Genomic DNA, 143,239 nt, shown 5'->3' with positions numbered 1-143,239 from the left:
TGCATGATAATGAAAGACTCTATAATATTTTATGCAGGGATGAACTTACCCTATATTATTGATTAGTTAAGTAGAATATTAATTTTTCGTAGAGTTTGCTACGTGTCAAGAAACTGCATGCTGATGAGAAATGATATATTTATCTTGCGTTTAAGTGACAGTAATAATTTGTTTTAATATAGACAATCAAACTGTAATAGGTTTTGTAATGGCATGACGTCATATATTATGTAATTATTTAATATATTAATATCAACGTTATCTTGTTTAAGTTTAATCTCTGTACATTCTAAGTTAATAACCAATGTTATTTGTTCGTATAGATTACTTTACTTCCGAATCTCGGGACGAGATTCTTTTGAGATGTGTATAGCTGTAACGCCCGTATTTAAAATACGTATTTTTCTATTTATTAATTAATTTAATTATTTATTTAAAATTGGTTGGATTGGATTTGGGATATGTGGGCCTGGTTTCTAGGCCCGAGTCTGTGCTGGGCTTGGGTTTTAGACCCAAGTATATAATCACATTGTTATAGAGAATAAGGTTTTTAGAGAATAAAAAAAATAATAAAAATGGAGGCAGAGCTTGAAGCTGGATTGCTAGAGCGTTGGAGCGCGACGATTCGGACGACGAGGGTTCCGTCGAGTTGAGTTTTAATACAGGTGAGTAGATTTTATCTTTCACTAACTACTAAAACTATGATTTTCGTCTGTTTAGAATTTACGGATTTACTGTCTAAAAAATATAAGTTTTGTTCATTCTTCCGGTTCATTCTATTCGATGCCAAAATATTCTGCCGGCTGTGAAAAACCAACTTACACTGATAAAAATGGAGGCGTCTACTAATTAATTTTAATTAATAATCCACATATAATCAACTGTTAGTGTGAGTATCGTTGTTTGGGTTATCGGTTTATTAGTTTTGGGTTGGACTGTGTTGAGTGGTTAGTCGATTGGAGGGGCAGTTGAAGTTTGAAGGGGCGGCAATGGAGGCGCGACTCCAAACCTCCTCCCCTGTAAAGATTTCAATACTGCGATACTGATGGTTTGGTTGTTAATTTGTAATTTTCGTTGTTTGAACTTTTTGTGGTGTGGGAAGGTTGTTGGGTTGATGTTTGGGTGATGTCGGGGTTGTTGATTGCTTTTAACTGCGTCAATGGAGGTGTTGTTGAAGTCACGTTCATCAATGGGCGACCGAAGAATGATTTTCATTTAAAACTTTGTTGTTGGTTAGTTGGTTTTGATTGTGTTTTTGAATGGAGTTTGGTTGTTGAGGTTTGAGTGCGTGAGGGCTGTCGAGTGGAGCTTGAAGCAAGCCATTAATGGAGGTCGAAATTTCTAGATCTAGTTTGGAGGGAGTATAGGAATTGAATGATTCGGGGTTTTTGGCTTTGTTAAAGTTGTAGGGGTTGTTATGGGGATCAAAATCGGTTGGTTGAAATGGGTGGGTGATTGGAATTGGTGGTGGCTGGTTTTGGTGGTGGCTGTTGGAGAAGATGACCGGCTAGGCTTGGGCCTAGGTCAGTTTCTCTTGGGTTTAGGTTTGTTAGTTGGGCCGAAATGTGTTAGTTGGGTTGGGCCAAAGTCCTATTATTTGGTCTTGGGCCTTAGTTGGTTTTTGGGCCCGATTTTAGTTTGTTTTGATTGGGCCGGTTTCAGTTCAATTTTCGGGCCGAACTCAGTTGTGTTTTGGGCCAGTTTAGTCTAAAGTTTTTTGGCCAGTTTCTAATATTGCTTGGGGCGAGTCCATAGGACTTAATAGAGATCAAAATGGGTCTTTCAACATTTAGACTTTCGGGTTCTAAGGTTTGGGCTTGGCCAGTTGGGTCCGAACCATTACCTTAGTCATGAGCCCATGAGCCATGCACATTGACCTTAGCCACGAACCATGGCTATGACCCTGAACCTGTGGAACATGGAAACGACAGTTTGACTTCGACCATGATGTGTTAACTTTGACAATGATGTGTTGATTTTGACTTTGACCTTTGACCGTTGACTGTGGAATGTTGATTTTTTTCCACTTTTTCACATATTTAAGAATATGGACAAAGATAGTAATAAAATATTGTCGAAAATTATATAACGTTATTTGTCATTATCTAATTAAGATTTAACGTGAGTAGTGTGTAAATCATATATATATTGGGCTTTGATTATGGACTGTGGACTGTTTAATTGTGTTACATTTTATGTTGTAAATTGTATGGACAAATCAAATGCTAAAATGCTGTGGAGGCTTGTATAAATTTGGTGGTCATTATCTAATTAATATTTGACGTTGATATTGTGACATTATATAATATGTTGGGATATATATATTAAATGCAATAGTTTTGGAAAAATAAATGTATAAACACTCTATTATTTTATATGTGAGATGCTACTATGAGATAGTATCGTATGTGTGGATATTTTCCCACGGGATTATGGCTTAGTGCAATAATATATGGCTTAGTGCAATGAAAGTGGTTATGAGATATAATTGAGATATTTCTAAATATTGTGGCTTAGTGCAATAATGTATTTGACATGCACGTGATATAGTGAAATGATTATGAGTCATAAATTAATGTATGACACCTGGATAAATTATATAACGAAAATCCTAGAACTTGACTACCACAACTCATGTGATTTGCCCTGTGTGGGCTTATGTGATATGATTGGCCCTTGTGTAGGGTGTATATATACGAGATGTTGATTGACCCATGTGTTGGGCAATCGTAGCCGAATAGTGGCTTGATTATTCCGTTAAGCAAAATAGAGCGAGCCGCGATATTTTATGCGAATAGTGGCGACTTACACATAATGGCTTCCGTGTGAGGGTTACGGTGTCGGCATCATTTCCGGTAGTTAGTTACATACGGAGTGGTTCATTATGTAAGGGGAGGCATGTGGATGTACATGTTCGGTGTTGGGAAGCGATTGTGGTAGCCAGGGAAACTAGGTAAGACATAGATACGACGTGAATTTTAGGGACACACAAAGAAAGCCTTAATTAATATAATTATGGTAATATGTTTGTAAATGATATATCTTTAGATAGATGATTGTATATGTTTGGCTGGTTAGTAGTTTAGTTAGAACCTAAGGCGCCTCGTGGAGGAACTAAATGCCTTTTTATTATGTGTATGGTATGTTGTATTAGTTGTTAGAAGTTAAGGCGCCTCAGTGGAGGAACTACCTGTCTTAATTATTGTACTTAAGGATGTTGTATTAGTCGTTGAAAGTTAAGGCGCATCGATGGAGGAACTACATGCCTTTTTATTATGCGTATGGTTTGTTGTGTGGTTAGTGGGAAGTTAAGGCGCCTCAGTGGAGGAACTACCTTCCTTACTTATTATAGTTAAGAATGTAAGTATTAGTTGTTGGAAGTTAAAAGCCTCGGTGGAGGAACTAACGCCATATGGATTGTGTATGTATATGTATAAATATATGTTGTATTTTAGAGCTACTCACACCGGCATTTTATAATGTCAACCCGATTTGCATGTTTGCTTATCGAAGGGTGTGTTCATTAAATGAACATAGTTGATAAGTCTTGACAGGTTTAGTGTTGAAGAAGATTGGTTGCTGCTTGTGATTTGCGTTAGCGTTGCATCTCAGGATATGTGTTGTTTTCCTTTGAGGTGATATATATTTTCAGTCTAGACAATGTTTTTTTTGTATTTTCATTTGTAAATTTTTATAATGAAGAGGACTCTTGTTTAAGTTAAAATTTTTATTGGTTTTTAATTATCCTCATATTTAAACTGTTTATGGGTTTTTGGAAGTGGAGAATGCGTCACACCTCGGAAATCGAAGTGTCGAGAACAAATAATGTTTTTCAGTGCGCCGAAATTGAGGTGTGATAATCGCTCTTTTACTCTTTTCCATTTGAATAGTGAAACCAAGGATCTTTGTGAAGACACCTTCATAGCGGGGTCCATCTTTTGGTACATCCCCTGCGAGTTACGTATAGGTGTACCAACAACCATCCTAAACACAAGACAAATTGAGAAAAAATAACAAATTTTGAGCAGGTACTTCGAGTTTGAAGGAAGTGGAGACAGAGAGAGGTGATAGTGAACATGGGTGTGTCGTGTTTCGAATTAGTTGTTTTTTAGTGGAGTTGTGGGCGCGCTGGACCAAAAACTAGTTTGGTCAAATAATGGGTCAAACGGTCACTCAAGGTCGGATAATATGTAACTATTTTAGGGAAATAGTCACAAATAGTTCTCCACACATATACACCTTCTTTAGAAAAAAAAATAATTTGTGACCGTTTCGAAAACGCACGTCACCAAAAACTTTTTAAAACATTCACAAAAACCCTTTTCTGCCATTTGTGACCGTTTCGAACAAAACAATCACAAATAATATTTTAAAACAGTCACAAAACCCCTTTTTCTACTAGTCTATTTAAAGTAGAAATTGACATTCAGGAGAAGTCATAAAAAATTTAAATATTTCTAATGGAATTATAGGAGCTGGCAAGTGAGTTATAGCTTTTAGGGTTTATTTACTCTTCAGGAAACCATCACACCATAGTCTTGGGAAATTGACTGGCCTAGCACAGTTTCTAGATATTTAGTTGAACGACTGTAGTTTATTTTTAAGTCAACAGATTGAGATATATTTACTATAGGAAAAAGAGTATACAAAATCATAGAGTGGATATCTTAGTAAACTATAACAAGTCCCGAGCACTAGCTTTTCCACTCAAAGATGAAGTATACCTGGTGCATTGTTAAAGCATTGTTTTAAGACTAGGTTCATTTGTATTAAATATAGAAATTTATCTGGTTCGATTCCATTATCTATTGGAAATTGTTTGAATTTACTGATGTTTGATTTTTATTTTCTTAGTGGTGTACCAATTATGACATTTGTTTCGTTGTGAAGTAATCCTTGTTGATTTTTTTTTGAAGTTTTGGAAGTTTGGATATTTTGGAACTGTAATAGTTACTAATACTTGTTTTATTTTTCTTTGTTGCAATGGGTCCTCGATCAAAGAATGTGAAGAATGTAGCGAAAACTACATTCAAGGGTGTAAAGAAGTTGTTTGGTGGCGGCGGTTCCTCTTTGGTTGTGGCGGCGCTGAACTGAAGAAGAAGAGATAGGGGTCAAAACAACGGCTTCAATTCGTAGAGGTGATAAAAAAGCAGATAATGATCCTACTAATGTAGGTGATGTAAAATGAGAGAAGAAGAGAAAAAAGAGTGCGGGCACCTCGGCCTCAATGCATAGAGGGAACCACAATGAGGTTGTTCCGAGTAATGTAGATACTGAGACTGAGAGTGATAGTGAAATTGAGAGTGAGGGTGATACTAATGTAGATAAAGATTTAGATGATGTTGATAAAGATTTAGATGTAAATGTAAATGTAGCAATGGATCGTGGGAAGAGTATAGTTGATGATGATGAGGATGACTCAGGTGAGGATGGAGATGATGGGGAAGAGTCTGGTGATGAAGATGATGACAATGATAAGGAGGATGATGATTTGGAAGAATTGATGGAAGTTGAAGCACCGGTCGAAGTCGAAGCAACTCCAGTGGTAGACTATGTGAGAAAATCCAAGAATGATTTGGAGTACACACGAGGTGTATATGGTGGTGGCCCTACTGAGTCAGAGCTTCTGTATGACTATTCGGTGCATGTGGCTCGTGATATTTGGGAAAATAAGGTATTATCATAGACTTAGTATCTTGATTTTCCTTTGTTTTTACAAAACCTTTTGCTTCTCCTCATTGAGTCTTTGTTGTTTCAGGCGGAGCGTGGAGTGTTGAAGTGTGTTCCGCATCTATCCAAGTTAAGCCAATGGAATCTCAAGAATGAGTTCAAAAGATCTCCCAGATTTGAAAATGAGCTTAAGAGGACTAGGTTTTATAATCTAGTATTTGGGTGCTACAAACATCAACATCCGGCGTTGGTCTCTGCATTTGTGGAGAGGTGGCATCCTGAGACCAACACCTTCCATATGCCATTTGGGGAGATGACTGTGACTTTGGATGATGTCTCCCAAATCCTAGGCATCGCAATTAGAGGCAGAGCAGTGAGAAGGAAACGGAGTTGAGCCGTGAACAATCGAAGAGTCTCCTACACCGTGCTCTAGGTGTCTCGCTGCATGTGATTAAAGTGGAGATGGACGTGAGCCGGTTCATTTCAAAGGTAAGGCTGGAATTCCTGCGGAGCCAGTTTGCTGGGAAGGTCCGCGATAAGGATAAAGATGGGAATGTAAAGGGGAAGGTACGGTGTCGACTTTGGTGGAGGTACAGTGGGCTGTAAGAGCTTATCTACTATTTTTCTTTGGATGTACCATCTTCACCGACAAGTCTGGGAGTGGAGTGCATGTTTATTATTTGAGGATGTTGTTGAAATTCAGTGAGATCGGCAAGTATGCGTGGGGTGCAGCAATTTTGGCATTTATGTATAGAAGACTTGGGACTGCCACGTGTGCGAAGGTGAAAGGTGTTTCGGGCTTCCTAACTCTTATATAGGTAAAACTTAAATATTTTGCAGATTCTTTTTAATGTTAATTATATTATTCTATTAGTATGTTAACTGTGTGTGTATATATCTAGGCGTGGATTTATGAGTACTTCCCGTTATTCAGGCCAATCCCAAACTTGGAGTATAAGTTGGCTGGGTCGAGTGTTCTTAGACACGCAGTTAGCGTTGTGCACTATGAGAACCCATGTCATGCATTGCAGTATTACTGAGCGATAATTGATGATATGACGGTGTTCAATGTAAGTATCAATGTAAGTATTTCAGTTTGTTTCAATTTTTTTTAGTAATTGATTATTTGAGTATGTGATTAATAACACATTTTATTTTGTTTAAGGTTGATTGGCGTCCATACGATAATGTCAAAGCTATACGCCCAGTCGATGATATTGCCTTTTTTGAGGGAGTGGTATGCTTTTTTGACATTGTGGAGATTTACTGCGTTGCAAAGGTTATGCGTCAGTTGGGTCATGTGCGATTTATACCTGCAGCTCCTCCAACACCAAATTACACGACCAGGACTGGGGACGGACGCAAGTATGAAGTGAAATTGACATTAACAACTGTTAGCATGGGCCTGTATATTGGGAGTCGTGGCAGAATCACGTGATCCAACCGAACAATCGAGGACCTATCATGTACTTATCCATGGGAGTGTCATTCAAACTATATGGAGTGGTATGTGAAGCATTCTCACATTCGATTGGTAAATTCCGAGTGGCTTCCTATCCATTTCTCCCTAGAGACACTTCCATCTTATGCACCGATTGTGAGTATTGTGATTTTCTAATTGTGTTTTGGTTACGGTCTTTTAAAACGGTAATTAATAATTGTTTTGCATTCTTATTTCAACAGAACAACATCATCGATGGAACAAGTCAATTGCTAGAGAGAGGTCTGCAATTGGGTGTGAATAATATTCCCGAAGAAGCAAGGTCCTCGTTCGAGGAGGCGTACAACTTGACTAGGTGCAAGTATAGTGGTGGGCGGTACAATTATCATAATTGTTTTTTGAGTGCGGCTTCCGATTTTGATGTAATTTATGTATTTTTGAATTTGATGTATTTTGAAGTGGAAATTGATGTATTCGATTTGAATTTGATGTGGAAATGAATTTGATGTGTTGGAATCCAATTTGATGGTTTGAAGTGGAATTTGATGTATTCGAATTGAATTTGATGTATATGGATTTGATGGTTTGAAGTGGAATTTGATGTTTTGAAATGAATCTGAAAGTGTATACGAATTTGATGTTTGGTATATGAATTTGATGTTTTGATAGTGGAATTTGTTTGTTTTTTGGATATGAAAGTTTTGTAAAAACAAAATAAAATTATAAATTTTTTTGTCCAAACGACCCAGCCATGTCATTCGGTATAAAGACCAAACAACCCTACCACATCATTTAGTATAAAGGCCAAACGACCCAGCCACATACCGTTTCATGAAAAAACAGAGAGCTCTGTCTCAAACGACCAGCTCAGACCCGGTTTAAAGGTCAAACGACCAGCCCACATCGTTTGGTTCAAAGGTAAAACGACTTGACCTTGTCATTTGGGGTAAAATCAAATAAAATAAAATTATACTTATTCCAAATTACATCAAAATATCATATTGACAACATTATTTTCAAATCACTCGATTTCCAAATCAAATCAAATAAAAGCCCTAACATTATTTCCAAATAAATAACATAAAAATAAAATAAAATTACACTTGTTTCAAATTACACCAAAATAACATGTCAAAATGAATTTACAAATTACATCAAAATATCATATCGACAACATACGAATAACTTAGTCGATAACATGTACTGTTGGGTCTTCAACGCGCTTGTCTTCCCATATTAGATTGGGAATATTCAATGCCATAAATTTCAATTGCCTTGCTGTGAATGCCAAGTTCCAACTTTCAGCAATATCATATCGAGCTCTAAGCCATTGGCACATTACTGGAGGAACCGGACAATCTTCAACAAGTTCAACATTGACAAAATGATTTCCACCAACATATGCGCTACCCAACACTTTTTTCAGTCTCTCAGGATTTGCTTGGGTTCTCAGCGACATGATAAGGAAGCACTAACGAGCTCCTAAATACAGGAGGTCAACATTAAATCTTAAAGCAAATAAGTATTTAGGAAAGGACATGCTCATCCACTTATTTAAGGGTGCGTAACCTTCGTCATGTAGGAATTCCTTCATCACATAAACAACCTCATTTTGAGTGTACAAAGTACAATAAAGGGGGAGGTTGTCGATAAGCTCTTGGTACAAGTCCTTTCTCATCTGTAGCCAATCTTTTTGACTTTTTCCTAATGTAATGCAGAAAGCTTTATAATCGCAGTTGTCATCGCCAACAGGGTCATCGTCTTTCCAAAGTCTAATCCATCTTTCATATTTCGTGGTATGGCTATTTTTGGAGAGGCTTTATTTCTTGGTGTGGTTGTTTTTGGTGTTTTTGGAAAATATTTTTTTCTTGGTGTGATTGTTTTTGGTGTTTTTGGAGAAACCTTATTTCTTGATGTGGTGTGGGTGTTTTGGGTTGGTATTTTTGGAGAAGGCTTCTTTCGTAGTGTGGTGTGGGTGTTTTGGGTGGGCGTAGTGTTTGGTTGTGACGAGATCCACTCCTCATGGCCACGTTGAGAATGTTCAAAATGAGATGGATCTCGCTTTGAAGAGTTCTCATCTCCAGTTGGAAGCTTTCTCCTGCAGCTACCTTTCGGCCGACCTTTGGTTTTTGCTTCTTCACGAGGCGGTACTAGCCATGTACTTTCTGGTACGGCAATCTCCATAAGCTTCCTAATCATAACCCTCTGCTCTTCTTCAGAAACCATTGTGAGCCTTTTCATAAACAAGTCGATCGAAGGTGTAACATCGGGACCAACACTCACTGACACATTGGGAGAAGCAGACAATGTTTTCCAAAAGGAGATAGCAGTCAAAGGGATGGACCGCTTCTTGCTTTTCAAACTCAATTAATTCATGAGCACATGAAAAGTCCATGGCTCGTGCATAAATAGCACCAACACCTGATCTCTCCATCTTTAACACGCTTTACGCGGGTATCTATTTCTTCAAATAGCAAGTCCAAACACTTGCGTGAGACAAGGCCTCTGAGTTAACGAAACAAAAGAATATGGTAGTGGTGCTGAGTTACAATCATACTCCTCTCGAAGGTAGTTCTAATCTCGGACATCTGGATCTCTAGAATCGGGTGGATTAAGCTAAACATACTCAAAAAATCACGACAGTTTGCATTTCCTAGTACACGCTTCACCTGAGCATGAGACCCTTCAACTCTATTGGTTGTTGTACTTCCAAAGTGAATATGTTGGTCAGTCCAACAACATACGAATCGATCCCTATGAGAAAACCAAGTCTCTTGCAAATAACTAACAAAATTGGAGTACTCAATCCTGTAATATTTTTCCAAAGCATCCCATCTATGCTGGAAAATAACTTTTGTCTTCGATTTGACTACAGTGTTCCATGAGAATTGGGCCTTCTCTACAAGTTCTGTAGTTGGAAAAATATCGTAACATTTTGAAGGGACGCACGTAGCAATATGCCATCTACATAGATGCTTGTGTGCGATAGGGAAAACTTTGTCAGCGGCACTCATCAGGGCCAAGTCCCTGTCAGACACGATCACGGATGGGCTTATGTCACCAAGCAAGCTACTAAACTGATGCAAGGCCCACTCATAGTCGACTGTTGTTTCAGACTGAAGCAGTACCTGACACACGGTGAAAGACTTCCACATTGAACTCACCCCAACAAAATGTATGAAAGGCCACCGATACCTGTTAGTTTTGTAGGTACCGTCTAACATGAAAACTGTTAGAAAAATCTGAGCCAACTTAACACCTTCTGGATGGGCCCATAACAACCCCGTTATCTCCTCGGTATTCTCATCCTCTCTCAACTCCTCAAAATAATGTTATTTTGCTAACAACTCACGCAATCTATGCAATTGTGTGAGACCGTTCATATCCAATTTCCTCACCTTCTGCCTTGCAGTGTAGACTTGGGATATACTAGATATGTTTTCATGATACCTATTCTTGATGGAATCCAAATTTTTTTTAGGCTTTATTCCACACTTACTCATCTCTGACAAGTACTCGAACTCTGGAATGGTCAGACGAGTAGCAAATGCATGTCTTTCAAGGGTCTTCACCAATACATGGTTGTGAATACCATTTCTAACTTCTATTTTCCAACTATCAACAATGCCGTGTTAGAAAACATCTTTTAACTTAAATGGACATCCCGATTTCTTGGTTCCCGACCTTCTTTTATTAGCCCTCCTTTCGCCTTTCTTCTTGTGTGACCGATACACACCCGAGCACTCGCAAGCCAAATTCAATCTTGCTACTCGGTTTCCCTTGGCACAGTACACTCTGACTTTTCAATGACCATAACAATATTAACTTGTTTTCCTCTAGCGGTTGTCGAACCGATTGTCTCGCTACGTGTATGAAATACCTAAACACATGAAAAACAACAACTATTATTAATACACTAATAAAATTACATTTAGAAAATTAAAAAAAAAATGAAATCAATTCCTACTCCATCATACTTCTTTTGTAATAAAAATTTCTATTGTATCACTTAAAATCAGTTGGCAATCCACGTCATTCGAGTTTGCAAAGGATAGGTTCTCGAATAGCGGCAAAGAATTCTACATATAGAATAAAACAAGAGTCTCAAACAATCTGCATTTAGGTAATGAGGGATTTCAAAGTCACAAAAAAAAATGAACTTCTCACTAAATTTAGTCCAAACGACCCAGTCATGTAGTTCCATAGAGGGTCCAAATGACCCAGCCATGTAATTCCATAATGTCCCCAAATGACCCAACCATGTAGTTACATAGTGTCCCCAAATGACCCAGCCATGTCGTTTGGGCTTGGGTTTTGCATTCATTCAAGTGTTTTGCATTCATTTATTCATTAAATCAATAAAGTGATTTGCATTCATTCTAATCAATACTCTCTTGTAGATTCAGTCATTCATTAATTCAATCAATCAAGTGTTTTGTATTCATTCTAATAAAGTGTTACCTCATTATTTAGGTTTGTTTGTCTTTGTCGTCGATGATTTCTCGGCATGTCATTTGCTCGACTAGTCACATCTTCTATTTCTTCAACTTCTTCACCTTTATTTTCAACATTTTGTGCCATTTCATCACTTTCAATATTTATTCTATTTTCTCTTTCTCTAATTTGTTGTTGCACCTCAAAGCATTATCTCAAATGCTTCTTCTTCATCTTCATGTTCCATTTAGGATTTTTATTGGGTATTCTATGTAGAGAAACTTGAGTATTCTATGTAAGAAGTAAGGATTTTGATGAAAAAAAGAGTAAGGAGGAGTAAATGAGAAACTTGAGTATTATATGTAGAGATATTTGAAATTTTGATATATTTCGAATAATTGAGTGAAATATGTTTGTAAACCCTAAACCCCAAACTAGTTTATTATTCACAATTGAAAAAAAAAATGAAAAAGAACAAGTTTAGATATAAAACAAATTATTATTTTAAATTTGGATAATTGAGTGAAATATGTTTGAAATTACATTTTTTTTATGTCGGTACGAAATTTGTAAACCCTGAACCCTAAACCCCAAACCCCCAAACTAGTTTTATGATTCACAATTTGAAAAAAATAAAAATAAAAAATAAGTTTATATATAAAACAAATTATTATTTTGAATAATTAAGTGAAATATGTTGGTACGAAATTTGTAAACCCCAAACCCCAAACCCAAACTAGTTTATGATTCACAATTTGAAAAATAAAATAAAAAATAACAAGTTTAGATATAAAACAATTTTTTATTTCGAATAATTAAGTGAAATATGTTGGTACGAAATTTGTAAACCCTGAACCCTGAACCCAAAACCTAAAACCCCAAACCCACCCAAACTAGTTTATGATTCACAATTTAAAAAATAAAATAAAAAATAACAAGTTCAGATATAAAGCAAATTATTATTTTGAATAATTAAGTGAAATATGTTGGTACGAAATTTGTAAACCCTGAACCCTGAACCCTGAACTCCAAACCCCAAACCCCAAACCCCAAATTAGTTTATGATTCACAATTGAAAAATAAAATAAAAAATAACAAGTTTAGATATAAAACAAATTATTATTTTAGATTTTGGCATGTTAGATTACATTATTTTAGATTTTGGCATGTTTGATTATATATTTTTACTTGGTTATATAGATACTATGTCATAACTGATAAAGAATGTAGAGTGCATGTAATTGTGTTGGTGTAACTAATTGTGTTGTTTCTAACCCAATTTTTTAAATCGGATTTCAATTTTTCTAATTCAATTGGGATGTGTTGATAAATTGATCATTACTAATTCAATTTTGCAGATAATAATTTAAATAAATTATTGTACAATTATGATCGATTAATGATTTGTATTATAAGAAAAATGTTCGATGTTTATGTATAAGAAAAGTGTAATTGGTGTTTATGTAATCAAATTTTATTGGTTAATCGGGCTAATCATTGGTTAATCAAGAATTTCCTTGGTTTAGAACTTCTCAATTATTTTAGTCCAAACGACTTCACCATATGCATATCGCCCCATAGAATCCCCAAACGACCCAGCCATACTGCTTGTATGTAATACCAAACGACATTGCCTAGCCGTTTAAATGCACACTCAAACGATGTGGTCAAGCCACTTGAGTGTACACTCAAACAATATAGTCAATATAGTTGTACCGTTTGAGTGTACACTCAAACGTCATGCTCAGACCGTTCCATAGAGATTCCAGAGAGCCAATTCTCAAACGACAGGCTCAGACCGAGTGTGCGTATACTCAAACGACATGGCGGTATCGTTTGAATGTACCTTAAACGACATGGCGGTACCATTTGAGTGTACACTCAAACGGCCCAAAGAGTTCGTTATGGTGAGACCGGTTGAATTGGTTGTTGGGCTCAAGCAGCCCGAAGGGTTCATTATGGTGGTTGAATTGGTTGTTGGGCCTGAACTTTGGTGGCAAACTTGTAATATGGTGTAATTTGTTTTTTTAAATTTTTTTGGGGCTGCCCCATCCAATTTGATGAGTGCTCGATTGAATCAACTGATTTTCTAAACACACCCCATTGTTTTTTGGCATTTGAGAAAATGGACGGAGAGGAAAGAAGAGAAGCAGCAATTGAGAAAACAGCTGCTGCTTTACAACCCGACTTTAAATCCCAAAGCATTACACAAACCCAGCTTGAAAAGTTGAAGGTATTAATCTACTTTAATTTAAGTTATCTACTTTTGATTGTTTATGGCCGTTTTTATTATTTATGTACAAGCCCAACAAGTTTAACGTTCGTATTGAAATATTCAATGATAGACAATGGAAATAGTTTACTGTGATGGTATATTTTTATTAGACTTGAAAAACAATTGCTTCAAGACAATGAAACTAGGTTGATATGGTTTTACATGTCTTTGTTTCTTATCCTATATATGTTCCACTGATAAGGGTCTAGTTTTATAAACCTTCCCTAACCACTGCAAGCACAACCACCAGCAAACAACACCACTGCCCCCTTTTATCGAGCTTTGATTAGTCTCACATGTACATGTCATGCTTTTCTAAGAGCTCAAACTTCTAGCTTCTGCCTTTGGGCTTTCTACTGCCCCTTCAAGCTTTGCATTTTGTGCTTCCTCAAGGACAATTTTGAAAGTCGAGACTCCCGTTGTTCTTCTATTTGTATAGCAAGCTATGGTTGGGATTTGGGAAGGAATAATAATTGATTTATAGGGATAATGAAGGATGTTTAACAACCATTTTCAATATTGAGAGCCTTTTTGTGGTGCTTTAAGAAGTTGACTGTGATGTGCTTATGTTCTTTATGATCACATAATTTCTGAGGAAGCATCGGGAGGATATGGGTTTGTATTTGGTTTTCTTAGTAGGTCTCTTTCCTTCTTCAGATTCAGATTAGTGTTGCTTTGCTTCAAACATCAAATGTTGAGAATATACTGGAGAGAGAAGTTTGCATTAAATGTAGTCACATTTCACGCAAAACTTTTAACATGAGATTCTCAATATTCAATATTCAGCTGTTGGTTTACTACGCAAGCTTTCTATCTTTGAACTCTGGCTCTGTTCTTCGTTCATATATAGAGATTCATGCCCTTTGACTTTGCAAATGATAGGAGCTGCACAAGAGACGGTTGCAGATTAAGGCAAAGTCAAAGATCCATAAGAACTCAAAAGGTTCTACAATGTGCTTTACTTTGCCAGCACTGTGGTTTACGGTTACTGGAATATATCTCATAAATTAATGGAAATATCTGCAGGGAATGCAAGCGGGGCTGCAAAGGGGCATAAAAAATATAATAGTGCCAACAAGAACAAAGATGAACATTTGAATGTTGAACTTGAAGATTCCACACCTTCCACCACAAGGGAAAATTCCATGGACATTTCCGTCCTGCAACAGGAAAGCTCTGCAGCATCGCTAGGAATGAAGAAGCGGAAGAAGTTGCATTGGGGGTATCATTTCTTTGCTTTCTCAAAGCCTCTATATAGAAAGAACATCCTAGGCATACATCCTAGTCATATTCTCAACTGTTTATGTTTGTTCATCCATCTTTTGTAATCCATTCAGAGCCATGTTTATGTTTGTTCATTCGCCATTGTAACGTGCATTGATAAAAATCAAGTTTTATTAGTTTTTTTAAAAACCATTAATGAACAATCTGTATTTTTTTTTATCTCTACATGACATGATTTTTCAAAAACTAATTAGTGGGTTTTGTTACTCTTAGTGAGAGGAATGTTCTCCCAAAATTTCATGGAAAACCGTCGAGTAGATTGAGAGAAAACTCAAATCAAAGTCTGTGATAAAAACTGTCTTTTTTGTGGTTTTTTCAGAACTTTGGCCTGTTTTTTGATCGATTTACAGATCTTATTAATGCTTAAATTTTGCATGTTATTAATCCATGTTGTGAGATCTTTGTAACAATATATAGTATGTTTCGTTTGGATCTATATTGAGATAGATACACGTCTCCAAACATGCCTACCTTGCTATAATTTACTGCATGTTTACTGAAGAAGATGACCGAGTTAGCTCACGCGTTGACTCTAACAGATCTGTTTCGAATCAGTTTGATAAGTTGAGTTGACTCAGTTCCTGGTTCCTGTTTCCTTTCTCATTTTCTGCACCTGGACCAACCCGGTCACTGAACCTGATTCGATCTGGTTAATCCCACATGTCTTTAGCTGTGGAGAAAGTCTCATATTCTCCAATCAGATCATCATGCATGCTGCTCAACATAATGTAGCACGCACGATGATCCGTTTTGGTCCATGCTTGATAAGTCTCAAGGTCACGACGATTTTGGGCTGTAGTCCCAATTTCAGGTTGGGCCATTGAAATGGGTAAGTGTTCCTGGAGTTCTTGTTCATGCAAGAGGTATTGAATTTTCCTATGCCATATATCATAGTTTTTCCCATCAAGTTTAGTTCCATGGTTAAGGTCTGCAACTACGGTCTTGGTGGCCATCACTACATTCAGATTGCGCAAGGATTGACATATGTCAGCAACTAAGTTTTCTGTATCCATGTTCTACATATTATATCAGTTCCTATGCCACTTATTGGAAGAACATCCTAGGCATATTCATCATAATGTGCATTTGTATATAAATTCATTGATGGCATGCTTGGTTTATACATATGCTAGACATACATGGAAATAAATCACACAGAAAAAGTTTATGCATCCATTTAAGTTGTTGATGGCTTCTTGTTTTCCAGCTGAAGAAGTTTATCATAATCTGCCTTCAAATGTGCTCCTTCGGACACTGGCCATAAACCCTAACATTTTTCTTCTCTTTTCTTGATTAGGCTCGACATGAAGGAAAGATGGGAAAGGAAATCAAACATGTAGGTTTGTACTATGTTACTGAATTGGGATATGCTCTTACGCCAATCATCGAGCTCAATGGATAAAACTGCTCAGCTTGGGTAAGCTTACAGATCACAAACTGGAGTTATACTTTATTGCTAAGCAATTGAACTTTTAGGCGTATACTATCTCTCTAAGAGAAAGGTGCTCCTCATATGCTCAAATGTTATTGCTGCAACACCAGCAATTACTTCGCATGAATGGAGTTCAACCTCCATCACCTCCTGAGTGCTGACTAATGTTTCCCCTTACATCGACTGAATAGAAGCTCGTTAACAGCTTATATGTGAATTTTTTCTGATGATTACAGCATAATGTGTCCTACTATATGTTCTTCCTCTGATAATTTTGGGATATCTAACCAAAGTTTTTTTTTTTTTTTTTTTTTTTTGCCCCATATGTTTTTACTAATTCACGCTTGGGATCTTTAATAAAGGATGTGAAGACGATCATTGTTACCACTACACCTAATAGATACATTTCAGTGATAAGTCTGGGAAAAAAAATAGAAAAGAATAAAACGAGTATGTTTTCAGAAGGAGAGGATTTGCTATTCAAAAAAGGCTAGCTGTGCAACTTGTAGCGCACTTGTCCCTTCCACTTTTGTATGGGTTTTTCCCGATAATCAATAAAATTTATTTATGGAAAAAAAATAGAAAATAAAAAAACTATCAGTAATTGGATGAACATGAAGAAAAGTTAACATGACATATGATCTGTCCTGAAACATGGAATAGTGTGAGACAATCTAGTACTGCTTATCCAATTTTAGTTCTTCATGAATATGTAGATATCATTCTTCATTTTCTTCCAACTTAAATGGTCCTAACCTGTGATTAAGTAGAATTTCAATCATGAACAAGAGTCATGAACCGCTATAGTGACACAAAGTGTCGAGGTAAAACTAACTTGGTCTTCCATAAGATGGGAAGGACGAGTAAAAGAAATCTTGTGTAGTTGGGATTTGTGAAAAGCATAGTCCCTAGAATTTAGTAAGAAAATTCCGATGAGTTTTCTTGAAACAACAACATAGGCCTTAAATCGATCATCTAAATCAAGAGATTTAGACTTTTTATTGGATTTGTATCGAAAAATTATTTGCTAAAATATAAAATAAAATTTGCACATACAGATTAAAGTTGGAAGTAATAAACAATTTTCCTTGATAAGCGCATCATTGTTGACGAGGTGACTAAAAAACAGATACAACCATTGTGAGGCGGAAGTTCTGGTTTTAGTACATTCCTGCATCCTACCAAGAAAATGTCCTACCATTTTTCATTCACCTCCTGCACTCCTGCATAGACGTATAATTACACCCCGTCTAAACCCCCATTCTGTTTTTTCCCGACACACTAACGTTGGTATTTCACTTAATACCCTAACTACCCTTACATAATATTCTTGTTTGAGCTACGCCACAAAAGTTGTTTTTAGGGGAAAAAAGAAAAGAAAAAGAAACCCAATTACACAACCTCATTGTCAGCTTCTTTATTGGAAGCTCTGAGTTCCCCTCATTCTTTGTCTCCATTGCGTCATCTTGGCATCGTTCTTTGTCAATTTGCTCCTTTCAAGGTATATTATTTGTTCTTTGAAAATCTTGTCAGATTTTTGCTTCTTTCAAGTTGGGGTATTTCATGTTTTAACATTTCAATTTTTTTAACCCTCTTTGTTGACCTCGTTACTAGATTTTTGTTGTTTCTGCAATATTTTATTCGTTATTTTATATTTTCGTATTGTTTTATTTGGAGAGAGGAGGAGAGAAAGGGGAGTGTGAAACAGAGTGGAGGTTGCTAGATTTATATAAAGTTGAGGAAGGCGGACTGGTCAAAAGACTATAACAGATCTCTGGAAGGGTAGTTAGGGTATTAAGTGAAATACCAATGTTGGTTGGTGTGATGGGAAAAAAAATAGAATGTGGGTTTATGTCTAAGGAATTATATAATAGGGGGTTTAGTCTAAACATGTATATAAATGTGGGGTTTAGTCTAATTACCCTTTTTCTTTTCTTATTTTCTTTTTATTTTATTTATATTAATTGTTAAAATAATAAAGTCATGAACACAGTTCCTTTATTCTGGGGCCTGATCTGTGGCTAAAACAAAAAATGTTTGTGGGCTGAAGAAGGTGGTTTGACAAGTATTTGGTCAGTGCTATGTCCAGAAAAGTTGATCACAACTTTGCAGGCACCCCTTTTTGCTTTATTTAGATCCACCAATATATTCCTTAGGTTTTGCAGAAGTTCCCTATAGGTCTAACCAATCTACTCCATAAGCCAACCTGATGGTGGAGTGACTGGACTCTAGAGTCTGTGAGGACACAATCCAAAACTATAGGTTCACCTTTTAGGCACTTGCCTTATCACATGCACCTTACTGTTGTAACTAGTAAACGTGAGTGCTTGCTGAAATTGATTTAGGGTACCTTAAATGGGCCAACAAGCAAGCACTCTAGATTCTAAGGTAGTAAATGTCGCACCTCGAACAAAAGTTTGATCCCCTCTACAGATGTGAATTTCCTAGTCAGATGCCCTTAGAGCACCATAAGTTTCAAGATATCCTTCTGATCAAGCCAAGAGTAAGAAATAAATGCATAAAAAAAGTAAACATATAAAGGAATAAGAATGAGTGTTTGGTGCAGTAGAACTGTAGAAGAGTGAATATTCCTCTGAAAATTGATAGTACTGACAATAGATTCTTTCATTATATTAGATATTGGATGGGCCTTGAGCTATCATATGAATGGAAACTTCTTATAATCTTTAAAACCAAAAGAAGGCGTGGAGGAATCTCTCAAAGAAATTGAAGTGTTTTGTGATTGTGAAGAGAGTTAGCAGCCTTTTCTTAATTAGCAGATGATTAAATAACATAAATCATTTGATAACTATGCAGTACATGTTAGAATATAATTTCCCCCCACTATTGATGAACTTTAGCAGATGTAGTAAGAGTTACATCTGCATCTCCGTATATTAGAATATTATGCCATTGCACAATTCTGTTACTAATAAAAATGTACTATCTATGCAACATAGTTGCTGTAGTTCTTGCCAAAAAAGCTCTGTTATTAATCAAAAGGAAACATGCGACTCTTTCCTTTTTCCATAAGAGAGTACATAATTTAGGTCTACATTCTGTATCCTTGCAACTAGTTAATACCCAATGTGCGCTGAAGATTAGTAACACTTTTAAATATCAAAAAGAATATTAGGAACACAATCTGTCAGCTATCTAAATTGGAATAATCTAAATAATTGTGTGGTCGATGTGTGGTTGTTTACGTGGATGCCAATGGAAAACATTCTTAATTGTTTCAGCTCAATGGTTTGGATTAAATTATTGATTCACAATAGAAATCTGAGATAACATTGTTTAAGTGATAGATTAAAATTATATTGCCCAAGTATATAGACAGCTGAGTTGTCAATTTTCTGGTTTAAGATTATATTTACTCGTGGCTTCGTATGTACATTTTTTTTTTTTTTATGTAATTGCGTGTTGTCTTCAAATGTGTGTAAGCAGCAGTAGGCAGTGTACTGGATTCTATACCTTCGGCTGTATAATCTCAAATCCATGAACCATCAATTTAGGCACTCCTAAGAATTCGTGGCACATATTCTGTCAGACACACGGAACCAAACATTTGGAAAGGATTTCTGGTTGGCATTGTCGATCAATAAGATTAACCTAATGCCCAAGTTATAGTCACGCCAGATTAGCTGACCAACTTGGCTGCCTTAATACCTGGGTAGATAATGTACCTAGACTCCTTCAGGGCATATGTAGTTTGCTACAGAAGAAAGGAAGTCGATTGTGTAAACTAATTGAAAGAATACCTTTTTATAAAATGCCTAATCATTTTGATATGTATAATATCATTGAAGACAACGACATAAAGAAAGAATACTAGTAGAGATTAGAGAATTAATCTTGACGTTTATGCAATATAATAGACATGCATTTGTGGATTTCTCACTAATTTAGTGGAGGAAGTGGACATTTCTAGGCCTATGACTATATTAGAGAAAAGAAGGTGGACATATATATATATTTAATGAAAATAGTAAGAAAACATGACTTTATAATCATCGTCATCTTTCCTCTTGTGATCTTGTCTGTAATTGACTCTTGACTCTTGTAATGGGGTGAGCAAGCTACACGATTAAATATGGATTTATGTTTTATGTTATTCCTAGAGACACCTATCTTCTATTTTGTTACAACGGATATTGTATAACGTCTTACATGAATTTTATAGTTTCCAATTGATCAACAACAAGAAAATCATCGGTTGCTCAACACTTGAGTGGTTGTATATATTTGACTCAGCTGCTCATTACTTACAAGTTAAAAATTCTTTTGGATAATAAATTGTCCATATGATATTTGTTCAACCTGGGGGTCTACCACTTTGCATTTTGCCTGTTGACCAACTACTGGGTAGGTCTGGTTCAAATCTGACGCAGTTCTTGCCTCGAAATGAATCTGACGCAGCTTCCTTGTAAGGGTTCACCCCCCTCTGGATGTAGTATTTTAATGAAATGCTGAACTTATCAAAAAAATAAAAATAAAAAACATTTTGCAGGGAGGGGAAATTGGTTTCCCACTTTCCCAGCCACCTTTGAAGCCAAATGCACGCAGAATCAAGTGCATACATAGTTTCACGATAAATTTTCTTTTTCATGGATGTACATGTGTAAATCAAACACATTGGGGGATAGTATGTATTGGGATGACAATTCGTCCATGATGGCGCCAATTGAATGAACAGCTAAAAGATGGGATGTGAGATGCTGAATCAGAAACACGTTATGATCCAACTCATTGATATCCTTTTGTGCCTGCCATCACATGATGTCTTTCATATGGGAGTCAAATACAGTTTTACAGTCTAAAGCAATCCATGCAGAAGATGGTGATGGATAACTACAATTACAAGCTGTATCGTTTTATCAATTTCATGGTGAACCACATCATTATATTATGGTCTTAATAGAGAAAAAGTATCTGATATTCATTCCCAAATGTGGCTAAACTTGAAAAATAAGTTAACATCTATTTTATTTTGTTGTATTTTTAGCTCACAAGAAGTTCAGGTTACACACCCGTCCATAGTCCAGACTCTAGAAGTCTAGAGGCACCACACTTTGACCCTTTGGGCTTGTGCCAGTATCTTGATCGGAAAGGTAGTGTGAGTTAACCAATGTGTTGACTGTTGACTGTCGACTGTCGACTGTTGAATAGAGCGGGTTCTCTATATATGCATCTCAATTTTGGAGCCAAGTACCTCTCATTGGACAGAACAACTTTGGAAGTATTGCATAATGAAACCTTCCTCTATTGCAGGAACAGGTCAACAGGACAGTGATATTCCCACAATGGACTGGATATGCCACCACGTGTACGTATTACCAACTTTGGTAGAAGAGTCTCAATGATTCTATTATGTTCCTACTTTATACTCCAAGAATATGTAATCCAGTTGAGCATTAGCAGTCATTGTCTGAAGTTTTACTTGGCATATATTTGGATAAGCAAGCTTGAAAAATCAGTGTGGGAGGAAATTGATCGAGTACTATATCAACACTACTAGTAAAAACTTAGTACTGGAAATAAACTGTCGAGTTAAGAGTGAGAGGGTAACAATTGACAAGTTAATTATGCATAGGAAAAAAAGGTTTTATCTGGTCAGATTGTCGTAGTAATCGTCTTTAACTATCGAGAAAAATTAAATTGCTGTTTATCCTAACAGATCATAGTAACCGCCGTCATCCTGTCTATGCATGGTAGTGCAATATCCCTTGTAGTCATGAATTTGATTGATTTTCCCTATGTAATTGACTAAAAACAAGTTAATTTTAAGCATTTCATCGGTACTGTGGAGTTAATCTGACTATAATAAGCAATTATTTAGCTTAGGTAGAGCAATCAAAATCAACTGCCCAAAAAATTGACAACAATCACCGTAAATCAAGGGTATTTTGGTCCAATAACCAAGAATGTCAATATCTATGTTGATGGTCCCTACGGGACACGGTTGTCTTAAGCCATTAGAGGCAGAACCTGTGACTGCATGGGGTGAGCACAAGCCAACTAACCCATGGCACGTCCATAAACACTTATCTCGTGTGCTTTATTAACCTCAAACCTACCATTATTGTCCTTTCCTTTTCTGTATTAATGCCTTGATTAAGTAGTCTTCATTTCATTTCCAAATTGCGAAAAGGTGAAAAAAAAAATATATATATATATATATATATATATATTGACGTTTTTGTCTTGAGAATGTAGAAAGCTAAACCCAGAGAAAAAAACACTCGTTCTTTTAAACTTTAAACTCGCCTTATGCAAACTAATTAGTAATTAAATCACAAACAAAGAAATAGTGATTTAAAATAAAACAATAAATTATGATTATTACTAGGAATGTACTATTTGTCCAGTTCTGAACTTGTGAGAATATAATGACGAAAGTACCCCTCATTAAACCCTCTCACGTGTGACTAATTAACTCGAGTCGAAGCAAATCACGTGAAATTGTGAAATCCACATCGAATCCACAGTGTTCTGACAAATCATGTCACATTATCCACGTGGCAGTAACTATAAAAGGCAAACCAAAACCAAGCCACTGTCTCTTATTATTTCCTCCTTATCATTTTCTAGATTTGGCAGTAAAACTCTCAAAACTCCATTTCGAAAATAAAAAAAAAAAAATCTCGAAATAAATCATTGCAAAATTCCAGAAAACTAGGGTTTGAAAATTAATGAAAAAATGGCGACACCATTAACTGGAATTGGAGGTGGTGGAGGTGTGGCAATAATGGGTGGACCAGTGAATAATAATCCAGTAGATCCTTCTTCATCGAGTGGGAAGAATAATAATAATAATAATAATTGTTGTTCGGCTTTGAAATCACCAATTTTGATATTTTTGTTTTTCCATAAAGCAATAAGAAGTGAACTTGATGGATTACATAGAGCTGCTATTACTTTTGCAACTGAACCCAATGCAAATATTCAACCTTTAGTTGAACGTTATCATTTTTTAAGAGGGATTTATAAGCATCATTGCAATGCTGAAGACGAGGTCAGTTTTCCCTTTTTTCTTTTATTTCAATGTTCAATATTATATTTGTTTTTTGTTAGCTAAAAATTATAATTTTGGATTGTGTTAATGTTGATGCCACACATGAGTTATACTTGATATTACGAAATGCACCATGTTGTCGTTCATTTCTCAGTTATTGTTGTAGCTTTGATATGATTGTTAAGTAATAGTTGATGATTGAGAAGTATGTATAAATTAGCTAGTTGGCCCAGTAGATTAGAACAGTGTTTTTAGACCTTTGGTTCATGAGCTTCATCATAGACCAGTTGCCATAGAATACAACAATCAGCTAGAAATGCAAAAAGGAGACCGCAGATGGTGATTACAGATAAACCTTACGCTACCTCTGTCACTGCGAGTTCTATGTGATCAATTCACCATCTCATTGTCTTTATTACAAAGCAGTGTTTCCATGTTCTTTGCCATAACATAGATGGATGGAAAGGTTATTTTAAAAGGAAAAACACCGGAACAAACACAAACTTAGAATCAGATGGACCCTGTTTTCTGCAAAGGAAGTTGAGACCTTTATTAATTTCAACCCCCGTGTTGCAAATACCTCCCTGCGTGTTCCTGACGTAAATTGTCAAGAATCTTTCATTATTTCAGAGAGCAATGAAGCTTTAGACCTAACTATCTTTTGCAAATATCTCCTTGCTATTGGTTCCCAATTTTTTTTTCCTACTATTAGAACCCATGCGAAGCCTACAAATCAGGCATGGGATGTGGATATCACCTTCACACCAACTGAAGCACAATAGTTGAAATATTACCACATAATATAAGGTTCCATCACTATCACGAACCTTTTCCACAAAATATTTTTAGGAAAAAATGGTGTGCAAACGTTGGATTTGATAAACTGGAGTCTGGGAAGTTGCTAGCTCCTTAAAATTGTTTAACATCACCATCTTGATTCTTGTGCACAGGTCTTTTTTGTGAATGAATCTTTGTACTATGGTTTTTAATCAAATTGCACAGAATGCATACATGTTAAGATTGTCCATTTGGTGTATCATTGTCCCCAAATGTTATATTCACATTTTTCTTTCTGGATAATACCTAGTTATAGATGTGTTTGATTGTTTGAAGATTTATCTAAATTTGTAGGATAAGAAGTTTAGTTTTTCAATGGGCCATAGTCTATAGTTATATAATTGGCAAAGAGGTTTGAAAAATATGGCTCTAGGTTAGAACCTGATTATGCTATAGGATACATACAAGACATCATCGTCTTTTGATCCAAAAATTGACTTCTTGTGTCCTACATTATGTAATGATCCGCTTAGCCACTAGAGACCTCCTATAGTTTGGGGTTTTATCCAGACAGGACTTCCCAAGAGGTCACAAATCCTGAAATTACTCCCACCTTAGCACGCTTAACTGTGGAGTTCTCACCAACTCCTCAACCAATTGTGCTTGAAAAGGCCTCAACCGTAGAATTTGGAGGAACATTACTTATAACCAAATCAGGATCTTTGGACAGCCCCCTAAGTGAAGTGGGATCACACCATGGCGCAACCATCACCCATCACCGGGCTAGGTGCTTTTCTATCATACCCCTCCTCAGGCCATGCATTGGGGTATCACACATTAGATTACCCATTGCCTGATGGTTAAGAGAATAGTTCATGCTATACCAACTTTTTTTTCCTGAAAATGGCTTCAGGGGCTAATTCGTTATTGAAAGAAGCTACACACAGTATATGCTTGTCTATGCCAATCTGGTTCCTAGTCCAACATTCTGGATTTGAATATGTATGTGCATGTCTTCCCTTTCCTGTGAACTTGCTAACACCTCTTTTTTCTGAACCGCAGGTTATATTTCCAGCCCTTGATATACGTGTCAAGAATGTAGCACGGACTTACTCACTCGAGCACCAAGGAGAAAGTACTCTTTTTGATCAGTTGTTTGAGCTGTTGAATTCTAATGTGCAGAATGATGAAATCTTCCGGAGAGAGTTAGCTTCTTGTACTGGAGCTCTTCATACATCAGTTAGCCAGCACATGTCCAAGGAGGAGGAACAGGTAAAAAAAGTAGTTCTAATCACGGAGTCTTTCCTAATAGTTTCCATTTCTTGAATACATTTTGTATACAGAAGCATTTTTGGTAGAGGATAAATATTATTTCACATATAGGGCTGCAGGTTTAAGCAGCAAGTATAACAATGACAAATCAGGGTATTGATGGATAGGGAATTTTAGCTTTTTGGGCCGGGGTTGGGTTAGGGGTCTCTTGGATATTTCTTTGCCTAGTTAGACTTTATCTTTTTTATTTTTTTGGATATGGACCTGCCTACATTACTTTGGTTATCTAGGCAGGGTATTGATGCAATAGAAAGAACGAAAGTATTAATAACCTCATTTATATTTTTTAAGAATGAAGGGAAAACCATAATCTATACAGATTAAACCTCCTTAATCCATGCAATTATATTAAGGGGGTTTTATGGTTAAATATAATGACTAATTAAGCATGATACTGAATCAGATCACCTCGCAACTTAAAAGCTTTTAGTTACTGAAAACTTTGTTTGTGCCGCAGAGGATGCTAAGTCACCAAGAATTTGAGCGTTTATTCTTTTATTTTGATGTTAAAATGTATATTTTGTAGACGTGCTTATACAGACCCATTATATCAAGTGAACAAACGTATACCTTAGATTTTGAACTTAATAAAATAACTTCACGGTGTTCCAGAATTGTTGCTATATGAGCAGTAACTACGGTCTCTAGTAAAAGACGTGTTATATATATATATTTTTAGAGAAATGAAGTTTTGTGAGAACTTGGATTATAAATATACGATCATGACACACACACACACACACACACACACACACACACAGCACGTGCACAAACAAACAAACAAACAAACAAACAAAAAAAAGAAAGAAAAAAGCTCATGATCGTATATTTATAAGTTTACAACCTCTGTTGCATGGGTACGCCCTAATTTCCTCTGTATCGCGTACCCGTGTCCTGCGGACACTGGTACAGACACCTGGACACAAGCAAAACAGACCCTAATTCTCAGATCTCGCCGTGTCCAAATCGTCGTACCCGTGTCCAAACCAGACACTCCGTCCCGTACGGGCCGTACCCATGCAACACAGTTTACAACCCAAGTTCTCACAAAACTTCATTTAGTATGAATTTTTTCTTGATTGTCTCATTGACCTCACTTATGTATATAAGAGGACACTAGGAATCACGGATACCGATACGCCACATGGATACGACACGAATACGCGGACACGGCATTTTTCAAAAATATAGGACACGGATACGTCATGGACACGTTTGAATAATATATATATATATATATATATATATATATATATATATATATATATATAAATATTATATAATTGAGTATTATTCAAATTAAAATGGCAATTCTACTTCATAAAATGACCAATTCAAACACGTTAAGCAGCAACTTACATGTATAACTTGGACTCACTTCATCTTTCTTCTCTTCTTAACTTGGATTTTATTTCACTTGTTTTTTTTTTGTTGAAGTTCCAAAAAAAATTCTTATGTGTGAGATTACTGTCCCCCGCGTGTCGGAAATAAAAAAATTAATTATAAAATTGGATACTCCAAATCGCGTATCCGACACGTATCAGACGCGTATCGGAGCGTATCCGTGTTGGACACGTATCAGACACGGATACCTCACCCTTAGGGATGTATCGGTGCTTCATAGAGAAGACATATGGACCAAATTGTTCATGTGGGTACTGGAATGAATGTCGTCATAAATTGGCAAGCTATTGCATAGCAAAGATTGTCTTGTGTTTATCTTTTATTTTATCTTCTTTGTGTATTGCAAATTGATTTACTATGTATGTTCTACATAACATTTAAATTCAAGCATACCAACATACCTCTGAATTTTTGCAGGTCTTTCCCTTACTTATCGAGAAATTCTCATTCGAAGAGCAGGCATCATTGGTCTGGCAGTTTGTCTGTAGCATTCCTGTAAATATGATGGCAGAGTTCCTACCATGGCTTTCTTCTTCCGTTTCACCCGATGAGCATCAAGATATGCTAAAATGCTTGTGTAGGATAGTCCCAGACGAGAAGCTTCTTCAACAGGTAAGGCTCGTATCATGGATGCCTTGTGCATATATGTTTGTATAAATACATTTGCTTCATCATAAGTTTATTTCGAATGAAGGTTATATTCACCTGGATGGAAGGCAAAAGCTCATCAGGTGCACATAGATCTGAAGATGGTTATCCATTTCGCTGCTGCAAGGATACTGGGTCTATTAATTCAGTGCAGCAAACTGAGAAGGGGCAGTGTGCATGTGAATCTCCGAAGATTGGAAAAAGGAAATATTGGGAATCAAATCCCGACATTACTGATTCTGAGTCACATCCAATAAATGAAATATTACACTGGCATAGTGCCATAAAGAGAGAGTTGAATGACATAGCCGACGAAGCCCGGAAAATTCAACTTTCGGGAGATTTCTCTGACATATCAGCCTTCAATGAGAGGCTGCAGTTTATTGCTGAGGTCTGCATCTTCCATAGGTATCCCCTCATTATTGATTTTTCCACAATTTGAATTCAAATGATATCATGCCATGTTCATGCATGTCTCAGCCTGAAATTTAGAGTTTCAGTGGGTAAGCTTTCATAGAAAAGTACAAGTGTTTGACCCTAGTTGGTTTCACAGTAACAAGAGAATCCCGAAATTTATTGCATAGTAGTATCTGACCGACTCTTGTTTAAAATGATAAAACAAGTGATGTTTTGTTCTGATGATCTACATTGTAAAACCTCTGGTCCTGTTTTAGACTATATAAAATGCTTTTGGAGAAACATTTTCTCTACTTCCAATGGACCTAAAATCAGGATATGAAAATTGTTTATTTTTTAAAAGGTTTACTGGTTTCTGCTTGCCTTGAATTTTCTTGTAAGTGGATAACACTGATAACATTATGACTCTCATTCTCATTCCTATAAACTCCTCACGGTTTATCTTTCTTTTGTTCTGTTTGATAATTCTATTTCTTTTATTGTTACTTTCATCTTCATGAAAGGAAAGAGCAATGACAATTTTTGCATGTTCAAGCCTAGGGTGTCTCCTTTGTATATTGGGAAGACATTGGCTTATGGCTTAATGAGATTGTATTGCTACCATTCGCAAACAAAGCTAAGTGGTTTGTGGAACATTTACCAAAAGCTATTATGTGGACATTAAGGAGGGAAAGAAACTTGAGGGTATTTGAGCAACAAGAAAGGGAGATTCACAAGATTGTGGAGGAGGTCGAGGAGACGCTTTGGCAAGCACTGTTTTAGCTGTAGGGGTGTCAAATTTGTAGATCTGATGTATAATTGGGATTCATGTATGCGTCAGTTTTTTTTTTTTTTGTATTGGAGGATCTATCGTTAAGGGCTTAATAGATACGGATGAATGAAATGTTCTGTTGCTACATTATTGGGTCTCTGTTTGCACTTATCTTTTCAAATGAGGAACTTTTGTCATTCTTACTGCAGTATTGCTGAAGACAAGGTTATTTTCCCTGCCGTAGATGTTGAGCTGTCCTTTGTGCAAGAGCATGCTGAGGAAGAAAGTCAATTTAACAACTTCAGGTGCTTGATAGAAAGCATTCAAAGTGCGGGAGCCAATTCTTCTTCTGCTGAATTTTATTCAAAACTATGCTCACAGGCTGATCTAATAATGGACACTATACAGAAGCACTTCCATGATGAGGAAGTTCAGGTAAGCTTCATATTTGGACAAGATCAATTATCTACAGTTTGTAAAAGAAGTGCAGTAAGTATCTTGCACTTTTTAGGTTCTTCCACTTGCACGGGATCATTTCAGTGCGCAAAAACAGCGAGAACTACTGTATCAGAGTTTATGTGTGATGCCTTTGAAATTGGTAGAGCGTGTCTTGCCGTGGCTGGTTGGATTGCTCAGTGAAGATGAAGCAAGGTCTTTTCTCCAGAATATGCATTTGGCAGGTTCTATATCTTCCCTGTATTTACCTTTTTTAAAAGGCTTGTTGCAGAATATGATTATCAATTATCCGTTTATACTGAATGTTACCGTACATAATGCAGCTCCAGCATCTGATACTGCACTGGTTACACTTTTCTCTGGTTGGGCATGCAAGGGTCGTTCCCAGGCGATGTGTCTGTCTTCAAGCACAATTGGTTGTTGTCCATTTAAAAAATTGCCCGAAATTGAGGAAGATTTTAGAAGGCCAATGTGTGCATGTGCCTCTCCATTATCTAGTATTGAAAATGGAGTAAGGCCAATCAAGCGAGGAAACTTCTCAGGATTATGTGAAAGGGATTGTGCTTGTGTTCCACATGAATCTCTCGATATGAAGAAGTCATCTTGTAGTAATCAGGGTTGTTGTGTCCCTGGGTTGGGAGTGAACGGCAGTAACCTTGGAATAAGTTCACTACCTGCAGTGAAGTCACTTCGTTCCTCTTTCAGCCCTTCTGCTCCTTCTCTTAATTCTAGTCTTTTTAACTGGGAAATAGAATCTGGCTCTTCTAACATTGGCAGTGTTCCACGTCCTATCGACAATATATTCAAATTTCACAAAGCCATCTGCAAGGACTTGGAGTACCTGGATGTAGAATCTGGAAAGCTTATTGGTTGTGATGAGACTTTCCTACGTCAGTTCAGTGGAAGATTCCGCTTGTTGTGGGGACTTTATAGAGCTCACAGCAATGCTGAGGATGAGATAGTTTTCCCAGCTTTAGAATCCAGAGAGTCTCTTCATAATGTAAGCCATTCTTATACTCTGGATCACAAGCAGGAGGAGAAATTATTTGAAGATATTTCATCTCTTCTTTCTGAGCTTTCCCAACTTCATGAACCATTAAGCAAGACCAAATTGTCTATAGAGTCGACTGGAAGTAAGTTTGATTCATCTACTGCTCATGGTAATGATTGTATACGTAAGTATAATGAACTTGCGACAAAGCTTCAAGGCATGTGCAAGTCTATCAGAGTCACTTTAGACCACCACGTTTTCAGAGAAGAGCTTGAGCTTTGGCCTTTGTTTGACAGACATTTTTCTGTGGAAGAGCAGGACAAAATTGTTGGTCGTATTATTGGGACTACAGGTGCAGAGGTTCTGCAGTCAATGTTACCATGGGTTACTTCTGCACTTACTCAGGAGGAGCAGAATAAAATGATGGACACTTGGAAGCAGGCAACCAAAAATACTATGTTCAGTGAGTGGCTCAACGAATGGTGGAAAGGATCTTCTGATTCATCTTCAGATATTGCAACATCAGACAGTTGTATATCTCAAGAAGGTTGGTTCAAAATTTTATAGCATTCTGCCAGTACATATTGCTGCCTTACTTTTTAAGTTGCGTATCTGCAAGACCTCAAAATATTATGAAGTAAATATTAGAAGTATCTAGTGGCATATTTCAATTCTTATGTAACGATTTAATCTATGATAGGATCTTGTTGTGAAGATTAGTATCCCTCTAGAATTCAGTGGACGGCGGGGTGCTAAGGGGCTTTTGTTTTATATCTTAATTCAATGTAATGCCTCAGATTTCTTATTTTCCCGTCTTTTCAGGCACCAGTATCCAAGAAAGCCTGGACCAAACTGATCAGATGTTCAAGCCCGGGTGGAAAGATATTTTCCGGATGAATCAAAATGAGCTCGAGTCAGAGATAAGAAAGGTCTCGCGGGATCCAACACTTGATCCCAGGAGGAAAGCGTATCTGATACAGAATCTCATGACGAGGTATCTCCTTTTTTATTTCTGCTGTGATTTCCATCTCTCAATTCCTACATGTTCTGATCAGTAGATTGGTTAATTATCTAGTCGCTGGATAGCTGCTCAGCAAAAGTTACCTGAAGCAAGAAGTGGAGAACCTTTAAGTGATGGAAATGTACCTGGATATTCTCCATCCTTCCGAGACGAGGAGAAGCAAGTCTTTGGTTGTGAGCACTACAAGCGGAACTGTAAACTCCTCGCCTCATGCTGTAACAAATTGTTCCCCTGCCGATTTTGCCATGATAAAGTCAGTGATCATGCAATGGATAGGTATGCTCATGAACTCATTATGGTTATTTTTAGGCTCAGCTTGTGCTTATATGTGAAATTCTGTTTATTTTTGTAGGAAAGCAACATCTGAAATGATGTGTATGCGCTGCTTGAAGATTCAGGCAGTGGGACCAGTTTGCACCACCCCTGCATGTGGTGGGCTTCAAATGGCAAACTACTATTGCAGCATATGCAAATTTTTTGATGATGAAAGGTATGGCACCTCTCATTGGGAAATTAATCTGGAAGGAGTATGTGCTAAGACCAGTTGTATAACCAAATTAAATATCTTTTAATGGACGTTCAATATTGAATTATGTACATCTCATGGAATAGGCCAATCGAAATCATCAAAATTTTGGAAGTGTCATCTTACCTCCATGACGACATCCGTCTTAAATTCACCTTCTCTCTTTCTTTCTTTTTTCCTTCCCGTCAGGAAATATGGAAACTATGACAGTCATTTCTATTAAAGTCAAAGTCCCTAGCCTCCATCACGTGACTATGACTTGTTTTTTCTGCTCCGAGTCATATTCACCTCTTTTGTAGGACTAGAGGCCCTTATTCTTGTGTTGGGTGCAGGGCCAAAAAATCCCAATATCGGGAAACATCGGTGATATAGATAGAATTTCAGGAACCTAGATCTGATAATTCTGATATACACCAAAAATTTCCTTCCTTCTCCTATTTTCTTTGACCAGCGATTTTGGCCGATACTTTATTTTTTCAATTTTAGTGGTCTGATAAATCAAACAATATGGATATCTTTGGCCTTGCAAAGTTTGCCTTGATAATTCTGATATTCCGGTTTGTCAGCAATGTATAGCGGAATATCTGAGCTGATATATTGGATGATATGAACGCCTATGCTTTCCTTTTTTCAGGACGGTCTACCACTGCCCATTTTGCAATTTATGTCGTGTTGGAAGGGGACTTGGTGTAGATTTCTTCCACTGCATGAAATGCAATTGTTGCCTGGGGATGAAGTTGGTGGATCACAAATGCCGAGAAAAGGGTTTAGAAACCAACTGTCCCATCTGCTGTGACGACTTATTCACATCAAGCGCAGCAGTCAGAGCTCTCCCTTGTGGCCATTTTATGCATTCGGCTTGTTTTCAGGTATGTAGCTGCTTGTGTTTGGTTATTTTAAATGTTGTTCTACTTCTTCTTTTAGTCCCTTTTACCATTGATGTATTTTATTTATTTATGTATAAGAAGAGGACGCCATGAAATTTTCTTTGACCTGAATGTCATTGTGCTTGTTTCCAAATTGTACAGGCATATACTTGCAGTCACTACACTTGTCCCATCTGCAGCAAATCTTTGGGAGATATGGCGGTAAGAGAATATTTCCAATTAGTGTACAATTCTTCACAGGGAAATACATATAGAACTTTGAATTTAATACATTGATATAAAGGCTTCACTTTGTTAATATATACAATACGGATCTTAGAAGTACATACTTATTTTAAGTTAAAGTAAGTACGTAAGTAAAACTTCACCTAGAAAATGAATTTATATATATAAAGATAAGACACAGTAGCCACTCATCAAATTGTTCCTGTTTAAATGGCTATAAAGTTTTATTGGGTTTCTGTTAATTAGCTATAAAGTTTTATTGGGTAGTGAGACCACCTACAGGGACAACCTAAGCTCTAAGAACACCCAGCACCAGCTATCTTTTTCTTTATTTGCTGGTATATCAACCGCAACCAAAGTAAAAAGAATGATTGCAGGGCAAATTATTTGGTCCTTTGAACATATGTTTATTTTCTTTTGGCACTCTGACCACGGGTGAATGAAAAAAAATGGTAAAAAATGCAGTCATAGTAGATGTATTTCTCATCTTATTTCTGAAATTGTATTATCATCCCAGGTCTACTTTGGTATGCTTGATGCTCTGCTGGCCACTGAAGAGCTCCCGGAGGAGTACAGGGATCGATGTCAGGTAAATTACCATTTCCTTTAGCTTGCCCCAAGTGCCAGTTCCTTCTTTTTTTCAATTATTTTTTTTGTAAGTGAGCTTAAAATGCTTTGTTAAATACTCCAGGATATTCTGTGCAATGACTGTGACAAAAAGGGAACGGCTCGCTTCCATTGGTTGTATCATAAATGTGGATCTTGTGGATCATACAACACTAGGGTGATTAGGAGCGATTTGGTAAACTCCAATTGTTTGACGTCAAACTAGCGAAGAGTTTTGGTCTTTTACAGTTTGTAACACGTTTTCTTGTATATATTCTGCCCATCACATGTTTTAGTTTGGGAGCGATATACAATACAAATTCATTTTTCTCTAGAATTCATTAGCGATACAGTTACTGGGTGTTACAGTGGATGTGACATTGTTAATGTGTCTTATCGGCGTTTGTGATATTTCACAATCAATATAAGCAAAAAGAAAGGAGCTTTAGGTTATAGAAGATATATTTTTTCTCCAAGTCCCGAAGTATCCATTATAACAGAAGCGCATTGCAGAAGTGCAGACTGCAGAATGCCATACATTTTAAATCCTCTTTTACCCTTTTTTGGGTGGATTACATATCTGTTTTGCTTATGCATATAGTACTAGTTAAAAGGAAACTACTTTGAGTGGACTGATCTTTGTGACTGCCAAGGGACCCAACCCCGACCACCACATTATACTCATAAGCAGCGTCTATTTCAAGATGTTTCCTGATGTATCAGCATGATATAGCAAGTGATGGATAAGGATTGGTGCTCGTCTCCCACCCCAAAGTGGTGCCTATAAAGCTGCAATCAGCTGTGTTGTTGTTAAACGCTATTCGATCATGACAGTTGCAGTAAGCAGTGGCTCTTGGCACTGCAAGCGGCCTGAGCCACTTTTGTCTATATCGTATTTGTGGAATCTGTAGAAACAGACTGATGTGTGAGTGGTAATCAGGCAACCAGAAGACGTGAGATTGCATGATGCGACCGCAGAACGTGGTACTGACCTCAAATTGCATCACAGTATGATTGTAATTCAGTTCATTCTGTTTTCCGTTAGAGATGAGTGTAAGCTTGCATTAACTTAAATAAATTGAAGAGTACAAGTATACAACAGTTATTGCCAACTTAACCGTGGTCAGACTAGTACACTGATGAAGTAGCTCCTTAAAAAGGATATCCTAAGAACTGCTAAAAGGTCTACTATATACACTCCCTTGTTCAACTTGTTTCATCGTGTGGAAAGACGTGCTTCAGCATGGTTCTTGCTTGTCAATGATGCACCGGCTGATGCTTCGATTGATCCTGTATCACTCTCAAACTGTACGTCTGTAACACGGTTACTATCAATTTTAGCAAGAACTCCAAGAAGTTAATAGCATACTAACCACCGTAAGTAACTATAGCCGAAAGGCCAGATGCATGCTCAAATAGTATTCATTTGTTTCGATTCCCAAACTTTGTAGTTAATGCTGGTCGGAATGGGATTTGTCGATTCTCTAGCACTGTTATCATTTTCCTAGGAACTTCATCAGAGAATGTCTTAAGAGTTGACGGACACCATTCAACAAGAGTTCCTTATATGAAATCACTTCAGGTGTCTATTCCTTAATGATCGGGCTGGTATGATTGTTGGACATGTGATGGCTCTTAAAATCATGATACTTTGATATATCTTCCGACTCTAATGCCTAAGCACATGAGCACATCTCCAGCCCACATATCCAACACAACAGATGTTACTTTATCTTGGTAATGCCTTGATGAATTGTAATGCCTAAAGCAAACTTGAATTGGGAGCCTTCCAGCATTTTTTTAGCTTCAACAAACTGTTCACTACTCCCAAATGATCTCCAAAATCAAAACCAGCTCTTAATAACTAAAAACCGTTACTTAAATTTTGGTGATGAGATCAGAAATCTACAATCGTAATTAGAGACACAAACATATCAAAGTGAGAAGGAAGTATTCTTAATAATAAAGTAAACTAATATAAATACTAGCCATTGAGCCGGCCTATGGCCGGGATTGTTGCATAGTATGCTTTAAAGGTTCGGCTTTACTTGTGTTTTGGGCTTATGGTTAGGCTTAGTAATTTAGATGTTTTTAGTTTTGGACTTTTGCTTTTGCTTATTTTCAGGTCCTTATGTTGTCGGGCGGGTTTGCTACACAGGTTATTTACCTAGACACAACTTCCATAAATTCTGTAGATGCTAAACAGCATAGATTCTGTAGCTCTCTAACCGAAGATTCTAACCAATGGTACGGAAAACATATCTCAGAACAGCCTGCATTAAAGATATGCTTGTGCCAGCAGCTTAAGTCATCTTGTTACTTTTTCACCACAGTTGTTGCAAGGCTCTAGTTTGAAATTTTGGTTTATCCTGAGCAACTGAAATTGATAGGTTTTGATGGAGACTTAAAGTTTACTCATATGATGTGCCATTGCTCTATATATATGTAGTTGATGTTTTTTCAGTTTTACACTGTTTATGGGCTATGCATAGTCTATTTGTTGAACGTGGCTACGATCGTGAGAGTTTGGTTTATTTTATTCTGTGTTGATAATGGTCACTAGTTTTTGAGTTTCATATGTCTGCACTTTGTACTAATATTCAGTTTGTGTTCATCAGGAAAAGTTGGAACGAAGGAGGCAGATGCCTTATCACATGCACATAAATCTTGAGCTTCTGGAAGCTGTCCATCTGATTTGTGCTATGCTCTTGGAAGTTCCTAACATGGCAGGAAACACTCTTGACGCTAAGCGGAAAATCATAAGCAAGACATTTCGTTGGCTGCTTGAGGTGAGCGAGAGACAGACATTTACAGCGCCCCCTGAAAATGTTCGTGACCACATTATGGCAGCCACTAGGGCCCTTAGCAAGGGAGATTTCCAGAAATCCTTCAATGTCATCAAGTCCCTTGATGTCTGGCGGCTTGTCAGGAACAGAGATGATGTTCTTGAGATGCTCAAGACTAAGATCAAGGAAGAAGCTTTGAGAACTTACCTTTCTACTTATTCTTCATGTTACAAATCATTGAGCTTGGACCAGCTCACCATCGTCTAGATCTTTCAAAAGCTAGGAAACTCAGTGATTTTAATCCCTTTACTAATACTCATGATTTGATACCAATTTGCCATCTTAATAATTAGAACATTATTTAGACTTCCAACACAGGCTGCAGCATTGGCGTGTCCAGGACAATCTTTTCAATCATATCTTAGTTCATGTGATCCATTTGCAATAGATGCACTTCCCCTCATTCATTTGAATACCTATCTCGCTGATACAGATAGAAATAATGGTCACAAATTAAGCTGGAAGAAGAGATACAATGTCATCTTGCAGCTCATAACATATTCCCCACAATTTTTCAATGATAGCCTTTTTCAACTCTAATGACACAATGTGTTTGCACATCCACAAAAAGCAATTTACCTAGCGGCAGCTAAAAGAATTTGGTAGAAAAAAGCAAAGCTACTTGAGGAAGACCTGATTGCTAAAGATTATGATCCATCTTTGGATTCATTGCCATAGCAGCTTATAAATTCATATTAAATTATGAAAAATAAGCTAGAGTTACATGTTTACACAAAAAGATGACTGACTGGCTTCATATATGTAGTCCAGGCAAAGGAGAGAACGGAAAGAGCAAAGATAATGTAAATCCCCTTATTCGTCTGTTTTAGCACCTCCTGCCTTGAGATGCAAGTGTTTGTCCCTCCTTTGGAAGTCTGTCAATCCCTTTCCACTGCCAGTGACACCAACCTTACCCTTTGGATCATCAGGAGACTTAAAGATGCTCTCACGCTTGCGCCCTGAGAAGAACCCAACCTACAAACACAAAAAAATAGAGTTCACACAAGTGTCCAACAAAAATAGTGGAATAGATCTTATAGCTATTATTTTATCATGCTTGTGTTCATTTTTCTTACATGGTTCATAGTAAAAGCTCACTTTCTTACAGGGGTTCAAACTAACCTTCTGCAGTAGTATATATATGGTAGCTCCAAAACATATTATTTCAAATTAAGCTTATAAAAAGCTGGTGTTTAGAATTGTTTTTTTTTTATAGTTTCTTCTTTTGTATCTTGATTGTTACAACTACTCTCTTGTACGCAAAATAAATCCATGACAAACAAAATTTCCAGATTCTAGAAAAACCTTCTTAATAGTCACTTATTTGAAGATGAAGCAACTCTCTTATTTCCATGCCACCACATATTCTGACACCACTATAAACCTACTGTTTGACGTCATAAGGCATAAAAGGGTCTGAAAACATGTCAATGAATATAATATTTTGCACCCAGATAACTAATCGATTAACCCAATCTCTAATGAACAGGGGAAAGCGAATTTGCATACCAGCTGGGATTAGGATGACCTGACCTGTTTTGAACCATAGGCCCGGCTGCGAATGTTGAGATTCGCCTAAGAAAGAGTATATTTATTTTGAGCATAAACTTTGATTGATGAGAGGCGAGCCCCCTCCTAATATTGGTTCATTAAGCTATAACCAACATAACCAACTATTTAGTAGGCTTAGTAGCATTTCTCAAAAGAATTAAACAGTTGATGATACCAAATTTGAAATGGAGAGTATCTATAACTATGTATTTTTTTTTACAAATGTAGGATCTTCAGAAACTTACATTGAGTATTTGATTGCTTTAACAGCATCTTCAGCAGGGAGGAAGTCATTGACTGCAACTTCTTTGTTCTCATTCTTCTTATCTTTGTTAAAGCAATGAGTTAAGGAAATAAATACTTTACTGCAATATATATTAGCTGCGTGAAATCAACTTACGGGACTGATACCTCAGAGTTAAGAGTTACGAAATTCCCTTAATTTGAACAACCAAGAGAACTGTAAAGAAATAAAAGAATGAAAGTGGATACAGTCCTCAATGAAGTGACGGATCTCGGCAAGGCAATGAGGAGCAAGCTCCTTGATATCCTGATAATGACGAAACTCAGGGAAATAACAACGGTCTAGTATTTAATTTCATACTGCGTCAAACTGCTGTATCAGTAAAAATAACGTTTTCCAGATGGTCTTCCCAGCTGCTTTGATTAATTTCACTTTCCTGGGATACTTCCAGCTAAGGGATAAAGAAGAAACTTTGTTAAGAAGACCAAACTAAACAACCATTCTCAGGTATAAAATGGTTTTAAATGCAAAATATAGAACTGTATTCAGAAAAACACCTCAATAGCCCAAACTTTTTTAATGGTCAGTCATAACTATCTCTGGTTCTTCTAATGGCCTTCTTGTGCGAAAGAGCCTTCTTGCTTTGCAGCCTCTTTTGCTCACCAATTGCAGCCCTGCAGTAGCGGGAAGAGAGCCAACAGTAAGTACTTAAGAGATTCCTTTCTTGATTAATACTTAACAGTAGGCACACCAATTTCTGCTTTTATTCTACGATAGTAGAAAGGTTCCACTGATGTAAATACAATATGAAAGCCAAAAGCCAAAAACATACAAAAGTATGATTCTTACATTTTAGCTATTTTTTTCTTCTGCTCTTCTGAAGGTGGTGGCAGAACATAAGAAGCAGCTTGGTTTTACCGTTTTGAGATTTTAACTGGAAGTCCTCTCAGTTTTTTTTCTCTCAGTACACATGATATATTTAAAGGTAAGCGAGTGAGCTACCTGCAGTTTTCCCAAAGCATCTTCAATGTTACCCCTGAAACAGAAAATCTAATGAGATCATATACTTAGGCAGCAAAAAGAATGGGTAACAAAAATGAAAAGAGGATAGAAGATAACTGCAATTATCTTATCATACCTGTTAAAGAAGAGGGCTTGGAGTGGCAGAGAGAGCCGAGAGACTGATGGTGCTTGAAAAGTTTGTTTTTTTGTTCGCCGTCATTGATGTTTTGGGTGTTCTATTTTTTGGTTAATACAGTAGTCGAAGGTTTTTTGGGTTTTTAGGATTCTTATAGTTTGAAGTCGGATGGTTTTTTCTTTAGAATCAAATTTTGTGTTTGTATGATTTGTAGTTCTACCACGAATTGGTTTGGAGAGTGGCGTGTAATTGTTTTTTCATAATTTTTTGTATCTCGAAAGCATATAACCAATCTCGAGAACATCCACCGTCTGATGTAATTTGTAATAAGGACTGACTCACAAATAATCAAAATATTGTCCTGACTTTTAATTAACTCTGTGTACCCACTTGAAAATTGTGCTGACGTGGCGCGCTGAAAACTCTTAGGAGCATTTTCGCCCACTGTGCAATAATGGTTTTAGATATATGAGAAGCCCAAATACTCCAAATAGACAGCTCCTTCCCTAAAAAAGTCCTAATTCCCGGATTAATCTAAAAAACAATAAAAACTCTCCAATTTCCAAAACCCCCTCTCTTTTTCCCCAAACACAAATAAAAACTCTTTCTCTCTCAAATAACAAGACAAATCACAGCAATCAGCATCAATTCTCTCAGGTAATCTTCCATTAAACAAAGACCCAATCTTATTTTTTCTCATTGCATAAGAAATAGAGATCTAAAACGTTATATTTTGTGCCTTTTTTTTTTGTTAAAGATTTGATTTTTATGTGAATGTTTGATGTAGATTGGAGGGGATTGTTATTTTTGAAAGATTGGGAGTTTGGGTAATGGATAGGATTGATAGGTAGATAATTATTGAATGTGAAAATGGGTTCAAAGATTGAAGGTACCTCTGCCCCGGCTATTCGCCGTGATCCTTACGAGGTTTTGAACGTTACGAGGGATTCGACTGATCAGGAGATTAAAACTGCTTACAGAAAGTTAGCTCTTAAGTAAGTTGTTTACAAACTTTTCATTAATTCAAGCTTGTATGTCATATTCTAGTTGTACAAGGACACTGTTTATTTTGTTATTTAGCTGCTGGTTCTTCTAGTTTTTTCTGGTGTGATACTTTATGGTACTTCAGACATGTACATTGTTGTTTTTTGTTGACACAAGCAGTGATATATATGAGGATTAGATAATTGTACTAACTTTACTCAAATGGTGAACAGGTATCACCCGGACAAAACCGGCAGTGATCCTGAGGCTTCTGAACAATTCAAAGAGGTAGCGCGTTCTTATAACATATTGTCTGATCCGGAGAAAAAGAGGCAGTATGATACTGCAGGATTTGACGTGAGTGCCTTGCTTCTCTATCCCTAAGCTATGTGCAAGCTTTTATCACAGTGTTTATGATTTTTTTTTTTTTGTCTCTTTTTTTGTTTGTTTGAGGCATTACATGAATGAAAGGTTTTGTTTTTGGTTCTATTTCTCTATTAAAAGAATTGTATTCATCTCCAAATTTTATTCATCAACTCAACATTTACCAAACAACCCATTCATGTAAGTGGATCTGTCTTCCTTAATCTTAGCCAGAGTGGTCTTATAATTTGTAATGATTTGTGAACTTGGCATTTCTTATTTGTGTATGTATTGTTTTTGTAAAAGAACTTTCTAGATATTAAGTTTAAAGCTCTTCTTGACCTGTGGTCAGTGTTGACTGTTGAGTGTTGGATAATGCCACAATTAATTAAGGTCCTTTTTTGAAATAGTTTGAACTAGTAGGTCAACCATTATTATTTTTCAAAGGTAAGGTATTGTCATATCTAGCATTTTAAAATTGCATCCATTGAGATTAGGTCCAAATGTAATTCCATCAGCTTCACGCCCGCCTTGATTAATTACACTACACTTTCTCAGACTAAGTCGGGTAGTTGCTTGCTGTCATTCTCAATAACGTTAAAAGCGGATTACAGAACTAAGAAAGAACTTAAAAGAAGACCAACTATTTTGATATGAGTACTTTAAGGAACTGAATTGTTATTTATTTGTTTCCTTTTCTTTTTTTTTTCTTCTTTTCTTGAATGATCTGGTAATTCTTGTCAAAGTGTTTCTAGTCGCTGCAATGTCACCCCAGTGTGCCGGTGGTCAACAGGGTCAATATTACTAATATTTGTATGCCTTTTGTGCATTGGGATGGATTTGACCCATGTGCAAGCCCTTAATGCCCTTAATGCACGCTTAGTCACTTCAAATAGATATCTGAGTCTATTTTGTTTATTTGATAAAAATGACGAGAAAGAAGAGAAGAGAAGAAAGTTATATAGAAACTTGAACAAAATGAACTGGACAAGGATTATGGTAGGCAAATGAAGACATTTACTTGGTATAATAATTATATAAGAACAGTAAGAGGATTATGGTAGACTCATCACCCATGTAAATGTTGACCTGGATAGTGGAAGAATAGAGAATGTATCAAAGAGGATCATCAAGGTAGATATCTCAAACTTGAGATCACTTTGCCAAAAGGGCTGAAGAGGTAGGGGAAGTGTGATGGTGGGTGAAAGAAGCTTCAGTGAAGTGGTGGGCTAAAAGAGCGGAAACCAGAAAAGGAAGAGCAAAAGAACAATGTAGGGAGCTCGAAGAAGACAATGATGGTGGTGTTGAAGACACGAGTCATGACTAACCTGTGTAGAAACACGGTCGTTTCTGTTATGTACACAGAGATTAGAGGGTGGAGATGGGTCATATAATATCTTTTTAAAGTATATTCATTACTCTGGAAGAACCCAAGATTAGGCTGTAATTTTTGCGCATGAGACAGAGATAAAGGAGGAACCGAAAAGAATGAGAAGTAGTCCTTGCACACCAACAGCAAACATTCTGCCAGCATAATGATTTGATCTCAACAATGTTGTATTTGGATTAGCCTATTGTCTATGGAGTGTCGAAATCCTTAAAAAGATTTCTAGCTCCTGTGGAGTGACTCGTGAATTCGATCAAGCTATTACTGCTTGAAAACAGTCAAAGTGTTTTTAGAATCAGAGAGTCCAAAATATAATTTCAAAGATAACAGAGTGAAAGAAGGTAAGGAGGTGTACAGCGTCAAAATATGGCCTGAAGTCTGGCAATCTGACGTCGTAAGGGTGGGAGGTTCAGAGGTGTTTAGGTCGCTGAGAAAGGAGATGATCAAAGTTGAAGATGATGATTTACCTCTTGAACATAAGATCAAAACAAATTGGCAATGAGTGGAGCACCCCAAGAACTTGTTTACTACTATGCAAGGCTTTAAATGTCCCATGTGAGACTATACTAACATTTCAACAGGCTTCCTCACATCTGGCATGGCTTGGAGTAAACGGGCCCTTAAGGCTAAATACTAAAATAGCTGTTCTAATACCGTCTAAAATTTTGGAGCATCCAATTCAAAGCCAATTGGCAATGAGTGGAGCAGTCCCAAGAGCTTATATACTACTATGCAAGGCTTTATGTGTCCTGCATGAAACTGTACTAAACATCTCAACAGTACCCATGGGATGCCCTACAATTCCTCTAATAGCGCTTCACACACTTTCAATTTTAACTGTTGTTACTTGGTCCTCCACTCCTCCCATCTTGGCTTTGTATCTTGAGAAGAAGTTTTGTTGAACATCAAGTCCTGCCTTCTTGAATTTATCATATTGAACTTGAACTGTTATATTGTGATGGTTTGTTCTTCTCTCATATCTCTGTCTATTCTTGTGTTTTGCACGAAGAATATGATCTGGTAAGAATGATTTTTATTAAACACCCTCTTGATACATATCCTGTTTCTCTGGTTCCAGAAAACTGTTTAAACACTCTTCTAATTGTTTTATAAAAAATCAGGCTCTTGAAAACAACTTGGATATGGAGATTGACTTATCCAACCTTGGAACTGTAAATATGATGTTTGCTGCACTATTCAGGTGATAAATTAGTTCATATTGCGCTTTCCAAGTTTTTTTTTTTATTATCTTTTATATAGCTTTTCCAAAGCTCTTATATACATATCCAACATATTATTTTTAGCAAGCTTGGTGTTCCAATAAAGACAACAATTTCTGCTAATGTGCTTGAAGACGCGCTTAATGGAACTGTCACCGTTAGACCTCTACCTATTGGGACCTCAGTTAGTGGAAAGGTGCTCTATTTAAAAATTTATATTGGAAATTTCTACCATGCTTTAAGTGTAGTTCTTACTCCTATTTCTGATCCACAGGTAGAAAAGCAGTGTGCGCACTTTTTTGGTGTCACAATCCTTGAGGAGCAAGCTGAGGCAGGGATTGTAGTTAGAGTTACTTCGGCTGCTCAAAGCAAATTTAAGGTGTGATTAGCAGCATTCGGGTCTGATGTGTACAGTATAATATTGTGTCCTTGTATACTGTTTTCTGCATGCGGTTGTCACTGCAGGCACTTGCCTACTTGCATTTACATCTTTTAAATCTTTTGCAGCTACTTTATTTTGAGCATGATGCCAATGGAGGTTATGGGTTGGGTTTACAGGTACACTTACTGCTCGAGTATTTTTTCCGTTGAGGCCTTTTATCGACTATTCGTATAGTATGTAAATCTTTGATATTTTATATCTATACCTGTTATCAAGTTACAAATACAAGACTAAAAGAGCCCATTACACATAGTATGTAGTTTTTCATATAACTGTTGAACCACGAAAAATGGAAAAATGACACATAGTGAACTTAAACATGTAGTACCTTCTCGAGGTTTATACTTGAGTTTGACAGAGATGTCAATGATACCCATTTGAATTAGTATGTAAGTTTTACATATAAATGTTGAACCATGAAAAATGGAAAATGATACATAGTGAACTTAAACGTGTAGTACCTTCTCAAGTTTTATTCTTGAGTTTGACAGAGATGTCAGTGATACCCATTTGAATCCCAAAGTTTGCGATTGCTTACTTTGGTACATGCCTGAACTCAGAGAGCATGAATTTACTAGTCCTTGTTTCTTTTCTTTTTTTTGATTATTTATTTTAGTTTTTTTAATTTCTTTAATTTTTTATCAGTGAAATAGAGGTTTTATTTTAGTATAGAAAGATAATTTCGGATGAGATATCCTATTACAAGGCAAGGAAAAGAAGCAAGGAAAGGTTGTAATTAGTCTTTGTTTTTGTCCACAGGAAGATAGTGAGAAGACCGGTAAGGTTACATCTGCGGGAATGTACTTCTTGCATTTTCAAGTATTCCGTCTGGATTCAACTGTTAATGCGGTATGTAAGTTCTATCTGCATCTTGCTTTGAGATCATAATCACAGGAGATGAACTTAGTGCCCATTCTTATGATGCAGTTAGCAATGGCGAAGGACCCTGAGGCTGCTTTCTTTAAAAGGTTGGAAGGTCTTCAACCGTGTGAAGTCTCCGAACTAAAACCTGGCACTCACATATTTGCTGTCTATGGTCTAAACTATTTCCCTTCTATTTAGCTTCAGGTTCAGGTACTAGTATATTGAACATTTTATTAATTTCCATCTAAATTTTCTTTAGGGGACAATTTTTTCAAGACTGCTAGCTATACTATTGAGGCGCTTTGTGCAAAATCCTTTGAGGGTACCTCAGAGAAGCTGAAAGAGATTGAGTCACAAATCTTAAGGAAGAGAACTGAGCTGCGGCTGTTTGAGACCGAATATAGAAAGGTATGTCATTACTTTCCCAGCTAGAAAGTATCTAGTAAAAATAGTCCAAACTAAAGTGTGCTGAGGCTTGCATGTTGCTTGGACTTTTACAGGCATTGGCACGTTTTCAAGAAGTCACCAACAGATACGGTGAAGAAAAACAAGCTGTACGTTAATTCTCCCAATTATCATGAATAATTCATTTGTTTAGAATTTAGTATTATGTTATTTTGTAAGGATAAAGAAATATAATTCTGTGGGATCCTTCCAGCACAAACAGAAGCTTGATTTTTTGAAATTAATTGGGGCAACCTGCCCCCAAATTTCAAAGATGATACAATGAGCGGTTTCGTGCTCCTTAAAAGGCTAAAATGTCAAGTAGGTGCTGTTTTGAGGTAGGATGCTAGTCCAGAAAGGGCAAAAATGGGAAATATTACTTCCAACTTGCATCACATTCTCTAATGATATTGTACCACCACCAGCTCTCATATTCAGTTTTGGCTTGATTGAACTGCCATGCAACAAGGACCAGAACACATACTGTTTTATTGTTTGATATATTCGGAAAGGAAACAAATCTAGAGCCTTTTCTTGTGGTATTCTTGTATGATTCACATTTTCAGCTGTGATTAGTGTATCTGAGCCATTCTGAGGCACTTCCTTTATAAGTTTTTCTCCCATTCTGGATTTTGTACATATATTTGCACAGAAATCTGTATTTGAGACTCCGAATTTTCTTGTCAATTTCTAGCTGTACAATCTTTTGTCATCTTTTAAAACTATACTCTGAGATAGCTTCAGAGAAACAGTTTTGTCACTCATGGACCTTGTTGCTTCCATAAAGATAGTATTATGTGTAATTTAATTTTAAAACTGAGAAGATTGAACCGTAAGGATTGTCATGATTTTATACATTGAATGACAGCTCTTTTTTAGCAACAACTACCCGCTTATATTCCTGATACTTCGAAGTGTGTTTGCAAATACAGGTGGATGAACTGCTGAAAGAAAGAGATAGTATTCATTCTTCCTTCACTGTGCTGTCATCAGGCAATAGTATTGGTGGCAGCAGCAAACTCCCTGGTGAGGAGTTTAATGCTCAAAGCCCAGGAGAGGATGCAAATTACGATGGCAAGGACAAATCAAGTAAGAAGAAGTGGTTTAATCTCAACTTGAAAGGCTCTGATAAAAAGCCATTTTAGTTGAAGACGCGGCTACTAACGGCATACAAGAACCTGGGGAAACGTGTAATTCAGAAGTTCTATGTACAATGATCACATTCTTACAGAATGGTTGCTCACATGCAACCAAAAAGGTTCACACCTGTATTCACGTCTCATTGTTCTTCCAATTCTTTAGCTTGTTTTCACAATTAAGCCTTCCTGGTTGTCATTGGCATTTTTTTTTTTTGATGTGTATCTGTATCATTTTAAGCTGATTCAATCCTCATTCCAATTTGGTTTTAAGGATTTTAGATATACACAGTTGTGAAATTATAATAAAAGTTATTTTCATTTATTATGTAAGAAGGTCTAGAATATATGGTGATGTACTGATCAATGATCATGTCAATTAAGGTTGGATGATAGTTTTGCGTGTATCCTTGACATTTGCTACAAGGTGTTACTAGACTGACTGAAACTTGCCTTGGTGAAAGACATTGTTAAGAGTCTCTATATTTGAATGAGGGAGGACCTGTGAGTCTCTTGGGGAATTATGACTACCCACTTATTATATGGCTAATCATTTTGTGAGGGTCAGGTTAACTTTTGTAATAGCATCCATCCCCTGAGAGAGAGAGAGCTTTAAGCACTTTGCTGTTGCACCCGTAGGAATCCAATCAGCCATTTGCAAGTTCGTTTGTGCAAGTCCAAATCCAATACATGCATGACGTAAAAAAACGTTTAATCTACTAAGTTGAACTAATGATAAATCCTCAATCATCTAAGCTGTTCAATTATTGTTTGGAATATCAAATGTCGGTAAAGTCCATTGGACCCAGCCCAAGTCCCTAAAGCCCAAAATTGGTTAAAGCCTCAAAATCAAAACTTGTTTCTGTTTTATCTCGGAAGAATTTAAAATAGCCAGGGAAGGAAGGAAGGAAGGATGAAACGAAAAAGTGCAAAGTGTAGTCTTTGTGAAAAATCAAATCTTGCTTCTATTTGTGCTGTCTGTGTCGATTCCAGGTAACAAATTAATTTTCTTTTACTTTATATTCAAATTTTAAAATTTCATTGTTTTAAATGGTTTTGTTATATTTCAGATTGATTGAGTATAAAAACTCTTTGAAATCATTGAGGAATGTTCGTGATTCTTGTTATTCTCGTTTGACAGCTCAGCTTGTAGCAAAGGTTTTGTCTTTATTTATCTTACTTTTTATCCAAATTGAAAAATAATAATAATAATAATAATATGTATCCTCAAAATAGAGTAAAGCAGATGATCAACTTAGTTGGAGAGTGCATCAGAATCAGAAGCTTTCTAAGTTGAGGGAGAAGCTTAACTTGACAGAGAAGCAACTATCACAAGGTTTTGACTCTTTTGTTTCTTGGATGTGTATGTTTGTAAGTCTTCTAAATGCATGTGAAGATACTGACTCTTTTTTACAGGGAAGGCTAAGCTCGACAAGATGTCTATTGATTTGAAATTTAGATATGGGTTGCTCGAATCAGCTATGCTTACGGTATAACCATTTTTAGACTAAATATGAACTGAATTTTCATGTTTTTGAAAATTCGACATTTGTTATAAACAATTGGTGGTTTGTTCACTGCAGTTGAAAAAAAATCGTGTGGAACAGTTGGAGAAGTTTTACCCCAACCTAATATGTACTCAGAGCTTGGGGCATGTAAGAATCTTCTTTTGTGGTTATTCATGGATAATTTTCTTGTTACACATCTATGCATTTTCCGATGATTATCTCAAATATGGAAGCGTGGTGCTTAGCCTTATATAAGATTTAAACATTTGTGCTAAAATTTAGAACAGAAGAAGTAATTTCGATCATGCAAATTCTATAGAATACTTGTCATATTTTCGCAGTACATTCGCAGCCAACATTATGAGCTAAACACCTGATATAAAAACATCATGTGTTTAGACCATACACCATATACTAAAGTTATCAAATATAAGTAGTAGTGGTCTAACAGAGTGGTACCAACATTAAACATGTAACAAGCACGCTCATGCGTATCAGCGTATGCCTGCTTCAATTTTCTTAAGCGTAGCTAGCTAACTTGCGAATTGTTATTTCATAATGTCTGCATTTCTTTCTTTGATTATTGTTACTTTTAGATTTATACTTTTCCCTATATAATCTATTCTTATGTTTTTTTTTTATTGAACTACAGATGGCGATTACCTCTGAACGTCTTCACAAACAATCAGTAGTCATTAAGCAAATCTGCAAATTGTTTCCACAGCGCCGAGTAAGACTTTTTGAAATCTCAGTTGCCTTCAATAAATTATATATATTGACAATGTACTGCACCATGACACACACTAATTTAAACAAGTACATTGCATAGTATTGCTAATTGATATATACATTCATAGACGATCATATACACTTAGCCTACACTAATGCATGTGGAAGCTCAAATTGTTACTTGTTATGCTTATTTGTGATATTTTTGTCATGCATCCTGATTTAATATGTTTTTATTTTATTCTCAGACCATCAAATTTTTTTAGTTGACAACTTCACGTTTTTTTTTTTGATCAGCCTTCACATTGACTTCTCTTAGCACTGATTCTTTTACAAGGGCTTACCTTAGTAACTTCTGTCATGTAGGCTTGATTTTTATTTTGTATATCTAGGTTGTCGTTGATGGGGACAGAAAAGATGGTTCTAATGGTCAATATGATCAAATATGCAATGCACGCCTACCAAGAGGACTTGATCCCCACTCAGTTCCATCAGAAGAGCTTGCAGCATCCCTAGGGTAATTGTTGGTTTGTTTCAAATGTGGATAATAGCCGTTTATGTCTGCAATAAATTTTTCCTTTCAATTTAGAATGTGCAGCAAGGAATTAATTTATAAGTTATGTTTCTTAAGATGTATTCCTCTTTCATTTGGCTCAAATTGAAAGGAATAAGTAACTAGTTTTCTGTCTTATTAGTTTCACTTGAAGTGATAAAACAAAAATTAATAAAACAGGGGAAATATATGCATTTATCAGTAGTTCAATTTTATTTGATTCAAGTAACTAATTGATATTTTCTAAGTAACATGGACACTTCATATTCTTAAACAAATTCGTGCTGGAGACAGACACAAGGGCACTCATGTCGGGCACACGGACACATTCTGCGTACGATATCAAACTAGATTTCTTTCATACCCTAAAAGACTAAGAAAATAAATCAATTAACATATTTACAACCCCATGATATGCCACTTTCATAATTGATTATTTGTAAGGAGGCACTTTGTAAGGTCTTGAGCCAAACAGTTAGTGAAGCTAAAGAACAGTAGTAGTTCCATTTTTAATTAGCTGGGTCCCCGTGTCATACTTCATATAAGTCGCCGTCTCGGACACTTTGTATCTGTGCTGGACACCGAAACGCATATTTCTGTGATCCTGTCAATGTGGTTTAAGATATTTTTATACGTTTAGAAGGTTGTATATGTATGCACACTCACATATATCATTATATCATTTATTGGTAACTGCGTTATGGAAATTAATCCTTAGTCCAATAACTGGGGTCGATGACACGAATCTGCATATACTCAATTACAGTTATTCTTCAACTAAAATTGATGATTGTTTTAGACACTCTAGAATTATTTGGTTTTAATGTTATTTTTATTTTATTTTTTGGTAGTCTAATCTAACCAAAACCCTTCCCAATCCGTTGTGTACTTTTACCTTAGTTGAAGGCTTTAAGAATTTTATTAGTAAGTTACTTTTTGAAGGTTCTCTTTTATACTGATCGAGAATAGTTAAAAAACAGATACATGGTGCAACTTCTAAATCTTGTTGTCAGGGCTTTGGCTGCTCCTGTACTTCATAACTCTGGTTTTGCGGTAAGTTTTGATGTTTGTTTTGTTAATTCATATTTATCGCTATGAGTGAGGACGGGCTGTCATTTACTTATTTTTTTCTTACCTTATTGGAGGATTTGTTCCCTTTTTATCCTAGATAATTTGACTGTGAGAATATTATATTGTTTTAGGGTTCATGCTCACGAATATGGCAACGAGATTCTTATTGGGATGCTCGACCATCGTCTCGAAGGTAATTTGATCAGAAATTGGTTTCTGTTAGACAGAGCTTATGCTGTCGGTTCATGTTCTAAATTTATCCAAATGTGCTTATGCAGTAACGAGTTTCCCCTTTTCATACCACGTCAGAACTCTTGCACCAGAGGCGGAGAAAATTCATGGTCTGATAGAAGCTCAAGTAGTTTTGGCGTAGCTTCTATGGAATCAGAAAAGAAACCAACTCTTGATTCGACAGGAAGCTTTAATTGCAATTCCGCTTCTCCGCATTCAGTTGAAACTCACAAGGATCTCCAAAAGGGAATATCACTATTGAAAAAAAGTGTGGCATGTATTACAGCATATTGTTACAATTCATTATGTTTAGATGCCCCTTCTGAAGCATCTACCTTTGAAGCATTTGCAAAATTACTGGGGACACTATCTTCGTCAAAGGAAGTCAGATCTGTTTTTTCCTTGAAAATTGCATCTTCAAGGTACTGCATTCCTTTCTTTTGTAATGATTTTTTTTGGCACATACTATTTACTCACTGTTTGGTTTCTCAAATATTCTCTATGAAGGTGTACACATGATTAGTTGCTATCAAGTAGCTATTTCTTATTTTGCTTATATGACTTTAAAGATGAGCTGCTTCTGATTTAAAAATCCAAATGATTTTATAGAACTACCCTCTCCACTCAAATATGTTACCTATGATGATTTTATTATTTTATTATTATGCTCATGGCATAGTGGCATTTTTGGGAGAAAACGACAATGTCTTGATCGTCAAAATTCATATTTTCGGTGAGGTCTTTACCGAAATAACATTCTTGGTGAAGCTCGATTTCTCTTTCTGAAACTTGGTATAAATTATTCATATGCATTATGCACGTGTTTGTTTGGAGTGTGAGGATCGAAGATTAGGGGAATTGTTCTTTCGATTTAGATGCTAGATTGAACATCCTTTTCAGGGAAAGGTCGTATACTTTCCTTGCAACTGAATCTCCCGTTAACGGTCATGCTCTTAGAGAGGATTGTAAGCTTCATCCACTGGTTAATGAGATAGGTAGGGGTCTTCCATCTGCCTTAACACCTTAGCAACCAAAACACAATGCATCAGCGTTAGTGTGTGTGGGAGCGAAAGCATGAGCGCTAAAGCGTCTAACGTAAAATTTTACCTTTCTTCAGAGCGCTTAACGTAAAATTATAATGTGTGTATATAAATATATATTTTTTCGAGGACATATATATATGGTTATACGAACTCCACCTTATAGTGACTCCAAAGTTACTCCACTCCTAATAGTGGACTTATAAGATGAATTGAGAGGTAATTTTCTGTGGAGATATACATAACATGATGAAGAATACCCCCACAAAAATTCAGCTCAATTGAATATGTTTGACCTTGCCAAAAGTTATATGGAAATTAAACAAATATGAATCGTTGGATAATTTCAAAACATTATAAACAATTTTTTACGAGGTTGCACATCTTCAAATGAATTGGTTTTTTGTAAGGATAATCTCTATTGTGTGGAGAACATCTCCACTAAATATTAGCTCTAATTCATTGTATTTAGTGGTGGAGTTTTTTTGGAGTCACTTTAAGTGGAGTTCATATAACCATCTCCATATATAAGGACAAAAATCAAAAGAAATAGTTAAAGGGTTTTATTTCATGTATTTTTCTTGTTTTTTCAAATGTGATATTACTGAAAATTCTAGTGTTGTAGACGGCTCTAGTTGTAGTATACTCATTAGTCAAACTCAACCTTTAAATCGTAAATTCATTGTTAGTTGAGTGCTTGACGTGTTGATCAAACATTTTGTTGCCTGACATTCTCAAAAAGTAACGACTTTTGCACCAAAACCAATAAACCATGGTCTGGTATTAATAGTTTGCCAAATTGAGACGACATGTGATGACTAATGACCCTTGTTAGCAATTCGCCGTCGCAAATCGAATTTTTGAAGGGCCAAACGTTTAATACTTCTGAATGTTTGAAAGATTCGGAATAATTCGTGATTTTTTTGCCTTGAAACGTATAATACGGTTTTTGGCAAATTTTTCAAAAATTCGGCCAAAAAAAAAAACAGAATGAAAATTCCATTGCGTTTTTGTTATTTTTTATGTATTTTATGTTCTCACTCTTAATTTAAATCCTCCACTCTTACATTCTTAGTGATAAATTAATCCAAAAGTTTTGTTTTTATATTTTTTGGGCAATATTTAAATTGTCATGCTATGGTGTGTGTATTTTGAAGTTTGAACTATAATTTCAATCCAAGAACAAATAAATTAAGGTACCTATGTGAACCGTTTAAGTGGCTAGTTTCAATGTTTTTGTAGCTAAATTTTGGATATGTTTGTTATGTTGTAAAGAATGATAATTATTATTAATATTTACTAACATAATATCACGAATTTTTGACTTCTGAATTTTTGCAACCAAATGTTTAAAACGCGTATTAATTAAACACCGTATAATTGCCATATTGCAAATTTTGACCGAATATTTGACCGTATTGTATTTTTGAGTCACCGAATAATTCTTGAATTATTCCGTACCGAATTTTTGCCGTATTCCGAATTGCTAACAAGGGTGATGACACCTAAGACTATGATAACAGCAAAAACGTTTTGTAAAATGGGAGAGCGCGCTCAGCAATTTGGTAAACTCACTTTGTACATGTTTTCAAATTAAAAAACGGGAAAGCGCAACTTGAGTGTGCAAGTGGCATCCTTGTCCGGCGCTTTAGGTTGTCAAGCTTAACACAAAAATAAAAAAGAGTGAAAATAATAATTAAAAAAAGGAGAAAGGAAAAAATTATATTCCTGTGTGGAGTGTCAGTAAAATAATGAGAATATTTTTTGAGCATAATGATAGGCAATGCAATATCTGGATGTAAATACAGGTAGATCCCTTGTTAGTAAGTTCGTGAATTATTCGCATTTTAAACACGGATTTTTGAAGTATTTTTGAAATCGAATTAAACGGGAATAATTCTGCAATTATTCGGATTCGGGAATAATTCAGCAATCAAAAGTATTAAACGGGTAAAGTTCAGATTCAGGAATAATTCGGTCAAAAAATTCAGAATTTTCATAAAATTTTTATTACAGAAATTCCTATTTGATATGATGAATGTAAATTTTAAAGGAATTTTGAATTTTTTTTTCTTTGTTAGAGATGTTTGTTTTAGTTAGAACACTTAATACAAGTAATTTCATATGGTTTTGACCATTTCTTTGTGAAATGAATATGGGTTATATCTACAAATTTTAACCGAATTATTCACAAACAGTTGTTTAGACGAATATTTCTCAAAATATTTGACCAAATTTTTTCACGAATTTTTTGAAATTGAAATCGAATTATACCAGATCGATTCACGTTCCGAATAATTCCCGTCCCCGAACTCACTAACTAGGGGTAGAGCTAAAAACTAATTTATGCTAAATAAAAGAAATAAAAAACTATGAACATAGGTTGTGCTTATTGCCCTTTTTGGTTTTATTCTGAGTACATTTGATATTAATTTAATTTTAACAACACTATCTTGTATGTAATTACACTTATCCTGCCTTTTGCAGGTCCTGTAAGCAAGCTCAAAAGCTAAACAAATCGGTTTGGCTTGTAAATTCAGGTATTTCGTCGAGCAGTTTACTGGAGAGTGCACATGCAACATCTTTGAGGGTATAGCCACTCTACCATTGTTAGTATTAGAAATGTTTTGGTTCCAATGAATTCAAGATAGACTACAACATCAATGATAAATTAGCAAACTTGGAATGTTCTATGAGCAATGCAAAACGGATAGAGCTATGAGTGGAGGGCTTTGAAAATAACAACGTACACCTTCTTTTGCCCAGAATTGTAAATTTGCACTTGTCCCGGACAAAAGTACGTGGGAAAATAATTACTTGCCAAAACTGCCCCCCCCCAAAAAAAAGGGTAAATTATATGTTAATTTTTCACCTTTAGTATGTGTGTTAATCCGCCTTTGTGTGTTTGGATGCTTTCATTTTGTCTTATTTTATCTCTTTCTCAATGGCAGCAGAATGCTGGCGATAATAACCTTTCAAATTCTGCGGTTAGCTTTCTTTATACAAATGAGATGTCTGATGTTGGAAAGTCTGAGAGCCTAGTAGAAGGGTGGGATCTTGTTGAGCATCCTACTTTTCCACCTCCACCATCACAAAGTGAGGACATTGAGCATTGGACGAGAGCTATGTTTTTGTTGATGATCAAGTGCCACAAAAAGAGATGATCAACTTGTTTAAACTTCCTTTTGCCTAGATGAACAAAAAAATCAAAGGGCAAAAACAACTATGTAAGATTTTGATTAAGGAATGCAAGTTAGCTATTTCAAAAAACTTGTTTAAACTTCTGGAAAAACAATATATGGGTCTTGCATTCTGTGTAGCCTGTGATCGTAATAAAATATGTAGACTCCCTTGCATTTTACTTTTTAGCATTAATACGAAAAGATTTTTCATTCACTGCCTAGGCAGACCCATAGGAAATATTCAGTTCCAAATGTCTAGGTTTATTCTCTGACAGCAAGAAAGCACACCTTGATTATTTTGAGAGGACTGGAATTTTCTCTTGTTTGTATAGTACATTTCAATGGACATTTGAGCTTGGCTAAGCCATCTAATCTGGTTCCAGCCCATATATGTCAATGCCAAGAACCACTTAAGAGGACCAGATAGATCCTTTATGGTACCCCAATAAGAACCATGCTGAACAGTGTCAACTCTTATAAATTATGGAATAACTTTGATGAAAGCAAAAGAGACATGGATAAATCATTTGGATATCTATAGGTCTCAGGTTTGTTTAAATGTGCATTTGTAATACTTAGATCCATGCATCATATTGAGATTGATGTCCCTGTGAATTTCATGGCATATTGGGAACTATATCCGACTTGTGCAACGATATCTTTGTCTGATATGTGCTTACAAAATTTATTTTTATTTTATTATGTGCTTCCAGAGTAGCTCCATCCATTTTCTTCAGCCTTTGATTGCAAAAACTCGATACTTTTCGACGATTGATTACCTAGAGGATGTATTGGCGTACATAGTGTACAGCGCAGAGGTGACTATCGTTATTTGTTGGTCTTGTGAGCACTGCACATATTTTTATTAGTTAGCAGTCGGGTTTTGCTGAAGGTTTATTTTTTGGGTTAACGACCCCCCCCCCCCCCAGATGGGAAATTAGAGTCTCCCCCCAAATACACACAAACCAAGTTGACTTTTTTTTTTGTGTGTACGGGGCAATACTAGTTTTTTTTAAAAAAAAAAAAAAAAACTTGATATTCTTTTTCATTTTGATGTTTAACTTCGTAGGTTCAGGGAGTAGGAGCCTTGAGAAAAAGACACCAGTGAAGCATCCACTTATAAAATGGTTATTTCGTTGCTACTAATTCCTGTAAAATTGTAAATGAATACATTAGTATTATTGTAAATGTATGTACACAAGTTTATTATTGTTTGGTAATGTTTCAATAAATCGACCTAATGTCTTACTCCTATAAATTGACCTATATTTCTATAGGAATCCCAATGTTCTTGCTTGTGCCCCTCATTTTTTCCATGAGTTCTCTTTGAGTCCTTAGTTCTTTAATTCTTATTTATTTTAGAATTAATGTGCAAATTTCTCAAAGAACGGATAGCCTTGCTCAGAAATAGGGAGAGAAATTGTAGTCAGTTGGCAATTAGAATCCATATTAATATATTATCTTTCAGTATTTTTTGTGACTTTACCAGCATTTCCCGCCCTTGGTAAAGCCATGTCCGTATCAGTAAGTCTTCGTCTAATTTACTTGCAAATAATTAATTTGTTTTGCTAAAGATACGACTATTAAAGTTACTCACTGGAAGTTACTCGCTAATTTGATCTCATGTATTTCCACCGTATCCAGCTCCATTCTTAGTTACCATCACAGCATAGAAGTGGTGTCTATTAACACACTGGAGGTCACCATTCTTAGTCACCTTTTTGTAGTTTTGTACTTAAGATGCAAATTAGTTTGGACGTTTGGTGTAGACAGAAACTCACTGGAGGTCAGTTCAAGTCTTGGTGAGGAGACGGCTGTGTGTGCCCAGCGTCTAGACATGGTATCGTTCCAGCCCCCCGGTTTTTAAGTCCCTGTGCAGTGTTAGTTGTTGCAAGCTAGAAATTGCATTGTTTGATAATTTTACTGCTTATGAGGAAACTGAAAGGTATTTAGTAGCTTATTTAATTCAGACTGCCCCCCTCATTCAGATCTATGCCAAGGATTTATCCAATCAGGTGGCAGGTTGATTTGAATAATTTTATTACATAATGTATAACAAATAGAGCTTTGCAATACTCACACTCTTATACCATTATATCTAATTTGCAGCATTAAGAACTGTTTGATCAGAATCTTAAGATTCTTCAATGCTGATACCTGTCAAGAATTTAAGTATGGTGATCAAACACATTGCAAAGAAGTAATCAACAGATTTTCTTGTAAGTATAAAGCATCTCAAAGACTTAAACAAACCCAACACTGACATCTTAGGTTATCTGTTTACAAGCTATGCATATGTGTATGTATATAAATATAGTTAACCTATGCAGTGCACCTATATTCTAAAGTTTTTTCCTTAGAAGTTTCCTAGTTCACATACAAAATATTGTATTTCAAGCTAATAAGCTCCAAAGGCTAGAGATGACATGAAATGTACAAACACAAACCTACTTAAACTAGCAATTCTTCAATCCCGTTGAACATTTCTTTTATTTCTATGTGAGACCCATTGCATCTTTGTAGATTCTTGAGGATCACATACCTCCAAAATTCAAAGATAGTTTATCTAAGTTCTTTTGCTAAAATAAGCACGTCAGGTAGAGGAAAAAAATGCTAACCCCTTTGATTAGCTAAGCCATTTTCAGTATAATATTCCTAACCATATTGTATTACAATCTTGTCATGTGGATTGGTCCCTTAACACATGTTTTGTGTTGCATTTCATATTATGTATGTGTAGCCGTCTGTGTCTAGCTTTATAGACAACCGTATACATTTTTTGTTTTCTCATTGATTGACTAAGTCTCCCTAACCTAATTCATGGACAGCTTGTGTTAATTATTTTCGAAATAGGTGTCAACAAATTGATTAATGTATATATATATATATATCAATTCGACCGATCCACTTATTGATCCGTTGGGTAAAAAAGGGTGGTAGAACTCGTAGACATGGAGTCATGTTCTTAGTCGTATGATATATGATTACAATCAGGTTAGAGACAAACTGAGTAACGATCAGTCTTACTTAAAAGGAGCAGCTAGGACTAAATTAAAGTGATATATCTGACTTCATACTCTGCCTATTTTAGTCGAATCTTCTTGAAAATCAATATCTAACGAGCAAAGAAAAAGATTGTTTTTTTTTTTGCTAAAGAAGAAAAAGATTGTTTCGTCAAGCGACCCACACGGATAATTTCAGGTATATGGGTCGAATTCATTGGTTCTTTCACATAATTGAAGCTGCATTTGTGCTTATTATATCCTCGCATTCTAGACTATAATCTAGGTTTAGTTCCAAAGTAGTTGTTTATTCATGATAAACAAATATGCTCATAGAAACACTTCACATGACTTAAAGTTAACTCCACCCAACCTCCTACCTATTATTTAAAGAAGTAGGTAGTGTCATTTGGAATACTAGGGGGGTTTTATTTAGTCATACCCACATCGCTTGGATTGCTTATATTAACATGCTTTGGACATATCTAAAAAGGGATATCAACTTAAGAATCAAGTCACATTTGTGTTTTCTTTAAACTTTTGGTCCCTTCCAAAGTAATGGTTTCAAAAAGAAACAAAGTTGGTTACTTGGCTAATGGAGGTGTAATATAACATACATTATATTTGTAATAATCTTGTGTTAAAGGGATTAAAAAATGTCATATTAGATAGATCTTTCATTGATAAGCACAACTTAGTGGGACATATTCTGGATTTGGGCAATCTTATAACATATAAATATTGGCATCACTTCAATCAACAACAAAGAAGCATGATTACGACCCTAAAATATATATACTCTATGATAGATGGTGGAGACCATTACAACAAGAAAAGCTCATGACTATAAAAACAGTTGTTCATCAATTATTAATGGACTGGTATATAGAGAGGCAGATCATTTTAAGCAAGAGAGGGAGAGAGAGAGATTGGTAGCATGTGGACCCATGTATAGAAGTCCGACTGATGTTGGTTAGAACGCATAGAGACCAAGTTGATGCACCTCACATGTCTTACACTCCATCAGAGGAGAGAACTCATATGGCGCTCCTTACTCCGTAACAGCCCATATATATATAGAGATTCAAAGACAGTGCCTTATAATCAATTAAGAAGAGAATTGAACTCATGTTTCATCATATATGTCCAAGAAGTAGTTGGTTCTGGTCCTACTACATTATCACAGAGATGTAAAGATGTATTCTCCCACAGAGGAAAGAGCAGTTCCAAGTTGCAACATAATTAAGTGAAAGTTAAGGGGTCTAAGTAGACCTGTAGACTACAAGTCTAAACTCCAAACCCTCAAGTGATCTCTAACCTTAACATCAGTCACAGAGTCACAGTACACATATGTAGTAGCTAAGTGGTCATTTCATTACTTTTTCGAAGGAAACCAACTGCTTGAAACCTACAGTGGGGCAGATTCTGGCCCAGCACATTTTCAAACCTAAGTTGTCAGTATGATAACCTCCACCTCCCCTCCCTCTCTAATAAATCTCCCCAAAAATTTCAGAGCCATACACTTGGAAGAGTAAAAAGTACACATATCTGAAGTTGCACAGTACAGAAGATGAAGACAGTACACCTTTGCAACAGTTCTCTTACCAAATTCCGTGTCATTTGTAGGAGACAATATTCACATTATGAGGGTAAATTTACCGTGTAAAACTAATGAATGTCACTATAAGCATCGATCAATCGTTATCGGCTGAAACCTATTTGTGTCTACCATAAAAATGACTCGGTACTCACCACATGATGAGACTCACTTAAATAAATGTTCGTGGTATAAAGTCTAAGGCATTGCATAATGCCACCTGATGGTCCAAGAAATATGTACTGCATATATCATCAAATCATATATATGTGGACCAGATCGACGTAGGTGCCTGCTAATATATATATGCACTAATTAACAATTACACTGCAATGCAGCACACAGACATCCATTTATTCCACTGCTGTTTATAGATCGATCAAGGAAATATATTGAAGAGTGGCAAAAAGAAAAAGTGTGTGCGAAAAACACAAATGATTGAATGAGAAAGGGGAGACAGGGTGGGACAAGTTTGGAGTTGAGGTGAAGACTTTGGGAGAGGTTTTAATCTGAAATGATGCATTACATGCTTTTCAAGTGGGAGATTACAAAGGGATATGTTTTTGCTTTCCCTTTCTCTCATAATTCTCTCTTGCTTTCTCGCTCTCTCTCTTCTCAAATGAAACGACTCTAATAACTCCTTTTCATTGTAGTTAGTAAGATTCTTAGAGATCTCATCTTAAGAAAAATGCATTAAAAATCCTTATAAAATGAACACAACTCACTCTAAAAACGTCAATCACGCAAACATCCTAAGCACTTCCTCATCATCCAAACGTCATGGTAGACCAAATTATATACTTTAGCATTGAATAAATGAACAGCATTTGAACTCAGCTTTCTATATTAGTCGTACTTCCGTTATTACCCTTGGGTGTGGAAAATCCATATCTAAAGCAAGATATGCATGAATATGATGATGTTGATAAGTGGGTCAGTAGCCTATCAAATTTTGCTATTCTTGCTGTGTAGCTGATGATTAGCAGAGGTTTTTCACAAATGTTTGGAATTTCAGGTTCTTGCATCGTTGCATACTTGCATGCATGCACGATTTATTTTTGTTTAATTTCTGGTTGTTTCTTTTGGGAAGGATAAATGAAGATAATAAAATAATTGTTGATTCTTATATTGGTGAGTACTGGGACTACTGGTGGTTGAGACTTTAGGGTGCAGCAGGCATTCAGGAAAGACATGGGTTCTTGGAGGACATAGGGTCTCGTTCCATTTAATCCAGGTTACATGACTTACATCTCTGCAAGGTACTTTGACTATTGAGACGTACAAAGCTAGTTTTGAATTGTACTTCAACTATTGAGACATGTATTGATTTTTCCACGTGTAGCTAGTACTTAGTGTACACGTGAAATGATAGGTATAGTTTTCGCACCGGTTTTTTTTACAGTGTTTGAAGTTTGAACCCGTCCATTCATCCAGTTGTTTTTTAACAGAATTTCAGGGCGTGGTGGAGAAATTGGTGCTTTTCTATCGTATCAGTTGAACATACTAACAACAACAAGAAGTTCATCTAATCAGTGACGAACTTCTTTCGAATCAATCAATTGAACATCGAAATCCGAAAGACATTCAAGACTTATTGATCTTACTTATAGATTACCAATACATGGGGAGATAAACAAGATAAAACACTTCTCTAAACAATTTTCACTAATCAATAAATTTATTTTTGTGGAGAAAAAATTCGCTCCTTAGCGTGAAAAGTCTCGTAAACACCATCCAATACACATCATTTTTTTTTTTTAACTAATGACTAACTCTAATTAATTAAAATCTAACCAAATATTTATTTTATTCACTCTTCAAATCATTCTATTTTATTCTCTATAAATATTTAATTTCTTTGTTTTTCTATAAAAAAGAAATCTACAATGTAAATTTTGAAAAATTCGGCAAAAAAAAAAAAAAAAATAAAAACCTTGTATAATAAAATAAAAACTACTCTAACATTTATGGAAAAAAAACGCTTAAATTTTATTATAATTATTTTAAAAAAAATGTAAATGCAATTAAAAATCACAAACTTTATTACAATCCCAAAATACCGATGATGATATCCAGTAAAAAAATAAAATTGAGAAATTCGCGTTGTAATTGAATGAAAGAGAATCTCTTGAAAAATCTGCAACATAAAATTAAAAATTTATTTGTAGATTTTTGAATTTTGAATTTTGAATTAATATTTTATAATTATGAAAACACAAAGAAAGAAAAGATTTGTAAAGAAAAAATAAAATGATTTAGAGAGAGAATAAAATAAATATTTAGTTAGATTTAATTTAACTAGACACTAGAGTTAATCAATATTTAAAAGATAGTAGATGGGTGGTGGATGGGTGCTTAGGAGACTTTTCGATCCTAAGCGCTTAGGAGCGAATGTACGTTTTCTCCTTACAATTTAGAGCCATATTTATAGACTTCCAAACACTTCAAATTGGAAATAGAAACATCCAAAAAATTCATAAATTGATACTACTACCTAAAATGACTTAAAACTACTTAAAATACTTCAAAAACAACTTTTGAAACTTTTGAAAATACCATAGAATCCTAAAATAACGCAAATACATAAAATAAATAATTTCTAGGATCACATATGGGCTCAAACTTTGGAATTCCATTAATCTCATTGACTTGCATCATATCATTCTCCTGGTCTTGGAAAAAATTTGTCCTCGAATTTTACTTGCGTACATATTGTAGTCCTCCTTGAATTTTTCCATTATACTTTCTAAAATCCATAGCTTGTCGAAAATAACTATTTTTCATAAGTTGCACGAAAAACATTCTCGCTAAAACAAAAACAATTATTATTTGGCATAACTACGTCTTCAAAGCCCTCTAGGAATTGATCTTCGTACTAAACTTGATATTTTATGTTTGCAACAAATGGCGAAACTTATAGTACTAAAATTATGTTGGCATAACTACGTCTTCGATCAAACCCCTAAGAATTGGAATTGGAAGGGTTATAAAACAAACTCATGATCATTAAGGCATTTATAAGTTTTAGATTAGGCCAAATTTTCCAACCACATTAAACATTGCCACAAAAAATAATCCAAATCGAAAACAAACTAGATTGAGGGCGCAGCAGGGAGTCAGGAAAGACATTGTTTCTTGGAGGAGGGGGCTCATTCCATTTAATCCTTAGCTAAGTGGTTGCATCTTGCATTCTGCAAGGTACTTTAACCATTGAGACGTAAAAGCAAGTATTGAATGGTACATTGGTACTTCAACTATTGAGGCATGTATTGATTTTTCCACGTGCAGCTAGAACAATATGCAGTGTTGCCAAAAGTTTCGCCATTTGTTGATATTTTGACAAGTTCTGTGTTGGCATATATTGAACTTCCTGGGTTAATCATATATATACATATGGTTGCATGATTCTGGTTAGCCTTCTTTGACAAAATATCACCGGCCATTCCTATAGATTTCAACCTTTTGACGTCCCTTGCATCGGGGGACCGATCTAGGAATTTAAGTTTGGGTGTGGATGCATCAAGATCTTCTTTGTCAACAAATTATAACGTAATAATTTCACGCAGTTTGAATTTGTAGTATATATAAGCACCTGTCGATGAACGTTTTTGCGTCCTAAAACTCTAATTAAAGGACTATAGATCGATCAGCAATGGTAGAAAGCAACTTGTCACCTCACTAAATAAAACAACGTTTGTCATGGGATTCTATTGTGTTCGATATTTTAGTGATGAGGTGGCAAGTAAAGTAGCCATTTCCACTTTTCTCTTTTCTTTTTCTTTGGTTGAATTCCAATATTCCTCTTATCAATAACACATATAATGATGTCACAAAATATAATCAGAATCTTGCATTAGGCTTACATAAGCCTAATTTCGTAACTTGACTAGCACTGAATTAAATACAAAGTGGAGGATGCCAAGACAAGCGCAATCTAAGTCCCCCATTGTTTGTGCGTTGTGTTCCCAATATCAAACACTTTCTTCTCTTGGGATGTCCGCAAATAACTCTCTATTTTTCCTCTATCTCATAACATCAATCTACCTTTCTCCATTTATACTGTGTACTTAAAACATCTCAAATCTTATATAAATACCCCCAACACATGCAATCACTCTCTTACAACACAACACACACCCAGCAGGCCACATCTCATCATCTCTTAGAGGTTAGACCTCCTTCATATTCATGGTCTCTTTGTAACAAACACCACCCCTTCACTCCTTTTTCTCTCTAATGGCTGATATTATGGACTACCAAGCTAAACAAACCCACAACACATCAACTGCCAACAACAACCACCACCATACTACTAACAACGTTGTACGCTTAAAGCTCTTTGGTTTCAATGTTTCAGAAGAAGAAGAAGTAGATTCAGGTAAAAGTAGTACTCGATCTGGGTCACCAGAATCTGGAAGTACTTATCCGGCAACCGATGGAAGAAAATATGAGTGTCAATATTGTTGTAGAGAATTTGCTAATTCACAAGCTTTGGGTGGTCATCAAAATGCACATAAGAAAGAAAGACAACAACTCAAGCGTGCACAAATGGCGGCGAATCGGACTTCTTCTTATGCTTCCCACGTGCGAAACCCCATGATTTCCGCCTTTTCGCCACCACCCCATCTCTTATCTCCAACGTCTCAAATGGTTGTTCCACCACCTCAATCTCCTTCTTGGGTGTACATGTCATCACGTACTAGCTCTTCAGTGCCACCATTCCACGTGTCGCATGGGTGTGTATTTCAGCAGCCTAATAGTAGTATAATAAGAAGTACACCTCAAATGCTAACTTACGCTGGTGGTGGTGGTGGTGGAGATATGAGAACCACAGTGGGGTTGACTCAGTCAATGAGTCAAAATCAAATTACAAGTCTTCATTCAGGTAATATTGGTGGTGGTGGTGGAGTCAATAATGTTGGGCCTTCTTTGAGTAGGTTTACTAATAGTGGGCCCAGTTTTGATGACGCATTTGGGTTGGATTTGCATTTGAGTCTTGCTCCAGCTGCTCCTTGAGTTTGGCTTAATTGCCTCTTGTTAGCTACGTAGCTACATTCTTATAGGGGTTTAGCGTTACATCGAACCGCTCCCTAAACAATAGGAGCTTTTTCAAGTTAGTCGCTCTGTTTCCGCTCCTATTGTTGCCCAAACTCCATGCTCGATTTGATTCTTAGGAGTTTTAGCGATGGCTACAATATATTGGCTTGACTCGGGTCAGAATCATGCATGCTCGATCTGATTCAAATCTTAGGAGTTTTAGCAATGGCTATAATATTGGGTTGGCTTGACTTGGGTCAGATCAGCTCATAATCTGATGTGTATTTGCCAGTTTGGATCTTGTATGTAAATTTTCCATTTTTTTATTTTTTTGTTAGAGAAGACTTTATTCAAGGGCATGCATTCCTTAATCCTTAACTTTCATTAACGTGCAAAATCTAATAGAAAAAGGCTATTATATATCATGCTTATACATGCACTTGTTTGCCTAGCCTGTATTTTTCTCAGTAGGAATTGAACTAAAAGTTTAAATAAAACAGAAAAATAAGGAGGTGTTTATTTACACCACCAAAATCCAAAATATATAGAGAAAAGATGCAAATTAAGTGAAATAATTAAACTATGCTGCTTCTTCACCCTCCCTTATTTATTACTTATTTAGTATAGTTCCCCTTGAAATAATTTCCAAATTTTGTAAAGAATTAACCCAACAAACTCTTATTTTAGTCCTTGGCTATCAGTGTTGCAGAATTGACTTCCTTGCACTTGTGATATAATTAGTTATATAAGCCTTTTGGGCTAGTAATCTCAGGATCGGAGCAATTGCGTTGTTTGTGAGTTAGAGACTTAGAGATTCTATATAGGATCTCTCATCAATTTTCTTCCTAGCTTAGAGGGTTATATGTTACAGCTGGAACTCCCTTCAATGATTATACACTTGGGGACGTTTAATTTGTATGTTTTTTATTTTGTTTAATAAAACAGATGGGTATGCATTAGCCCCATAACTTATTATTAAAACAAATAAAAATAATAATAAATCCATGATATCTAGACTCTAAAGTATGTTTTCTGTTAGTTTAATTTGTTCCTTTGGAAAACTCGTGAAAAACTTAAATGCTATGCCTCTTTAATTAAATTTTTTGTTAATATGTTTTTGACACCTAGTCGCTTGAGTTGTAAGCAATCAACAACCTTTATGTCTAAAGCGGTCGATCTAGAAAAAAAAAATTATTATTAACAGTTTGTGGGACAATAAAGGGCAATGATCTAAAGAAGAAAGGAAGGCAAAGCCAAGATCGATCAATTTTCAACGGAAAGCTTAATTTATCTTGTACTATATATATGGATTGATGGGAACGATTGCTCGAAGATACATACATTTGTATGTTTATTATGTTCCTTATTGTAATTAATTTCCTCAAATAATTCTCCAACACCCTTGCTCAATTTTTTTTTTAAGAAATAATAATATCGACACTAATGCATATGACGTTGGAAAAACTGGTTTGAAAAGAGACAACGAAGAAATGAAGCTAATTAAGTCAAATATCAACATTTGATTGACGTAGTTGGAAAGCGTTTGAGCATATATATATATACAACATATATACAAAGTTTAGATGCAATTATGAGAAAGATGTTGATGTCGGTAACCCTGAATGTTTGGCGTGACATTGTCATCATTATGATGATCTTATTATAGGAATGAATCATTTGAGTTTGCTAATTGAAACAACCAAACAATCATGAATTTTCGATATATATATATATATATATATATGGGATCCCTATAGATATATATACACGTACATTGATACTGGATGATGCTAATTGGCAGTCCCTTTATATAGTTCGCAGCCTTAAATCAGTTTTTATATATATATATATATATATATATATATATATATATATATATATATATATATATATATATATATATATATATATATGTGTTACTAATAATTAAGCAAGAAATTCCCAGATTTAAAAAGAAAAAGAAAAAAAGAAGTGGTGCCTGAAATTTTCGAACATTTTATATGATGTTTTTATCTCAACAATGAATAAAATTACTTAACATGCAGTGTAAGAATGGTCTGTTGTTGTATATGCAAATAATGTACATGTTTTTAAAATTAATTAAAAAATTTAGTTAAACTAATTTATAATTTGCAACCCGTATACAAATTTAATTCTGGATAAGAGACATAGAATTCGCAAACCTTAATTTTGTTGTTAAATGAATATAAAATACTAAAATCATCAATATGTGACAACACTTTGAGGGGGTTGAAAAGAAGTCGGAATGAACACAAAAAATACGATGTAAAGAACTAAAGATAACATCTTTTTTGCAAATGCATCTTTTTTTAGCAATCACACAAGGAATACTAACACGGCTTACTTTTTTTGGTTCTTATTTTTTCTTTCTTTTTTCAGTTAGCTAGCTAGTAACTTTCGGTCATGCATGTCTTGACTAAGAATGAGTCTTCTTCAGATTTACACTAGCATATATATTATGGGCCGCGGTATTTAAATCCTCATAAATGGGACTAGCACCCCTTTGGCAAAAAGATAGTGGAATAATGGTTATTCTACATATGTCCCTTTTTCATATGGATTTATCACCCTCCCCACCAAGCACCCCACTTTTTTTAGTTTTGAAAAAAGAAATTCCAACTCTTATATTTCTCATTCTCATCCGACACTTTCTCTCCATCCATTTTATTGTCCTAGCGAAACCGAACTCCCGCCATTTTCAATTCCATAAAAATTTACTTCATTCAAATTTGAGTGATGAAAATACCACGACAGCCAAATTCCACCAATAGAACAAACCCGCGGCACAAGGGTGCCGCCAACAAACAACACTGACTGCAATCAACTATCGTAGCTCATTTTTTACTCAAAAATTTATAGTTTGACTCTTGGTTCATACTTTTTGGAACTTCCAACCAACCAAATTTTGAAACAAGGAAGTGGAATGTATTGGGGGAAGTTAGAGTTGGGACATTTGCCAAACAAGATATATATATACCCGTTGGAATTGAATTTTCAACTTTGAATGATATGGTGGTGCTAAGGTTTGCTGCCTATGTGGTGCCCCTTTCTGTTATGGTTTTCTCTGGGTAAAGTCTCGCGGTTTCCAGACGAGTCTTTTAAAAGAGTCGAACAATGCAATTTTGCTGTTGCAGATTATAAACAGCTTAATGCATATCTAGTTTTGTTGCATGGGCATGGCAAGACCATATTGCTAATTAGCACAATCCTCTCAATACGATTTGGTTCACATATATGGATACTTTTGGTGTAATTTATGTATGCAAATGCTAAGTTGATTTGCGGTTATCTTTTTCGACACTGTAGTTGTGATATTGGAATCCCGAAAGTGTCGTATCTTTTATATCCATGTCGATGTACCTGTTATTGTATAGTTAATACTACAATCTAATACCATCTCAATATAAGGATTGAAAAACCATGCTCGATCATAAGGAAATTGATGCCAAACGTGTTTCTTTACTCGATCTACTGGAATTCCACGACAAGCTAATGTCGCCAACATAACAAACTTGTGGCACAAGGGTGCCATCAAAAGTGCCACCAAAAGAACAAACTTGTGGCACAAAGGTGCCACCAAAAGTGCCACCAAAGAACAAATTTGCGGCACAAGGATGCCGCCAAATGACCACACTGACGTCAATTAACTGTCGTAGCTTATTTTTCATTCAAAAATTTCTTTACCCCTATTGGAATTCCACGATAGCCAGATGCCGCCAACAGAACAAACCCACGACACAAGGATGCCGCTAAAAGACAACACTGACGACAATCAATTACCGTAGCCCGTAGCTCATTTTTCACTTGAAAAGTGGGGTGGAGTGTTTTGGATGGCGGAGTGTATGGATAATGTCTCATTAAATGGAGGGTGTCATTACCACGGATTTAGACAAAAGGGTGCTAACTCCATTTTTTTTGGTGTCAATACCGCGGCCCATAATGACTAAAAGATTGTAACAAAGTTAACTCATCATATCAAAGTACCCATCCAAAAGGCAAATAGCTTTGCTTGAAGGTAAAAAATCATAGTAAGGTTCAACTAATTTAACAACTTACAATATAGTACGTTATATATATATATATATAGGCGTTTGTTTGGTGTGAACAAGAAAAATCTGGTTTTCATCTTTGAAAGCAAAGTTACGTCTCTGATTTCCAACTGTGATTTCGGCTAATGTAGGTCATTCCAATGCAAATTAATTACATCTACCTGTTTACTTTTCAATCGGGATATAATGATATCAAGCATCCAAAGCGACAAAAATAAAGAAAATTCAGGTATGCAAGTCAAATGGTAGACTCGAAATACGTTCACACCATTTTGTCAACTCGAAAATATAATGGTACGGTTAATTACTACTATTCCTAGCTTTGAGAAACTCACTTTTCAAGTGACTGGGTTTTCAAACCCTTTGATTGTGCATTTGAGCTTATAAAATCTTTGTTTATATATTCACTCATCTTCATTAAGTTTCAAACCAAATAACCCGCAAGTATTTTTAAAAAATGATAGCACCAATCTAATCCACACTAATCTAATCCATAAAGAAATCATTTCTAATCTTCCTAATAAAATCTAAATCTCATTCGTGCCTAGCTACTAATTGTACTTATATTTAACCTCATATAGCACTTCCCAGTTCCCACCAACTAATTAAACCATTTTGAAGTTGCCATCTGCTCTATTGACCTTGAATCCTTGATAGTACATTTATATATTACCACCACTAGCTAGCTGCCTAGCTACAAGCTTTGCATGCATTATCTTGTTTCGTGCTTATTACACGTAAGCTCATCTCAAAACTTCCTATACTCTATGGCTAATTGGCTACAATTGTAGTATGTAATAAGCAACTTTGCGTCGTGATCATATTTAAATAAACTAATATAATAATGAAACATAATTATTGATTAATTAGGGCATCTCTAATGGAGGGTGTAAACCTTATAGAGCGTAAATTTTACACTTTTTAAGTGTAAAAAAACTATTTCAATTCCAATAGAGGTGGTATACCGCAGGTAATAGACTATTAGCTGATAGAAGAGGTGGGGAATTTCTCATCTCGCTATCAGTTGATAAATAGCTCGGACAACACTTTAAACAACGTTAAAACAAAAAAAAAATCAGATGTCACTTTAAGTCACGTCCCTTTTTAGTTCTAAAGTTATAATTTGTAATTTTTTAACTTGGACGTCACTTAAATTTGTAATTTAAAGTGACATCCCACTTTAAATTAGAGATAAACGTCGTCCGGCGCGAGTTTAAAATCCAATTTTTTTTACACTTTTCCATTGGGGAGTATAGAGTGTGGATATTTTTCACTTGAAAAAACTTAAACCAGTAAAGCTCCAAAAGCGAATCCAAATCAAACGTCGCCATCCACTGCATTCTACCATCTATGTTTCCAAGAACATACTCACGTTGTAAAAGAAACCAAACACGGGTCAACAAATTAAATTTGCTGGTATGAGTAAGACTAAAAGAAAATATACAGTACTACATTCAATCTAGGTTATACAATAATATGCAATTAGAGTTGTAAAATCATAATGACATCTACGTGGAGCCTACGTGGAGGTGTAATTTTACACCCCCCATTGGAGATGCCATTTTTTTTTAAATAGTTAGGGGTTAGGCAGACCCCAACCTGTATTGATTAAAATATCTCATACATGACATGTCTTGCATCATTTTCGAGGATTACCGAAAGTTTTACATCAAAAGGTGCATTGAAAAATAAAATATGATCATCGTACACTTTTGACAACTTCGACAAGTAGTCTGCGGCTTGGTTTCCTTCCCTATACACATGCATCACCAACACTCTTTCTAGTTTACCAATTTTTCCCATAATAGCTGCTAAGATATTTGCACAATACCATGACACTTCTTCTTCTCCTTTGATGGCCTTGACTGCGCTGAGTGAATCAGACCCAATCTTTAACTTCTTAGTGCCCAATAATTCTGCTCCCATAATCCCTGCATCAATTGCTAAGAGTTCCTGAGTCAGAATTGACTTCTTCGTTGAGCTACCAGAGTATGCTAGCACTGTTTCCCCGACATGGTTTCTTATCAACCCCAACCCACCCCTGAATCCGTTATCATCCTCAGTGACAGACCCATCAGTGTTCAACATCAGCTCATCTTCATCAGGTCGTGACCAAGTAGTCCACTGAGATGCCTTTGCTTTAAACTGTACCTCAATGCCCAATTTGCTAAAAAGTTTCCTATTTCGGTTAGTGTCAGGAGCTTTTTTGAGTGCGCCTTGCAAGTATAGCTTGATTTCTCTTAACATCCTCCCAAAAATAACTTGTATACTCCTTGTTCTATTCTCAAATTTTCTTCTATTCCTCTCCATCCAAATTGCATAAACAACAGCATTAACAAAGACAATTTGTAGACCTCAGCTTCTACACTTGAGTCTCTGCATCTTTTTAAGATCCGATACCATTTAGACATAGGGTTAATGACCTGATCATTGAACCCTAAGTTTCTCTTTGTCATTGCCCAAATTAAGTTGTGCTAAGAATGGGCAATCAAAATATAAATGCTTAGAGTTCTCCCTACTGGAATCACACAAGGAACATCTCGAGTTATTGATGATCTTCTTCTGAATTAATCAGTCTTGTGTAGGTAGGTGACCACCAAATAATTCCCAGCTTGTAAACGAATGTTTGGGCAGTACAAGCTTTCCCCAAACCAGTTTATACCACTTAACTTTTGGTCTAATACTCTTAAGAGCATAATAAGCAGATTTGATTGTGAATCTACCTGAGCTTGTAGGCTTCCAAATGACCAGATCTTCTTGTAAATTAATGCAGATTTCAGTATTGAGAATGGATTCCTTCAACTCACATGGGGGGAGATTTTGCACTACCGTATTCTATTTGTTATCAAAGATTAAGTCACTTACTCTTGTATTATCTAGCAACGCCAAGAGGTTTGCTTGAGGATGCTTAAGTAAAGGCTGATCAATGCACCATAAGTCGTGCCATACTAGAGTTTGTTCACCAGTAGCTATCAAGTATTTGACTAGCTTCATAATGTCTTCTTTGTGCTTGAGAATGTTTCTCCAAACCCAAGAGCTATCTTGAGGTGCTTTCATAGTCCAAAATGGTTTTTCTCTAATATGATTCTCCCATATCCACTTAACCCATAAAGTGTCTTCATAGCTCACTAATTTTAAAAATGAGTCCACAGTAAGCTGATATGTTCCATATTCTAGGGTCAACAATCCCTAGACCACCTTGCTCTTTACTTAGTCACATAGTTGCATTGCTAGCGTGATGTATCTTCTTCAGTATTTGGGGCCCTACCCATTTAAATCTGTTGTAGATCTTTGCCACTTTATCAAGTACTTGTTTAGGCAGAATAAAATTTCTCGCCCAATAAGTATGGAGAGAGGAGAGAACTGAGTGGACTAGTTGAACCTTTCCGGCATGTGAGAGTGCTATATTCTTCCAATTTATGATCCTGCAAGTAAGCTTTTCTACAAGTGGAAGGCAATCTTTCTTGTTAGTTCTGGTGGAAGTGAGCGGTAGCCCTAGGTAAGTAATAGGTGGAATGACCAAAGAAACTCCCAATAAATCGGTACATTTGTCCTTCATATTTGGAGATGCCCTTAGTCCATATATCGTAGGCATTATTAATTAAGTTGTTTCTCTATGATTTTTTTTTTGGTAAAGTATTTTTCTCTATGTTTCATGTGATCTTAACTCAATTGGTGAGAGAAAAATTTAGAAAAATAACTCATTTGTTTTCACAACTTTGCCGTGTAACCTCATTCAAGCTGTGTGTGTTAAGGACCAATCACCGCTTACTTGCATGTATAAACATGATGAAGACAACATTTTTAGTTAAATAATGTAATAAAAATTAATTAATTAATTAACTATTAATTTAACAATAACATATTTAATTATAAATATATTTTTTGGGGGATTGGGGGACATATTTAACTTTAGTGGAAATATATACATGGATTGGGGGATTGGGGAAGATTATATCCTTAGTCACTAGAATGCAAAGCGGAAAGTTTAAAAATCCTAATTTTAGGAAGCTCCATCATCAAAGCTCTTACTTTTTATCGACTTTTAGCTCTACTTTAGCTATTTTAGAGCACTTTATAACTTTTGATATTTTTATTAATTTTTTTAGAATTGAATAATAATGATATCATAAAATTGTGTAGATATTTTTATTAACTAGTGAATAATAATGATATATAAAATTTTTGGATGATGATAAAACTCGGTAAAACTTTTGGATGATGCGGCCCTAAGATTGAGTTGGGAGCCCTAGTCGAATTCCTAAAGCAGAGGCCTAATTTTACACCAGATAAATTAAAACTAAAAAAAAATTAGATTTGTAGGTGGATTACGATGGCTAGTAATGCTGCTATTAAATAAGCTTGAGCTATTGAACATGGTACTGGTGTGTGAAATTTATAAATGTGTGTCAAATGGACTTATAGTTTGGGGCCCTTTTTTGGGTCAAAATTTGGGGGCCCCAGGCCACTACCTGCATTGATTGTCCTCAGGGCCATCCTTGCCAGAGGTATGGGGTTCGAACCCTGCCAGCATCAAAGGGTTACTGATCTCATTTAAAACATATATATAGTCATTCTCTAAAAAGTAACTACTTAAGTTAACTTAAAATAAATACGTAAATAAAACTTCACCTATAAAATGAATTCAAACATTTTTTTTTTTTTTTTTTTTTTTTTTTTTTTTGAATATGATAGACTCAACATTAAGATCATCACCACAAAATTTCAACTCATTTGGAAACCTCTAACATATATAAACATTGTTGTCATTTTTAAAAAGAAATCTAACGGTCCAGAAATGTCGAGTTTTTGCAATTATTTTTTGTCAATGTTAGAGATTTCCAAATGACCTGAAATTTTGTGGAGATGATCTCAATGTTGAGTATATCATATCCACAAAAAATTAGATTTGAATTCATTTTGTAGTTGAAGTTTTAGTTACGTACTTATTTTAAGTTAACTTAAATAGCTACTTTTTAGACATTCCCTAAAAGTAGCTACTTAAGTTAACTTAAAATAAGTACGTAACTAAAACTTTACCTACAAAATGTATTCAAATTTTTTTGTGTGGATATGATATAATCAATATTAAGATAATCTCTATAAAATTTCAGCTCATTTAGAAACATCTAACATTGGCAAAAAACAATTACAAAAACTCAACATTTCTAGACCGTTAGATTTTTTTTTAAAGATGACAATAATTTTTATCTATGTTAGAGGTTTCCAAATTTCAAATAAGCTTAAATTTTGGAAAGATAACCATTATTGGTGAGTGCTTCATAACTACTAAAAATTAGGTTTGAATTCATTTTGTAGACGAAGTTTTGCGAACGTATTTATTTTAAGTTAACTTAAGTAGTTACTTTTTAGAAAATGACTATATATATATATATATATATATTTATATTTGGACACAAAGAAAAAAATGCATAACTGCATAAGATAATTAACTAAGGCACTGCTATTTGAAATATGTCAATGCAATGAGTTGGTTCATTGCCTTACATTGGATGAACGAAACCAACGCTTTGGGTTTGTTGCTAGACCTCTCAATGGTCACTAGTTCGATTCCCCTCAAGGCCACTATTGAGAGTCCCGTATCCTATTTGATATTGAGGTGGCCCAGTCTTGAATTTCCAATTATTATTATTATTTTTTTTTTTCGGGATTATATCTTTAAAAAAATAGATAGAGATAGTGGAGGTCTTAAAATATCACATTTTTAAGCTTAACTATGTTAAGGTTGGATTTGTTTTATGAGACACCCGGTTAGCTAAAAAAAACAGTTCATTGCCTTACATTGGATGAACGAAACCAACATGAAACGAAATAAGTAATGGCCCCAAATCCAGCTATTATTCAACCTGTTGGATAGACTTGTATATTGTAAAAAAAAATAAAATAATCCAATTCGGGTCGGGGTCGGGTAAGGGTAAAAAAATATATCTGTTTTAGAATTCAGATACGCATACAGAATTACAGATATATCCGGTCGGGTTTGGACACAGAAATTAAAAAATATCATATTATTTTCAATTAAATATATACAAAATTTTAGTGTTACTCGATCAGCTTTTTATTTGAGTTAATTTGGATTCGGTTCAAATTGATTCGGATACCATGAAAAAATTCGGATACAGCCATATCGACCGGCCCGTTCTCTGCCCTACTTGTACTGTTGTACATTACCTGATTTTAGTCCCAGGAAGCTTGTTTGATATGTATAGCTCTATGATAAAATATATAGCAGGTACAACATGAGGTCCCTCAGCATTCCACTATGAGAACTTTGCATATCAAGTATGTACTAGCCATTTAATTAGCTTGTCTGTCGTGGATGTCTCATCACTTCTTTTACTTCTTACTTTCAGTTCTTTGTACCTTCTAGGCTTCATGATCAGCATCACGTCCTCTATCTCGATGAGTACTCTATCTACAAACCCATGTGAATGTAGCAAGTACAGGCCCTCCCATCGTCCCATGCAGGCATTGGTTGTTAACTGTTATGGAATCTGAAAAGACTACCATACTTTATTTCACACGTACAATTTTTCTATGTCAAATGTTCATGCATCCTATAATAAGGTCTTTACAACCAAGTAGATTTGCGGGTCAGTATAGACTATATATAGATATGACTAGCTGCAACAAAGAAACAAAGCTGAAGCCTCAACTTATACAAGGTACGGTGGTCCATCAGTCCACGATCCATAAAGGTGGTGGAGTACTACTATATAATGGTGCTCAGACTGGAGACATGGTGGGGTTCCTTCAATTCCTATGGTAGTAGTAGAATAGCAGCCTGTAAATCTGATCGATAAACACGTGTGATACAACTGCAGTACAATAAGTGTAAGCTAGAGTTCTGTAATCTCTTTTTCCACGGGTACTTCCTTAACTTTCTTTGTTTATAACTCACCTCTTCACGATTATTGAATCTCTCTCTTCTTTGCAACAAATTTAGGTACTCTGCAAAAGTCTGTTATCTTATAAATCTTTATGTGTTGCACGAACATATAAATTATCTACACACGGGAAATTAATGTGAATAAAATTGTGTGAATGAAAAAGAACAATTCACCTATTCCATACTGTTTGAGAGTTTGTTGGATGATAACAAATACTGCAACAAATTTAAAGCACTTGAAGTTTCAACCACAAAAGTTTTTCCTAACTTCCTAGCTCAGTATGCAATTATTAAAATAGCTTTTGTGATCGACAATATCACGTACGCCAGTGTATTGGTGGAACGGAACAAATAATCCACAGTGGGCCGGTATCAGATACTGCTCTGAGTTTGCCTCACGGCTTTCATGTATTTTTTCCCCAAAAGCATCTGGTCTTAAGCCCATTTCTTTACTTAGATGAAGTTGTTAAAATCATTTTTTTACAAGTACATGGAGTAAAGGAGTACTGACCTGCAAGTAGGACTGGTCGTTGAGACTTGAGAGAGTAGAGGCGAGCTCGAGTTTCTCTCATGTCGGGCTCGAGTCGGGTCCAGATTGTTTGGAGCTATATGTTCGAATATGATCACAGGTTTTCAAGTTTGAATTCGAACACAATCTAAAGATAAGTCGGGGCTTACTAAAAATTTTTTACGAAGACAATCTCACGAAATACAAAACTGTAATCTAAAACGATAATGAACCACTAATCCACTATCTAACAAGTATTATAAGGGCAAACGCGACTATAATTAGAACCAATATGCGGAGTGAATTTTTGCTCCCAGTGTTGGTTCCTCCAAGTGGTCTAAGGGAATTTTGAGCCAAGTGGTCTAAGGAATTTTGAGCCATACACAAAAAATGGGAAATTACAACCTGCACAAAATTCTCAAAATTTCCAATTTTACTAGTTTGTCCCTCATTAAGGAAATAAAAATAAGAAATAAAAGAAATGTGAAGTGGAATAAACCAACAAAACGTATTAATAACAATAATATCATCTTCTTGTTAGCTTATTTTTAATGCATCCATCCATCGTGTTTTTCATATTTTGATTCCTATTTGTTGTTTTGTTTCATTTTTCTTTTTATTTCCTTTCTAGTTATTAGTTGATTTATGAGGGACAAACTAGTAAAAAAATTTGCTCCAAGGGAATTATCGGCCACACACGTCTCATTTTTTTCCACAAAAAAAAGGATAGTTACACCTCACACAAAATCCTCAAAATTCCTAATTTTACTAGTTTGTCCCTCATAAGTCATAACTAATATAACTTGAAAGGAAAACAAAACAAAACAAAAAGTATAAATCAAAATATGAAAAACTCTATGGATCCATTAAAAACAAGCTAACAATAACAAGAAGATGATATTATTGTTATTAACACTTTTTTGCATATATATGGTAAGCCATTACAATCCAATGAGCCATGCACCGAGCCCACGAAAAGCCTCAAGCCGTCATGGGCTGAAAAAAAAACTGGCAAATTTGAGGCCCGGCCCTCATGATATCCACCAATATTTCTCGAGTTCAAAATATCATAGCAATATGTCGTTGGATATTTTGGGCTTCCTCTTATCCTCAACGTTAACACTTGAGTATTCAGGCTACTGCTGCTACAACATTTGCTTCTTCGCGGGGAACATTCCAAAGGTTTGTTTCTTTCAAGCTTTCAGTTCTTCTATTTACTAGCCAAGTCTATTTTCCCCCTTGTACTGAGATTGTGTATGTTTAATAGATAGATGTTGCATTCAGTTTCTGCCCCGAACCCCTGCATTAGCATACCATCACGTAGAAGCATTCACTTGACAAGTAGACGCCTAGTTGCTACAAAGATTCGTGTCTCTGCTTCTTTACCTGATGTTGATACTGTTAAAGTGGAGTATACCCCGTGGCTCATTGTTGGTTTGGGGAATCCCGGGAATAAGTATCATGGAACTAGGCATAATGTAGGTATACTTCCTTCAACTACTAGCTTCTGCTACTGTTCGCATTTTCCTGTTAATGATTTGCATGGGTTTTTTCAAACAGGTTGGTTTTGAAATGATTGATCGAATATCTGAAGAGGAAGGAATCAAGTTGAATACAATACAGTCAAAGGCCTTAATGGGGATAGGTAATTGTTTAGGCCTTAATGACGGAGCATATCAAGAGTTATCTATTTTACCTTCAAATTAAACCTATATGGTCAAGTAGACCATCGTGCCCGCATAGTAACCCCCAAGAAGTTTGCGCACTTTGTTTTTCATATGCTGAGAGATTTGTGGTGACTATACATTGTGGTGACTATTGAGTAAATAAAAGCTTAGACAAGATGATTTATAGTATACTGATATTTTCTGGAATAGGATGATCTAATATTCAGTTGAAAAATATCTTTGTGTGTCCAGTAATTCGAAATGCAATGATGCGTGTTTGAGGATATTCTTTATGGACTGTCTTTGTTAAAGATGACACAAATAGTAATTCTTATTCATCTTACTGTCTAGTTTGTTGGTTACTAAGAGTTTTTATGCAACCAATGCAGGTTCAATTGGAGAAGTACCAGTTTTGTTGGCAAAATCTCAGGCATACATGAATTACAGTGGGGAATCAGTGAGTAATGATCTCCCAGTTTAGGACATGTAATTTTGTCAGTTTCTGCCTATGCTTATGTTCCCAAACGCAGAAGGAATTGTTTGGTTGGTTGAGAAACACTAAACATGTATATAATTGAACATCTTTACTGGAACATTCATGTGTATTTTGTGTCTGCATCACATGTTTGTTTAGTGGAAAAATTTCTGATATGCATTTGCTTAAATTTGCTTCTGTGTTGAGATAGTTTTCTGAATGTCTCTACGCACCGTATTGTAAATGCCATATGAATGACTTCCTCGTTACGACTTGTATAATTTCCAGGTGGGACCACTTGCTGCATACTATCAAGTACCTTTACGTCATATCTTACTTGTAAGCACTTTATCTTCATATTTATATCCCATATCCCATTGCCCATAGATAGGTAGCAAGTTTTCTGTTGTTCACTTAACATTTATCATTTGTTTTATGTGTAGATTTATGATGAGATGAGCTTGCCAAATGGTGTGATGAGGCTTCAACCTAAAGGCGGACATGGTTATCATAACGGGTATACTTCTTATCAATATCCAAAACCAGTATAACAAAGAAACCATCTCATATCAGGAAGTGTATTCCATCTATAAGCATGTTCATAGGGTGACACAAACCCAAAATGGAAAACGTATAAAGACCATACATACTGACGTAAATGGGAAGTACATCAATGGTGCTTTACAAGCATACCTAAAAGATTGTGTACGTATTAAAGGTTTGGCACCTACAGCTATGCCCACCCCCCGCTTCATCCGATGGAAGTCTGGATTTAGCTGATTTAATTTTGCCAAGGCCTAAAATATCAGTTTCTTTGGGTGTAGATACAAAACAATATGAGGCATGCCGACATGTACGAAGGTTGTAGGCATGCTAGAGACACATAGACTTCAGCTCTAGGCATGTCAGTAATTCAGTATACCTTGAAACTCATGGTTGAAATTGTTAAGGAGTGTTACAGGCATGGGTGATACTAGTGTGTATATTATCAGAATATCAGTTAAGAAAATTAAATTATTATACCCTTGGATTGCGTGGTAATGTGGTATGCACATACACAATTTGTACTTTGGTTGATATAACTGCATTCTCAGAAACCTTACGTACAACCTCTTCTTTATCTTGTTTACAGGGTGAAAAGTGTCATAGACCATTTAGATGGTTGTAAGGCATTTCCTCGATTGTGCATAGGTTTGTTAATGAAGTATATCTATAGACTAGTCAACATTTTTTTTTTTTGAATATATATCTTAAACTTTTAAGTGTGTATCTTTGTTGCTTGCAGGTATTGGAAATCCTCCTGGAACCATGGACAGGAAAGCGTATCTGCTACAGAAGTTTAGTTCAGAAGAGCGAAAGCAGGTAAAAAAATTTGTCATATGGTGATTATGGTCCAAGGTTTCCATTCTCTACACATACCCCTTCCGTCCCTTCGTAGTATTTGGTTAATATCCTTAAATTTCTTTTCCTCTTTTTCTTCCATAAAAATGTAATTCCTAACTAAAACAGTATAGTGGAAACGACTTCGCATTTAGAGCTAGTCAGCTAGAACTTACTGCCCTGATACAAAATTCAATAGGTATGTGACTCATGTCATAGTCAATGTCTGAAACTTCTAATAAGGCCTATTGATTTGCTGGACATTTATTTTTAATTTACTTATTAGTCCTCTCTAGCTAGTGGCTAAATAGTTTGTTGGGCCTTTATTGGCTTATTAGGCCGAGTCCAATGGCTCTCTATGCCCATAAAAGTGGAGTCAAAACCAGCGGTTTCTACTCCCAAATCCTTAATTTACTCTCTCTCTATATAAACAAAATAATTTTGAGGAATACAGAGTACGCTTGTACGCCAGTTGAGTTGCCGCAATTCGAAAAAAACCAAATTACGCCACTTCAATTGGTGTAGTATGTTTTTGTTTTCATTCTGGGGCCAGATGAAAGATGAAGTGGGGTAGTGTTATGTGAATTTCATTCTACGCCATATGAACTGGCGTAATATGGGTGAAACCATTGGTCCCATTTTTCTACTTTGTATCCGTAAAACACTGTTTTTTTAGGGATGCAGATTCAGAGTCCAAAACCATTGGACTCAGCCTTAGATTTATCAAACCCCCAAGTGAATTACGCCTGCCAAATGGTCATGTCAGTTCCACTGAACCCTAACATATTCAAATTTGAATATGTGTGTGACTTGCATTGTTTCCTCGATGCTCTGTAATTATTCCTCCTTGTTCTTAAAATTGTTACAGAAACTTACATTGGAACTAGTGTTGTGATTAGGTGGATATTGCACTTGAACAAGCGGTGGAAGCTGTGAGGAACCTTCTGCTCAAAGGTTTCGATGATAACATCACTAAATTCAATTTGGGGCAGAAGTACAAGTTTCACAGAGTTTGATTTCAGGAAAAGGGTAAAGAGAACAAATGAACTGATCAGACATGGACAATGAACAATCTGATGGTTGGAAGGCTTGGCATTTGGTGTTTTTGGAGACCATACATAACTCTCTGCCTTCACGGAAGCTAAATAGTACATTGTAAATAGTTCAAGAAGTAAAAGAAAAGCAAAAAAAAAGTTCATGAAATCGAGACAAGGCTTAATGTCATGTGATACACAAACTTTGTATAATCTTGTGTTTGTGAATTAGTGTTATCTGAAGAATTAGGATTCATTCGTTTCAGTCTTGTGTTCCTGTTATGCATCATGTCATTCTCGTCATTTCTTCGTTCACAGAAGACAATTGAAATAAATAATGAGATTTCTGTAGACTGTGCACCAGCATGCTTCTTGGGCAGGTTCACTGATAGGACTGGTGCCAACAGTTCATCACGGAAGCATTCTTTTTTTTTAACAGATTGGGTTCGGAATTCTTGAGGAAGGACCTATTTCAGGCCCCAGGGCTGGAATGCGGTTATGATGATTTCTGAACTCTCCATATATGTTGGTTGGCGCTCAGGTTGAAACTTGAAAAGCAATTGCCCCGGTTGGTGCGGTGGGGTCCGAATAATAAAAAAGAGTTCTGGCAGTCCGAAACAGGTACAATAAAGGAGATGTGTCAACATTCACAGCTCAAATTTGGCAACCAATTTTCATGAAAGATCAAATTTTTTAATGAGCAACAAGCTTGCTAACATTTCAAACCAAAGTGTATGTTGTTTGCAGTACTAAGCATATTATTAGCCTGATGTTCAAATGCTTCTTGCCATAGATTATTTCAGTGGTGTCCACTTATGGAGTCCTGTTATGGAGTTTGAATAGAACTGAACGTTAAGATTTCTGTTCTACAACATTCCTATACTCAATATTGGTAGTCCCCGTACTGAGCCTAGCAGACACCTGACCAGAGTATTCGAGTCTCACCAAACACTACAGAATACTGCAATATATTGACAAGAACATATATTCATGCGAATTACTCATATATTTGGCAGAATCGCGGCGGCATTTTGTACTATGATGATCACAAGTTCACAACGGTACAGACAGAATCCAAGAAAACAACAAACCTTTTTTTTTCACTTTCCTTTCTTCACTTAAAAGTTAAAACGTTGGGGTAGACAAAGTGAAAAATGTGGTCTACTACTTTCTTTGTCTTTTGACTTTATTTTCTGACCGTTGGAGGTTTATATTCAAATTTAACACCCAACCCCAACAACAACAAAAAAAAGACTTGTCACTTCTCACACAACTTAGCATTTCTAGCACCATGAATGGCATTAATGGTGCAATTCAACCAACTCATGAATCTTTCTTCTTCACTTGTGACCCCATTCCTTCAAAACTCTCTCAAAATTCAAGTTTAATGACCCCCACCAACTTCATTTTTCAAAGGGGAAAGAGATATAAAGTTTATGCAGAACTGAGAGAAACAAAGATAAGAATGAGGCACAAACTACAAACAGAAGAAGAAGAAGAAGATGTACTTGAAGCACCCAAGTTTACACTAACACCAACGCCACCGAAGAAGAAAAGGGTAACGTTTCAAGGGAGTGTAGGAGTGAGTAGTACTAGAAGTGCAATGTCAATGGTAGCTAAATCAGTGCCAGATTTTTCAGCTACATTAAGGAAAGAGAATAGAAAGCCGATGGAAATGAATACCCCACCATCGTCTTTGAAGAATTCTTCTAGCTCTTCGAAGATGTCCAAGTTAAGAGGGAGCAAGTCTGCTGGTGGAGGTGATAAAGGATGCGGTGGTATAGTGAGAAAGAGTTATGCAAGTATTGAGGATTTGAAGGGGTTGGGTTCTTCTGTTTCTTCTGCTATTAATGGAGAAGGTAAAGGAGTTGGGAGGAGCTTTAGAGGGATTCAGAAAACTGTTTTGGGTTACAGACAATATTGATTCATGGTTACGCAGTGATGCTCATATAGAATAACAGATTATGTACCTATATATTTTTTTTAACAAATTGAGTTCCTAGAGTTTTTAATGGCTTTTGTTGTGGGTTTTCCCCTTTGATATTGAAGATTATGTATGCAAAAGAGTGTGTTTTTTGTTAGAGATGTATGTGTTTTACTTGTAATCAAGATGGTGCAATTTCTTTACTTTAGTCCTTGTTGAGAAGTTCCATAACACACATTAAGCATTATCAGATGTACAGTAACTAGTAATCCAGTTCCGGTTAATGCAAGGAACCGTTTCACCCACCCCGTTGATGATCCTTAGTTTTTCAGGGTGGAATGCATGCTCCCAACGCTGGTGTATGCCCTGGATTTGGGAGCAAGAACAGGTGGCCTCTGATGAGAGCGAGTATTTACAGCTCAAATCAAATGTACACAAATTGCTTTTAAAAACTATGGAAGGCATTGTCACGTCCTTAAATGGATACAAGCTTCCCATTTCCTTTACGGCAAGTTTAATTGGCATTTAGGTGAAATCTATGTAGGGTAGCACCAGAGGAGTTCTTTTATAGACAAGAAACGTCAAGTGAAATGGCTTTAAGCCTTTAAACAACTTGCATTCATTAAAGCAAAATTAAATACAATATAATCTACAAAATCAGATCCTGTTGCCAAAATTTTCATTACTGTTGGCTAGCAGTTTGTAAACAAGAAAGGGCAACCATATCAAGTTTCAATTTCTGATACCCCTATGGGATAACAAACAAGGATGAAGGGCGGCATAACTTCAACAAGAAAGTACAGTTTCCCTAGGGTTTCGAGAAGTTCTGCATTGCTCGAGATCAATCACCACTTCATTAACCAAGACCTGAAGTATATCAGACTCGATTTTCTGACCTATTTCAAAAGCCTCTACCTCAAAATCCATCCAGCTCCCCAAAGAATGGTTCATATCCCTCATTAATATATCATCCGAAGATTTGCCAACAAATTCCTCGCACCTTTGAATCTCTTCATAAACCTCCTTTGTCAGCGACTCACCATTGACTTGAAATGGCAGTGTCGGCCATGCCTTAAATCTGGACTTACAATAAACACCATATTTTGAGTCCAAAAACTCTAATAAGCAGTCTAACAGAAATTTCCTTCGTTGATATCCATCCTTGGACCCCACGATTTCCATTCCACAGTTAGGAGTTGACCATGGCGCATCCGGAAGAGCCCCAAGCTTGTCAAGAAGGGGTGCTACTGGAAAGTCTCCCACTCTATGAGACTCACTCAAAGATCCAAGTAGAATATCAGCATTGATGATGACCTCCGAAGCATAGTAGAGATCATTCCGCACAATCCCAATATTATTTCGATCAGTACCATCTAGTACAAACTGAATACTGTCAAGAGAATCTGTCATCTTATCCATTCTAGTCCTTGCTGTGCTTATCGAAGTTGCACAATCTGAAAGCTCTGCATCATATTCTGATGGCTGAGGTTGGTTGTCAGAGGGTTCCATGGATTCTGAGTGCAGCTTACGTGCTGCGATTAGAAAAAGTTTAGGACTGATTAGAAAAAGTTTAGGATAATAGAGAAGTAAAATTTTGAACCGAATTGAAAAAAACATACAAAAATAATAAACAAAATTAAACATAAAGATTGGACTGATTGTTCTTACCTGCATAGCCATCAGGACTCTCAGAAAAGCAACTGTCGTTTGAAAAGGAAGCATCAAGAACAGATCCTGGGCTGTGACGCTCTCCATCTCCACCAAGAGGAAACCCAGCAAAAACTGCAGGTTTCAGTGCCTGTAGAGAATTCATATGCAAATCTACTTGTCAGAAAAATGTTTGTCGGAGCATACTGCGCTGGAACAATCATAGATCATCATGCAATAACCAAATTGAAAATGCACAGAAGTTTAAGGCTTAAGCTTTAAACCCAGTTACCAGACTGGGCATACTATTAACTATTATAGGGGGCTGGTTTGAAAAACCCTTACCAAGATAAGATGAATCTTAAGATCAATAAAACCTCAAGGTAGGCATGATTCAAATTTTTAGTAGAACATTTGATGGAAGATATTTCTGAGTAAAGGCCTTACGAGTTCTTTGCCATCACATAATCACAAGAGAAATTATTACGACAGACCAATTTGCTGTAAGATCTAGCGTTGTACCTTCTGATGATTTTTAATATGGTATAAAGTTCCTGTCACATCAAAAAACCAACCACTACCAAAGAAAATAAAGGTGCAATCTCACACCTCTGGTGTTGAGATAGATCTTTTCTTTTTCAATTCTCTATTTTATTAATCTTCCCATTTCTCTATTTTAATTAGTATCGTCACTATAAAGTTTCCTGTTTATCACAATTCCAGTTCTCGATGACCTACTGAATGATGACTACAGATAACTTCCGTGATTCTAAAGTCTTCTCCAATTGCTTAGATTTTTGGAAAGTTGAACGTAAAAGAAGCTGGAAGAGGCACTACCAATATGAAAAATACTGTGACCAAAAGAGCTATTACCTAAATCAAAACTTATGCAACTATATAATTAATTAATATCATGGCAAGATGTAAGTTAAACTAGTTGCTCTAGAAGCTCCAACTTTGTAGACGGAAGCAGCAACAATGTATACCAACCAGATCGAGGGTTAAACAGAAGATAGATAACACCTGACCATACGCACATGGGGTGGACAAAAGTTCAACAGCACCCCTCAGGTCAAATATGGCACCTACCAGCACATGAGGCTGGTACATACCGACAAGACTCCCTCTCAGCAATACCCTGAATATATATTTTTCCTTAATATACTTGTTAGCAGACTTGGCACTTGAGACCACCTAAGAACTAAACCCTTGGATACCATTATGAAAAAGAGTTGCTCAAAGCTCATACTTGTACAAAGAAGCACCAACAATATATAGCAACCTTACAGGCAGCACATGCATGGGTAGGAAACGTGTCCAACATCAGTCTTTATATATGAAACATTGAGTGCAGAATTTGGTTTGTCAAGTAAACTTTTAACTTCAAAATAAAACCTTCTTACTCGGTAAAAGGCAATGTTCTAAAAAACGCTAGGCAGTAGTCGGGCGGTGGGAGAGCGCCTAGGCCGTCAAGTGCCTAGACGGTCGGGGCGGTTTTTTTTTCCTAATATATCTTATAATATATATAGTAATACACATCTATACTATAAGAAATGAAGAAACTCATTAACCATAACTCAAAAAATAAACACAAACAAAAATACTTATTACAAAAATGCATAATAGTTGAAGAAGATCGACTTCATATAAAACATATTCTTATAGTGGCATATAATTTACATTGGACTTTAGTCTTTTAAATTCATTCAAATCTTAAGCTTACACGGGTCTTTAATTTTCGACATTTAATCATTCAAAAAAAAAAAAAACTTGACTGGACCGCCTAGAGGTCGATTAGTCTGCCTAAACGACTTGGGCCTACGCGAGTCGGTTGGGCACCGCCTAGGCGGCCGCCTAGACCGATTTTTAGAACACTAAAAAGGTATGATACTATGATATGCAATTACATATCTACTACTATTCTTCCACTACTATAATCATCACTTAAGTCTCCGGATAGAACTGCCTCAGGTTCAGTAATAGAAGGACTCAAGTTCAAAACACAAGTCATTCAATTGAATTTGCCACACAATGACATATCTTCTAACTGCTCAACGGCATTACTAATGAGAATATGTGTACAGAGTTGCACGCATGTGCAAGAACAGGTAAAGAAGCAAACTCATATAGAGTTTATTTGTTACAACAATGAAATGCAAAAATGGGACTCACCTGAACTTCTTGATTTGCAATGAACATCTGACATTGAGAGGTTGTGTCACTACAAGGGTCCTGACTAGCATAGCTCACGCTGTCATCCTGGCTAAACCCTGTCGAACAGTTGTCTCCATTTTCCACAGGAACGGGACTTTCTGTGGTTAATGCTGATATCAGTTCCTCAAGAATCGCTGCAGTAGATTTACCAGGTAGATCATCCCCACTTTCTTCCCTTTCACGGTTAGCTAATTCCTTCAATTTTTCCTCCAAAAGAGCACCAAGAGCATCGCCACTCAAGTGTGAAGCCAAACGAGATGCCGGCTTTCCCATGTTTGCATCCAGCGTCAATTTCTTTTTAGTGCATGTATTATTGCTCATGAACTCACCACGGCTTCCTGTTTTATCCACTTTTTTCTTAGGAAACAGAGACTCACTGTTGTGCTTCATTGGTGAACTAAACGTGAAGGAGATGACATCAACATCTTTTTGGCTATCTGCAGCATCTCCCTTTGCCTTTAAGGGGTGTTCACTTCTGACCCGGTTCCGGTTCTTGGAGCAAGCATTAGATCCTGCAAGTCTTCCGACAATTACATTATTTGGCACATCCCTCTGCTTTCTGAAGGTAGATTGATTGAAATTTGCAGTGTCAACCTGAGTCGTGCCATTTATAGGCCTCTTTCTACGATATGACCCCCTCATCCTTGACAAGGAATCATCACTTTTGTCTAAAGCATCCCTTTCTCTGTCAAAGTTGAAACTGTTTAATGCCTTCGATGGCATGCTGACCTTGGTGCGACTTGCCGAGTTTTGGTTGACAGCAACAAAATCTTTGACCCCATCAACAGAATTAACAGTAAATGGGTCTCTCCCACTGTTCATAATACTTGATTTCGGTCTTACATTTCCTCTATCATTGGCTGGCAAAGCTTGACTTTGCCTCTTACTTCTGGCACTGCGAGCTGTTGCAGGAGCAGCTTCCTTTTCATACCTTATTCGGTAGCTTGAAGGGTGACATTGATCCTGCTGTTCTCGAAATACAAGCTTTGCTTCATTGGAGGTTACACTTCTACTGTGCCTGTTTCCTTTTGCTTCAGTAACAAGAGATGGCTGTTCCTGATATTTTGAAGCAACTTCATCTCTTTCCGGTGAGAGGGAGGATTCTGATGGTTTTACTTTACTCCTTCCTGGCCGTAGGGGAGGAGCACTGCCTAAACCCAAACCAGAAGAAGTAACACCTGCTACTTGGCCCTCCGCATTTGATCTAGAGTCCACAACATCTTGCCAATTGCCACAACTTTTGCATGAGGACTGCCCCTTCATCGCCTTGGAAGAACTGGCATAATAATTGGTTTGTTCAGTGTCATCCATTGTTAGGAATGACGGCCCTTGTGTCATAACCTCATCCCTGGAAGATATATGAAAAGAGGGAGAATAACTAAGAGAACATTTTGCCCTGTTAGTAGCACGTATCCCAGGTTCTAAGATCTTTGTAGCCGCTCCCATTAACCGAGCGGCATTTCTCCCAACTCTTGGACTCTTGACAGGAGAAACAAGTTTGGAGTGATGCTTTCTTGATCTTGATAAAGGACTTCTAAATTGCAATGCCTCAGCTCCGAACCTAGTGACACTTCGTCTCTCATACAGTTCCGTCTTCTGATGCTTTTGAGGCCTAGGTTCTAGTTTACGGTCTCCCCTTCCCAACTGAAAATCAGCTTGATCATAAACAAAATGTTCAGAACATCTAGCACTACTGTCACTCAAAAAATTCTTTCCATTGACACGGTTTGATTCAGAAAACAAAGCTTTTTTCGGCTTCTCTCGACGTACATTCGGCATGGATTCCAAACCCATAAGCCTAGCAACCAAACTTGGTGACCGCATTTCCTTAGCTCTCTCCGCATTAGCCGAACTATCAACATCAAATCCAGATTTCTTTGCATTAGGGAAACCCCCTCGGTTTTCATCAGCAATCTACAGTTCATACCCGGGAAAAGTAAAAAATTAAGCTAAGTAACTAAACACAAGCACTCCCAATGCAATTTATATGAAAGAAAAACAGCATACCAAGAGATGCTTGGCAGTGGGTAACTTGTCATCTGCACCGAATTTCTTGGACGCTCGTTTAGCTCTAGCTAATACCATGAAAGGCAAATAAAATGTCACACATTACTAATCAATGCATAGAAACACAACAACAGAAAACAAACACTACATAAATTATTAAAAGAACAAAACCTGGAGGAAGTAATTTCTTGGAAAACAGCTTCTTCTTAGCAAGCCTTCGGTTCCAATCAAACAATTGAAAAAAGATCCCAACACAACCACCACTTCTCTGTGGTTTCTTCTCCGTAATAGCTAAACTTGTACAAGCCACCGTTGTGGCTGAAGTATCACTCATTTCTCCTCTCCACAATAAAAATCTCAAAACACCCCTTACCAATGCTACTTCTACTTCATCTCCAAAACCACTCCTTCAACCCAAAACACCTAATTTCTCCACTTTTAGTCAAAAACATCAACACCCCATCATTATTTCTTCTTCAAAATCTCCTTACACCCATAAAAAACCTTTCTTTACTCTAAAAGTCTATAACCACACCAAAGAAAAGCACTTTTTCTACCAAAGTAGTCCATCAATTATTCCAAAAGAACTCAAACACCAATGCCCATCATTCTTAAACAACAATGTAGTACACTTCCCGTGAACAAACAAGCCCAGTATTAGAAAAACGACAAGGGCTAATATCTAATAACCATTTCTACACGTTAATAAAGAGATATTTTTATTCGCTTTAGAAAATTACAGCTCGAGGTTGTTTCTGTGTCATTGGCAGATAAAGCTTCTTTCTTCTTTTTTTTCGATTAAAGATCCTTATCTTTTTTTGATTGATTGATGAAGTAGGGAGGGGGTGGTGCGTAGGATAGAGGGATGGGGAGTGTGCGTACGATAAGAAGAGAGAAAGAGACAAGAATGAACTGCAAACCACAAACTGTAGAGACAGTGATCCTCCACTACACTAGAGTACTACTAGACCACTACTCTTTTTTCTTCTCTCTCTCTAGTCTCTATAGATATATCTTGTCAATTTAGTCAAACAGGAATAAACACTGGTAAATCCATCAGCTTTTTCAAACATAAACTAATCACATTCGAAATGTGATAGATAGTCCATAGCTTAAAATCTTTGAAGAATTGCATCAATAAATAAAACATGTGATAGGATTTATGGGGATGGTTAATTTTTTGCATGCCGTGAAAATATTTTACATATATTAGACTCCTGATATGCCATATTAAATAGCATTTAGATTGATATATTCACGTCAAGACAAATATGAGAAACTTAAAGGCATACAGTACCATAAGTCCATAACATAAAGTTCCAAACAACATCACAATTCACAAGCAATTGCAAAGTAATTCTACTAATCTTCATATACAAAATGCAATATCAGCATTTTTAGTCTAGAGCAGGAGATGAAGCTGTTTACTTTTTGTGTTAGATAAAACAAGCGCCTCTGCTTTCGAGTCTAAAAACTGCGTCTCGTCTACTTCATTACTTGCTGTCACACATCACGACGAGGAGCGTAATGTTTGAAACCAAAATATGAGTGCAGGTATATATAATGACACTTTTACAATACAAAATAAATAATATTCACATGACAGTTGACACGTGAGTCCCTATGGACCGACAATTCGTTGACATTTCAAGAGTGCTGTTACTTTCAAACTTTGTTAGGGTATTTTGGTCCATATATTAAGATGTTAAGCCCTTTAGTTGAGATGAGGGCCTACTGGATTAGGTAGTCGAGTAAGAAGGTTTGGGTCATTGAGAGGAATCTGTGCAGTCTCTAACTGTAGGATCACAGTAGTGTACAGTGTACTAGCGTCTCTGATCACAGTAGTGTCTCTTACTCTTTTGCCATAAATTAGACAAGAATCCAAAATAAAAGATTGGATCAGAAATTCCAGGATTTTGTGCCTATCCATGGACAGGAATCAATAGCTTGGGTATTTTGCAGTCAAGTGTAAGTGTAAAACACGAAAATGAAGTTTTACCAAAATTTGAAGTATTTCAGTGTGAATCATGTATCTATAGCACCATCCTATGCCATTCACCAATACCATTTTCTTTCCCATGATCTCAAGTATTTCAATGGCCTTCACATCTGGGACTCTGGGTACCATTTTATTTCCCAAGAACTACGACAAAATCATTCACCAACCACCAGGTATGTGCCTAGTGGACGGTGGCTAGGCACCCACGCCCAAAGTCCCAACCTGCCTGGTGCCTTCTAGGACCACGTCAAAATCAATTACGCACAACTCACAAAGGGCGGCCCAGTGCCAATAAATCCCTTCCATGAATATGTGATGCATGATTGCATGCAACTAGATTATAAGGCATTAATAAGGCAACCTGTACAACAAGGATCATGGTTGCTTCCTCCATAATATAACTAATGAGATCCCTGCCAAAATTAATCGGCAATTTTGTTAGCACTTGACGTTGAACCACCTAAGTGTGACGCTTGGACCACCACAATCTCATTTATCGTTCACCAGCACAAAACATATGCACGTATTGCGCGTTTTACCATCTTTTGGGACCATGCCTTCTGCTGATCACTTTCTCTGTTTCTCTGAATGTATATTTGCTGGTTTCAACCTACTGCCCTACACACCTTCGGAGATGCTGCAAGATCTCCATCATGTTTGATTACTTTGATGATAAACCTTGGTTGTCTCAGCAGCTGCAACTTTTTGCTAGTTGGCTCCGCCCTTTATGAAACAAAGGCAATGGGTTGGATGTCCAGAATCATTTGGGACGTTAAAGCTTAACATTTGTATCAGTTGGTAGAACGGTAGTACACTAGTACGTTGGTTTGTTTGGACATTTTTTCTGTTTTGTTCAAGTTAAAACCCTTCGCACCACACTTCTTTTTAAAAGAAACGTGCCAGAGTACTGGTGTACTGGTGTTGGCTGCTCGTTTCTCCTATTAAGAAATACGTCTCTGTATCGTCTGTGATCGTTATGCAATGTGGAGTATAGCGCCGCTGTTAAAAGTTAAGATAGACTTGGGACTGTTTCTGCTACTGCACAGACAAGTAGTACTTAGTACTTACAGGGAAAACGATCAATTTACCTACACATGAATGTGGAGTATAGCGCCGCTGTTAAAAGTTAAGATAGACTTGGGACTGTTTCTACTACTGCACAGACAAGTAGTACTTAGTACTTACAGGGAAAACGATAAATTTACCTACATATAACGTAAACGCTCTGCATCTAGAGTTTAACATAACAACGGCGGAATGGATTATACAAGCTCTTACAAAATTTAAACGCAATTTACTTCTCTCTTTTTTTTTTTTTTTTCTTTTTCGATAGAAGCAATTTACTTCTCAAATACTATAGCAACTATGTAACACAGCTGGACTGCTTCACCTTTGAACCGCTCAAAAGAATATCGGTTTCACCAGAAAAGCTTCTCAGGCATTGAAGAGTTTCCGAAAGGGGCCATCCTTCCGATCCTTTGCTGCTTCAGTTAGAGCAAGGAACCTCTTGAACCCAGTTGTAGCAGCACCTCGTCCAAGTGCAGCAGCTCGAGTGAGAACATCCTCACGTGAGGTAATTGCTCCAGCTGAAGTTGGGTTGGCCGCTGCTGGAGCTGACGTAGGAACGGGGGCTGCTGCTGGCATAATTGACAATGCAGCAGAAGTTTGCCTGATCCCCGACCCATGCTTATTAAAATCATCCAATATAGTCTGCTGGTCTGCTTTCTTCAAGCCCTATACATTTTTCATTCGAAGCAATTCACCTCACAAGCACAATATAAACACTAGTAATTAGGGAGTACACTGAAAAAAAAAGACACGGTCAACCCAATTTGACATTTTTTTTAATGTGTATTTGGGGGGGGAGACCCTAATTTCCCATCTAGTGGGGGGTGGGGGGGAATCCTAATTGGCTCATCTAGTGGGGGGTAATACTAGTTAACCCTCAAATTTTTAGAAAGTAAACCAGGAGAACCAGTGCTTATAACATTCACCTTCCACGGGAAAGGTTCCCCTCAAGGCAAAACCAGAAGACTAACATTCTCTTTCAAGACTGACATCTCCTCCCACCCTACACTCTCTCCTTCATATACGGCAATGCACGCCTATACAGGAGACTAGCAAATTTTTCTCAACATTTTCTTTGGTTGAAAAATGGATTGCAGACGTTTCCGAAGATCAATCAGTTTAAACCATTGAAAAACAGGAAATTGATAAACTCAAAAGACATGTAGATGACAAAGAAAAACAAGACTATTTTCTGATTAGTACGACAAAGAACACCAACACAAATTAATGGTCCCATTTGAACAAAGATATTCTCAACTGTAACGTATAGACTTCCCAAAATCTTTCGGTCTGTCTTGTATTGTTTGTTTTGTATCTGACATCTTGCCAAGTCATCTAGTTAAAGTTTCTTCTCTTGGTTGTTTTAGTTGAAGTTCCACAGTCTGAGACTACTGATGACAACTTTAAACCTTTAGCTGGAGGAGTGGGGACTGCTGCCTAAATATTTCTAACCCTATAAAAAAATATATGTAAAACAAACTTGAAAGATCAAAATTGGACCTTGAGCTCAAGAATTCGCTGGAACTCTGAAGGTGTTCCCTCAGGAAGGAGTGCTCGGTATGTATCCTCCACAGAATCAACAGGAGACAAAATAACCTACAAAACAGAAGTTAATTTTCACTAATTTAAACTGATACATACCAAATGAAAATCCAACTATGACCTAGTCACCTTTAATAGAGCTTCAGCTTTGCTCATTTCACGGCTAACAAATTTCGAGTAGTTGGAAGCACTTGTTGCCTGCTGTAGAGAGACTAGGTTAGATAGGTGTACTACTGTATTGTGGAGTGGCAACAACATACTCACCGGTATTAAAGTAAGTAAACAAAAAAAAAGACAAAATCAAACATTACATCTAAGGCTTAAAACTGCAAGTTCATAAGAACTAATAGAACATGTGTTCAAAATTTTGATTATGAAGAATTGGGACTACTGCCTTGGTAGCCCAGTTTGCGCCAGTTGGTGTCCCTAGAGAACATCCAGGGGAGTTAACCAATAAACGCTTACGTTCAAAGTAGACCACTATGGTTTACAGTAAATCAAGGTTCAGTGTCATAAATACATTCAACATAGATAGGCTTCTTACTCCTTTGTGCGGTCTCTTGGCTCTCTGCCATGTACAAATGTCTTACAACTTATGTATCATGTTTTTCGTAACTGCAATTCAAGGTCTATAGAAGAGAAGCACATAAGATACTTGGTAAGTTGGTAGATTCATGTATTACCTGTTTCCCAAGAGCAGGGATATCCAGAAGGATTGTCTTTATGGCCTGAGTATCCAGTAGCATCTACATGAGGAGGCAGAAAAAACAATTTCGCTCAGTATTGTTTTACATGATACACAAGTACCAGTTATCATGTAAACAGATACCCTTAAATATAGAAATCTAAATCCATCAAATATTCCTAGATTCTAATAAATCAAATGACATTGTCCAAAAATACTTTCGAAATCATTTCTACAGTGCCTGCTAGATACTTCCTTTCTTATAACTTATACGTAATCAGTGGTACAGAATCTAATTCAGTGCAACTTCAATAGACAACATAAACCCATATAGAGTACATGGTACACGGTCTACCTCAGAGTTCTAATGGCAAATTTATCCTAATTTTGTTTAAAAGATGAATAAAATAAAATACTGGCATGGATCACAGCAAAACCTTCCCATTTATATGCCCACCACTAATTCAGGCAGACCTTGATAACCAGAGGTATGGTCCATAAGAATTAACATCTTATAAACTTTAGCACTATCTACTCGGATTTTTGAGTCCTAAAAAATTAAACAGCCTTCTAAGGTGTTTGGTTTTAGTACCTATAAGTTGTTTACCACTTATTCTAACTTGTAAGTGGTGGACCACCTTTTTTTGGGTGTTTGTTTTTCACCTACCTATAAGTGGTAGACCCTTATTTTGGTATATTTTGCTACTTAAAAGTGCCAAAAGTGTAAATAGGAAAACCTGACTTGCATATAGCTACTACCTGCTGGGCTCCTGTCTCTGGTATGTGCTTGCATTTGTAAATGTTCTGGTAAAAACGAGGGGCAAGAGATGCTGCAAGCTGCATTAATTAAACCAAATGAAAATATTAAACCACCTTGAAAAGAGAGAAACTTTTCCGTAACCACGACTGCAATGTCATTTCCTGAGGCTATACTGGAAAAGACATTTTGGTGGCAGACACTCGGGTTGGTTTAGCAATATATTAGTTCTAGTCCAAGCATGTGATACTAGAACAAGAATAGGAATACAGAAAAGAAACAGTAAACCACTAGCCGGATTTGAGATATATGCATTAACTTTCAGATATGGGCAGAAAAAGAAGAAGAAAGGAATAAGGACCTCTAAAGCCTAAAATCACTATTAATACCACTACTCAACAAGTAACACTGGATATTTGGTGCATACTCTTTGGCTGTTATGCAATCCTAATTGCAACTAATTTCAGCAGAGGTCCTAACCCCCCCCCTCAAGAACGATATTAGGGAGGCTCTTGGGAGTGACTTCTTCAATAAGGTTCTTACACCAAAAGCAAAGTGGATTGCCGAGCATCTTCCGAACACAATAGTGTGGGTTCTTTGGTTGGAGCGAAATTGGAAATTTTTTTGAAAGCAAGGAGAAAAAATTGTGCAAGATCTTAATGGGATTTAAAGAAACCTTGTAAAATTGGTCGAGGAGTGCTGCCCACTTTAGGGAGTTGAGATATATAGATTTTATTGTGAATTGGGATAATATGGAGCCTAACTATTAGCATTTTGCTAGCTATGCGGTGATTCCGTGTGATGTAAAAAAGAATTTAATAACTTCTAGTGATAAAAAAAACAAACAAACAGAGGTCTATGTGAAACATGCATAATTACCTTGTCTAAGAAAAACTGGAAGTAGATAGGAGATAGTAGGCTTCCAAGCACCGGAATACTGCTATTAAGGATTGAATTTATGGAATTGACATACCTGCAAAAATGTGCAAATTTTAATTACAAAATCCTACTGAGAAAGTTGATGAATGTAACAAAAAAGTAAGAAGAAGCTCCTACTCTGACTGATCACCAACACTTTCAAGGGTTCCCCAAGGCACACGAGTCATTGCAGCCATTTCAGCATCAAATTTGGTTTCCAAACCGTGCACTAATGTGATTAGTGCTTTTGTGATAACCGCTGAGAATTCATCCTGCAAAGCCATACACAACAAATGGATATGAGCTCTGGATTGAAAAAAAAAAATATCATGCAGTGAAATGAAGTATATACCTGCACTTCTGACATGTCCACACTGTCTGCAAAATGCGAATCAATGAACTTTGACACATTTTCAGCCAGTTCACCAGACTGTCATAAGGAAAACAAAAAGTTAAATTTTAAAGTTCATAAGACTGTCATCCTAGACTAGCTCAAAAGCATCTTTAACACTAACAGGCAAGCAATCAACATCTCATCACAACTTTCCAACCTATCCAGCATCATACAACACAAGGTAGAGAGACCCTCAGCAATTAGCCCTTACTTTCCTTTCTTAGTCTACATCTCTTCTTCTTCTATACTACATCTCTAGATTAGAAAATACTCAAAACAAGTTCCAGGTCTATGTATTTCAATTAGAACCAGAACCTAAAGATGCTGTTGATAACTGTTGGAGCCCATAAGGTGGAAACTCAAGGGGCCAGACCATCCTCAGAAGCAATTGGGTGTACTTTGAAGTTCAGATCCTAAGTTCCACGTGGAATTCTAAAAGTGCTCTACATAATCCGCTGTAATATACAGATAGAACTTCACATACTACAAACAAGAACAACCACAAAAGAGAAAAGCGGGAAAAGAAGAGTACTGGACTACTGGAAGAAAAAAATTCTCTTTGTTCTACAGTTATTTATTGTTACGGCATTTCTAATTGCTCACAAAAAAAATAGCAGTTTATATGTATAGTTATTGGAAGAGTTTCTTTACCAGCTTAGCATTACAACCATTGACCATGATTTACGATTCGAGTTGGGGTGCTAAAGAACCAAAATAGATGTTTACTCGGGATGGCAAACTGTTTTTCAATGACCAGTCCAAATAAGTATTCCTTTACTCAAATAAGTATGACCTGACCATTACTTCTTTATATGTCAGTACTTCATTCGAATAAAAAGGGCCTGCCTATGACGGATTCAAATAAGTCAATACTTTATTCGCACAAGAATTTCTGTGCTGAGTAGAACCATTGCTCGTTCATGCTCTTAGTTTCATACTTGTTTTTTGGACATCTTATTACATTATAGTAATCAAAAGACAAAGCTAGAGCATTCGTCCACTTTGTAGATCCTCCCGGATCACCACATGACGGTTTTTGGACTGAATTTGAAAATCTTCACATTGGACTGAATATCAGACATTTTTGGTACTGCATCCTATGTAGAAGGCTAATGGTGCACTTTAAAATATTGAAATATATGTAAGCAGTTAATGCATCCTAGATTCCTAGGTGTTTGACACAGGCACAGAACCTATACAGAAGCCTGCCTACGGACCCTAAGCATCAAAAAATTTGACATAGACAAAAACACATGTAATAGAAATCCATATCTCCAACAAATCAATGAATTATACGGAGGAAATCTATGAAAAGCTAATTGGAATATACAATGGAATAACCAATTAAACAACAATAGTTATATTTTTCTTTTTGGATCAAACATAAAATGATGAAGGGCATAGGAACTATGCTGACGTAGATTTAGTACCTACGTAAACAAATGAAAGAGGCCAGTAGTTCCTACTTCCTACCTTTTCTTTCAGTTTGATTCAAAAACAAAAACTAATGACTCAATAGTACTCAATTGATACGATGCTCAAAGAGACAATACCTTCAATTTTTGGTTTTTTTTTGTTTTTGATAATTGACAATACCTTCAATGACTGAAACAGAATGAAGCCTAAAAATTCAAAGCATATTATAATGAACTAATGAAGTAAAATAACCAACCATTAACCTGTTTCTATCAACTCCTATATGTATATAACTTGGAGTCTCATAATTCTTGCACTCATTTGATTTAGAAAACTCAAAAATAAGGTTTGCCTCACAACTCTTCCAACTCTTCTTTTTCATTTTTTTTCCCCTAAGGCTTACTTGGTACAGAGCCAAAGATGCCAAAACAGATGTTGATACCAAGTGTTTGTTGATGTTGAGGGATTAGGATGTGGCCTTTTCCTGGTTTAATCTCAGTCCACACTCATCCCCTGTATGCCACACACCAACCAATAGTGGGATACCCAACTTGTTTTAGATTGTATCATTTTTGACAATTAATTTGGTAGTGGGGCCACCTACCCAGACAACCAAAGCCCACAAAACAACTAGGTTTTGCTTCCATCCTCAGAATAAAACGTTTTCAACTTTGCTTTTACACCAATACACAGCCCTGTATCATTTATTTTCTCCCTAATATTCATCATACATGCACACAAAAAAAACATGATTTAAGCATTACTAATCATAAACAAACCCAAACATCACAAATTTCATGAAGAATTCCACAGGTTCAGAAACAAACTAACCGTTTTATGACAATATTCTGCTGTGTTCACAATGTAACAAATCACCTTTTCATCCCTATCAGACGTCTGCAGTATAAGGTTAGATAGAGATTTCTACCAGACAATCAAGGACAATTCACAGAATAAAGAAGGCTTATTTCAACATCAATCAGAAAAATCTGAATACCTTTATCTGTCCATCTGTACCAGTGGCAGCTGCAACAATTCCTGTACCACCCTTCGGCAATCTAGCAAAAAGTTTTGCAGCATATGCTCTAAGAATTCTTTGAAATACCTAAAGTTTGATAATAATAGACAGTTACATTCTGTAGCATACATATACAGCATTTTACGGAATAAGTGTACAAGATTTTGTCAGTTGGAGAAAGACTGAAAACAAAAACTGCCCACAAATATAGGGCTGCACCACAAAATGGCCTGCTAAACCTCCTAGACAATGTAAAACTGTTAAATTTGATGTTTATGTACCTAATATACAATGATTTCTGTAAACCCTATTCTAATGACTGTTGTCAAGCTTATAGCAATAAAAAGATGCAAATTTATTACAAATAAATAAATTAAAAAAAAAGTGCAAAAAAATGAAAAAGAACAAGTTTTAGGATACCTAGACATTCTTGTCTATTATAACATCATCCATTCTGGGTACTTCCTTCATATAGTTTTCCCTATACCAGAATCTCCTTTCTTTCCGGTATAAGCCCCACATAAAAGTGAAGAAAGATATCAATGGATTAAGGCTTCATTAAGGTGAGAAAGCTCAATCTCTGTGCCAATTCTAAAAGCATGCTAGGCGTATCCATATTAGATTTCAGAAACTGGTCAGGAATTACAAAGCTCAACTAAAGAAAATTCGTTACACTTTCATATAGATTGGAGGGATAGATGTTCGCTGCCCCAAAATAAATTAGCACTTTGGAAACGACACGTAGCTGTAACAATACCTTTAACTTTCTTTAGATTAATGTTCAAGAAGAGGTGGAGGAGAACATTGTGAAAGTGGTGAAAAATAGTTTAGCACTAATATCTGGTAATTTGACGGAGAAAAGGCACAGAACAAATTGGCTCACATGTCTTGCAATTGGTCCTGGACTTGACAAGCACAAGCGAGTCACTCTAGAAAAATGTAAAAGGGAACACAACATGATAAAAGTGCAAACAAATTGCACCATTGGACTTAAAATCAACTTCTGCACCCGTTAAGGAATCAAGTTGGTTTGGCAAATAAGGAACAAGAAAAAGGCAGGCACCAAATTGGGATGGTAGGACATCCTCAACTAACAGGAACCTTGGATGCACTCTTGAATTTCACTAAGTATTAGAAGTAACTATTACCATGAACTTCAAGGTCAACCATATTCAAAGCAACAGTACAAGCTTATCCTATCATGTAAAGAAAAAAGTTAAAAGTTCAGGAAATATACCTTGAACAAATTAAATAATGTTTGTTTCTTTGTTAAAGCAGTGCATCTCTTTAAGATTTTCCTAATCATCACAAACACCTACAATATACATGTACAGTTTAGCAGGTGCCAGGTAGAGCATATATGAACAAAAAAAGGAAAAAAAAAAAAAGTGGATAATGTTTGGACTAAAAGAAATGACCATCCGCATGTAATAATAGAGACACATAATTAAAGGATAGATGGCAATGATTGATCAAACATATATCTTATCAACCCAAAAATTAAAATTCTACTTTGACCAAATAAAGATTACATTTTACAGTGGGAAGAACACATAAAGTTAGAGAGTCCTAGTAGAATACTTTAACTGAAAAGCATCTCACACTGAAAACTACTTTGGCCTTCTTACAACTCCCATTTTAGAGTACCAATTAGTGTTTTTTGAAAGATGACCGCAATGGTCTGGAGAATCGCAGAAAATCCCACCAAAAGAAACCAAGTTTCAAAAAATTAAAGAAAACTTTAAACACTTAAAATTGATAAGCAAATGATAATTTTTTACTTTTTCGTCTATACAATTTATAAGATGATTGTTTTTTCACCACATCCTTTGCACAGACAGAGTAAACCCGAAATGAATTGTTGATTGGTCAATGTGCCACACTTTCTCAGGTAGGCTTTCCAATCATAACATCTAATTTTAAAGGAATGGTAAAACTCCCCAAAAGGTAGGGAAACCACGTAAGAGCAAAAGTCCAATCCAAATCGAAGTGTATATAAAAATCTACAATTTAGGTCCTAGGAAAAAAAAGATTTTTCTTTCAATATTTTCCGTCTAGTTTTTAGACCATTTTACATTACCTGCATGCTACTAGACAGTATAGCGTTCTGACTTCCTTCCTCAATATCCCAGGTTTCTTCCTGCCAAATAACATATGAGTATAGTGTGACTACATCTAAAGAAGAGAAAGATATATTGTTTACTTCAAATACACAAATATACCTGAACAAGTTTATCGAGACTCTCCATCATGTTTTTCTCTTCAAGTTCCACATACACTGTTAGGTGAGGTTCAAAGCAAGAAGAGATGATCCCATGGAAGTTAAACTGACAAATCAATCAGCAGAAAATACCAAATTAATTGATGACCACCAAGTCGTTCAAACATATTATAGGTGACTATTAGAAGCAAATATTCTTCTCTTTGATGGATTCACATATTAATGTGGGAGATGCATGTATCAAGTGACTATGACTATATGACCATCAATATCAGTAAAACTACCATATATATTTCCTACTATATTTTCAGATTGTTATTTAGGTTTATAAGGATTAGTGCAAGAAAACTTCTTAATGTCACGCATTTTAGTTTAGGTCGTTGAATGTGTATGACAAGCATATAATCCACATTATCCTTCTTTCTAGACCTTTTTTCTTTTTTCTTTCTTTCTTTCCTTCTTCTTTCTTTGTTGTTGTTACAACTATTACTAATTTATATGCCCAAGGTCCAAGCCCTTAAACCCCGTGTTCCCTAGTGAAGGTTTGAAGCAAATCCCGAAACTTTAATGAAGTCACCAAGCAAAATAAAGAATTGAAAAACAAAAGGGGAGGTTGAGAGAGAGAGAGAGAGAGAGATAACATACCCCAGCTCCAGCCACTACCAAATCTTTATGCCGGTCATTGTCCTGTGAATATGTCAAAAAGAAAAGACAATTTACCATTTCTTGTAACGAAAAAACGTTCCTTACTGTTTCAAGACATTTATGATACATACTTCAGTCCCACTTCGATCATGTGCAACAAGCTTTTTTTCATACTTCCTTCTAATATCTGAAACAGTTTGACCACTATTTTGCCCTTTATCAATTTCTTCAATGTCACTGCCAGCTTCCCTATTCCTAGAGCCTCCACCAAACTTTTCCGCCAATTCCTCCTCAAATTCAAGAGTCCTTTGCAGTGCCTGCATGTCATGTCCGATAATACAAAATATCATACATATGGAACAAATAAAGTCAATGTGAAATGAATTTCCAGTAAAGTGACCTTATTCAGGTCTAAAATGTTTTTTTGCAGGCTAGGGATTAGGGGTAATGTATCCCTTAACAAGAAAATAAGACAAATAAAGAAACAAATGTTAATAGCATAAGAAAAACTAAAACAAAAAACCCCCAAAAAGATGAATGTTTAGAGATATCATGAATGGTGTACTTCATGCACACACTTCAAAAGGTTTCTCGTATGGCCACTAGTTATTACTTACAACATTTGTTTGACTTGCATCAATACTTGTTACCCATGAATTTGTGTTTATTACTTTAATAAATTTGATCAACATACCAAGTTTTGGTTAGCCCTCTGGTCTGTCATTTTCTATTGAAGGTGTACGGTGGCCTACTGGTCAAGCCATGGGAGGTTGGGCAAGGTCTTGGGTTCCTTTCCCACAATCCCACCTTCACCGGAAATAAAAGACTTATTTTTCCTTATTTTGTTTTTTGGAATAAAGTTCTATCTGTTAAAATTACAACGAAATAAATTGTCTAAGGAGGTTTCCACAACTATACAACCTAGTGCCGTAGTTTCTTCTGGAAAAACAATTTCCATTTATTTGACCTCTTCCAGAAATAGCATACAGCCTTGGATGCAACAATTGCTCTTACTCAACTAGAAACAAATAGTAGGATAACTCCTTCCAAGACCACTTCCATACTAATACAGCTCTCTAACTGAATATGGTATGAGTGATGTTTCTCAACATCTCACAACCATAAGAAGACTTGAGAATGTTGCTAGTTTGCTACCACACCAAAATTCTTATTTTTATAGGTGGAAACTTGATGTATCGTGTTGGCAGAAGCTTCAACAATGGATAAACATCAATTATGATTAATAAAACAAACACCTAAAACTAGGCTTTATACCTTCAAACTAGAATAACAATTCTCTAAAAGAATTAATATTCAATAATAACCAATCTAACAATGAAGGACTAATGCCTTTATATAATAGACCATGTTCCTAATTCTAAATGGAATCCAAAATAGAAACCTTACAAATATTAATTTAATCCATGTTCCTAATTCTAATTCCTAATTCTAAATGGAATCCTAATACTAATTTATAACAATATTAATTTAATCCATGCTCCCGCATCTAAACTGTAATGCGCGACTGCAGAACTTTCCTATTCAATCATGTCGAGGAAAGTGGTATCCACACTTCTCCTAATCCTTTCATGTCTAGTATTACATAATACCTTTCACCAGATCAAGGGATAGAGATCATAATGGTAATCTTCCTTTCTAATTCACAAGAACTCACTATAAAACACTGGATGATTAGCGAGACCAATGGGACTCGTAAAGAAAGACATTTCGGGTGAGTATCAGTGTGCTTTATAAACATAGCGAGGCAATAGGTGTAAAATCTAATTATCTCTTTGAGCAAACATGCATTATAGGAACATAAAGGTGTGCAGTCATCAATGACAAATAGTAGCATAGCTGCATAGGAATAACATATCAATTTTCTTTTTTTTTCTTTTTCTTTTTTGGCCATATTGATCCTGTGAAAATAAATTGCAACTGACTGTGTACTTGGTCCTTGTATAAATGATACAACTGCAACAAGAGGCAGAAAAGTTGATCAAGATAATCAATACAATAACATAATCATATAGGACTTACCATCAGTAACGTCCCAACATCTGGCTTCTCTTTCAAATTATCAAGGATATCCACCAGTTGTCTCCTGAAAACGAACAACATTTCAATAAAATATACGCACTATGCACTATATTACTCCATAGGAGCATTTTGTCACATGGTCGTGATATGTGCTAAAGTAACACCAGATATATTAAGGAAAACATGCCCTTTGGGAATCTTATGAAATCACTCTATGAGAAAGGAGGATGCCGAAAAATAATGTGAAGACATGTAGTGGGGAGTAGGGATGGATATTGGGTGGGTCGGGCCGGTTTTGGGCTCGGGTTAAATCGGGTTCGGGTCTTGTCAAGCTCGGACTTTGTCGGGTCGGGTTTAATAGGCTTTTCTCTAAAACTATAAGCCAAATCCTGGCCTACAGGTTTCTATTTTCGGGCTTGGGCTTTGGGCATTCTACTTGTATAGAAAACATCATATCAAAATAATGCATCAAAATGTCAAATTGTACATTGTCTCAAATTGTACATTGTCTGAAACTTTATTTGTATTGAAATACTTTTAAAAATATTAAAAAAAAATCAATACGAAAATATCCAAATTGTTGAAACTTGGATAAGCGTGTCTGAAAATTAGCAATTTATCATATGCTAAGTGACCTGTGCAGTTAAATCGCTACTCGGTCCTTACTCATTTGATGCAATCCATAACACTATATTCCTTTACAAAAACTTGTTAAATATATTTAACATTGAAGTACCAACATAATGGAGTCAATTAAGAACTCAATCAATCAATAAACAATCAAAACACTCAATCAACTAAAACAAATATGATTAAAGTGTAGAGGTTTAAAGAATCGAGGGTTGTTCGAATCGGCGAAATGTCGAGTTCGATGTTTAACAGTGAAATAGTGAACACAATTACTCGGCTAATCGGCACATATTAATCAACTAATTGGGGATAATTGGCCAAGTACTCGGGAAGTTTTTGAGCCCGATCGTGATCGGGTATTAAATTGTTAGTCGGGTTGGCTAAGCAGCAAGTACTCACCGATTACTCAACGGTTTAACTGCCCAGTAAGTGACAACAATTTAAACAAAAAGCTATGAACAACATATAACCAAAATTGAACTTAGAAATCTTCTGAATTTTCAAAATCATACTCTACTTCATTGGGTCCTATCTTGGTCACGGTCTTCAAAAGAAATATTGCAAACATTTAACATCAGTTTTATAGACTAACGAAATGCAACTCCCAGTCTAAATATTTAACGAAATGCAACTAGGTTAGTCTAATTAGCGGGCTTTCTATCAGGCTCTACATTCAAGCTCTAGGCCGAGATAGCAGGCTCAGGCTTCTCGTTGGGCTCGGGCTGGGTAGAGTTTGCCCCCCTCCCCCTCCCCCTCCCCCTCTTTACGCCTGTAATTGTTTGGTTTGGGAATCGTGCTTGGTCTGGCATTGAGCTCGGGCCAAGTAAAGCCCAAAAATTTCAGGCTGGGCTCGGGTCAGTTTTCGGGCTAACTTTCCATCCCTAGTGCGGCGTAGACTTATATACAATAGCATCTTCTATGGTGCTATGTATGGTGTATGAATGATGTTTTGTGATGTCAGTGAGAGGAGTCAAATGACAAGTTTCTTTCCTCACACTACAGTTCAACAATGAAGACTACGAAACAAGGTAGCTACCAATGTTATTCATATTCAAAGTTGGAAACAGTTCAGCTTTTTCATAGAGGAAAAAAATTTATTGTTAAAAGAAGTAAGGGAATATTAGCATGTGTATAAAAATTCAACAACAGTATTTGCTTTGACAATAGCATACACAATTATTAATCATACGTAAACCATATAAAAATAAACAAAGTGCTAGAACAAGGATAGTTACATGTGACAAGAAACCGTTTAATTTTCTAACCTTGTCAACTTGCAAAACTGGATACAGAGTAAATATGCAACATGCCACGATGGGGGAAATATTTTCCAAATTTCTTCATTTGTTCGCAAACGACGCTTGATCCAAGCATATCTCCGTTCAGTTTTATCCAACTTTGCAAGCTCTAGAAGAAGAATCAAGAATATAAAAATCCATTGAACGGAATCAATTTGCACACCCAAAGAACTACAAAATCACAGAGGCAATCAACAAACAGACCAGCTCCTTCGAAGATCTGTTGATAAGAAGTAAGTTCCCTTTGGCAAAAGATTTTTACCAACTCTTCCCTTACAGATGGCTCCAAAGCATCAACAACAAGGCAAGCATCTGTAAGCTGTGGCAGTAAATTAGTTTCCTCTGCCTCTTTCCCTGTGCCTAAGCTGCAAAGACCAACTTAAATGAAAAATGTATGTGAACCAAGAAAAACTGTTTATAGACGACAGGATGCATGGGTAAACAATAGATAGATTGTGGAACAACATTTTAGTTTAGGATACAAATTCCTAGCACAATTAGAACAAACATGATGACAACAGCAGCCGAAGAAAGTAAGAAACTAACAGAAGGAAGATAGATAAACTGCACACAGTATATTAAGTGCGAGTACTAGTCATGTTGCATGATAAGTCTTTAATAACAACCTAAGACAAAAGGGCTTAAAATGGTCTAGAACAATTCTGGACATCAAATTATAAAAGAGCAAACCTTGAGAAATCTGAGAATACATGAGATTTGAGGATTTGTTTGATGTTCCTGAACTTCTCCCTAAGCTCGGTGATCTTGGGAACATCCCGATAGGCTTCAAAATGACCACATAATTGGTTTACCGCCTGTAATGCGAATTTTTTGTATTAATAACCATGACAACCAGACAAAGATGCAGCAATAGTCAAAATGCAGATATAAGTTCAAACACCGAGCCATCTGAGGAATAAAGTTTATGCCAAACCCATTTAGGAAAAAAAATATAGAAATAAGAACCTCCAACTGCGCAGCTGCCCCCTTATATTGTCTTTTTGAAACCATTACTTGAAGCTGCTCAACTGCTGAGACTGCAATGGTACAGAATAGTTAGCTTTAAAAAGAATATGTAAACGAGGACCGCTTTAGTGCAATTATAAAAAGAATCTAAAATGATAAAAGCCTGCCTGGTTTAGTTTAGAAACAATATATATTGCGCTATACTTTCATATATGTGATTAGGATTACCTAAATAGTATTATCATGATTGTCATAATGATTAATGAACTCACTTAATTAGAAGGTAATTGTTGGGAATAAGCTTGTATGTATTCCTTCAACCTCATTAAAAAACATGACTTAATATTTTGCTTCGGTGCTCCCAAGTAGGTGACATAATAGCTATAAGGAGCTTGATACAAGCTGAGATAAGGAGGATGTATACTACAAAAAGAAGCACTTTGAGATTGACTCAGGATCAGTAAGACTCACCATAAAAACTTAAAAAACTATCTCTGACAAACATCGATAATAACCAAGTATTTTTTAAAAAAAATTCACAACCGTTAGTTCACAAAATACTTTTAGATATAGTTTATCAGACAATATTGCTGCCTCTTTATTTTAGATTTCTTGCTTTTGAAGTTGTCTTAGATTAAAAATTAAGTTGTGGGCCTTTTGAAATGAATAATGAGAATTAAGTTTATGAAAATGGCTCTCCCTTTTGTGTTTCTTCTGCTTTAGACGTGGAACCAAAAAATCAATGAGATCATGAAATTCGGTTATGAGATCATACCCCAAGCACTTTTAGTACGTCAACAACACATCAAATGATTTGACTATGTGATTATTAATATATATACACCACTTTTTATACAACAGTTTATACAACTCCCCTTTACAAGTTGAACTAAGGACTGATACTTTGTGGACATGATCTTACCACTATAAAGATCATATCCACAAAGTTTCAGATTATTTCAAAATCTCTACCCTTTACAAAAGTTGTTTTAAAATTGTGAGTTTATTTTCACGATCAGGAATTAAATTTTGCACCCCTCTTTTGGCATCTTTAAAAATTTCTAAATGAGCCCATTTTTTGCAGATGTTCTCCATGGTAGGAAGATGACATCTACAAAAAATCAAATCATAAATAGATTTGTAGAGTGAGATGGAGGCCAATGTATAAATTGTTGTATAAAAAGTAGTGTGTATATATATACATATATAGATGAAAAGAAACTCTTCCTGCGCACCATGTTCTTCTTTCTCTCCTTTTTCATCCTTTGTTATGACTAGTGAGAATATTTTAATACACAAGAAGTCACATTAAGAGACAAGTTCAAGGAATCTCCAAGAAAATAGAAGCTACCTAGCATGGTAAGACGATGGAGCGCCGTGATAGTAGTCGTTACATGTTTTTTTGCAAAATCTAACTTTTTTATGTCACGACAAATTTCTTGAACCATTGTCTCGCTTTGCTCGGCCTTAGTTTTAATTTCTCTAATCTTGAACATGAGTTCCTGTAACGCAGAAAAACACAATATCCCAACAAAAGTAAGATAGATTTTGTGTAATCGTGTATTTAAGGCACTTTTTAATCAGTAATCTACTACCAAGGAAGAAAATAGAACAAAAGGAAAAGCAAATGAGTCGTATAATGAGATATCATATAAGAGAAATCAGCACCAAATAAGAGGAACAGACAAAACAGACAATAAGTGCACAACAAGGAACGTATTACCTATCTAAAAATGAATCTACCAAAAAGTGTCACCCTTGGTTGAGATAATCACCTCCTCTACAACTACTGATCTGCCAGATTCCGCATAAAAGCACAAGGTAGAATGTTCCAGAATGGCAGACTCTACTCCCTCTGGCAGAATGAACTCTAAATACCCAAGATGCTAACAGCCCCTTCACCAGTCTTGGATCTACCCAAACAACCCCAGACTACGGAAAAAGTAAAGTCACACCTCCCAGGAATAGCAATAACGGATAGAATTTAGGAGTGTGATTGACCAACTCCCAATCAGAGATATACAGAAGGGAAAACTAGCGATGAATTTCCTTCTCGTAACAAGATTGCCTATGGTAAGGTTCTTATCATGTGTTGCACCACCTGAAGATATATACTTGGAAAGAAATTTGGATCTCCTAATGTAGCAGTAAGATATTTGGGAATTAGGACTATCTCAAAGTGTATCTGGGAGATTAAAGGCAATACGATGATAACGGAATCTCAGTCTACATTATAAAATGCTGGCTTGGAAAAAAAAATATCATTCAAGTTTTACACAAGAACTGCAAAGGAAAACGACATTTAAGACCTCAAAAAAATTTGAAGTTTAAGACCCCAAACAGGTCAAGGTGAGGCGTAGAGGATGACAATGTTATAAGCAAACTATTCTTAATATCTTCAAAACGGGATAAATTGTACAATAGACTTTACATTTGACAGAATAAAAAAATAAAAAATAAAAAAATAAAAAAGATTAAAGAACAGACCTGAACAGCACGTGTAGCCGCGGCAAGATCTTCCTTTGCTTTTGTACCTGAATTACTCTGCAAGTGAAAATGCTTCACCTATGAAAAGACCCTGAAGCGTAATATGAAAAATCATAAAGAGAACCATACTTATGGTAACATTCACATGAATGGAACATGTAATTTGCCACCTACAACTAGATAATAAATCATCTTAACCCTATTATCATATATCTAAGATCAGATTTAAACTTCTTAAGATATTTCTTTAACATACTCTGTCCAAAAAGACTGCGGCAGAATGGACTATTCCAGTAGCGTACATTTTACAAGCATGTGTGCAATGTGCCCAGGTATAATAGGATTAACTTCCATAGTTAACCACCAAACAGTAGAGCAGACAGTAACTGGAAGTAACATAGGATTAAGACAGTAACACCCACATTGTAAAATGTGTGTAGTAAAAAGAACTGTAAATCCACAAAGAACACTACCTGCTGACGAACAGCTGACAAAATTCCTGCATCAACCCTCCGGATTTCACCGTGTATTTTTTGCATAAGTGGCTCAACACCAGATAAGGACGCTTCTGAAAAATCAGTAAATTATAAATCAAGTCTAAAGAAAATTAGAAACTAGAGATAGATACTAGGAATTAGCCACAAAAACTAGTATGACAACTTGATAAGAGATATTGCTGTCTCTTCACTAAAACCTAAGGGTTTTGGTATAAAAACCTTTACCATGGTTCATGTTCTTTAAAATGTGCGGTACGATGTTATGGTCCTAAATGTTTTGTACTGAACAAAATCGGGTCCCTCTCAATTCACATACTTAGAGTGAATAATGTGCATAGCTACAATCAATAGTAATTGAAACAGAATTATAATAATTCATTAATAATAAAATAAAAAAATAAAAACTAACCTGTGGGGAACATCTGATTGATGTATTCTAAAGCACTAGATTTATCCATTTTGTAAAAAAAAAAAAACTAATGTTGCAATTTCTACCGCGTTAACCTGCCAAAGAAAACACAAATAATAACAGATCTATACAATGAAAACATGTGATTTGGGTGTAATAATATAGAGAGACGTAAAAAAAATTACTTACGGAAAAAATCTCAAACCAAGCACAAGCCCAAGACCAAGCCCAGAAAAAATCAAATTAAGAATGAGCCCAGCCCAAATATTGAAGCGAGCTATTCCCTTCAAAATCGAACACTGAAGACAATATATGATCCAACTCAGACTTCATGTCTTCTTATGTCTTTTTTGAAAAATATAGATAGATTTCTGTTTCCCAGGAGACAAAAATATCCTTACTAAGACAACAGAAACTCGCTTTGCGACATCGTATGTGTTATTAGATAATAGTACATCTCTTATGACTTTAATTATATTCGCATTGCAAAAATTACATATTTCAGTGACATTTATTGAAATTGTTCATGTGGTGCATCGTTGATTTGGTTGTTTATTTTGGTGTATTTTAAATATGGAAAGCGTCGTATTTTGGTCTGTTTTTTGTTCTCACTTTCGACATATTAAAACTATCAACTTCTACCATATAATTTACTAAAACAATCAACTTCTACTATATAATTTACTAAAACTTATCAATACAAGTATTCGCTTTTATCACAACAAAAGGGCCATATAAACACAAGTTTGAAACTCCAAAACATTCCTCATACTAATTACTCCAAATCACCATATTCGTCTTCGTCGTAGAAGTCAATTTTAAGAGATCCACATGGCAGAGTATATGTGATGCATGGGTCCTTTGGCTTTGCAGGCACATAGCACTTACGACCACTTCCACCCATTCCTAGTCGTGGTCATTTTGAGAGTTGATACGCCTTCCATTAAATGTCCTCATAATCTGTCATAGCCTCGTCGTATTTTCTTTTCAACTACACAAGATTTTAACACAGATTTATTGCACATAACATTAGGGGTGGCAATGGGTCGTGTTGGGTCGGGTTCGTGTCGTGTCATACTCGGGTCACGTGTTAGGAGAGCAAACCCAAACCCAACCCAATTACTAATCGTGTCAAGTTTGTCAAACCCAAACCCAATCCGCATATGTAACGAGTGACCCGCTAAGCCAGCGGGTCAATTTCAGATCGGGTTAACAGATAACCCGTAAGTTATATTTTTTTTTTGGATAAAGAATATTTATTAATCTAAATAATAAAAGAACTTGCAAAAGTGCGCAGAGTTGTTGAAGCACATGCATCTGCTGAACGCCTGAACCAAACAAGTGAAACAATTTATTAGCCAAACAAAAAACATAACCAAACTAGAAATAACAACTATGCATGTCTAGTTTATCCACTTTGCTACCTCATGGGCAAACCTATTATTAAATAAATGTAAATATTATTGTGACTTTGACGGCTTCATTGTTCTCTTTATATAATTGAGGGAATGAATCTATAATATTCTATATGTTGGATTACCGGCTTATCTTTCTAAATCTAGTTGATCATTTTCTGTTTAGTATTTTCTTTTAGATAATTGGGATTATGAGATTTAATAAAATTTGGAAACATATATGTTTAAGGACTTAAAACAGGTCATACAGGTCACGGGTTGATGACCCGACCCATTGGAACCGGGAACTAATCGGGTATACTAACGGGTTACTCGGGTTAACATGTGTGACCCTAACCCAACCCATTTATTTGACGGGTTTGGCGGGTCAACCCTTAAATGACCCAAAAGCCTTTTTTTCCAACCCAAACCCGCTAATTTCGTGTCGGATTCGTGTCGGGTTAGCGGGTCGTGTACAAAATTGTCACCCCTACATAACATACAACATAAATAGGCAACAATAATTTTTCATTTCCTTATATATCAAATACTATTATATATTTCAAAACCATATTTATTACATTTTTTCCTTTGCTATCCACGGATGCTTGGCATGGTAGTGGAAATGGCAGTGCTTCCGGGCGTAGTGGTCTTTCAGAAACATCAGTCTTTTGGACTTTCGAATTCGCCCAGGAACTTAAGCGCATAAACCACACTTGGGAATAGAATAAACCTCATTTCTCTGGCCTTTTTAGCATTGGTGTAAAACATAGTTTTACAGTCGCATCCCATCTCATACAGATACCTAGCCATGAAATTTACATCGAAACGCCAATTCCTAAGCAAGTCTATGTCATAAACTAACTTCTGAAATTCTCGTTTCACCACCACCTCCATATTGAGCTTAAAGTTGTACAATTGTTAATTGTCACCACGAAAATTTCCATCAAATGGGCCAAAGTCTCTAGATCCGGACAGTGAGGGGTTTGGGGATGGTAATTACGGAAATGAAGGTATCCATCATTGTTACATATAGCCACAACTGCTTCTGGTTTCTTGCCAATAATCTAGTACTTGTCAAATGTGCCCATATCTACATGACTTTTCCACCAATAGTGGGTTTTCATTCTACAATAATTCCTCTCTCGAGTCTTTTCAGAATCACCATCATGGTATATATCCAGAAGGACTTTGATATGCTTTAGTGACCATGGCTGAAACAAAAACCCAAAACACGTCTATATAAGTTCACTTTAGAAAGCGTATTACGGTTTAACTGAATTAAACATGATCATAATAAGACATCTTATCTCCCACCTACGACACTATATAAGGCCACTTTAGACATCGTACAACTACAGTTTACCTGAATTGAACAAGATCATATTACTACATCTTATCTCCCATGTACGACACTATATTAGTCTACTTTAGACAACGTACTACTGTTTACCTGAACTAAACTTGATAATATCAAGACATCTTATCTCCCAAGTACGACACTATATTAGTCCATTTTAGACAACGTACTATTGTTTACCTGAACTGAACTTGACCATATCAAGACATCTTATCTCTCAAGTATGACACTATATAAGTCCACTTTAGATAGCGTACTACAATTTACCTGAACTTAACATGATCATATTAAGACATCTTATCTCCCAAGTACGACACTATATCAGTTCACTTTTGAGAGTTTACTACAGTTTACCTGAACTAAACATTATCATATTAGTACATCTTATCTCATATGTACTCCACTATATAAGTTCACTTTAGAGAGCGTACTACAGTTTAACTGAACCGAATATGATCATAGTAAGACATCTTATCTTAAATGTACAACAATATATAGTGCTATAAAATTCGTATTTGGATAACTTGAAAATACACGCTTAATACGGTTTTCATCCCTATTTAGGATGTTGCTATTAAACTGACATTTAACTCGAATGTAACAAAAACATTTATAAGCGCAATCAACTCAAATATAAACAATTAATTTTAGCCTATTATCAAATGATTTTCTTAGATGAAGAACTATAGAATGAAAGATAATGTATCTTATCAGAGTAGGAATTGAGGGAAAAAAGAGAGGGGAAAGAAATTGGGCGGGAAGAAATGAAGTTTTCATTAGAGACTGTGTACTCAGGAGTGAATGTTGTTGAGAGAGAAGAAGAGACGTCTAGTTTGGGTAGGAATAGGAGAGAGAAAAAAACTTCTGATGTAAGAGATGTGACTAGAGGGTGGGACTAGTTCAAGGGTTTATATGTAAATTCCTATTATGTTAATTTCATTTATTTCAAATAAAAACAACTAATATATATGTGGAAGGGTATTATGGGTACTACACACTATCTTCAAGTGGGGGCCACGTCCGGCAGTGAAATAAAACTTGTCTGGCAGATTCAACGGGTTGTTTTGTCCTCATTTCTCAGTCAATGTCCGATCCAGGCATTTTCTGAATAAACAACCACCCGAACACAAAAGCTCATAAAATAATCCACCAGTGGGATTTCGGTTTTACAATGGAGGAGGTCTACATGGAAATTTTATCTAAACTATATATTTCAATTTCCTCCAATTTTTCAATTGCTCAATAAAACTGTTGCACACATGCATCAAAACTTGTTCCAACGTGTATGCTCGATACGAAAAACAAGTCTCAATCTCTAACTAATATATACTGGAAATGTAGTCATTCATCCAAAATATTTGTATGAGTTGTATGATGAGTCGTAGTCATCCAAATGTTGTTGATGAACAAGCTAGTCCACAGTCCACCTACTAAATAATGGATAAATATCTACGTGGGCAAAATCCCAACCCCACTAAACTAAGCACGTTCAATAATTTGTTACAAATAGACGGGTTTAAAATCTCAAACCAAGCCCAAATATTGAAGAGATCTATTCCGGCCAAAAATGGTGCCGACCCAAAACTGCTCAATAAAACTGTTGCCACATGCATCAAAACTTGGCTTGAATCACACGCGCCGACCCAAGTCTCTATAAATAAAGCCCTAAGCCCTCGTTTTCATTATGTTTTCATCAAACAAAAAAAATAAAAAAATCATCCATTATGTTTCCAGTGGGATTTCTTTTGCCAACACTTCAATATTATCTCTATAATTCTTTTGTCTTATTTGGTTATTCTATATTGTTTAATTTGGTGTAAAACTCTCTCTCTCTCTCTCTCTTGTGTAATTATTTGTTAAACAAATCTATTGAAATTTTAAGTCTGTGACATTGTTGTTTGGCCATGATCTGCTACAATGTTATAGGTGTAGGACATTTTTTTATTCTTCCACTATTCCTCATATATTTATGGTGTTTTGTCTTGAATATCTTTGTATGTGAGGATCTCCCTCACAACACTTTTATGTTTCTACTTCACGTTGTATTTATGTTATTTTTATCAATAAAATTCAATTAAAAAAAAAAGTTTGTTGAGAGATTATTCAAGAAAGAAAAAAGAAAATGTTATGATCTATTTTTACAATAATTGTTATATTCTAAATTTTTTGTTATAAAAAATAAAAAAAATGTTTGTAGGGGGAGACTATTCAAGAAAAAAAAAAGAAAATGTTATGATTAATTTTTATAATAATTGTTATCTTCTAAATTTTTTGTTATAAAAAAAAATGTTTGTGGGGGGAGACTATTCAAGAAAGAAAAAAAAATGTTAGGAACAATTTTTACAATAATTGTTATCTTCTAAATTTTTTGTTATAAAAAAAAGTGTTTGTAGGGGAGACTATTCAAGAAGGAAAAAAGAAAATGTTATGATCAAATTTTACAATAATTGTTATCTTCTAAAAATTTTGTTAAATAAACTAAGTGTTTGCATTCATATGAAATAACGTAAACAAATCATATCGATCTAGGGGTGGGAATTTGGCCCTAACGACCCTAACCCGGCCCTGACCGATCCGACCCTAAGCCCTATAAAGCCCTCACAACTAAAGCCCTCACAGAGTTTAGGGCCGGCCTAGCCCGGCCCTAATGACTTCTAGGGCAGGGCTAGGGCTAAGATTCTAAAACATAGGCCCGACCCTAACCAAGCCCTAACCGGCCCTGTTTCATACTTTCACTATAAATACACATATCATAATTGTCTAACTCTTTGTTAAATATTTTCAATTAAAATAACATTGTCCTTTGTAATTTATCACTTACACCCAAGGGTACTTCCAATAACTTGTTTTATATAAAAACTTGTCAACTTAGCAGCCATGAAGAACAATGAGCACTAGCCTAATAAAAAATAAGACTTTATTCCTTTGATCATCAAGTCAAAGTCCATAACTTATTATTCTCAATTTCTTTTCTCACTTATTTCTTATAAATTATATTTTTATTCACATCCAAGCCAAGTCTAAAACTAAATGTTTCCTTCCACACCATTAAAGCAAAATACAAAGCAGACATTTGTAACATAGAAACCAAAAAACAACCTTTGTCAGAAAAATGACACTTGTAATCTCAAACCTTTCTCTATCACTTGTTCAAAAGCCAATATTTTCATTTCCATATACAAAGCTTGAATCACTTTTAAAGTAGAAGAAATGTAATATTATATTTATTTGAATCTATTATAGAAATAATTTATGATATTACAAATAGTTTAACAACTTCCATGACCCTTAACCAAAACTATTATGTTTCTTCTTTATATCTATTACTTCTTCTTTTAAAATGATAATATAATTATTTGTCTATGTATTTCAATGTTAAATGTAATTTTAGTGAGGTTTGAGTACAAGGAAGAACAAATTCCGAACTCTCGATGTACTTCAGTTCATTAGATTGTGGATGTGCATTTTAAATTTTTGGACTTATACAGGATTATTACTAGATTTGTTGGACTTTGAGTTTGTAGATTATTGTAATATAAATGAGTTTTAAAACCGATGTAAAAAAAAAAAGAAAATATATAGGTTCGCCCTAAAGCCCTAACCCTAAAGCCTTTAAAGAGGGCTAGGTGGGTCGGGTCGGCTTTGAGATTTAGACTTGTGACCGGCCCTAATTCGCCCTATGTTGACTTTAGGGCCGGGCCGACCCGACCCTAATATCTGAAGGGCTTTAAATGTTTAGGGCCGGGCTAGCCCGACCCGGCCCATTGCCCACCCCTATATCGATCTATAAGATGTAACAATTTTATTGGAACTTTGCTTAGGGCCCCTGATTGCCTTGAGCCGCCCCTGCCTCCACGAGGCAAAATTCCAACCCACTAAACTAAGCATGGTAAATAATTTGTTATAGATAGACGGGTTTAAAATCTCAAACCAAGCCCAGGCCCAACCAGTTTCTCTTGCAAGTTAAGAATGAGCCCAACCCAAATATTGAAGCCGAGCTATTCCCGCCAAAATCGAACACAAAGGAAATTTGATTGAGAGAAACTTGGCTTGAATCAAACGCTAGAAATGGTGCCGACCCAAGTCTCTATAAATAAAAGACTTGGGTCGGCACCAAGTCTCTATAAATAAAACAGCCAGAGTCTCGCTTTTGCGAAGAAAGAAGAAGAAGATGTTTCCAGTGGGATTCCATTTTCTTCCTACAGAGGAAGAGCTAATTAAATATCTAGAAGAAGCATGTGAAGGAGGAGGTCTACACGGGATCGTGAACAACGTTATAGTTACAAGAGACCTATATGGGAGTGAGAAGCCTGCAGAGATATTTAACGGAGTTGGGCGGCTGAGTTGTTATTTTTTACTATCCTCAAGAAGAAATATGATAATGGTGGTGGAACAAACATAGATAGAACAGTCGATGCTAAAGGAAAGTGGAAGATGTAGGGCCGTGGGAGGACAAAAGGAGGAGTACACTCAAGTTCAAGGTTGCATGTTGCTTCAGATGTCGTCCCACTACCGAGATATGGCGTGCATACTACCGATGTTGATATGTTTTCCAATCCGACTATGTTATTCCCTTCTCAGAAGAAGAGCCCAAATCTCCGTGATGATAATAACAATGACAACGACTTTGGTTTAAACGAGTTTGGGACGACACAATTAGAATCGAACTGGAACTACAAGAAGAAAAGGAGGATGTTGACATAGCAGAATTCATCAAATTATTTTGAACCGCTACAAGAAGAGAAAGATATTAATTTAGAATCAATAGACATTCTTAGTGAAGAGCCAAAGTCTCGGTCTGATGAGGATAATCAAATGGATCATCATGATATTCCAGCTCAAACTAATTGGGTCCCTTATAATGAGAAAGACATGGAACGGACTTACACAAATCTTGACAACTCTAAGTTCTTAGAGGAACTAGAATCTATTGTGGGTACTCGTAAGTATGATGAGTTGCAAGTAGATAATCCGTTTTGTAAATCATTCATGGGGGAGATGGATGTCGCATCTGCAATGCCAACCTTGAGCATCTAAATAATTCAAAGAATCGCACAGCTTCAATAATGCGGTGCACTAATGATGGTGTGTCAAATAGCAAGCCCTGGGCATGTGAAAAAGCTTATGCCCGGTCATCTACATAGAAGAGAGGAAGAAGTATAACACTCCGTTTTATTCTTATAGTTTTCCTAGTACCATAATAATAATAATAATAGATAATAAAATAATAATAATAATAATAAATATTAGTTAAAGATAGAAACCCCGTAAGTAAAGAGATAAACCTTCCTTTCTTGTTTTTCGGGGGGTTTAAAAAAAACACAGAACAAAAAGTTCACATGGAGAGTTTTTTTTTTTGAAGACAGAGAGGAAAAAAAGAGAGTTTTTCATATAGAGGAGAAGAGAGGATTCTTGCTGAAGATTTACTGATAGCTGATATCAGCAGATAGCAGGAGTGTATCACGAGTGAGTAGATATTTTAATATGGATTTTCTAAATTTCTCGTTTACTGTAGATTTCACGATGCTGGAAAAAAATATGATTTTTACTGTTCACATGTTGTTTTACAATTCGGTTTTAGTATTGTTTATTATTTAGTGTTAACTGCGTTTACAAAGTTGATTATCGTTTGAAGAACCAATGTGTCTCCGGAAAAACTTGTCCGGATCCATTGATAAAAATCGAGTAATCAATCGATTAAGGGTTAATGTAGATTACTTTGTAGATCTAGGTATTCAAGATGTGTTTTCGCGATTTGGTTTGATGGTGAGTTGTTGGTTTATGGGGGCTGTCGAAGCTTTGAAAAAGGTTGTTAATGGCGTCGTCTGTCCTTATTTTGTTTGAACTCTTGTTGTTGTGATTTTGATTGTGGGTTTGATATTGGTTGTAGTGGGCCGGGAGGGTTGAATGCTGGATTGGGTGGGGCTGTTGAAGCTCCAAAGGGGGCATTAATGGAGGTCGAGAATCCAGATCTAGTTTTGATGAAGAGTTTTGATTTAAGGAATTGAGGTTTTTGCTTTTGTTAAAGTGGTAGGGGTTTTGATGGGGATAATTTTTGGTTAGCTTAGGAGTGCCGGTGGGTGGAACTTGTGGTGGTTGATTTGGTGGTGGAGGCGCTGGTGAGGAAGAAGAAGGTGAACAGTGAGTTTTTGTTTTGTTTGGGCTTGGGCCGAATCAGACAAATAGGCTTGAGGGTTTTTTAGATATTCACTTATGGGCTTACGTTTAGTTGGGCTTGGGAAATGCTATAAACACTTTGGCCCGTAGTCTTTGGGTTTTTGGGTTAGAGGAGTTTAGGACTGGTTGACTGATGTTGACCAGTTGATTAGGGTTGACTTTGACTAGTTGATCAAGTTTGACCTTTAACTCGGCAGATGATTAGGTCTATTGGAATAGGCCTAGGGCTATAAGCGTGCTTGGCTTTAGGCTAAGACTTTATATATATACGTGTGTACGTGTATTAACTACTATGTGATATTTTAGTCTTTTATGATATACGACGCTATGACACTTAAACATTGATATATTAATAACACGTAAACAATAATACAAGAAACAAGCTACTCCTCCGTTCTCTGAAATAATATATGCAATAAAGTTCAATAGTGTTCTCAACAAATTTACCACGCCCTTTTAGAATCTCTCCACGCCTCAAGTTTTGGAAATGAGATTTTATGACTGAAGATGTCATGTGATAGGTGGGCATTTATTGAATGTGCCATAAATGGTCCGTTAGCGTTATAACTGGGTATTCATTGACTGTGCCATGAATGACCCGGGTATTCTTTGAATGTGGCGGGAATGACCTAAGGTACATAGGTACTAAAGGGTGGGTGTGTAAGAAAAGTAATTGATCAATTAATAAGAGAAATTGATTTGATTGTGCGGGTGTGTTTGGACTTGCATTTGAATACTTATATGATATCTACATATGTTATTTAGAATTTATAACTTCCGTTTACAGGAGGGTAGGACTTAATAATAGTTTGTGTATGGACGTTGTCCTACCCTTATACAGAAGTGGATATCGGTAAGATTTAATTCAATTACTAAGTTATTAAGATGAGTTATTATAATGAGTTAATAGAATGGAAGTCTTGCTTGGAAAGAAACTATGTCAATTGAAATGACGGAACTACCTGTCTTCTAAGATGAGAATGATTAGGTTATGGGTACATATAAAGTGTGGTTTGGATAATTAAAGTATGGAAATGTTTTTATGTTGTTAGTAGTCTACTCATACCAGCAAATTCTATTTTGCTGACCCATGTTTGCTTTGTTTTGGCAACGTGGGTGTGTTATTGGAAATATAGGTGGAAGGCAGTGGAACCACGACATTTGATTTAGATTCTTTCCTGGAGCAGTCCGTTAGTTCTTTCATTATGTTCGATTCTTTTTGGAAGTATGTAATAACGTAGTTTCATATTCTTATGACATGAGAATACGATGTTGAAAACTTTTATTCTTAGAGTTTGTTTGATGTTTTTATTGGGATGGAAGATAGTCTTTTAATAAAGTGATGGTTGAGAAATTTTGGAGATTATTGTTGTTAAGTTGGTTATTTTATGATGTGGGTTTTCGGTTTTGGCATGTGTTATATCCACCCCGTCATAGCCTTGAGTTTTAGACAATTGAACATAGCGATGTTTGAGATATTTATATTTCAAATATTCACTTTGTAATTGTTTAGAAATTCGGGTTGTGATAAAAGCTAGAAGAAATAATGAAGAAAGGACATACAAACGAAGAGTATAATCTATATGCTCTGTTTGGTTCGCTGGACCTGAATGCAATTTGCAAAAAAATGCAAATACATCTTATTGCAATGCATCAGCTTGCAAGGTACTTCATTTAAAGTTGCTTGGTTCACCCTTTGCAAATGGATGCAAAATAAGCATTTTGTGATTGGTTCACTGCAATGCATATAAATCAATGCAAAATACATATTATTGCATTATATTTTTTATCACTCATTCAAATTTTGTGATTGAATTGGTTCATATTTTAAGTAAACAAAATAATTCTATGCACATGAACATTGGATCACTAATTACTTAAAAAATGAAATAACAACAATTTTATAACGAATAAACAAATATTTGAAGAATGTAATTCAAAGAATCTAAGCATTGAATGACACATTTGTTAAAATCCTAGCTTAAGCACACAAAAAAAAAGGGAAAAAAACTATTAAACCTATCTATTTACATTTCCAACAAATTTATTTCTAAACTCCCAACTAAAAAATAAAAACAGGAAATCAAATATCTTCAATTAGATCACGAAGTTCCTATACCATTTCCTGTTTGAGCTCCAAATCTCCGCCTAAGAAGATTTCTTTCTCAATGGGGTTCCTCATTAAGATTGTGTAAGCCTTCCTTAAGTATCGTTTAGTAAAACCTTCAATCTTCATAACTTGCTCACAAACATACTTCGCACGAGCTGCAAGATCAACAACTTTTTTAAGATCACCTATTGCACCTGTCATATCTTGAACAATCTCTTTCACTTCATCAACCACTATCACTTTCTTACCATGTGGCCTTTTCTCCTCCGATGTGTTCTCTGACATAGCTGAGGCCTTTCGTTTTTCAGTACCATTTTTTGTTTCGCCTTATCCTAAACCAGCAGGATCATTTTCTTCATTTACAACATTCAAGTCAGACACACTATCCATATATATGGGTTAGATCAACAGAGTCTGTGCCTCCAATTGAGTAGGATCCCGATGCGTATATGTTGCCAAAGATGATAGCCAAGTGATCAAGAGGCCACTTTGGCCCCCTATCGCGAAATTCCTTATACTTTTCATTTGATTTATGCCAAAAAAAAAGACTAATAAATAAATAAATAAAATGATAAACTTACGCGTTATAGTAAAAATGTCAAGTAACTGCGAGAAGACATCATACCATTTGGACTCATTAAACTAATACTAAGGAGTTCATGTTGACCCTTATAAACAGCCTAGGTGAATCTCACATGCAAAAACAGCAGGAACACAAAACTGTAGCACTCCAGATAGAACGTATATTTCTTGTGACCAATTATCTTCCAAAACATGAAGAAGTTATTTAACAAGTGAATAAAACTACTTAACACAACCTCCCAAACAGATAGAATATAGTGCTCATTTTCCCATAATAAATTTCCAACAGTGCCTCCTAATTATACATATATGATACAAAATCCACTAAAATCCTAAAGATAAATATGCAACTTTGAAAAAAAAAAATCTCATACAACGACTACACCAAAACCACATCCTATGAGCTGAAAAGACATCTTCCCCTACTCAACTTTAACCAAAGTAAAGCTTATGATAACTCGAGCATCTCCAAATCTGCTCTCAGTCAATGTCCACTACTATGGTAGTTCAAAAGTGTTATGTTTAAATATCATGTTCCCTTTAAGTGGGACTGCCATCTGTCTACACTACATATGAAAATATGACTAAACCATCTTCATCACCTTTCATTTAATTATTAACTTGTTTTCTTATTTTTATAGATAAAATTCACTTTACTGTTTCTTTTAGGCTATGAACCCAACTCATGGACTTCCCACGGTTGGGACAGGTTCACTACTCCACTTGCTATTAACCTGTTAAGCCAATGTCTTTCTACTTTCATCCTTTCGAGTCCACTAATCCATCCAACTCAACTTTCTTATGTCCAGTTCTTCACTACACTAAGTTTAACCCAACATGTTTCCCAATCACCTAACATACTGTTCAACAGAGCCTAAATGGCATGAATCCTATGTTATGCAACTTAATACGTACATTAGTCACCTAAAAAGTGCAACTGCTCGTAGTACAGTAAAGCCATATGCGTGATAACATAAAAGTACATAGGAGCATTAGATGCAGATGTTGTAACAACGAACTTCCATTTCTAGTAAGCTTACTCTGTTGGATAACATTAGTTATCCCACATGACGGACAAACAAGGTCATATTGTAATGGATATTGTGTATTAGGACCATAGTCGAGAACAATATATGAACTGTTTCAGTGAACTGAGAATTTATCTGTTTAAGGAAATTGCACTCCCGTCCATTTTTGGTAGCAATATGTGAACTCCCTAATTATATCTAAAGCAAATTTTAGATAGATAAATTTTGAGAAAGCTATTATTAAAAGTTTCATATTGAGTTGAACTCTTGAACCCTCCCCCCAAGTACTAGTCAGTTAACAATGATGCGAACATGAAGCACATATCTTGAAGTCCTCAAAGCACTCATTTACTTTGATACTCAGATAGCCTATTTTGTAGGTACATGTAAATGCATCAAGGATTCAGGGCTTAGGGGACTTTTAGGTGTTGCTATGCTACACATAGCCACCAAATTCAAGTGTATTCCCCTGTTTGCAATTTCACGTTCAATATTGTATTAATCGCAAAGAAAATAATGTACTGTATTTTCTACTACGCGCTTTTGGGTATCGTATGCAATTGAAGACCAATATAACAAATGCAACTTACCGGATCAGCTAGGAGCTCAATCCAAGCTAAAGGAGGAGCTGTGATTGTTTGCTTAATTGGGTCCCAGCCGAATCCACTTCTTGACGCCAAATCAGTAAAAGAGTTGTACTCTTTCCTCATTGTACGCATTCTGCTCGTGATATGAGCCTTTTCATCTTGCTTATGAGTTTTGGCCAATACTGCCAATTAGACTGATGTATACACTGCTTCATCCCAAACCCTACCATGTTTCTTGTTTTGCCCATATGCATCATGGAAAGTTTCTATTAGTGCAGCATCCATGGAAAAAGTCCAACTTATTGCTTCTTCTCCTTTTCAGACTTTACTTCGGATACTTCGGCCATATCTGTAATATAAATTAAGCAATAAATTCACAACAATTGTACACACTGAGTGAGAAAGAGATAAGTGCACTTAAAGAAAATATCAATTAAAATCACACATTCAATAAAGCGAAATTACAAACACAAACAAAACAATAAGTATACATAGAAGTCTGCTACCAATCTCTTATAAGACAAAAAAATAAAAAAATAAAAACAATATATACTTATGCATTTCTTCCCGCATTTCTCCGTTGTTTGTAGTTTTAATAGTCAATATACATTTTGTTAGCAGTGTTGTCCCTAAATTGTAGCCATCGAGCTTGTTCAGCCCTAAATGTAGGTCGTTGGCTATTACTATTTGACGTATCAACTTGCTCTTGACTATTACGACTTGATGAAGAACCAACTTGTTGTCGAGATGCTAGGATTTCGCTGTCTGTTTCCTCAATAATCGGATCCTTTGGGTCAACACCCATTATGTGATTGTGGAGTATGAAACACGCCATAACTATCTTAACTTGTGACTTGTATGAATAATGGGAACGAGCTGATAACATGGGCCACCACTTCTTCAATACTCCAAAAGCCCTCTCAATTGTGTTTCTAAGTTGCGAATGCCGTTTATTGTACAACTCGTTAAAGTTTCGAGGCTCACAATTAGTAATGTATTCACTGATGTGGTATCTTGTATTCCGATATGGAGTTAAGACCCCAGGCTCATTACCATATCTCGTGTCACCTAAGTAGTATTTACCTATACAAAAAAAAATCAAAGTTATTACATAGTTATTACATGTACTTTAGGTAGTAACAATCAACCAAAAATATAATGTTATAGATATATCCACCTGAAGGAATAACAAATGGATTATGTCTAGTACAAGCGTTATCCAAAAAACTCTTTGGTCATGTGATGTCCCTTCCCATCCAACTAGTACATATGCGAACTTCAAGTCGAATGAGCAAGCTACTAACGCATTTTGAGAAGAAAAGTCCTTCCTACCACTCCTAAATCTTTCTACATCCTCTTCTGGAACAGTAGCTCTAATATGAGTACCATTTAGTGCTCCCAAACAATCCTTGAAATATTGTGCATATCTAACCTCACTTACGATTAAAGATGGGGTTCATCCAGCATGTATGGCTTCTCCATGGTTAGCTACCAAGCATGGATACAATTTCAAAACAGCAACAAGTACTTCATTAAATTGTCGACAAATAATCTCTTGTGATCGGAAAAATCGACCCGACAACACACTATGCCTCACATCATGCCCAAGTAAATGTAGGAATCTCATTAGTATTGAATGTGGTGTTGATATTCTTCTTTTTAGATATAACAATTAATAGGTCTTATCGATAATAAAATGATATTGAATGAGGCCAAATGGACCTCTAACTTAATCTTAACGAATACCAACTAGCAAAATTGGTAAAACCTTTGGGTGATGATACCAGAGGTCTGGGGTTCGAACCCCGCCGTATCAATGAGTTACTGATCTCGTTTAAAAACAGACTTGCCAATCCAAAAAAAAAAACCTTGATCTTAACAAATACCTTGTCACCACATTCTTCATATTTGACCTTTGAATGATAGAACAATTGATTGAACATAAACCTCATCTTGCGTATATGATTGTTGCTTATTGCATGATATATTCATTTTTCTTGCATACACATACTGTCAATCGATATAATCAAACGACATTGTTGGTGCTCCCTACGTTTTAACAGCAAAAACCTTGTTGTCCACTTCCTTTGAGAGCCTCCCTTCATCCCAATGACTCCTTGATATATTTTCAAGTTTCTATAATTATCTCCATGATCATATATCAAAGGGGACTTCTCTAGCTTAGTGTTGATCTCCACAGTATTCATTCACTGATCACGGTGTCTCTTTTGATTCCTGATGATGTATACTTTTTAATTGTGTGCTTATTGTTATGCTTTCATTTAGATATGTTGGAAATAAGGCCGGGTCAGACCTGATATGGATAAACGCCCACCAAGATAAGGATAAACCACCGGGATAAGGATAACCACTAGGTATTGGGATGAGTATAGGACTCTATCCTTAGCCGATTTTGGATAAGTATGTGACTCTATCCTAGCCGAATTTGAGGAGGTGGGAGAGCTCTATAAAATAGAACCACCACCCCCCACATATTGATCATCCAAAAAACGAGCAAATATATCTCTCCATTTAATGGTGGCCTCCAACGTTTTTTAAAGAATAAGCTAGTTTTTTTTTTCGTGGAGATTCCATAGGCGGTAACCTCCATTGCTAGCCATTGTCAGTTTTTGGTTATTGGTTCGTGAACAAAAGTTGCTTCCCGTTCGTGGTTGGAACTTGACTCTAGCTAAGTTGAAGAAGAAGAAGATCTTGAGTGTGCCAAGAACATCACCTTCTCCGGTAGATCAAAGCTTGAACTTGAATTGAAAAGTTTGTGACCAAGGTACGATATTCTCATTTTTCCACTTTACTACTTTATGCATGTGATATAAGATAATTGTACATATCGTAGGAATCATGCATGATACATTGGTAAAAACCCTACAAGACACTTGTCCGCTCTGATCTCATAATCTTTCTTGGACATTGGATCTGTCTCGAGGATTTTGGACAACATAATGAAGGTTTGCCTGCAGTTTTGTTGGAACATAGAATGTGATAGTGTTAATACAACAGAACTGGACACATATAATTGAGTTACGACCCAAATATTTTTAATTATGTGTGGTTTCTCTATGTAAGGTGGGGTATACATAAGATACTGCCTTGCTATTGTGTGTAGCAAGGAGAATAAATATGCACATACCTCTACTAGTAGCATATCCTATAATGATCGTGGCCTCTTAAATTCATCCGGGTGCCCCTGAATGCCCTGTGCCCCTGAATAAATGAAATCAAAACACCCAAATACCATTTACAAAGATAATTTAGTTTAATTTGCTTTAATTGGTGATTTCATGTGCTGGTGAATAAAAAAATCAAAACCACGCCGTCATTTGAATGTGCTGGAGAATAAAAAAAAAATTAATGGCCAATTTTAATTAGCCATCAATTAGCGACAATCCTTCCTCTTCCCCCTTTCTATTCCCAGAATTTTTTCAATTTCATTGATTCCTCAATTAGTTTCGACTATACAGACTTCTAGATTCCTCTACTTCTTCTTCAAACTCCAAACTTCTTTACTCCCTTCAACTACAGGTACATATATTAATTTATTAACAACCCCATTGTTTTATGGAGGGATTGGAATTCGAAGGGGAGGTCTCATTTCCATGTTGATAATGTACCTACTGAAGCAACTCCCACTGAAAAGGTTCGATTTATTTAGATTATTGTTTTTTTTGTTAGTGCTCATTTTCTACATTTAGAATTGAAGTATAGTTAACTTACTACTAGAATCTTATCTGGGAGTTCGTCATTGCACATTTTGATTAACTAGTGTTTGTTTGGTTTTTTTGAGTTTAAGTATGAACAACCATTCATTTCTATATACATATTTTACAGTGTTGTTTTTACTAGATCATTTTATTATGGTATTGCGATGTGGACTAGGTTTTATGTTTTATTGTATAGATTTCATGTAGATTTTCTGGGTGCCTTTTAGTTGTTGGTTGGTGATTTTGAATTTTGAATTTTTGTTTTGGTTGAGAACAAGTTGTTTGTAATTGCATAAACTGATCACAATTTTCTTTAAGAATCTAATTGACGAAATGCACAGGTGGCCTTTAGGTTTTTGTTAATCAACTTGACTTAATTCTTACCACCCGTTTTTTAGAACAGAAGTTCCAGGTTTAACTTGACCAAATGTCTGTGATAACTACTTACTGTGAACTTGTGCACTGTGTTGTTTTCAGGCTCAGAGGGTTGCCGCTAAGGGAAATCAGCGGCCAGTGTATCCTTTTAATTTGCTGCAATAGTCGGGCAGGATGAAATGAAACTGTGTCTACTACTTAATGTGATTGATCCAAAAATTGGAGGAGTCATGATCATGGGTGATCGAGGAACTGGAAAATCAACCACAGTGCGGTCCTTAGTGGACTTACTTCCTGAAATTAAGGTTGTTTATGGGGATCCCTTCAACTCTGATCCTGAAGATCCTGAATCTATGGGGATGGAAGTTAGAGAGAGCATCCTAAGAGGAGAGGAACTTCCTGTAGCGACGACCAAAATCACTATGGTTGATCTCCCTCTTGGTGCCACTGAGGATAGAGTTTGTGGAACCATTGACATTGAGAAGGCTCTGACTGAGGGTGTGAAAGCATTTGAGCCAGGTCTACTTGCCAAAGCTAATAGAGGGATTCTTTACGTGGATGAAGTAAATCTATTGGACGATCACTTGGTTGATGCACTTCTAGACTCTGCTGCTTCTGGGTGGAATACAGTTGAGCGAGAGGGTATCTCAATTTCACATCCTGCACGATTTATTTTGATTGGTTCAGGTAATCCTGAAGAGGGTGAACTGAGGCCTCAGCTTCTTGATCGGTTTGGAATGCATGCACAAGTGGGGACTGTAAGGGATGCAGAGCTCAGGGTGAAGATTGTGGAGGAAAGGGCAAGGTTTGACCAGAACCCAAAGGAGTTCCGCACAGCATATGAGGAGAGCAACAAAGCTCCAGGATCAGATTGACTCAGCTAGGAGTGCTCTTTCCTCTGTTCAGATTGATCATGAACTCCGAGTAAAGATCTCCAAAGTGTATGCTGAGCTCAATGTTGATGGATTGAGAGGTGATATCGTCACAAACAGAGCAGCAAAGGCATTAGCTGCACTGAAGGGAAGAGATACAGTAAGTGCAGAGGATATAACTACTGTTATTCCCAACTGCCTAAGATACCGTCTTAGGAAGGACCCACTGGAATCGATTGACTCTGGTTTACTTGTTATAGAAAAGTTCTATGAAGTGTTCAGCTGAGTGAGGTAACATTGTGGCCTTTTCTTGTAACTTTTGTTTGACTGGTTTTTCCCCCTTCCTCTTCCCAATCTCTCTGTCTCCCCTCTCTCTCTCAAATCTCATTGCTCTCCAAATTCTCGCTGGGGTTTTATGCCCACCTTCTCACCTTCAACAAATCGTTTGATTACCAGAATTTTTTTCAATTTCTGATTCCTCAATTAGTTTCGACTACCTAGTAGCTAGCTTGCGTGCTTGGTAAACAGTGGGCGAGGCGAAAAGTACTTGAGCCATCATGGAGGGACTTCTACGGGTGTTCAAAGCTTGTATTTGGAAGTTGGTAAATGGTGAACGAGGCGCATAGTACTTGAGCCATCATGGAGGGACTTCTACGTGTGTTTGAAGCTTGCATTTGGAAGTTTCCTTCTGGGGACTTCGGTATCTGCGGGTGCAAAGATTTGTGTATTATTATTCTTGAATTCTGGCCGTTTTGTGTGTGGCTTTTGATTTCAGCTCTCTTAGCAAGAAAATTTTGTTGTAAATGTATCATTGTTTCCTAATGGGCTAATGGTAGTGCAATCTTATCTTTGGCTTATAAGCTCCTCCTCTACTTCTATAATTCTATTCCCAGAGGCTGCAGTCAAAAACTTTGTAAGCAAGAAAGACATCTGATGTTTTCAAAGACAGAAAGATCCACCAAGGCACCAACCATAATCAAACACATTCGTACTATACCTTCCTAATAACTAATTCAGATCGTGATATGAAAACGTATCAACTCTAATATGCTGTTTCTATAAGGTATGGAAAGAAAATATGGGGCTTAACCAAGTCACTGTTTGTCTGTGAACTGAGTTAGTGATTCGACCTATTAGCACTTCTATTATGAATCTTCTCCACAATAAATAACACAGAAATATCTTAGTTGAGTATATGATTTGATAGTATCCCCTCCAATCATCACTTTCAGTTTTACAATGCAAAGTTACCCTACGAAGTTGATATACGTACTGCTACTGCTACTGCTACATGAGGAAACATGTGAAACCTTACCATTACAGCCACAAGCCCACAACGATAAACACGCTATTGTTGCTGGCACAACACAAAATACATGGAAGGAACAAGTAATTCTCAGTAGCAAGTTTGAGATCAACGCACAAGTTTAGGAGGCATAATCATGAATATCTGCTTAAGTAAGGGGAGAGATGTTGATACACTAAACTGACACATTGTAATGACAAACACTTTTGTGGTGCACAATGAGAAGATATAAGGGCTGGTTTTTTGTGTTTTATGTTGTTTCTCGGCTTCTTGTTATTGTTATGATGATTACTACGCCAATTCCAAGGACCAAGGTCATGAATAAGAAGACATTACACATGCATGGAACATTAGCTTTTAGAGAAAGCACTCCTGAAACCAGACTAAGCCAATAATCGGAGACAGTTAAATTCACATTTTGATAGTGAGCTAAACCTAGCAAAACAAAGACTAAAGAGGATGTAACCACAGGAAATCAAAGAAACGAATCGAAAAAAAAAATGAAAAAATAAATAATCAATAAAGCAGGGCAGACAGGTCCTGTGTTCCTATACTCTTCTATACATTAGAGTGGAATGGAAAAGAGCTAGGCAGACAAGAAGGCCTCTCTTCATTTAACTAAGGAAAGACCAGATTCTTGAGCAAATGTTTCCTGCATATCGTTGACTATGAGTATGTGTAGCTAGAGAAGCTCCTATGCTAACAAGAAAATTGAAAAAGAAGCAAAAACAAAAAATCAAGACAACACAAGATTTACGTGGTTCGGCATTGTGCCTACTTCCACAGGGAGCGAGAATCATTTCATTAAGTTCAAGTTTTGATACATGGATTGCCTTTGGAGATGCAATTAGCACATATTCTCTTGTCTTTCTTCTTCTTACTTCCTCTGTTCATTCTTTCTTCTTCTGCCTCTCTTCTCTATAAATGACTGGCACAAGCTTCTTCACATGCCCATAGCTTGCTATTTGGCACACCATCAGTAGCTTCTTCCTGCTTCCTCTGTTCAACACTTCAATAGATATGATGTAAGCTTCTTCACATGTCCATTGCTTGCTACTTGGCACACAGCCGTCAGTAGTGCACCACCAATTGACTATATATTATACTCTTCGTTTTTATGTCCTTTCTTCATTCTTTCTTCTTCCTCCTCTCTTCTATATAGATCACCGGCATAAGCTTTTTCTCATGCCCATGGATTGTTATATATTTGGCACACCATCAGTACTGCGCCACATTGATCGAGTAAGCGAATTAATTAAACACTCAAGGCTGGCATTGCAGATGCGACATCTCTCCCATGAATGATTTACAAAACGGATCATCTAATTGCAACTCATACTTATCTGTACCCACAATAGATTCTAGTTCCTCTAAGAACTTAAAGTTGTCAAGATCTGCGTAAGCCGATTCCATGTCTTTTTCATTATAAGGGACCCAATTAGTTTGAGCTGGAATAGCATGATGATCCAGTTGATTATCCTCATCAGACTGAAATTTGCCTCTTCACTAAGAACGCCCAGACTGTCTGCTGATGATTCCACAATACACTCCTCTGCAAGTTTCTCCATTCCATCATTAATAATATCCTTCTCTTCTTGTAGCAGTTCTGATTCCAATTTACTTGAAAACTCTTTTAAATCAGCCTCACCGGCATCATTATCCTCCTCTTCTTCTAGCAGTTCCGATTCTAGTTTATTTGAAAACTCCTCTAAGCCAAACTTGTCGTCATTGTTATTATTAGCACACAGTTGAGTACTCGATGCCTGAGCAAGAAGATCAGACGGAGATTTGGGCTCATCTTCCAAATAAGCTAATAACTCATCTAGATTAATGAGAGTGTCTAGACTGGAAAAAATATCAACATCAGTAGGCACGCTCACAGCACCACCAGATTCTACTTTACCATCATCATGTGGTGTGCATATTAAAGGATGCAACCTTGAACTTGAGTCATCAGTATAATCAGTAAACTGAAGCCGAATAGGAGAACCTTGGTAAGAAGTTCGGGCAGGTTTAGGGTTGGGCGTGTAGGGAAGGGGGTCGTTATCCTCCCGAACCCTCTTTCTAGTATTCTTCTCTAAGATATCTGAACTTGAACATGCGCTGTTATTGGACTTTTTGATGATCTTACAAAGAGCCCATACTTGTTGACCAGGAGGATTAACACTCAAAGTGTACTCATGCATTATCCAACTTACTTCTTTCTTTGATTCATCATTACCATAAAAATTCAGAGTTTTCATATACCCAATAATTAGAGACTTATCTTGAGGGTCGTAGATCGCCGCGTCTCTGACTCCCCCTTTAATCTTGCCACGACCCTGCATCTTCCACCTTCCTTTATCGCTGACTGTTCTATCCACATTCGTTCCTCCATATTTCTTCTTGATGACAGTCAAGAAGTACATCTCTGTTGCCGAACTTCCGTTGAATATCTCGGCAGGTTCCTCGCTCCCATATAAGTCTTTTGTAACAATAATATTCTTCATTATCCCATCTAAACCTCCTCCATAGGCATAGGAATCACGTAGGTAATATATCATCTCAACCTCAGTTGGAACAAAATAAAATCCCATCGGAATTATCGGAAACATCTTCACTACGTAATTTTTTTTTTATTTTCTGATGAATGGGTGGGCTGTTTATTTATAGAGATAATTGTCGGTTGTCAAATATTTCCAGCTTGAGATTCAAGCCAAGTTCTCTCAGCCATTTGATCAAATGTCTTTTTGGCGGGAGTAGTTCTGATCGCGTTATTTGGGCTGGGCTCTTTCGTAACCAAGTGTATACTATCAGTACAGGCTTGCCAATAAAAAAAAATGTATACTATGTCCGGTAGTGACCAAATTATTTCATCAGGCTTTTTTTTTCGTGTGGCTTTTGATTTCAGCTCTCTTAGCAAGAAAATTTTGTTTGTCGTGTACTTTGTATGAAAACATACTCAAAAGCTAGTAATTTAATTGAACCATTATTGTTTGTGTGTACATAATGGTTATTCCAGTCTTGGCATCTGTCGTTTGACGGTTTGAGTACCTCGTTAGCTTATCTGGATTCGGTGTTAAACAACTAGATTCAACGTTTGCTCATCTGAAACTGCTTAATAAATACATGCTCAAAGCCTCAAACCTTTTAACCTCCAATTGATTCGAGCTTGCTTTGATAATGGGTAATCTTGCTTTGCTTAGGCCCTTTCAATGAGGAAAACAGGCTTGTCAAGCCCGAGTTTTTGTTGGTAGGGCTTTGTTGGAGGGACCGTGCATTTTGCTTTGGGTCGAGAATATTAGAAACAACTGCCTAAAGGAATAACAAATAAATTAGGTCTAGTACGAGTTATCCAAAATTCTTTGGTCATGTGCTGTCCCTTCCCATCCAACTAGTACATATGTGAACTTCAAGTCGAATGAGTAAGCTGCTAACGCATTTTGAGAAGTAAAATCCTTCCTACCACTCCTAAATCTTTCTACAACCTCTTTCTCGAACAAGAGCTCTAATATGAGTACCATCTAGTCCTCCCAAACAATCCTTGAAATATTGTACATATCTAACATCACTTACGATTACAGATGAGGTTCCTCCACTATGTATGGCTTCTCCATGGTTAGCTACCAAGCATGAGTACAATTTCAAAACAGCAACAAGTACTTCATTAAATTGTCGACAAATAGTCTCTTGTGAACGGAAAAATCGACTCGACATCACACTATGCCTCACATCGTGCCCAAATAAATATAGGAATCTCATTAGTATTTCCTCAACTTGACAATTTCATGTGTCTTCCAAAAGACTTTTTTCCCTAACCAACAAACATAGTCGATGGAATGACTCCATTCCCATTCGTAAATTTTTACGACACTTTTCATCATTATATATAATCGAGTCGATATATGCATTTCGTTCGGCAACGTAACATGACGAACAGAAGGTTCTCTTGGTAAGTTAAAAGAAAAGTATGCAGTAAATATTGTTGCTACATATGCAACACTTGCACAAGTGACATCAACAACCTCTCTAATTCGCTCCTCATTTTCAGAATTATCCATAACTTCTATACTATTGTCTGCCATTACAAAAAATTGGTCAAGGAGCTAGCTTAAAATTCACAAACTATACCATTTGAGTTAATACTGCTAACATTTAAACATCAGTAACAATAATTATAATATCAAGAGTATAGTATAAGCTAGAAAAAACAATCGAGCAACTAATTCTTTCTTATTGCATTAAATGCATTAAAGTAATACATGGCTTAGACATTCATAAATTACATACTAACAACAATGGCACTTTCTGTACATTGATTGCCTACTAGCCTTAGCTTGCTCTGAAGACATTCATCAAATGACATTAAGAAGCAAAGAACACTAACTAGTTGTAAACTTGACCCTCAAGAAATGGCACAAATAAAGAAATATGTACTGCTTACTAGACTTACATCGAGACCATCGACAAATTACAGTAAGAAATAAAGAATACTTACTAATCTTATCCCAAGACCTTCAGTTTCTAACTAATAATATATAATCAACCCCATTTCCAAAAAGTTTTCATTAATTATAACCAAGTTAAGATTATGTGATTTTCATTTTATGAGAGTAAAACAAAACCCACGAGAGATCAAAGAAATTGGGGAAACAACACGCACATAAAAGCTTAGCTATTAAAACAAATTGTTCAATCAAAGAGAAATATAGAAAGAAGAAGAAGGTGAAGGGAAATGACTTACCTTTTCAAAGAACCAACGACACTAATGGAACCAAAACAATAGCTTTTTTTTTTTTTTTTTTTTTTTTTTTTTTTGAAAAGTTATGGGGTTAAAGGCAGACCCCCATCGGTTTATATTGCAAAAGGGTAAACCTTATAAACCTCCTTAAGAGTTAGATCATTAAAAGGAGGCACACAAAGACGCAATTCGACATACTATAAGCATAACATACCTGAGATCACTAGACATGCTACAATCGAACCCTAAGAAAGTAGAGCTAGGAATCCTACTTCCTAGTCATGATTTCCTTTACAATCTTAAGATGATCTTTCCTAAGATGAGTCTGCGCTTTCTCATAGTTACAAAAGAAACCTTCGCAAGCACAACACACATAAGTAAGTCCCAAAGTGTCATCCCAAAACTCTTTGGTGTAGTCCTCAAGATGTCTCATCTTTTTGTTTTTGGTTAACGACTTAACCTTCTTCATCATTGCAAGTGTAGGCTCTATTTCTCCTGAAGAACGCTCTTGAATCCTTTTGCTTCTTTTTGGCTTCACAGTAGTCCATTGATTCTCAGAAGACGCTGCATACTTTGATGTGCTCTTAGGCAATGCAAGCGTTGGAGCCCCTATATACGTATCCCCAAACAACTCAGATTCACTCTCTGAGAGATCGTCTTCTACATCCTCATTTCCAACAACTAATCCTTCATACATGTTTATTTCTCTATTATTTGGGAGTTGGTTAAGAGGAGTAACTCTTTGCTGGTGCCTTTGTATTGGTAGGTCCAATACAGTAGGTATACTATGCTCTCTCGCTACCAAGTCTCGTGAGCTCCTAACAAGGAGTGTCGGAGTGGCTAAAGAAGGCCCCCTGCTACAGGGGGTTGACTCTGCTCGACCAGTTGTGACTCCATGTAATTCCGCAATGAACTCAGAGGATACCACTTGTAAAGAGGGGCTAGGTCTTTACCTGCGAAGTATTGTCGGGCCGAGCTTGGAACAACATCGAGACATGTCGTTGATCGCGAACTATAGCAAGAAGTGCACCAAGAGAATTAAGAATCAGAGCAAAGAATGACCTCGGAGATATTTCATAATTCGTAGTCAGGGAGGCGGCTTCAGGAACGTTGTCAGCGTTCCTTCTGTAGCTAGTGCTGTCCTTTCTTGAACTCCTACATTTCTTGGCCTAGGGACCCAGACATGAGGTGGAGCAGGGCATTTGGTTGTTGTATGCCCAAACCGACAACAAATGGTGCAAGAGGGTGGCTTCCAAGGGTACTCCACATCCAGGTACACATATTTACCCCCGAGTTTGAGTTTTACCGATTTGGGAAAATCAAAAGACAGGGGAATGGTTACGCAGACCTTAGCAAAGTCGAGTCTTTTTTCCTCCGATGTTGCGCCGTCCATACAGAGTGTCTCACCAATCAAGCTGACCAAATATGAGAGTCCATTCTTAGTCCAGAGTTCTTTTGGGACTTTGAAGATTTTTGCCCATATTGGTACGGTGTTAGTATTGTTCCTTTGCCCTTCAATCTCTGGTGACCAAGACCTAACAACAAATATCTTCCCTGCAATGAAGATAGGACCACCTTCCAACACCATCTGTTTGTCTTCAATCATAGAAAACCTAATGAAAAACAAGTCTCTGTCCATTGTTATCTCCATAGATCCTTTGATCTTCCAAGTCCTTTCAAGAGTATTCTTTACAAAAGGGAATCCCATTATCTTATCTAAGAAATACCCTACCAATGTATCTTTCCATTCATCAATACCTTCATCAATAAGTTCTTGCAGGACAACTGCAGCCCCATCCTCTATGATGGGCGAATAGCTATTTAAATTGTGGTGGTTTTTGCAAAGGCAACCGAAGTTCAAGTTCAGACGGTGAACTCCAAAGGAATGGTGGAGGGGGGGAGAGAGGGGTGGGAAGCGGAAGATGAAGCCATATCGAAAAAGTTGTTGTAAAGCGATCAAAACCCTCTTCTCGGTTGGTCCAAACCCGCCTTAAAAGGAAAGAAACTTGATGAAAAGAAGATAGGATCGCAAAACCTAACTAAAAAAGTTCTATTTTAGGAATATAGGCACTAGATCGCAGGGGTTAGTTTAAACTTTAAACCCCTTTTTCTCACTTAAGGTCCCCATTGGAGTGGGCGAGAGAAGAAATTAATAAACTAGGAGATGGAGGTGTTTTTGCTAAGGGGACAAAACTAAAAATGACAAAATTCTGAAATAATGAACCAAAAAACCCACCCGCATTTCAAAAACACTCTCAAGGACAATAGTTGACTTTTGTCTGAAAAAGACAATAGTACCTTGGTATGCACAGGTGTCAGTGCATACCACCTTAGTATGCTACCTTAGTATACACAGACATCAATGCATACCAAACATCACAAAGAAAATGTTATGCATAAGTGTTAGTGCATACTACCTCTTGGTATGCGAGGTATGCACAAACGTCAGTGCATACCAAACATCACAAAGAAAATGGTATGCACAAGTGTCAGTGCATACTATCTCTTGGTATGTGAGGTATGCACAGACGTTAGTGCATACCAAACATCACAAAGAAAATTGTATGCACAAGTGTCAGTGCATACCATTTCTTGGTATGCGAAGTATGCACAGACGTCAGTGCATACCAAACATAGAAAGGTAATATTGGAAGAAGTAAAAAATAAAAAAGTCAAGTCTGTCCTTATTAATAATTAAAACGTGAAATCTGGTTTTTCTAGTAGTTATAAGTAAAAAAATGTCCTTATCAATGGTTTCAAAACCCAAAATTGTCCTAGACTATGATTAAAATTCAAATTGGGCCTTTTGGCTTATTTCTTGTTTTGCTAATTAGATAGAGTTGCCAAAGATAGAGAAGCAATTTTATGAGTTGGGAGAGACTGAGAGATCGTGCAAATGGATGCGATGGTTTTTGGGTTGCAAATGAGTGTTGTGGGAGCTATTTATATGCGGAAAGTGGAGGAACCAATTTGTTGCAACGAGCTATATGCAATAGTGGGCCAAACACTTGGAAATTGGTAGTTACTGGGAAATGGGTGTAAATGCATCCCATTACGTTGAACCAAACAGAGCATATAGTCAATTGGTGGTGCACTACTGAGGGCTGTGTGCCAAGTAGCAAGCGATGGACATGTGAAGAAGCTTACATCATTATCTGTTGAACAGAGGAAGCAGGAAAAAGAAAGAAAAGATAATATGTCCTAATTGTATCTCCAGAGGCAATCCATGTATTATCAACCTTGAACTTAATGAAATGATTCTCGCTCCCTGTGGACGTAGGCACAATACCGAACCACGTAAATCTTGTGTTGTCTTGATTTTTGTTTTTGCTTCTTTTTCAATTTCCTTATTAGCATAGCAGCTTCTACACGTACTCATAGGACATAAGTTTTATTGCAATCTAGGGAAAACTGGGAGAGGCTAAACTGGCTGAGAATCGGAAGGGACTCAGAAGTAATCAATAAGGAAACAAGTTAATTATGTAATTACCTAGTAGGTTAATTTTTGAAGTCCTCTGGAGCTAACAAGTTCAGTGTTTTAGGAGTGTCCCAAGCCTTTAAAGGTTTACGCCCCAAGATGGGAATAAATAGTTAATGCATGAACAAGAATTTCATTTCTCACAACATTTCGTGTGGAAGGACTTTGAACACTCCTTGTTTCTTGAAAGAACTAACGCTCAAGATAAGTCGATTGTCAATGATCATGGCGAGCGACAATAAGATAAGATCTCTTGATTTATGGAAAAAGGAAAAAGAATAAAAATAGAACTCCCATGTTAGTATGAATGCTTGCCAAAATCAGGCAAACAAACAATCTTGGATTGCAAAAACCTGGAAGCTCTGGTAGTCTGGTAGTTTCTAAGTGAATTTGAGCACAGCTAGTGATTATATTGCGTTGCACAAACCTCGTTAATTCACTTAAAAAGCTTCACAGAACAATTACATGCATTGATCCTAAAATGTAAAATGAACTAATCAAGAAAAACAAAACTCACTCCACAATCTAAAAAAGTTATGTGGAGCGAGAAAACATTACAAACAAAGACAAAAAGTACACTTGACACATCAATGAATAAGAAAACTTTGAACCGATATCCACTTCAAGCAATGCCCTCCAGCTGCAAAACTGTTTTTGCCTTTGAATTCTCATTTCTTCATAGAATCTCTGAATGAACATTTCTGCCCTCTGATCAACCGAAAAGTCTTCATCGCCTATCAAATGACTATGATGAGAGCTCTTTCGCCACCATCTTCGACATTTGGCAAAGCCTCTAAAGCATAATGTACTTCACTTTCTCCCTCAAACTCTGCTCCTTCCACTCTCAAACAGCTGCAGAAGCTTAGCATTGAATAGATGTCACAGCGGCTTCTCTTCTTAAATGAGCTTTTGTAATGGTGAAAAAGAGGAGTACTAGAAGGAGAAAACTCATACTCTTTTATAAAACCATAATTATAGTGCTTTAGAAGCTTGAGCTTCTTAAGCTTTGTAGTTTTCTTCAAGAAAATGAGTCTTGGGGTGGTGTATTTTTCCATTTTAGCCATCAACATGGAAGTTTTGAAGAGGTTCAAAGCTCTTTCCATGATGGGCATTCTTTTCTAGGCATTTCTGAAGACCAGTGAGGCAGTGAGAGACTTGAGAGACTGGGGTCTCTTCTGAATCACTCTTTTAGGTTGCCTATGCAATGCGGAAGATTTCACCCATGGTGGGAATTTTATGGGGGAGAAAGTCACACAGATGGTCAGATTTGAATTTAAATGTTGGTGGGGAGCTGTAAAAGAGATAGGTTTTTCCAAGTCATCTGCAATAAATTGGATAAAACTGAACTCAGGTTACAAAGAGATAGGCTTGAAGTTCACAGAAAACCTGTTGATGATGTCTAGCCACCTGACCTGAACTTTGTTCAGTTCACTGTACTAATGCAATAAACTTTTCAATGCAGTCACTAAATGAGCAATAATTAAGTATATAAACCACACTTTAATGAATATTCTTTTATAGTTCCTAAGAATGTCTAGATTTTGGTAGAAAAATAGAAGAAAACTGTACACCAAAGGTGTGGATTCTCGTTCAGGTCAAAAGATATAGTGCGAAGTGCAAACTAAATTCTAAAACAAAAATCAAGTCGGTCTGCTGAAACACTATGTGCTTTCGCAATTATAACATTTATATTCAAACAATCAGAGATTTACATAATCAATAAATAAAAACCAAAAAATGACTTTGATGTACAACTGATATACAGTAAAAGTAGGATGAACAATAAAGCATGACAAAAGAACGACATAAAAACATGGAAGATGTTACATGAATAAACCTAAAGATATATATCTTCAACTATTTTCAGCTGTTCTGATACAATCAATGAGTATCATCCCCGACGGACTAAAGAGAGGAATATGCAATGGACGACAGAGGAACTTTTTGGTAAGGAACTTAATGAAAGAATTTAAAAGAAAAAACTACAAAATTCTCGAAATATATGAACAATAAGAAAAAGGAAAACAAAGACAAACAGAAAAAAAAACGCATCTGATATCTGTCAAAGGATGGACCCTTCACTATGGCACAATGTTGATCGATAGATGGCATGTATTCCATATACCACAACTCTAGTAATGGGGAATTATGAAGCAGTTACGTGAAAAGGGTGACAACATCTCTTCTGTAACCCCTGGCCATTAACAGTCTTGGTACATTCTCTACCAACATATCCATGTATTCCATGTAAAAGTAGGGTGGATGGCTGACTGGTGGTGGGGGTAGGCTTACGAACACTACAGCTGCCATCCTTGAGTACCGCAATATCGTTGAATTTAGCTTCAAAGTTGTGTAAAGGAACTTCTCCACTTGCTGTTCATTCACAACCACAGGCTTTTCCGTCAGCCATTAGTGGTGCCCCTTCTCTTTGAGCTGTATTCTTCATCTCCACTAAATGCACGCCTCAATCTGCTGCTGAGCGCAGTGAAGTGAATGCTTCCACAGAGTCATCCTGTTGGCACATTACCTTCCACATGTGTCTCCCATGATTTCATTGTTATAACAATCACCTCAGCCTGCATGCTTAAGATCATATAGAAATTTCTTCACATCAGCCTTCAAATTATCTGCATCTGTATCCTCCTCTGCAATGCAGAATACCTGGATCTTGCAACTCTCAAAGCTCTCCTTTGTAAGAAGTAGCTGAGAGAGAGAAGAAGCATGAGACCACCATCCCTCAACAATCCAATACAAATCAATGGTCCCATATTGTCTCTGGTACTCGTTGGGCCACTCATCAAGGCCTTTGACAATCACAACTGCCTTGTTTGCGACAATACAATCATTGATGATGCCAACAAAGGTGGCTGGAATCTCGATCAGGCTTTCCCTCCGCCAGATCTCTGGGTACCTCATCACAACAATGTTTGGCTTAAGGTTGCCAAGGCCTGTTGTCTGGACAATTCCACGAAAGCCTACAGACATGTTGGGTGCCACAACTATCTCTGCCACACCTTCACAGCTTTGTAGTCTATGTAGGTGCTGACCTGGCGCAGGCAACTTTAGCATCCTCAGCACACTCATGGTAATCCCCATCAAGGATAGAAAAAAAGATGGACATACCTCAGCCCTTCTTCCTCATGCAGTTGGCAAAGTCAGCAAGTTTTGGATGGCAAGGAACATTCTCTGGAAGCTTTCCCCATGGCCGACAGAATATAAGAGGGATCGGATACCAATTTTTGGGGTGAACTTGATTCGCTGCAAGAAATGAAAGATGTTGTTCTCAGATCCCTCGTCAGAAGTAGCATACATGGGTAAAAAAAATATCATTTCAAGCAGTTTTAAGTTGGTAAAGATACCTCCTAATGATCGAAGACTGAGAAGGGCCAACCGGAAATACGCACTTTTGAATCCATCACCCCAGTCTCCAGCCTTCCCTTTTAGGCTCACATAATAATATATAAGGCTAACAAGGGCAAGAGAGACAACTGTGAATGACCACGAGATCAAGAACATAATAACTGCAGCAATCAAATAAAGAAGTATTAAAACACACTTAAAAGATTATTAAATAAACGATAAAACATAAAACATAAACCCTCAGACACATGTGGAACCATCATAACCCTATATTGATGCCCAAAACCAACGAGTTTGCTCATAAACCAATTATATAATCCTGGTCATGATGCTAACAGAATGCAATAGACAGATAAATAGTAATGGCCAACTGTTATCCATGAACAGCAAGTTTTTTACTCACTAACCAAAAATCCGGTAGAAACTGTCTGTGAGAAAACGCCAACATGAGAAAATAACACGTTACAGCCGCTCTGCTATCGCACTAACTATTGTCATCCAGTAACCATGAAGACACTAAGAACAGTTGTTCAATGATTTCGACACTCAAATAGACAAATAGATATTCATGGGTATAGAATAATATCACACAGAAAAATTAGTCTAAAATGAAATAGTGGCGCAAAAGGTCTTTAAAAGTAATGTGTGCAATGGAGAGAAACACACTAGAAATAGGTTTTTTAAACTTTATTTCCAAATAAAAGACTCCTGTAAGAAAAACACTATAAAATGGGGCCAGTATATACTGCATCTCTTTACTTCTGCTATATTCCATCAGCAGACACTGTTTACAGAATTTTGTCGGCCACAGTGGGTGCTGTGCTGAATTTTCAATTTGACAAAGCGCAGAGTAAAAATCAGAAAAAAAACCTCAGCAGCAGAGATTACTCAGATGATCACGTTATTTCCCATGCCTTTATCAAAGAGGTATATACCACTTACTGAAATGGTAAGCAATTTGTTCAATGTAACATAGTTTTCCATATAATGGTGTAACGTGTTTTGTTTCACATGCTTTTCTGTCTACACTCGACAAGTGATTATAAGATGCAATGAAAAAGTTGGGTGTTTCAGATTAATGAGCACAGGCAACACACTAACACTGTAACACGAGAAGACCAAATTTTGTATCTTGTAAAAACATTCTCATCTCTTTGGTGAACTTTGACAAGCTTCCAATCGCAATGCAATAGACATAATCAACAACTAAGATGAACAATTGGCAACAAGGACCTCCAAGAAATAGCAGGCTCCACTACATTGCATGTGTCAAAACAGATGGCAATAGACTTGAGAAAAGGTAACAAGTTAGGCATCACCAATAACCTAAAAATCCATTTTTAGTAAAGTAACTTAGTTGAATTGAGATAAAAGCAATGGCCCTGAGACTGCTTAAAAAACTATCCTAAGACAACAAGAGAAGATGTATATTGTCGCATGCTCAGTTATATATTTTCTTCAAGAAAGACAGACAGAGGGGAACTCTAAACGAACAAACATGACCAATAAGTTAGTCGGCATACCAATACAAAGTGATGCTCCGAGAAGAGAAAAGCTCCAGTGGTGAAATCTCCACCGGGGACGCCAGCTAGGTGCATCCAGAAGGAATGAAGATAAGTTCACCCCCGCATAACACTGGAGAAAAAACATGGTAATGGTTGGTGAGATAAGATCCAAGTTCCCGAGCACAACACACCCAATACATATGAATGCCGTAAAGGGGGTGGCAATGTAGGGCTCGCTCCCATCAGCAACCTTAAAATAATTAAGAACCGGTAGGATATCATCATTGGCAATTGCTGCAAGCAATCGAGGAGCAACAAATAGGGTTAACAAAATTGAAATGTTAAAAAATGAAAAACCCCAACTTGAAAGAAGCAAAAATGTGACAAGATTTTCAAAGAACAAATAATATACCTTGAAAGGAGCAAATTGACAAAGAACGATGCCAAGATGACGCAATGGAGACGAAGAATGAGGGGAACTCAGAGCTTCCAATAAAGAAGATGACAGTGAGGTTGTGCAATCAGGTTTCTTTTTATTTTTTTTTCCCTAAAAACAACTTTTGTGTCGTAGCTCAAACTAGAATATTATGTAAGGGTAGTAAGGATATTAAGTGAAATATCAACGTTAGTATGTCGGGAAAAAAATAGAATGGATGTCTAAGGAATTACAGGGGGGTTTAGGGGGGGTTATAATTATACGTCTATGCAGGAGGTGAATGAAAAATGGTAGGACATTTTCTTGGTAGGATGCAGGAATGTACTAAAACCAGAACTTCCGCCTCACAATGGTTGTATATCTGTTTTCCCCATCAACTTAGTCACCTCGTCAACAATGATGCGCTTATCAAGGAAACTTGTTTATTACTTCCAACTTTCATCTGTATGTGCAAATTTTATTTTATTTTCTAGCAAATAATATGTCAATACAGATTCAATAAAAAGTCTAAGTCTCTTGATTTAGATGATAGATCTGAGGCCTATGTTGTTGTTTCAAGAAAACTCATCAGAATTTTCATACTAAATTGTAGGGACTATGTTTTTCACAAATCCCAACTACACAAGATTTCTTTTACTCGTCCTTCCCATCTTATGAAAGACCAAGTTAGCTTTACCTTGACACTTTGTGTCACTATAGTGGTTCGTGACTCTTGTTCATGATTGAAATTCTACTTAATCACATGTTAGGACCATTTAAGTGGGAAGAAAATGACTTATTTTTAATGAAGAATGATATCTACATATTCATGAAGAACTAAAATTGGATCAGCAGTACTAGATTGTCCCACACTGATCCAAGTTTCTGAATAGATCATATGTCATGTTAATTTTTCTTCATGTTCATCCAATTACTGATAGTTTTTTTATTTTCTATTTTTTTTCCATAAATAAATTTTATTGATTATTGGGGAAAACCCCATACAAAAGTGGAAGGGACAAGTTGCACAGCTAGCCTTTTTTGAATAGCAAATCATCTCCTTCTGAAAACATGCTCGTTTTATTCTTTTCTATTTTTTATTTTTATTTTTTTCCCGGATTTATCACTGAAATGTATCTATTAGGTGTAGTGGTAACAATGATCGTCTTCACATCCTTTATTAAAGATCCCAATTGTGAATTAGTGAAAACATATGGGGCAAAAAAAAAAAAAACTTTGGTTAGACATCCCAAAATTATCAGAG

The 143,239-nt window shown here is 36.3% G+C and overlaps 12 protein-coding genes, 2 long non-coding RNA genes and 1 pseudogene across 24 annotated transcripts in view; 8 read left to right on the top strand and 7 right to left on the bottom strand.

Annotated features, from left to right (window-relative positions):
* Positions 1-13,604: 13,604 nt before the first annotated feature.
* Positions 13,605-22,207, top strand: LOC147479453 (uncharacterized). 6 transcript variants are annotated; one of them, XR_015205132.1, is made up of 6 exons: positions 13,605-13,778; positions 14,703-14,763; positions 14,847-15,042; positions 15,644-15,933; positions 16,402-16,521; positions 16,899-17,267. XR_015205132.1 is itself a non-coding variant. In XM_086578156.1 (4 exons), exons 1-4 carry the CDS (start codon positions 13,671-13,673, stop codon positions 16,442-16,444), a joined length of 408 nt encoding a protein of 135 aa, XP_086434282.1. In that variant the 5' UTR covers positions 13,605-13,670; the 3' UTR covers positions 16,445-16,840. The 6 variants fall into 6 exon arrangements, 1 of the variants encoding a protein (XP_086434282.1); XR_015205128.1 differs by lacking the exons at positions 15,644-15,933; positions 16,899-17,267 and adding an exon at positions 21,808-22,207; XR_015205130.1 differs by lacking the exons at positions 15,644-15,933; positions 16,899-17,267 and adding an exon at positions 19,984-20,762.
* Positions 22,208-23,071: 864 nt separating this feature from the next.
* BTS (zinc finger protein-like protein) lies at positions 23,072-34,068 on the top strand. Its single transcript, XM_086578154.1, has 14 exons — positions 23,072-23,551; positions 25,391-25,600; positions 27,482-27,676; positions 27,759-28,120; positions 29,090-29,315; positions 29,392-29,560; positions 29,660-30,874; positions 31,150-31,321; positions 31,403-31,624; positions 31,701-31,838; positions 32,509-32,743; positions 32,903-32,962; positions 33,504-33,575; positions 33,678-34,068. Exons 1-14 carry the CDS (start codon positions 23,237-23,239, stop codon positions 33,816-33,818), a joined length of 3,732 nt encoding a protein of 1,243 aa, XP_086434280.1. The 5' UTR covers positions 23,072-23,236; the 3' UTR covers positions 33,819-34,068.
* A 3,007-nt stretch (positions 34,069-37,075) lies between these two features.
* On the bottom strand, positions 37,076-39,834 carry LOC147479451 (uncharacterized). The gene is made up of 6 exons (XR_015205133.1): positions 39,372-39,834; positions 39,083-39,269; positions 38,791-38,907; positions 38,482-38,684; positions 38,235-38,316; positions 37,076-37,413 (listed from the first exon to the last, which is right to left on the bottom strand). It is a non-coding gene; the product is annotated as an uncharacterized LOC147479451 (long non-coding RNA).
* A 19-nt stretch (positions 39,835-39,853) lies between these two features.
* Positions 39,854-46,539, top strand: ARG1 (Chaperone DnaJ-domain superfamily protein). The gene is made up of 12 exons (XM_086578155.1): positions 39,854-40,028; positions 40,159-40,366; positions 40,589-40,712; positions 43,227-43,306; positions 43,410-43,521; positions 43,600-43,704; positions 43,833-43,883; positions 44,527-44,616; positions 44,695-44,803; positions 44,891-45,039; positions 45,132-45,185; positions 46,008-46,539. The coding sequence occupies exons 2-12, from the start codon at positions 40,242-40,244 to the stop codon at positions 46,218-46,220; spliced, it is 1,212 nt and encodes a 403-aa protein (XP_086434281.1). The 5' UTR covers positions 39,854-40,028; positions 40,159-40,241; the 3' UTR covers positions 46,221-46,539.
* Positions 46,540-47,028: 489 nt separating this feature from the next.
* Positions 47,029-55,827, top strand: LOC147479449 (DNA-directed RNA polymerase II protein). Of its 2 annotated transcripts, none has more exons than XM_086577415.1 (14): positions 47,029-47,204; positions 47,282-47,369; positions 47,448-47,547; positions 47,628-47,701; positions 47,795-47,866; positions 48,372-48,449; positions 48,841-48,965; positions 49,982-50,054; positions 50,204-50,265; positions 50,351-50,725; positions 53,831-53,933; positions 54,295-54,514; positions 55,239-55,343; positions 55,595-55,827. In XM_086577415.1, exons 1-12 carry the CDS (start codon positions 47,125-47,127, stop codon positions 54,505-54,507), a joined length of 1,443 nt encoding a protein of 480 aa, XP_086433541.1. In that variant the 5' UTR covers positions 47,029-47,124; the 3' UTR covers positions 54,508-54,514; positions 55,239-55,343; positions 55,595-55,827. The 2 variants fall into 2 exon arrangements, with proteins under 2 accessions (XP_086433541.1, XP_086433542.1); XM_086577416.1 differs by having other exon boundaries at positions 47,046-47,204; positions 54,298-54,514.
* Positions 55,828-63,036: 7,209 nt separating this feature from the next.
* On the top strand, positions 63,037-64,596 carry LOC147479448 (zinc finger protein GIS3-like). The gene has a single exon (XM_086580107.1). It carries the CDS (start codon positions 63,361-63,363, stop codon positions 64,138-64,140), a length of 780 nt encoding a protein of 259 aa, XP_086436233.1. The 5' UTR covers positions 63,037-63,360; the 3' UTR covers positions 64,141-64,596.
* A 5,243-nt stretch (positions 64,597-69,839) lies between these two features.
* On the bottom strand, positions 69,840-70,478 carry LOC147479447 (uncharacterized). The gene has a single exon (XM_086578419.1). The coding sequence runs from the start codon at positions 70,476-70,478 to the stop codon at positions 69,840-69,842; it is 639 nt and encodes a 212-aa protein (XP_086434545.1).
* A 3,854-nt stretch (positions 70,479-74,332) lies between these two features.
* Positions 74,333-75,938, bottom strand: LOC147479446 (uncharacterized). The gene is made up of 2 exons (XR_015205648.1): positions 75,653-75,938; positions 74,333-75,213 (listed from the first exon to the last, which is right to left on the bottom strand). It is a non-coding gene; the product is annotated as an uncharacterized LOC147479446 (long non-coding RNA).
* A 771-nt stretch (positions 75,939-76,709) lies between these two features.
* Positions 76,710-80,470, top strand: LOC147479445 (chloroplastic group IIB intron splicing facilitator CRS2, chloroplastic-like). Of its 3 annotated transcripts, none has more exons than XM_086579853.1 (9): positions 76,710-76,831; positions 76,917-77,127; positions 77,210-77,294; positions 77,706-77,773; positions 78,080-78,130; positions 78,235-78,308; positions 78,924-78,982; positions 79,077-79,153; positions 80,071-80,470. In XM_086579853.1, the coding sequence occupies exons 2-9, from the start codon at positions 76,921-76,923 to the stop codon at positions 80,185-80,187; spliced, it is 738 nt and encodes a 245-aa protein (XP_086435979.1). In that variant the 5' UTR covers positions 76,710-76,831; positions 76,917-76,920; the 3' UTR covers positions 80,188-80,470. The 3 variants fall into 3 exon arrangements, with proteins under 3 accessions (XP_086435979.1, XP_086435978.1, XP_086435977.1); XM_086579852.1 differs by having other exon boundaries at positions 76,712-76,831; positions 76,921-77,127; positions 80,059-80,470; XM_086579851.1 differs by having other exon boundaries at positions 76,733-76,831; positions 76,921-77,127.
* Positions 80,471-81,430: 960 nt separating this feature from the next.
* On the top strand, positions 81,431-82,341 carry LOC147479444 (uncharacterized). Its single transcript, XM_086577848.1, has one exon. The coding sequence runs from the start codon at positions 81,497-81,499 to the stop codon at positions 82,127-82,129; it is 633 nt and encodes a 210-aa protein (XP_086433974.1). The 5' UTR covers positions 81,431-81,496; the 3' UTR covers positions 82,130-82,341.
* A 369-nt stretch (positions 82,342-82,710) lies between these two features.
* On the bottom strand, positions 82,711-89,020 carry TRM22 (DnaA initiator-associating protein). The gene is made up of 5 exons (XM_086577780.1): positions 88,169-89,020; positions 87,998-88,065; positions 85,949-87,904; positions 83,798-83,927; positions 82,711-83,661 (listed from the first exon to the last, which is right to left on the bottom strand). Exons 1-5 carry the CDS (start codon positions 88,329-88,331, stop codon positions 82,916-82,918), a joined length of 3,063 nt encoding a protein of 1,020 aa, XP_086433906.1. The 5' UTR covers positions 88,332-89,020; the 3' UTR covers positions 82,711-82,915.
* A 2,040-nt stretch (positions 89,021-91,060) lies between these two features.
* HIT1 (Membrane trafficking VPS53 family protein) lies at positions 91,061-109,176 on the bottom strand. 2 transcript variants are annotated; one of them, XM_086575381.1, is made up of 24 exons: positions 108,988-109,176; positions 108,555-108,649; positions 108,082-108,138; positions 106,946-107,096; positions 105,595-105,665; positions 105,319-105,443; positions 104,833-104,993; positions 104,596-104,737; positions 102,701-102,764; positions 100,792-100,977; positions 100,661-100,702; positions 100,017-100,121; positions 99,875-99,934; positions 99,032-99,109; positions 97,774-97,881; positions 97,608-97,673; positions 95,319-95,396; positions 95,105-95,238; positions 94,928-95,021; positions 94,051-94,128; positions 93,290-93,352; positions 92,736-92,807; positions 92,565-92,660; positions 91,061-91,730 (listed from the first exon to the last, which is right to left on the bottom strand). In XM_086575381.1, exons 1-24 carry the CDS (start codon positions 109,034-109,036, stop codon positions 91,431-91,433), a joined length of 2,475 nt encoding a protein of 824 aa, XP_086431507.1. In that variant the 5' UTR covers positions 109,037-109,176; the 3' UTR covers positions 91,061-91,430. The 2 variants fall into 2 exon arrangements, with proteins under 2 accessions (XP_086431507.1, XP_086431508.1); XM_086575382.1 differs by having other exon boundaries at positions 92,736-92,804.
* Positions 109,177-123,168: 13,992 nt separating this feature from the next.
* LOC147479441 (magnesium-chelatase subunit ChlI, chloroplastic-like) lies at positions 123,169-127,620 on the top strand. Its single transcript, XM_086578418.1, is given in 4 exon segments — positions 123,169-123,234; positions 126,422-126,469; positions 126,472-127,172; positions 127,174-127,620. Coding segments are annotated over 4 exon segments (1,119 nt in total). The 3' UTR covers positions 127,478-127,620.
* A 6,684-nt stretch (positions 127,621-134,304) lies between these two features.
* Positions 134,305-134,925, bottom strand: LOC147479440 (uncharacterized). The gene has a single exon (XM_086578417.1). It carries the CDS (start codon positions 134,923-134,925, stop codon positions 134,305-134,307), a length of 621 nt encoding a protein of 206 aa, XP_086434543.1.
* A 3,530-nt stretch (positions 134,926-138,455) lies between these two features.
* LOC147479439 (cation-chloride cotransporter 1-like) overlaps positions 138,456-143,239 on the bottom strand; it is a 5,416-nt pseudogene continuing 632 nt past the window's right edge. The window contains exons 2-4 of the transcript XR_015205400.1: positions 141,579-142,107; positions 140,055-140,216; positions 138,456-139,953 (exon numbers count right to left, since the gene is read on the bottom strand). The product of XR_015205400.1 is annotated as a cation-chloride cotransporter 1-like (transcript). The remainder of the gene's footprint in view (positions 139,954-140,054; positions 140,217-141,578; positions 142,108-143,239) is intronic.

This window comes from Coptis chinensis, chromosome 8 (genome assembly GCF_015680905.1).
Source record: "Coptis chinensis isolate HL-2020 chromosome 8, ASM1568090v1, whole genome shotgun sequence".
In the NCBI taxonomy this organism is placed as follows: domain Eukaryota; kingdom Viridiplantae; phylum Streptophyta; class Magnoliopsida; order Ranunculales; family Ranunculaceae; genus Coptis; species Coptis chinensis.
This window is presented reverse-complemented; position numbering and strand designations above follow the sequence as displayed.

Excerpts from the sequence above, each read along its gene's own strand:
- LOC147479453 (XM_086578156.1), top strand. The coding sequence starts at position 13,671 with ATGGACGGAGAGGAAAGAAGAGAAGCAGCAATTGAGAAAACAGCTGCT. Across the intron at positions 13,779-14,702 it reads CCCAGCTTGAAAAGTTGAAG|GAGCTGCACAAGAGACGGTT; the intron begins GTATTAATCTAC and ends TGCAAATGATAG. Across the intron at positions 15,043-16,401 it reads CGGAAGAAGTTGCATTGGGG|GCTCGACATGAAGGAAAGAT; the intron begins GTATCATTTCTT and ends TTTCTTGATTAG.
- BTS (XM_086578154.1), top strand. The coding sequence starts at position 23,237 with ATGGCGACACCATTAACTGGAATTGGAGGTGGTGGAGGTGTGGCAATA. Across the intron at positions 25,601-27,481 it reads TGTCCAAGGAGGAGGAACAG|GTCTTTCCCTTACTTATCGA; the intron begins GTAAAAAAAGTA and ends GAATTTTTGCAG. Across the intron at positions 32,744-32,902 it reads TGCATTCGGCTTGTTTTCAG|GCATATACTTGCAGTCACTA; the intron begins GTATGTAGCTGC and ends CAAATTGTACAG.
- ARG1 (XM_086578155.1), top strand. The coding sequence starts at position 40,242 with ATGGGTTCAAAGATTGAAGGTACCTCTGCCCCGGCTATTCGCCGTGAT. Across the intron at positions 43,307-43,409 it reads ATGTTTGCTGCACTATTCAG|CAAGCTTGGTGTTCCAATAA; the intron begins GTGATAAATTAG and ends TATTATTTTTAG. Across the intron at positions 44,804-44,890 it reads TCACATATTTGCTGTCTATG|GGGACAATTTTTTCAAGACT; the intron begins GTCTAAACTATT and ends AATTTTCTTTAG.
- LOC147479449 (XM_086577415.1), top strand. The coding sequence starts at position 47,125 with ATGAAACGAAAAAGTGCAAAGTGTAGTCTTTGTGAAAAATCAAATCTT. Across the intron at positions 47,867-48,371 it reads GTACTCAGAGCTTGGGGCAT|ATGGCGATTACCTCTGAACG; the intron begins GTAAGAATCTTC and ends ATTGAACTACAG. Across the intron at positions 50,726-53,830 it reads TTGAAAATTGCATCTTCAAG|GTCCTGTAAGCAAGCTCAAA; the intron begins GTACTGCATTCC and ends TGCCTTTTGCAG.
- LOC147479448 (XM_086580107.1), top strand. The coding sequence starts at position 63,361 with ATGGCTGATATTATGGACTACCAAGCTAAACAAACCCACAACACATCA.
- LOC147479447 (XM_086578419.1), bottom strand. The coding sequence starts at position 70,478 with ATGTTAAGAGAAATCAAGCTATACTTGCAAGGCGCACTCAAAAAAGCT.
- LOC147479445 (XM_086579853.1), top strand. The coding sequence starts at position 76,921 with ATGTTGCATTCAGTTTCTGCCCCGAACCCCTGCATTAGCATACCATCA. Across the intron at positions 77,295-77,705 it reads AAAGGCCTTAATGGGGATAG|GTTCAATTGGAGAAGTACCA; the intron begins GTAATTGTTTAG and ends CAACCAATGCAG. Across the intron at positions 78,131-78,234 it reads CTTTACGTCATATCTTACTT|ATTTATGATGAGATGAGCTT; the intron begins GTAAGCACTTTA and ends TTTTATGTGTAG.
- LOC147479444 (XM_086577848.1), top strand. The coding sequence starts at position 81,497 with ATGAATGGCATTAATGGTGCAATTCAACCAACTCATGAATCTTTCTTC.
- TRM22 (XM_086577780.1), bottom strand. The coding sequence starts at position 88,331 with ATGAGTGATACTTCAGCCACAACGGTGGCTTGTACAAGTTTAGCTATT. Across the intron at positions 87,905-87,997 it reads CCACTGCCAAGCATCTCTTG|ATTGCTGATGAAAACCGAGG; the intron begins GTATGCTGTTTT and ends TATGAACTGTAG. Across the intron at positions 83,662-83,797 it reads GAGTCCTGATGGCTATGCAG|CACGTAAGCTGCACTCAGAA; the intron begins GTAAGAACAATC and ends TTCTAATCGCAG.
- HIT1 (XM_086575381.1), bottom strand. The coding sequence starts at position 109,036 with ATGGATAAATCTAGTGCTTTAGAATACATCAATCAGATGTTCCCCACA. Across the intron at positions 107,097-108,081 it reads CGGCTACACGTGCTGTTCAG|GAACTCATGTTCAAGATTAG; the intron begins GTCTGTTCTTTA and ends TCTGCGTTACAG. Across the intron at positions 105,444-105,594 it reads GGGCAGCTGCGCAGTTGGAG|GCGGTAAACCAATTATGTGG; the intron begins GTTCTTATTTCT and ends TTCGCATTACAG.
- LOC147479440 (XM_086578417.1), bottom strand. The coding sequence starts at position 134,925 with ATGGGATTCCCTTTTGTAAAGAATACTCTTGAAAGGACTTGGAAGATC.